The 140,272-nt window shown below is 46.7% G+C and overlaps 6 protein-coding genes, 1 non-coding gene and 1 pseudogene across 18 annotated transcripts in view; 5 read left to right on the top strand and 3 right to left on the bottom strand.

Moving 5' to 3' along the window:
* Positions 1–4,424: 4,424 nt before the first annotated feature.
* LOC101595978 lies at positions 4,425–5,193 on the bottom strand (annotated as a pseudogene).
* Positions 5,194–6,421: 1,228 nt separating this feature from the next.
* On the top strand, positions 6,422–6,525 carry LOC123461874. The gene has a single exon (XR_006637933.1). It is a non-coding gene; the product is annotated as a U6 spliceosomal RNA (small nuclear RNA).
* Positions 6,526–25,911: 19,386 nt separating this feature from the next.
* LOC123461676 (trafficking protein particle complex subunit 2-like) lies at positions 25,912–26,507 on the bottom strand. The gene has a single exon (XM_045153359.1). The coding sequence runs from the start codon at positions 26,483–26,485 to the stop codon at positions 26,063–26,065; it is 423 nt and encodes a 140-aa protein (XP_045009294.1). The 5' UTR covers positions 26,486–26,507; the 3' UTR covers positions 25,912–26,062.
* A 17,429-nt stretch (positions 26,508–43,936) lies between these two features.
* On the top strand, positions 43,937–63,515 carry Rtkn (rhotekin). Of its 4 annotated transcripts, XM_004668266.2 has the most exons (13): positions 45,541–45,655; positions 46,011–46,425; positions 56,577–56,776; positions 58,571–58,632; positions 58,722–58,775; positions 58,876–58,993; positions 59,197–59,406; positions 60,516–60,610; positions 60,698–60,804; positions 61,003–61,131; positions 61,864–62,032; positions 62,169–62,273; positions 62,831–63,515. In XM_004668266.2, the coding sequence occupies exons 2-13, from the start codon at positions 46,354–46,356 to the stop codon at positions 63,163–63,165; spliced, it is 1,656 nt and encodes a 551-aa protein (XP_004668323.1). In that variant the 5' UTR covers positions 45,541–45,655; positions 46,011–46,353; the 3' UTR covers positions 63,166–63,515. The 4 variants fall into 4 exon arrangements, with proteins under 4 accessions (XP_004668322.1, XP_004668324.1, XP_004668323.1 ...); XM_004668265.2 differs by lacking the exons at positions 45,541–45,655; positions 46,011–46,425 and adding an exon at positions 43,937–44,292; XM_004668267.2 differs by lacking the exon at positions 46,011–46,425 and having other exon boundaries at positions 45,525–45,655.
* A 132-nt stretch (positions 63,516–63,647) lies between these two features.
* Positions 63,648–67,851, bottom strand: Wdr54 (WD repeat domain 54). The gene is made up of 10 exons (XM_004668268.2): positions 67,775–67,851; positions 67,295–67,517; positions 67,103–67,165; positions 66,809–66,875; positions 66,668–66,721; positions 65,857–65,984; positions 64,517–64,617; positions 64,254–64,416; positions 63,909–63,983; positions 63,648–63,834 (listed from the first exon to the last, which is right to left on the bottom strand). The coding sequence occupies exons 1-10, from the start codon at positions 67,816–67,818 to the stop codon at positions 63,703–63,705; spliced, it is 1,050 nt and encodes a 349-aa protein (XP_004668325.2). The 5' UTR covers positions 67,819–67,851; the 3' UTR covers positions 63,648–63,702.
* Positions 67,852–67,925: 74 nt separating this feature from the next.
* Positions 67,926–76,294, top strand: C6H2orf81 (chromosome 6 C2orf81 homolog). Its single transcript, XM_004668221.2, has 4 exons — positions 67,926–68,040; positions 74,318–74,542; positions 74,629–74,850; positions 74,950–76,294. The coding sequence occupies exons 1-4, from the start codon at positions 68,023–68,025 to the stop codon at positions 76,237–76,239; spliced, it is 1,755 nt and encodes a 584-aa protein (XP_004668278.1). The 5' UTR covers positions 67,926–68,022; the 3' UTR covers positions 76,240–76,294.
* A 3,230-nt stretch (positions 76,295–79,524) lies between these two features.
* On the top strand, positions 79,525–114,599 carry Dctn1 (dynactin subunit 1). Of its 9 annotated transcripts, none has more exons than XM_045153216.1 (32): positions 79,525–79,582; positions 95,711–95,956; positions 96,177–96,255; positions 96,444–96,478; positions 97,114–97,137; positions 99,638–99,655; positions 100,960–100,980; positions 102,189–102,380; positions 102,891–103,088; positions 103,234–103,438; positions 103,513–103,591; positions 103,710–103,869; positions 103,980–104,084; positions 104,250–104,441; positions 104,528–104,644; positions 104,844–104,996; positions 106,479–106,639; positions 106,748–106,916; positions 107,928–107,996; positions 108,197–108,259; positions 108,348–108,497; positions 108,818–108,979; positions 109,061–109,192; positions 109,360–109,485; positions 109,677–109,819; positions 110,069–110,235; positions 111,838–111,852; positions 112,030–112,163; positions 112,278–112,470; positions 113,047–113,126; positions 113,662–113,751; positions 114,168–114,599. In XM_045153216.1, the coding sequence occupies exons 2-32, from the start codon at positions 95,729–95,731 to the stop codon at positions 114,303–114,305; spliced, it is 3,798 nt and encodes a 1,265-aa protein (XP_045009151.1). In that variant the 5' UTR covers positions 79,525–79,582; positions 95,711–95,728; the 3' UTR covers positions 114,306–114,599. The 9 variants fall into 9 exon arrangements, with proteins under 9 accessions (XP_045009151.1, XP_045009147.1, XP_004668326.2 ...); XM_045153212.1 differs by lacking the exon at positions 79,525–79,582 and adding an exon at positions 93,138–93,452; XM_004668269.2 differs by lacking the exon at positions 79,525–79,582 and adding an exon at positions 93,138–93,452 and having other exon boundaries at positions 97,114–97,134.
* Positions 114,600–130,522: 15,923 nt separating this feature from the next.
* Positions 130,523–140,272, top strand: part of Slc4a5 (solute carrier family 4 member 5) — a 179,857-nt gene continuing 170,107 nt past the window's right edge. The window contains exon 1 of the mRNA XM_045151539.1: positions 130,523–130,607. The gene's annotated coding sequence lies outside the window, so the exon portion shown is untranslated. The remainder of the gene's footprint in view (positions 130,608–140,272) is intronic.

Below are 140,272 nucleotides of genomic sequence, written 5' to 3' on the forward strand. Positions count from 1 at the left end.
TAGGAGCTTAAGATGTTAGGTGTGGCTCTTAAGACTCTCAGAGTATCTACAAAGATGTTCTTAGGCGTTGAGTTTCCCTGCTATAGGAGTATTCAAGCAGGCTGAGTGGAATAAAATACAGGTAGATTCTAAAGTTTAACTAAACACTGTACACATTCAATCAAAAACAGCCCCAAGTATGTATGTAAGAGTAGTTATTATAACGACCAGATCCTCTGTCAACAAAGAGGTTAAGATTTCTGGTCTGTTGAGGGATCCAAGTCTGCTTGCGACCAAATGAGACCCTTCCCTGGTGCAATCCCAGTTACCTTGGATGATTTTGGTCTCAGTCAAGTTGCTGCCTGGGTCGTCGGGCTGCTGTTCTGATTTCTGGAGCTGGGCACTGGCTTTTCCTGCGGGGTAAACTGAGCTTGGCAAGTGTGGCCCTGCAGATCAGCACCCCTGCTGCTGGAACTGCTGCTCAAGCTGCCGCTGCTGGGTCTGTAGCTGCTGCTGCTGGAGCCACCGCTGCTGCTGCCTCTGCTGCTGCTGTAGCTGCCATTGCTGGAGCCACCACTGCTGCTGAAGCTGCTGCTGTTGTGTCCACTGCCTCTGCTCCCACAGAAGGTGCTGCTGGGTCTGCCGCTGCTGCTGTGACTGGAGCTGCTACTGCTGGGGCCACTGTTACCGGTGCTGGAGCCACTGATGTTGCTGCCGAAGTCTGCTCCTGCTTGAGTCCCACTGTGGGCCCAACTTGGCGTGGCCAGGTCCTGGGACCGCTGCTCTGTTTGCTGGAGCTGGGCTCAGGCGGCGGGGGGGGGGGGGGGGGGGGGTGGAGCCGCAGCTGCTCTGGTTGTCTCGCTGCTCCACGTGTTCTTCTACCTCGCAGTCTGCTCCTCCGTTGCTCACTGCCGCTCTCCCCTCACATTTCCCGAGTTGCGGAGAGCACGGTGTGAGGGGAAGCGCCCGCACCTGGCTTTTCCTGAAGCTCGAGCCGAGCCTGGCGGCTTTCTGCTGCGCCGCGGCCGCGGTGGTTGGCCGAGCTGCCGGAGCCGCTTTTCCCGCCTGTGCAGGCTCTGGATGCTCTGGATCTGTTCTACTTCTCCGCTGCTACTTCAATTTCCTATACACCTCACTTTTTAGTAAAAGTGTATATTTTGCTGAGGTTTTTTTTGGTGTTTTTTCCCCCCTAGGCTGCTTTGGCGTGGTACCTACGCCGCCATCTTAACCGGAACAATGAATCTTAATTTTGTTAAACATTTAGATTTTTTAGTAGTCAGAATTTAACAATAGGAAATATAGGTATAGTTCAATTTTTGATTTGAGACATGGCAATATAAATAAATTCATCAACTTATTACTTAGAGTGAAGTCTGAATTATATGAAAAATTAAGATGAGAAAAAATATGGAGAAAGAACACCTTTAAGTTAACCTATTTTATTACAGGCAACTTGAGCCTTTTTTAGTTTAAGTCCCATAACCCTTTTATATCATTCTCATATCCTTTTAATAACATACTTAGAACAATCTTTTACCTTATAAAGTCTTTTCTGATCTAAAAACACATCTCTTTTCTGTAGAAGCAGGATTAGAATTTTACATACAAATATGTCTATTGTAGTAAGCATGAACAAGCATGTTGTCAAAAACTTAGAGATCATTTAAAAAATTTATTTATTTATTAGAGACAGAGAGAGAGAGAGAGGGAGAACGAGCACGCCAGGCCACTAGCCACTGCAAACGAACTCCAGACACATATGCCACCATGTGCATCTGGCTTACTTGGGACCTGGAGAATCAAAGTTGGGTCCTTAAGCTTAGAAGGCATCTCTCCAGCCTGAGGTTAATTATTTTAAATATATTGTAAATATGGTTTCAATAATTTAACATCATCTTAAAATGTATGAGCATCAGAACATTTAATGACCATAAGCATTGGAACAATTAATGACTATGAATTTAGTCATATATAAAGACAGATTACATGAAACATAAAACACATGACATGACATGGTTAACCAACATTAGACATGACAACATGAAACATGGAGAGACATCCCTTTTTAAGATTTTGGTTATGTCTTAAATTGGTAAGGATTTAATCTTAACAAGTCAACAGCCAGTGGTTTGAATTTAAAGTTGACAATTAAAAATAAATAAATATTTTAAAAGAGAGCTGGTGAGATGGATCAGAGGTTGAGGAACTTGTCTGCAAAGCCCAAGGACCAAAGTTTAATTACTCAGTGCCCACTTAAAGCCAGATTCAGAGTGTATGGGATACATCTGGAGATCATTTGCAATGGTTGGAAGACCTAGCTTGACCATTCTCAATCACTCTCTCTCTCTTTCACTCTCTCTCCTTTCATCCCTTTCTCTATCTCTTTCACCCACTTTGCTAAAATATATAAATAAATATATTTTTAAATATCCACTATCTACCCATAGTTTTTCAAGTTTGGGTCAATAGTTAATGCAGTTCCAGTATAGTTTTTATTTATTTATTTATTTATTTATTTATTTATTTATTTATTTGAGAGCGACAGACACAGAGAGAAAGACAGATAGAGGGAGAGAGAGAGAATGGGCACGCCAGGGCTTCCAGCCTCTGCAAACGAACTCCAGAAGTGTGTGCCCCCTTGTGCATCTGGCTAACGTGGGGCCTGGGGAACCGAGCCTCGAACTGGGGTCCTTAGGCTTCACAGGCAAGCACTTAGCCACTAAGCCATCTCTCCAGCCCAGCAGTATAGGTTTTTTAAGGCAAACAAACAAAATGGCCACATATTTCCTTTTCTGGATATATCTACAATGTTTTTATCAAAGCTTAATCTGCATATAAATTTTTAAATATTATTATATGAAGACTATGTTCTACCCAGACCCTTATTAAAGGACCAATGTAGTTAATCTATTCCAGTAGGGCATCCCAACTTTTTTTTTTTAGCTTAAGTATTTTATTTGCAACTAAGCTTGTTAACACTATATAATGAAAATGTACAAAGAATAATGTTGCAGTTTTTGGTTAGATTGAAGTCAAAGACATTCACTTATAAGGAATCTTCAAATTGAATATTCCAGAAATTTCTTTAGGCCATCAGATCAGAATGACTGTCACTGAATGTCACCTTACTTTGGAAGGTGTTGGCATACAGTTGAATTGAACTTGAGAATTTTCAAAATAAGCCTTAACTAAAAAAAACTATTCTATATTCAAACTAAAACAATTTTTTTTCTTTTTCTTTTTTTTTAATTTTTTTATTATTTATTTATTTGAGAGCGACAGACACAGAGAGAAAGACAGATAGAGGAAGAGAGAGAGAATGGGCACGCCAGGGCTTCCAGCCTCTGCAAACGAACTCCAGACGCGTGCGCCCCCTTGTGCATCTGGCTAACGTGGGACCTGGGGAACCGAGCCTCGAGCCGGGGTCCTTAGGCTTCACAGGCAAGCGCTTAACCGCTAAGCCATCTCTCCAGCCCTAAAACAATTTTTAATAGAACTTTCCTTTCCAAAACAATAGTAAAGGAAACAAGGCATTTTGTAAAATGTGGTCCTGAACAAGTCACAGTAAAAAATAAATGTATAAGTAACTTCCACCTCCTCAAAACAGAGGCTACTTTCTGTTCCACAGCCCTGGAACCAAGGCTAAGAACAGCCTGTAAGCAACTTTGGCAGGGGTTTGCCAAGACCATGGACCCTTTAGAGTTTGGGGGAACCTGACCAAAGGATTCGGATTTTTAAAACCGATGTAAAGTTGAAGCGGCTCCTCCCAGATAGCAGTGCTGCTGAGGCCTGGCCCCGTTCCGTGCTCTCTCGTTATGCTCCCGAGCAATCTTTTCTGCTCCAGGGGAGACCTATTCCCTGTAGAAGTTCGTATCCAGGGATCTCTTTGATTGTGTGAATGAGGTGAGCACAGACTCTACAGGGTATTTTAAGGCTTGGAGTCAAAGTATGTTTCTAGCACAGCTAGGCAGAGTCCATGTGTTGATGGCTTGTCTCCAGTTTCTTTTAATTTTTCACCACACATTTGTACATTTAGGACAGCAGAGCTTCGCTATATTATCATAATCACATCTAATGTCCCTCCTAACTTACGATTCATATTCTGTGCCTGGAAGCAGTCCCTGTATTTAGCAATAATACATACACATTAAACAATCCACTGTTACAACTTATATGGTCACAAAACATTAATGATCTTCTACAGACCAATCAAATGTTTCTAACCATAATTGTCGCACATCAAATTCACAGCCAGAATCCCCAAGATCAAAAACGAAAATTTTGCACAATACAAATAATAACTTAAAACCCACATACACACATATACACACTCTCTCACACACACTTCTTACAGAACTGTGCTTGGGGAAACTCCATTTCTTGAGTGCCACCTAAGGCATATTTTGCTAAACTGCTGCTCCAGGTATTTTTGTTTGGAAAATCTATCACAGTAGGGCACAGTTGTTTATTGGATGAGCAGAAAAGAAAGATATGCTTGTGGCAACCAGAAAGTTTTAAGGTCTTTCAAGTTGTATAAAATGGACCTGCAGAAACATTGAAGTATTCTCAGGATGCAAAGTTGGAGCTGAAATGTGATATCAAACCAGTTGCAAAAAGTGTACAGCAGCCATCTCTTGAGGTCAAACCTGGTACCCAGATAGGCAAGAAGGCTTCAGGATACATAGCTTGTTGGCCTTGTCCCATATCGCTGCACATAATCTGATCATGTGTGAATTTCACAAACGCTTCATACTGTTCAGCTAATTTCGTATTGAGGATCTGCTCATACTCCTCCTGGATTTTATCTTCAAAGTCTTTTAAGAGCCGCTCACAGAGTATTCCAACTTGTGGAAGGGTAAAGTTGGGCTGGTCCTTCTTCATCCAAGAGGAACCTGGAGAACTAGGTGCTGTGAGTGCCGTGGCGTGAGGCTGGCTTTCTGAAGAACAAGCTTCACTCTGATGAAGAACAACTTCTAAATGTCTCCACTTCTGATAACGACTATATTCTTGCTTTATGTTCTGAAAAATTTGCTCCGGAGTCGGAAGGCGCCGCTCGCTGCCTGGCGCGGGGGGCTGCGGTAGAGTGGGCGGCGGGGTCTGCTTCGGAAACGGGAGTGGGCCGGGGCAGAGGGCGCAGCGCCGTTTCGGGGAACCGGGGCTCAGCAGCGCCGCCTGGGACTCCACGGGCCGCTTCAGGGTCGCCCCTCGCACCATACCCGCTGCGGGGTGTGTGTGTGTGTGTGGGGGGGGGGTCTGAGACTTACTAAAGAGAGAGAAAGAGAATATGAGAACTCCAGTACCTCTGGTCACTCCAAAGAAACTCAATTGTTATCAAATTGTTATCTCAATTTTCTGGGTGCTAACTCACTCTCCGTTGGAGAATCTGCTTCTCTTTTCCAGATAGATGCAGATCCTAAGAAGAGAGCTGCCCCAACATACCTCAGAAGGGGCCCAACTGAAACTAAGGGCAACTGGCGAAATAAGCAAGGGTGATGTTTTCCTGTGAACCGGATACCAGCACAAAGGGGAAGGAGATCAATTCAGAGAAAAATCAACTCCTACCAAATCAGAGAGCCAGAGCCTCAGAGGCCCCCAACACCTCAGCACTGAAGCAGACCAAAAATGAACCCAACATGGCTCAGGGAAATCTTGCGGAAGAGGGGGCGGAAAGAATGTCAGAGTTACATGTTGGGTCATGATTTTCAGAGGCATTTATCATACTAATAACTGGGGGCTAACTCCACAATGCACGACCCATTTTCAATAATAAGGAGGGTCTAATGGGAGGGGGTAGATCACAGATGAGCCTAAATAATGGTACCAAACTGCCTGTATTTACTGAAAAGAAAACTAATAAATTAAATTAAAAAAAAAAAAAAGAAACTCCAGATGCATGCACCACTTTCTATACCTCTCTGATGAGGGTATTGGGGAATAGAACCTAAGTACTCAGGTCTCAAAGGCAAGTGCGTTTACTGCTAAGCCATCTCTTCTGCCCATTAGTTAGATTTTAAATGACCTTAATTTGAATGTGATGCAACCAAATAATTGCTCATGTGTCTAGAACTATCAACTTGGACTTAACATTACCTCAATACATCCATTAGTACAAGTATTAAGCTTTATATCTTTTATTTCTTTTTTTAATATTTTATTTTTATTTATTTATTTGAGAGTGACAGAGAGGGAAAGAGGCAAAGAGAGAGGGAGAGAATGGGCGCGCCAGGGCCTTCAGCCACTGAAAACCAACTCCAGACGCATGCGCCCCCTTGTGCATCTGGCTAACGTGGGTCCTGGGGAATGGAGCCTTGAACCGGGGTCCTTAGGCTTCACAGGCAAGAGCTTAATGGCTAAGCCATCTCTCCAGCCCAGCTTTATATCTTTTGTAAGTAGGATATTTGGGGTATGTTGAATTAGAGACACAGTTTTTATTTAAGATGAGGTGGTTGAAGTAGTACATTTACTGAAATTGGAATGATACAGATTAGATTAACATGGTCCCTGTTCAAGAATGGCAAACAAACTCTTGAAGTACTCCATATTTTACTTAATTTTTTTATTCATTTGAGAGAGAGAGAGAGAGAGAGAGAGAGAATTAGCATCCCAAGGACTCCAACTACTGCAAGCAAACTCCAGATATATGTGCCAGCTTGTTCATTTGGCCTATGTGTATCCTAGGAAATCAAACCACGGTTCTTTGGGTTTGCAGGCGAATGTCTTAACCACTAAGCAATCTTTTCTACTCATGTGTTCCACATTTTAAATAAAAAAAAAAAAATAGACACATCAAAAAAAAAAAATAAAGTTGACAATTGTTTTCTTTTGTGGCCTTTAGCCATATGTAAGGGGACTGGGAGTTACAGGATTTCCTTTGTTCTTTGCTTTTGTTGATTCTATCTAGCTGTGTGGTGAGCACTGGTTTTTCTAGTCATTTAAGTTTTAAGTTTTTGTGTACTGTGATTGCCCTGCCTCTGTTGTCAGTTTTGTTTGGTGGCTTGTAATGAAAAGAAAGGGAAAGGGTAAAAGAAAGGGGAAAAAAAAAACCCTAGAAACTATATTGTGATTTTTAACGTGTAGCAAAGAGAGAAACATTAGATATCCATATACAGAAGAAGTTAAAGAAGCCCAGTAAAGACAGGAGCCTCTTTAAGAAGGCAGGGTATGTATTTGATTTAGTGAGATGGCTTGAATTTTGTGAGAAGGAAGAGACCCTGGAAGTCATGGCCAGCTGCCACAACTGTGTGTGCGGGCGTGTTAGGAGGCCCGGGCAGAGCTTGCATACTTTTTGTCATGCCATTGCAGGAAGTTGTCGAGACCAATGAAAACGTTGAAATCCTAAGTACCAAATTCAGGCTGCTGGTGGCCATTGTTTAGAGACTATTGTAGCCAAATTTGAATAAAGAATTGGAGTAATTTGGTAGGTAGGAGCTCAGAGTCCAAGTTCCTTTAAATTATTTTTGAGACATGCCAATGGAGTATCTTTTGGAACAGATAATTAAGAGCCCATTTTGGAGGACAGATACTAATGGAGTGGCCAGTCCCATCACCAAGTACATCTCCCAGGCTGAGGGAGAGCAAACAAAACCCAAGAATTAGGAGGGAGCGTCCCTACACTCGTAATACTTGGAGTGTCTGGTGTAACGCCATGGGGGGAGGGGTTTCAGGGCCTGTGATCGATCACCCATGGACCAAAAATTGAGAAACGCCCAGAGTTTCTAAGGTCTGAGACTGGCCACCTCCACCACAGACTGAAAGTGAATACCTTGTCCTGGAGGCTGAATCTCATGAGGATGTGGATGCAGATGGTCACATGGCAATGGCCTCTTGTCTGGAGTTCAAAATTCTGGTGGGAGAGAGTGAAAAGAAAAGGGAGATGCCCCTAGGTATTAAATTGGAAAGACTGGAGGTTTCAGGTCACAGGTGGCTATTTAGTTCAGAGTAGTGAGCACAGCGAGTTTTTGTACTTCTGAGGGAGTGAACCATGGGCAGGGAGGTATAGAGGAGGAGAGGAAAAGAGAAAGGGAGGTGTGCAGCCAAAAAGCCCCGGAGGGCACTGGTCTGACTCAAAGCACCAAATGTAAGGAAAGTGTAAGAGAAAAGTGAAAGAGAACACCAGACCTGGCTTCTACAGATAGACTGTTTACTGAGAGAAACAACAAGGGGCAGCAGCCTTTCCATGGGATGAAGACTAAAGCACTGAGCTAGGCTGGGGTTCAACCTTATAAAGAGGATCCTAAGAAACAGACTGGACCAGGTGCAGTAGATAAGAAATTTATAGCTGCTTGTGTCCTTGTTCGGAATAGGCTTCTTCAGTCAGGAATGTCAAAGGGAGGATACCTAGGTGGCTTCTGGTCCTTCAAGGCATCTGAGCTAAGGAGACTACATCAATCAGAGGAGCTGTAGGGCTTGTCAGGGTGCTGAATGCCTCTGCTATTTCCCTTATGGCCTTCTAGCTTAGGGATAGTTATTAACTTTTTAGTTCCCTCTAGTTTCCATGGAAAGCTATTAACCCTTCAGAAACCCTACCTCAAAAAAAATAAAATAAAATAAAATAAAGCAGGGGTGTGGTGGGAGATAAGCCTAGTTATTAGAGAGACTTGCTGATGGATATAGCCATTGTTTTTAGTTAGAGAGCAGTCAAGGTTCTCTCTGGAGCCTATTGGTTTCTTGTCCTAGGAAATCCCACTTGGTTCCCAGAACCAGAAATGAGTTCTCCCCCACTAAGCTGTTTTCACGTCCAATCTGTCAGCAGTTGGTTACCTGCATAGGCTGTGTGCCACTATTGTAAAAGTATATATATGGTGTGTGTGTGTGTGTGTGTGTGTGTGTGTGTGTGTGTGGTTTTTCAAAGTAGGATCTGGCTGTAGCCCAGCTGACCTGGAATTCACTATGTAATCTCAGGGTGACCTCAGACTCACAGCAATCTTCTACGTCTGCTTCCCAAATGCTGGGATTAAAGGTTTGTGCCACCACACCAGGCTGCATTTTATTTTATTTTCTTTATTATTTTACTTGTTTCTTTGGTGGGGGGCTGTCCTTCAACTCTTTTTTCCCAATTTTAATATTTATTTATTTGAGAGAGAGGGAGGAGGGAGAAAAGGCAGATATAGAGAGAGAATGAGCATACCAGGGGCCTTTAGCCACTGCAGAGGAACTCCAGACACATGTGCCCCTTGTGCATATGGCTTGTGTGGATCCTAGGGAATTGAACCTGGGTCCTTTGGCTTTGCAGGCAAGCACCTTAATTGCTAAGCCATCTCTTCAGCCTTGTTCTTGAACTTTTGTTTTGCTTTTGATTTTGCTTTTCAAAGTAGGGTTTTGCTATAGCCCAGGCTGACCTGGAATTCACTATGTAGTCTCAGGGTGGCTTTGAACTCATGGCAATCCTCCTACTTCTGCCTCCCAAGTGCTGGTTTTAAAGGTGTGCACTACCATGCCTGGTCTGGCCTTGAACTTTTAATGATCCTCTTACCACAGCCTCCCAAGTGCTCAAATTAATGGTGTGTGCCACCATAATCCAGCTGTTTTATTTGAGATACAGAAACTGAGTACAGGTGTGTTAGAACCTCTTGATGCCGCAAGTAAACTCTAGACACATGCATCACATGTTGTGCATCTCAATTTATGTGGGTAGTGGGGAATTGAACCCAGGCCACCAGGCTTTTCAAGTATCTTTAGAGAAACCACAATGCACAAAATCAGGTTAATAATGAAGCACTTGTTTTCTGTGCAGCCATCTGGTTTGGTGTAGGACATACAGAGTGCCACAACAATGCCAGTTGACATGATATAAAAGCAGCTTATAACAGAGAGCAAAACCCCAGACCAGACCCTTGGATTTCCTTCTTCCTACGATTTACCCATGATTCATTCGAGGACTGAGCCATGTCTACCAACAGCGCCAGCTGGATAAGGATGAACAAAGTGGCTCTGGACATGCCAACTATAAACCAGACTGAAGTGAAATAGCCCCCAGGAATGTAGAGAGACCCAACCATGATACCAACAATAGTAGCAATTTTGAAGAACCAAAACCTTCAGCTCAGTTTCTATCCTCTCTGTCCTCATAAGACAACATGCAACAGTGCCCAGGAGAATGCAAGCATAGAATAACTGGGCCACAGTGGGATTCTTAGTGTTGGGACAGCAACTGCACAGCAAGCATGATGCACCACTCACTGCAGAGGCATGAAACCTTTAATCCCAGCAAGCAGGAGGCAGAGGTAGGAGGATCGCTACGAGCTCGAGGCCACCCTGAGACTCCATAGTGAATTCCAGGTCAGCCTGAGCTAGCCTGAGACCCTACCCAGCTGGCCACAGAGAAGGCGCCCAGCATGGCCCCCATGGTGATGCTGGCTGGTGATTATGGTCGGCCAGGGGGCTTCCTGCATGCTGGTTAGCTGAGACATCGCCTTGCAAGAAACGGGACAGTTTCTCAAGCCCCTCGTCTATACTTTTCAATATATTTCACAAGCCAGGCATGGTGGCACACGCCTTTAATCCCAGCACTCAGAAAGGACAGGAGGATCACTGTGAGTTCGAGGCCACCCTGAGACTCCATAGTGAATTCCAGGTTAGTCTGGGCGAGAGAGAGAGAGAGGGTGGGGGGGCCCTACCTTGAAAAAACAAAAACAATAAGCACGTATAAACATTTATTTTTCAGGCAGATAGGCATAAAGCCAGGCATAGTGGCGCATACCTTTAATCCCAGCATTCAGGAGGCAGAGGTATGAGGACATCGTGAGTTCAAGTCTATTAGAGCTGTAGGAATGTCTAGCTATTCCACCTCAATCAAGCCATCCTGGAGATACTTATTATTTTGGGGGGATTTTTTTTTCGTTTGTTTTTTTGTTTTGTTTTGATTTTTTTGTTTTTTGGGATTTTGGGGGGTTTTTTGTTTTGGTTTTTTTTTGGGTGTTTTTTCAAGGTATGGTCTTGCTCTACCCTAGGATGACCTGGAATTCACTTATGTAACTGTACTTTCAGGCTGGCTTCAAACTCATGGTGATCCTTCTACATCTGCCTCCCAAGTGCTAACGTTTAAAGCCTGCGCCCCCTTGTCTGGCTGAAGATACCTTTGGAAGCTGTCGGGATCATCCTCCCCAGGTAAGGCATACAGCTTCACAAGTGTGTCCGTGTCAAAGAGAATGGCAGGCCAAAGAAAATGGAGCTTAATTTGTTGGAGATCCTGTGGGAGATCAACCTCGGGGGCACCAGCCTCACGTGCTTCACGGTTACTGTCATCTGGGCTGGCACTGGACTCGGCGATCTCCCCCTCCTCCGGTTTGGCTTGTTCGGACAGGGTTTTGTTCTGTTGTTTCTTCAGCCTGGCTCGCTGGTTTTTAAACCATGTCTTTACCACCACCTCTCTAAGGTTCAGCTGTAAAGCCAGTTCTTTGATTTCGTTAGAACTTGGGGAGGGGTTCCTGCTGAATGCCTCCCTCAATACTATATTTTGTTCTGCAGTAAATGTGGTCCGGTTATGCTTTGCTGACATCCTGCCTGCGATGGGAAAGACGTTCAGCCAGCCATGCTCTCGAGCATGCAAGCGGGCTCAAGTATCTTTAATTGCTGAGCCATCTCTCTAGCCCCCTATTTTATTTTTTAAAATAGGCTTATTGAGAACACTGCAAGGGGCAGTGGGCTTGGCAGTAACAGAGAACTACCTGCAAAAGGACCCATTTTTTTTTTTTATTATTTGTTTTGCATGTCTATGTGTATGTGTGAGTGTGGACACACATATGTGCATATGCATGTGGAGGCCATAAGTTATTGTTGGATTTCTTTCTCAACCACTCTTATCTTTTTAATTTTATTTCTACTTTTTGTTTATTTATTCCTTTGGTTTTTTGGGGGTATGGCCTCTTTCTAGCCCCATGCTGACCTGGAATTCACTAAGTTGTCTCAGGGTGGCCTCAAACTGATAGCCATCCTCCTAAAGTGCTGAGGTTAAAGGTGTGCATCACCATGGTCAGCTTTGTCACATTTTTTTTTTTTTTTTTTTGAGACAAGGTCTCCACTGAACCCCAGCCTCATCGATTTGGCTAGACTAGCTAGCTAGCAAATCATGGAGCTCCTCCTGCCTTCTACCTCCCCAGTGCTGGGATTACACAACTGTCACACTTGGCATCTTATATGGGTGTGGGACTCTGAATTTATGTCCTCATGCTTGCATGATAAGCACTTTATCCACTGAGCCATTACCCCAATTCAAGGATGCACTTTAGAAGGATGCAAAAGTAATACCTAGGAATCTCCTGAAATTAAAATGAAAAATTACACCAGACATGGTGGCACACACCTTTAATTCCAGCACTGGGGAGACAGAGGTAGGGGAATTGCCATGAGTTCAAGGCCACCCTGAGATTACATAATGAATTCCAGGTCAGCCTGGGCTAGAGTGAGACCCTACCTCAAAACAACAACAATAACAAAAAGGTCACTTATAGGAGTCTTTTCTCAAACTAGGGTCTCACTTTGGCCTAAGCCAGCCTTGAACACACACACATGCAACAAGGTCCTTTGCAACTGCAACTGAATACCAGACTGGCTTTATGTGGGTTCTGGAGTGTTGAACCCAGGTCAGCAGGCTTTGCAAGCAAGTTCTTTTAACTACTGATGCATCTCTGCAGCCCCCAAGAGGCATTTCTAGAAAATTATGGTTTATCATTTGTTTTCATATCCTTTCTTTTTCTTGGCCTTCAAACAGTTCTGCAAAGGAGATACTGTTGCTTACTCTTATAAATAAGGAAACTGAGGTTCAGAGAGATAAAATGCTTTGGCAGAGCAAGCCTCAGAGGCATCCGGATATTAGTCTTATGGAGGTTCCTCTACATCCTGATGCTCAGCAGGGAGGAAGTGGCCACAGTAAATGACAACTGGCTTCATTGTTTTGTTTTTAGCTTTGCCGTGTTTAGTGTGGGAGAGATGTGAGTATGTACATAGGCTGAGAGGAACTTTCCCACTGAAAGAGTTCTTAACCTTGTTTAATTTCTTTTTTGCAGAGCCAGGTGTGATAGCACACACTTTTAATCCCAGTACTCAGGAGGCAGAGGTAGGAGGATTGCTGTGAGTTGAAGGCCAACCTGAGACTACATAGTGGATTTCAGGTTAGCCTGGACTATAGCAAGACCCTACCTTGAAACCCCCCCCCAAAAAAAAAGAAAGAAAGAAAGGAAAAGAAAGAAAAACTAATTTTCTTTTTCTTTAGCACTGGAGAGAGATGGTTGAGCAGTTAAGGTAATTGACTGCGAAGCCTAAGGACCCAGGTTCAATTCCCCAGTACCCACATAAGCCAGATGCACAAAGCGGCACATGTGTCTGGCATTTGTTTGCAGTGAGTAGAGGTCCTGGCACACACATTCTCTCTATCTGCTCTTTCTCTCTCAAATAAATGAACTAATTAAAAATTTTTTTTAAGCCGGGCGTGGTGGCGCACGCCTTTAATCCCAGCACTCGGGAGGCAGAGGTAGGAGGATCGCAGTGAGTTCAAGGCCACCCTGAGACTACAGAGTTAATTCCAGGTCAGCCTGGACCCGAGTGAGACCCTACCTCAAAAAAAAAAAAAAAATTTTTTTTTTAAATGTCTGACATGGTAGAGCACACTTTTTAAAAAAAATATTTTATTTCCAATTTATTTATTTGAGAGAGTGAGAGATATAGAAATAGGCAGGTAGGGAGAGAAGAGAGAGAGAATGGGCATACCAGGGCCTCCAGCCACTGCAAATAAACTCCAGGTGCCTGTGCCCCCTTGTGCATCTGGCTAACATGAGTCCTAGGGAATCAAACCAAGTTCCTTTGCAGGCAAGTGCCTTAACCATTAATCCATCTCTCCTGCCCAGGAGCACACTTTTAATCCCAGCACTCAGGAGGCAGAAATAGTAGGATTTCTGGGAGCTCAAGGCTAGCCTGAGACTAGCAAATTCCAGGTCAGCTTGGGCTAGAGTGAGACCCTACCTCGAAAAACCAGTATATATATTTAACATTTTATTTATTTATTTATTTGCAAACAGAATGAGCTAGAGAAGACAGACAGAGAGAATGGATATGCCAGGGCTTCCAGTGATGGCAAATGAATTTCAGATGCATGTGTCATTTTGTGCATCTAGCTTTACATGGATACTGGGAAATTGAACTTGGGATTTGCAGGTGGTGCCATGAGCCATCTCTCCAGCTCTTGTTTAAAATTTTTGTTTACTTATTTATTTATTGGTATTTCAAGGTAGGGTCTCACTCTAGACCAGACTGACCTGGAATTCACTATGTAGTCTCAGGGTGGCCTTGAACCCACTGTGATCCTCCTATCTCTGCCTCCTAAGTGCTGGGATTAAGGGAATGCACCACCACACCCTGCTAAAATTTTTAATTTGAAGCTGGGCATGGTGACACGTGCCTTTAATCCCAGCATTCGAGAGGTAGAGGTAGGAGGATCACAGTGAGTTCCAGGTCACCCTGAAACTACATAGTAAATTCTAGGTTAGCCTGGGCTACAACAAGACCCTAGCTAAAAAAGGGGGGGATTATTTTGATCTGGGCAAGGGGGTGTACACCTTTAATCCCAGCACTTGGGAGGCAGAAGTATGAGGATCACTGTGAGTTCAAGGCCAGCCTGGGACTGTAGAGTGCCAAGTCAGCCTGGCGTGCAGTGAGACCCTACTGTAAGGTTTAGGAGTGACCAAGACCATATAAACCACACTGAGGCAAAGATGAAAGTTTTTATTTGGGAAAAGTACAAGTGAAGCATGTTGTTATGACTTGGTCCTGAGCAAAACAGAGACTTCTCTTGTATCATCCCTGTATTGATCTGCAAGGGGGGTATGAGCACTTAGAGGTGAGGGATAGAGGGCTTGGCGCAAGAGAGAGAAGGCAGAGGGGCATTATTGTATTCAAGAGGAGTGTTTGGGGATGAAGGGAAGAATAGGAACATGAGAGAGGTTAAGTTTGAGAGGGTCTGTTGGGGTGGAAGAGTATTTATCCCTGGATGAGGTAGGGTAGGACGGAGGTTACTTGACTCTCTTGAGCTGTGATATGTGGATCCAGTTGGGGATGTCCTAAAGCTTTGTGGTCAGGGGAGTGGTTAGGATCACCAGATAAGTTCCATCCAACATGGCTTGAGTCCCTGTAGGCAAGACCGTTTAAGGTAGACTTGAGTGTCATCCTGAATGAGTTCTTTATAATTTGCCATAGGTACAGAGGGAGTTAGGTGGTATGAGGACCTGATTAGTAGAAATATTAGCAATCCTAGTTATTTGTTATCTGAGAAATTTGATGAAACAGGGTTCCTATATTAAGGAGGTGGCTAAGGAGAAGCCAAGTAACTAAAGGGTTAGAAAATGAGGTGGTGGGGTCCTCAGGCTTGTAGCAGTCAAGCAGCTTAACAACATTTGACTCATTAACCAAAAAAACAATATTCTTTTTCCAAGACCATACATGCTGCCCCCCCCACCATGTTCAGCAGTAATGAAGTCTAAGGCTTAGACAGTTTTAAGTACCATACCCGTGAGATTGTCTCTGGAGAGATTTGAGATTGTTGGTCACTGGAGGCACCCAGAGACAGCATCACACCGAGTCCCACCAGCAGAGGGATAAAAATCTCTTTCAGTTGGCACAGGCAGAGTTTGTAGATTTTTCCTTGTAGAGATACACCTATGAAACAATCAAGACTGGGGAGCAATAAGTTGGAGAGGAAATATTTATGCATGGGGTGGTTACTTCTTTTGCACCAAAGGAGAGTGGGTGTATTGACACAATTGGTCCTGATTATGGAAATGTTGAGCAGGCATTCGGCTCTGGTCAGCTTAGAGCTGGAACAGGCAGAGAGACATAACCTGACCAGCATCAAAGAGGGTGAGGCCTGTCCTTTGCAGAGCCAGGAATTCAGAGCACACATGAAAAAAACAGTTCTTTGGAACTGGGCAAGAGATAAGAAAAACCTTCCTGCCCTTTTTGCCTTCAGGGGTCCAGTCATCCTAATTCTATCCCCCTTTATTTCTCCATCTCATGAGAAGATACTCTAACTGCTGTTAGAGGACAAAGGTCAAAGACATCAGATTGCTTATTATTTCCTGATGAGTAGAGCATGAAGCTGTGGCTTGTGGCAGTTAAAGGGTCTCTCCCAGAGAGGGGAACTATTCTAATGGACCCCAGAGTGCAGGAAGATAGTCTTGGAAGAGAACATTGGCGAGAAAGAATAAAAGTAAGGAGTTGCCAGGCATGGTGGCACATGCCTTTAATCCTAGCACTCAGGAGGCAGAGTGTGTTAGTCAGCGTTCTCTAGAGGAACAGAACTGCTAGAATGAATTACTTTTCAAGGGGAATTTATTGGATTAGTTTATGGTAGTCCAATAGTAGTTGCAGGCCTGAGAATCAAGGAACCTGGTAGCTGCTCAGTCCACATCGCCAGATGCCTCAGAAGTCCTGATCCGGCACTGCAGATGGTGCTGGAAGGCCGGGAGGCTTTCTGAGGAGCCACTGGGTTTCAAACCATGTGGGTCTTCACTTGATGATGGTCTTCAGTCTGCGCTGGTCTTCAATCTATGCTGGAAGGCAGAGAGCAGCTCCAGCAGCTAAGTGGGAAGAAGGTTTCTCTTCACCCAGAGCTTCCTTCTATGAAGTCCCCCTCTGAGTGGGGCTGCTTGCTATGGAAGGGCTCACTCTGGGGGAAGGACTTCCCCCTTTAGTTGATCCTTCCTTGAAGCAATCTCTGAGACCCACCCGAAAGGGATTTCTGTGGATTGCTAAACAGATCAAGTTGACAACACATTAACTATCACACAGAGGTAGGAGGATCACCATGAGTTCAAGGCCACCCCGAGACCAACTACCTAGTAAATTCCTGGTCAGCCTAAGCTAGAGTGAGACCCTACATCAAAAACAACAACAACAAAGTAAGGAGTTAATGAGAAGTGAGCACACATCAAAATGGTCATTTTTGTGGTCAAAGGAATCAAGGTAGACAGGCTTGGATTTTCTCAGGACCATCTGAGCATGAGCTGCTGAGATTTTTCTTCCAGAACTGTTTAGCAAATGGCACAATAGTATTCAACATGGCTTGTAAAACACATGAGACATTAGCAGAGTTATCAGAAAAATATACACAACATTTAACCTTGATAACAGACAGCCATTGGGTGTCATTAAAGGCTGTACACATATACTTTTTTGGTCTAAGAACTTATTTATATATTGTAGATTTGAAAATAACCCTTTTGACATCTATAGTTGTTTTTTTTTTTTATTATAGAATTAGAACTATGGGGTAAAGATGTCTTAAGGTCTTGTTTGTTTTCCCTCTTGGAAAGCTGTTGTTGTCTTAATCGTCCATTTATATATTTAAGGTTTGATTATATTTTTATTTTTTGGTTTTTCAAGGTAGGGTCTCACTCTAGCCCAGGCTGACGTGGAATTCACTATGTAGTCTCAGGGTGGCCTCAAATTCGTGGTGATCCTCCTACCTCTGCCTCCTGAGTGCTGGGATTAAAGGCATGCACCATGATGCCTGGCCTAATTTAAGATATATATTTTTTAATCTTTGGTTACGCATTTCTCTCTGAGTGTTTAAGACCATGTAGACAGCCAAAATTGAATTAAGGATTAATTTTGGAGGTCTCCAATGAGACTTTAGGGAGCCAGGAGTAGCCCTATAGCTTATTGGTGTTTTCTGTCTGTTAGGATGAGTCGGGGGATGAGTCAGGGCCATGCTGGCCAAGCAGTTTTCCCTTATTTGGGAAGTCAGGAGGATTGAATGTTCCTCAATTGTGACTCTCCTGTTTCAGACTGTACAGCAATTTTGCTTGGGTCTCTGTATCCTTCCTGCTCAGGAAGACAGGTGACTTACCATGGGGCAGTGTAGAAGTGTCCCATCATCTCCAGTGGCCTCATGACCTGGTAACACAGACCAAAATATTGGCCCTTTTTGCTCCAATGATTCCAATTGGCTTTGGCTTCTACGTAGGTGATTAACACACTTAGAAAGGAAGTTACACCAGCCTGGATGTATGTACATATAGAGCACATTTGATTACTGAAATAGATTTGGTTAAAGAATGGCACAAGAGCCGGGCGTGGTGGCGCACGCCTTTGATCCCAGCACTTGGGAGGCAGAGGTAGGAGGATTGCCGTGAGTTCGAGGCCACCCTGAGACTCCATAGTGAATTCCAGGTCAGCCTGGGCTAGAGTGAGACCCTACCTTGAAAAAGAAAAAAAAAAAAAAAAAAAAAAAAGAATGGCACAAGAGCTTCTAAAATCATTTTGTCTGACCTTCTAAATTTTTGTTGCCCTGTGGCAGCACAAGTCATATATCTGAGGTGTAGAAAGTAGGCACCTCTTACACTTTAAGTATCTAACAGTTATAAGTACAGGCAGAACCTGTTACCAGTCTTGAAAACAATACCAATTAATTTACAAACTAATTAATTTAACCTAGAAATTGTCAGAAAAGGACAAGTAAAACAGTATAAAGTCTTAGAACCTGTGTTTGATAAAATCTTTGATTACTTCAGATACCTGTGTGGGTACCAATTACCCAGAGAACACTGGAAACAGAACCACAGAGCTTGAGATTATTTTTCTCAGATGAGAACCATTGTTTGAGCATGAGGCTGTATCCTAAAGTAGGGAATATGTCTTAAGAGTTAATTTTGTTATAACACTGGACTTGGATGCCAATAATAAGACAGTTACTTTTACACACAATAGAGCAGAAGCTAGTCTTTTTGAGCCAAAACAACCAGCTAAATTCTAATATGACCATTGACTTAAATTTGATAAAGCTTAAGCAAGCTATCCCAACATATTTAAGCCTGAAAATTAGTTATTTCTTCCTTAAGAGGTTGTAAACAGTGGGAAAATCTCTAACTTTAGGTATGGTGTTTAGGTTTAGCCTGAAAATTCTTTACTACACATGCACATCTTTATCCACGTACTTTAACATTTTGATCTAAGTACCACTCAAAAAGCAATTTTTTTTTTTTCGATTTTTCGAGGTAGGGTCTCACTCTAGCCCAGGCTGACCTGGAATTCACTATGGAGTCTCAGGGTGGCCTGGAATTCACAGCAATCCTCCTACCTCTGCCTCCTGAGTGCTGGGATTAAAGGAATGCACCACCACACCTGGCTCAAAAAGCTTTTTAAATGGGCATTCTATGTCCAATATTGAAAAATTCCTTCCCAGTTCCTTCAATCAACTCATCTCACCCCATAATTAACCATCTTTTTAATAAGACTATTAAGAGAAACTACACCAAATTGATTAATCCTATTATAGATAAGCAAGTAGTCTACATTAAAGACAATTTTATGTCACTACCTCTAACACACTTGGAAATGATTTTATTAGGAATAACTAAGTCAAATTTTGTTTTTATCTTGAGGCAGGCTGGCCTAGAAGTCAGGTCAGTTGCCCCCTCCTCTTAAGTAACATGACATTACAATCTTTATTTATTTTAAAATACTTGACAAATTATAAGTCACCACCTCAGAGAGAATTCTGTTGTTTTCAATAATCCCCTATGTAAGTTAAAGTTGACCTAGAGCATAAACTCGTAATTATATTTATGATATCGTGTAACAAAGCATGGTATTGTTTACATAAAACTTCAGTTCACCATAGGCCTTAGTGAAACGTGACCTTTTTTTTTTCTTGCCACTTAGTGCTGGCGCTGTGGTGGCTGGGCGGGGCTCACATTCCCCTTTAGATCAGCCCTGCCCATCTCTCTGGAACTCGCCCCTGGTCCATTCTGGTACACATGGAGGTAATGGCTGAGATGACTGCTGGCCCACTGGCCCATGTCCAAGCCCGGCTACCCGAAGAGGAAAGAAGGGAGGGGGCCCCTGGGAGTGCCCAGGACCACTGGGGGGCCACTGGGAAAAAAAGACATCCCTAGGACCACCAGGGGGAGTGCTGGAGAAGCAGGCAGAGACATGGCACCTGCATGGGCTCAGGCACCATTGTCTGGGCATGCATGAGCCCGCTGCCTGATTCGAGCCATTTGGAGTGCTTGCAAAGCCGGCTTGCAGGTTCGCTGTTGCCCTAGTGGAGAAACTTGAAAGATGAAAAGGGAGGGAATTTTTTTTTTCCTGAATTTTTCATTTCCTAGCCAGTTAGGCTATGCAGGTCCATGTGTCTGGGCCACATGGATGCCCAGAAATCATCCAGGGGGCAACCTGGAGGACTTCTTCTTAAAAGGAGCTGGCCTCCCTCTGGGAGAGCTTAGTTCCCTTGACTTTTAGGAGAGACTGTAATCTATGAATCTGTGATTCCTTTTGGTGAGAGACAATATTATTCATGATAGCAAAAGAGTGGACCAACAACCTGCCCTACAGGCTTTTAAGAGGCCGATGTGTTACCGGCTTTTTGTGTTGGGAAGAAATAGATGGGTTTTTGCCAACACCCAACAGGCTATGGGAGTCCAGGCAGAAGACAGCTGGCCTTCAGTAAATACTGAAGAGTAGCCTCGGCCAAGAGACACTTGTTGACAGTTCATCATGTCTGGTCCCACGCAAATGGCACAAACCAAAAATAAAGGAGGAAAAAGAAAAACCTGCCAGCCCTCAAATACATGGAGGCAAGGCCGCATGGGCTGATGTCTCCCAGTCCCTCTGGGAGAGCACTCACCTACCCTGTCTGTCTCACAGGGTCCCATTCAGGTGTCAGCTGTGGGTTCCTGGGTCCTTGCTCTGGGGCTGGCCATCCCCCACCCAAAGGTGCCCAGGCCACAAGGGTGGTGAGCCCACGAAAGTAAAGACTTTCAGGAAATAATTTTGGTGAACAGTTCGCAGTTTATTGTCAGGGAAATGGATTTATAAGAATCTGAGAGCTGGAAGAGGGTCCTAAGTGGATTGGAGGATTGGATGTACAAGGTTGCTTGCTGATGCCTAATTAGCATATGGGGACATTCATTCCAGCACGTAGGCAATGGGGGGGCAGGTGATCTAGTGGTGGGAAGAGGGTCTCAGGGGGTGGCCTATGTGAAGGCTGCTGGCTGATAAGTACTTTCCTGGGCCACTGGCCGAAGGTCACAGGGCTATGGGAAAGCCTAAGTTCAGGTGTTCTGGGCTTGGAGAGGGAGTGGCCTCCTATAGCCCAGGGGTCCTTAGCAATGCCTGGCAGCTCAGGCCCCTCTCTTGAAGGCTCCAGCCTGTGCCTGGCAGTGCCTGACACATTGGCAGAAGCTTTTCAAATTAGTGAGAATTTGGACATCAAAATATCATTTTCAGGCCATTTGGACCCATTGTCGAGCATTTATTGTGACCAGGCAGTGTTGTAGAGAAAGATCAGATGATAAGGTTTGATGTCATCCAAGAGAAATAATAGAAATTGGTTTAACCCATGGAAGTATGAGAGCATAGTAAAAGGGCTAGTGAGAGGAGACAGAGAGAGAGTAAAACAAGGGTGAGAGAAAGGAACCAGGCCTTAATCTGGGTTGACACAGGACACCAATATGAGCCCCTGGCCCATTAGGGTGAATAGGGCCTGTACCTCCCACATGCGCAGAAGCCTTACAGGTCACAACTGTTGGCTATTTAGCCTGTAAGTGGGCAATGCAGGCACCTGTGCTCCCAATGAAGTAAGCGGCTGGCAATGAAAGATGAGACTTCAGTACGGGGAGGGAGAGGAGAAAGGGGGAGAAGTGTTTCAAGATGGTACAACCAAACCAGAAGGTGCCCCTTAGGGTATGGTAGACCAGGAAGCAAGAGACCCAAGGTGTCAAGAGTGTATCTTTCTTGTGAACTGGGGTTGGGGCCCCACAGCGAGTGAGGGGTGTAGCCTGGCATGCCGGCCTGGCTTCTATGAGGAGGGGTTAAACCTGATATCAGGCCAACCCGAGAGGGTCATTTACCAAGGAGGAGGGAGGAGATGAAGGTAGGGAGCAGAGTGACCAAATTGTGAGTGGAGGAGGCTGTACCTGGCAGATGGTCCAAGGCCTTGGAGGGTCAATGGCAGCTCAGTGGTCTGGTCAGGGGAAAGGAGGTGTTGGCTGCCCAAGAGGGAAATAGGAGCCTCCTATCTGAGTCCCAGCACCAGATGTAAGGTTTGGGAGTGATCACGATCATGCAAACCACTCCGAGGCAAAGAAGAAAGCTTTTATTTGGGAAAAGTACAAGCTGCCAGGGCTGGCTCAAGAGAGGAGTACAGCCAACCTGATTTTTAAGCTAGTGAGCTTTCTAGGGCTTTTTTAGTTGGGGTAAGGTGAGGAAGGAAAAAACCTCATTTGTTAAGTTGAATAGAAAAGTTTCTTTAGGGGAGATCATTACCATTAGCCATTTAAAATAGTTAAGGTATGACACCAGAACAGTGACCATGTAACTTATGAGATAAGGAGGCAGAAAACCATAGCCTGGGACATTGTTAGGCAATGAGGAAATAATAACCAGGTGGTTTCTTTTAAAATGTGGATAATCCACTTTCTGATGCTTCTGTCACCATTCTGCTGATCATGGTTAGTTCATCTTGGGAGCCCATCCTGACCTAACATCTACCTCAAGAAAACTAAAATCAAACAAGCAAAAAGAGTCAGTGCCAATTCAACCTGTACCAGAGTGGGATCCCACCTCAAAAAAAATTATTTTGAAGCCAGGCATGGTGGTGAATACCTTTAATCCCAGCACTCAGGAAGCAGAGATAGGAGGATCGCCATGAGTTCAAGGCCTCCCTGAAACTCCATAGTGAATTCCAGGTCAGCCTGAGCTAAAGTGAGACCCTACCTTGAAAAACCAGAAAAAAAAATAATAATAATAATTTTGAAATATTCTTGAATTTATAAAATATTATTAGTAAAAAAAAAAAAGCCCTCTCTTGTCTACTTAAACCAGATTTTGCAATTGTTAAAAATTACCCATATTCTAACCAGCTGTGGTGGCACCCATTTGTAATCCCAGTATTTGTCTATAATCTCAGCACTCTTGAAGTTTGAGCAGTAGTGACGAGGAATTTGGGGATTCACAAAGGGTCTTTCAGAATTTATGAACCCCAAGTTTTGAGTTCTGTCCTACCTTTAATAAAGAATTAATAAAGTTGGAGTCAAGCAGGATAAATTATGAATTATTAAGTTTATTGAGGGTAAAATCACAAATTGTGGAGTTTATTTAAGAGAAATTGAGGTTTTGGGGAAAAACTGGAGTACAGCCCCAAGCATGTGGACTTAAGAGAAACTTAGGCTTTTAAAGAGAGATAAGGTTAAAGCTGCAAGCATGTGTACTTAAGAGAAACTGAGATTTTAAAAGAGAAATTATAGTATAGATGCTGGCACATGGAAAGTAGAATCTAGGAGCTTGTGTAGGGACACTGACCAGAAACCCACATGGCATCTGCCATGTGTTTTTAGAGACAAAGGTGAGGCTCAAGGAAAAAATTAGAGGACAGATATCAAAGCAGAGACCAAGAGATTCAAAGGAGAAATGAGTAATGAAGAGTTACACTCACGATTACTCTGTGTTTACAGAACTTACACAGGCGGCAGGCCGAGTTAGTGAGGGCACCCATGTGTAAATCAAGAGAGTGTACGGAGAAAACACATGTGGTAGCTTCAGAAACCAGAGGAAAATCATGCATGCAATCAAAGCGGGAGGTTACCCCAACTTATAAAGCAGAGGCAAGCCGAAAAGTTCCCTCAGACCAAGAAACAGTGTTATGTTCTCCTCCCCAACCCAGCCAGGCTGGGTGAGAGGGAAGCTGGACTCACATGTATGTGGCCCTAGAAAAGAGGCAGGGCCAAGCATCAGAGCCAGAAAAGCAGAGAGGAGCTGAGTTGAGTGGGCGAAGCTAGCCACAGGAAGAAGACAGCAACCTTTATTGGCAAGAGGAAGACCCCATTGGCTTGCAGATTTGGAGGGTGGATCCCAGAGCCAGCCCATCCAGTGTGATAAACTATGGGCAGCATGGGGTGCAGTCTCAATCAGATACAAGTTCTATTTATGCTAAGAGTTCTGTTCTTGTGCCAAGAGAAAAGTGGCATGTGGAGTGGCATCTCCTGGTTCTAACTGAAATTGCCTAAAAGAAACTAGCTTTCTCCTCTCCTTCTTTAGTAGGATGGAACTTTGAGGCCAGCTTGGTATACATAGTTCTAATCTGATACATATAGTGAAACACTGTCTCAAAAAATTAAAAATGGGGCTGGAGAGATGGTTTAGTGGTTAAGTGCTTGCCTGTGAAGCCTAAGGACCCTGGTTTGAGGCTCAATTCCCTAGGACCCATGTTAGCCAGATACAGAAGGGGGCGCATGCATCTGGAATTTGTTTGCAGTGGCTGGAGTTCCTGGTGCACCCATTCTCTCTCTCTCTCTGTCTGTCACTCTCAAATAAATAAAGTGAATAAAATATTTAAAAAATTTAAAATGGCCAGGCATGGTGGCCTACACTTTTAATCCCAGGACCACACCTTAGAAACCTATTCTGCATCCATCTACCCGCCCCAAGGACTTTGCTTTACTGTTTATGTTCATGTGATCTTGATAGGAAAATTGTCATTTTTATTAATATTTTTTAATTTTAAAAAGGACTTATGGTATTTGCAAACAACTTTTTTTGTTTCCCTTCCCATTTGGCTTCCACTCCCCCTATCCCTGAACTTGGCCTCCTTTCTGCTTTGATACCACAGTTTTTGCTGCTGTTGTTGATGTTTCTCTGCCTCTCATCACTCCTTGTTCCCCTCTTCTGATCTCCTACCTTCGTTCAGAGACCAAACTTAGTCTCACATCTCCACATTTACGTACAAACAGCCAAGTTAGGGCCCTTCAATACATTCTTACTAAACTTTTAGTAAATCACAGCCAGGTTGAGAGGCCTTCAGAAACAGCCTGTAAGTTACTCCAGTCACCTCACAAAAGAGAAGGCAGCTTCTGCCTGGCCATTGTGGCCTAGGGGGATTCAGTAACCACACAATTTGGCTACACATTTTCAGCTTGCTTTGTGCTTGCCTTTCTTTGAAACTGGCATGGCAATGGACATCTGACAATGGAAAGGAATTAAGTTGATAGTGGGCCAATGTTAATTTCAAATTTTGGATATAACACTGTAATCATCAATAAAAACTTCTTTACTGAAGTTGGGAAATTCTTTTTTTTTTTTTTACTGTACTACAAGTTTTATTTATATTAACCCCTCTGAAAGTGCATTGCAAGTACAGATATCAGCAAATTCATTACACATTTAGTTTACTAAGGAGAAATAAAACAGGAGGTGACAGAGGTAACTCTTTTCACCATGGCCTGTAACTTTGGTCCAGGACTTCAGAACACCAAGGTCCCATTGGGAGCCTCTGCACATGGCTGCCGGCTGCACGGTAGCACCACAGCTCTGCTTCAGCTCCTGGGGGAAGGGTGAGCACACGTGTTTACAATATCTGCAGGTGGGCTGGAGAGATAGATGGCTTAGCAGCTAAGCGCTTGCCTGTGAAGCCTAAGGACCCTGGTTCAAGGCTCGATTCCCCAGGACCCATGTTAGCCAGATGCACATGGGGGCGCACACGTCTGGAGTTTGTTTGCAGTGGCTGGAGGCCCTGGCACACCCATTCTCTCTCTCCCTCTCTCTATCTGTCTCTCTGTCTGTCGCTCTGAAATAAAGTAAATTAAAAATATATATATCTGCAGATATAAACAAGCCAGGCTTTGGCTACCCATTCCATTCAGTTTCGTAGTATCTTTTTGTTGCAAATCTGCCTACCAAATCTGGACTCCGATATCTGTTTTGAATTATGTTAAGATCAAGTTAAACCAGGTGTTGGTGCACTTTTAATCCCAGCACTTGGGAGGCAGAGGTAGAAGGACCACTGTGAATTCTAGGCCGGCCTGAGACTACAGACTGAATTCCAGGTCAGCCTGGGCTAGAGTGAGACCTTATCTCCAAAACAAAAACAAAAACATTTAGTAATTACAGATAAGAAGCTCTTCATAAATAATACTGTTCACAAGCAAAGATTGGTAACATGAAACAATGTGCTGTTAAACTCAAGGGAAATTTCATTCGATATGAACTTACACATGTACAAGCTTTCCACATTGCTTAATCAAGTGACTTACAAGTAGACACTTTCCTGGGCACTTCTCACTGTGTTGCCACTTTTTTTTTTTTTTTTAATTTTCTGCATTTAGCTTAAAAGGTGTTTCTTCCCAAGAAACTGGACTTTTCTGTCAAATGCACTTGACCGAATGGGTGAGTTGGGCTCATGAAATGGGTTCATTGCAAACTCGATATACAAATCATAAACGTCGGTACAGAAGTTCTTAATCCCGTCCTCTTGCCGCAGGTCATGCAGCATAATGAAACGCATCTGGCCCGCGGTGACAAACGCCGACACAAATCGCTCGTTGAATTTGTCCACAGTTTTCAAGTACATGTTGTTGGACAGCCACACGTTTTCGTCCACGAGGTCGAGGGCAGCATGAGCTATGAACTGGTTGAGGTGACGATGGTCATCTTTGGATTCTGCTTTTCCTGCTGGCAAAAATTCCATCTCAAAAACCGGATTGTCATGGTGGCCAACAATTACAAAGTAGAAGCTTCCAGACATTGTCTTCAGTCTTCAGTGTGTGGCTCCTGAGACAAGCCGCCTTCCCCGCGGTCGTGGCGGGGCGCCGAGGCAGCCGGAGCAGGACCACGCGTCAGCGGCCATGACCCGGGCATCCCCGGCGCAGCCCCGGGTATTTCTTTTTTTAAAATTTTTATTAGCATTTTCCATGATTATAAAAAAAATCCCATGGTAATTCCCTCCCCCCCTTTCTCCTTTGAAATTCCATTCTCCATATTACCTCCCCATCAACAATCATCGTACTTACATATATACAATATCAACCTATCCCCTCCGCCCTTCCTTTCTCTTCCCTTTATGTCTCCTTTTTAACTTACTGGCCTCTGCTACTAAGTATTTTCACTGTCACACAGAAGCCCAATCATCTGTAGCTAGGATCCACATATGAGAGAGAACATGTGGTGCTTGGCTTTCTGGGCCTGGGTTACCTCACTTAGTATAATCCTTTCCAGGTCCATCCATTTTTCTGCAAATTTCATAACTTCATTTTTCTTTACCGCTGAGTAGAACTCCATTGTATAAATGTGCCACATCTTCATTATCCACTCATCAGTTGAGGGACATGCAGGCTGGTTCCATTTCCCAGCTATTATAAGTTGAGCAGCAATAAACATGGTTGAGCACGTACTTCTAAGGAAATGAGATGAGTCCTTTGGATATATGCCTAGGAGTGCTATAGCTGGGTCATATGGTAGATCAATCTTTAGCTGTTTTAGGAACCTCCACACTGATTTCCACAGTGGCTGGACCATTTTGCATTCCCACCAGTAGTGTAGAAGGGTTCCTGTTTTTCCACATCCCCGCCAACATTTATGATCATTTGTTTTCATGATGGTGGCCAATCTGACAGGAGTCAGATTAGTCTTTTGGGCTGAAGAAATGGTTTAGTGGTTAAGGCACTTGCCTGCAAAGCCAAAGGACCCAGGTTTGATTCCCCAGGACTCACATAAGCCAGATACACAAGGTAGTGCATGCATCTGGAGTTCGTCTTTAGTGGCTGGAGGCTCTGGTGCACCCATTCTCTCTCTCTCTCTCTCTCTCTGCCTTTCTTTCTCTCTTTCAAATAAATAAAAATATTTTTTAATTAGTCTTTCAAAAATAGTAAATAGAACTAATTTTTTTGCCACTAAGAAGTGGGCAGAAGGAAACGTATAATACCTCAAGGCCTTCTCTTCTTGATATTTTGTAGTGTGTGCCTTCTTTTCTGAAGCAAAATGACTTGTCAAGTCCTTAAAAAAGAAGCTATGCTCCTAAACCAGGTGTGGTGGGGCCTGCCTTTAATCCCAGCACTCGGGAGGCAGAGGTGGGAGGCTTTCCATGAGTTCAAGGCCACCCTGAGACTATATAGTGAATTTCAGGTCAGCCTGGGCTAGAGTGAGACCCTACCTCAAAAAAACAAAACAGAACAAAAAGGCAAAAAGCTGAATTATTCATAAATCCTTTGTCCTACTGGCACATGTGACAACATGGCTGTGGGAAGCAAATCTGAGCCTAACTTTTCTTACTCCTTGAGGAATTTCTTGCTGGACCCAATAGAGTCCACAATGGAGATGGAACCAAATCACATGGTGTCAACTGCAAGTTTTTTTTTTTTTTTTTTGCTTTTGTGTGTGTGTGTGTGTGTGTGTGTGTGTGTGTGTGTGTGTGTGTATGTGTGTGTTTTCAAGGAAGGGTCTCTCTGTAGCCCAGGCTGACCTGGAATTCACTATGTAGTCTCAGCGTGGCCTTGAACTTATGGTGATCCTCCTACCTCTGCCTCCTGAGTGCTGGGACTAAAGGCATGCACCACCACTGTGGTTTTGTTTATTCCTTTTTTATTTTTTATTTGCTTACTTTTTTTTTTTTTTTTTTTTGGTTTTTCTAGGTAGGGTCTCTAGCACAGGCTGACCCTGGAATTCCCTCTGTAGTCTTAGGGTGGCCTTGAGCTTATGGCGATCCTCCTACCTCTGCCTCCCAAATGCTGGGATTAAAGGTGTGCACCACCATGCCCAGCAGGTTTTTTTTTTTTTTAACTGCAATTTTTCCGCGGAATTCATCTTCTCAGAAAATTCTTTTGTCCAATTATCTTGTAGTTCTTTGAAGTTCTTGTCAATCTTTTTCCTGCAACCTACTTAAAATGAAAGAAAACTTTTGAGGGTTACTGTGATTGGAGAGGAGGGTGGGACAAAACTCAATCCTGTACAGTCTGTTGTGACTGAGTTTCTGCTGGAAGTGCCTGATCTTGGAACTCAGTGCTATTTCCAGGCTTTCTAGAAAGGATACTTTGTAAATGTCTGTTGCATGAATTTGATCTGTTAATCCATGATTATTGTCATATTGATTACTTTAAAAGACTTCCACAGAGCATAGCAAGGCAGAAAAATAATAATGGCTATGGTCCCACCTTACCTGTTAGGTTGCCCAGGGGTAATTCATTATTTGAATTTCAAATAAAAGAGTGCTGATTCTCAACACTTGGTATTGAGCATGATCTAATTTTCCAATTCCCTGGCATTCCATCGCCTCAGTTGTGAGACCTAGGCAGATCATCAGTGCAAAATCATTTAAGTTCAAGACTCGCCCCATCACTCATAAAGGGGTAGAGCTGTAGTGTTTCCTTGGCCCTCGGCGAGGACTATGAGCATCTCACAGTTCCTCCCCACTTTCTGGTAGAAGCTTCCCTACTGCCTGAGGGCCCATGCCTGCCTGCACAGCAGAGTCCAAAAGCCTAAACTCGGATTGCCTCGGCAGCAGGAAAAGTGTGGCCAAGGAGAGGGACAAAGAGGCACAGCTCCTCGCCTAATGGCTGTGGGATTTCCACTTCTAACTCTTCTCGTGAAGTGCTGTTTTCACTATCAAATCTTGTCCTTGGTCTGGGATCCTTTCTTTGAAACAGTTAAAAGTCATGTTTCCCCACATTGTGCACTGTTCTATGGCACATTTTAACTTTTCTACTCCAGTCCCCTCTTGGGGATTCTGCCTGGTTCAACCTGGTAGAGAAAAGTGATGATGTTACTGCTGAAACCCACCTGCTTATCTCAAGTGCACATATTACACAGCATTGCACTTTGGGAATGGCTCCTTCTCAGAACCTGCTACAGGACTTCCGTGAGGCCTCGAGGCCAAGTAACTTGTGAGGTGTTCCCATCTACGCCACACTCAGTCCTTCCAGGCTGGCAGCGTGCAGGGAGAGTGCTCCCCAGCTGAGGTTCCACAGCCTCAAAATTCACATCTGAAGAGTTGCAGGTTGCAGTCAGTTATGATGTTCAAACTTCCAACTCATGTAACAAGGCACAAATGACCACCAATACATCATTCCAACACCTCCCTTGTCCAATTGTGACCTTTTTTTCTTTTAGTATTTTAAAATTTTTATTTGAGAGAGAAAGACAGAGATATGAGAGAGAGAGAACTGGCATACCAGGGGCTCAGCCACTGAAATTGAACTCCAGATGTTTGAACCACCTAGTGGGCATGTGCAACCTTACACTTGCCTCACTTTTGTGTGTCTGGCTAATGTGGGATCTGGAGAGTAGAACATGGATCCTTAGGCTTTGCAAGCAAGAACCTTGCTAAGCAATCTCTCTAGCCCTCAAGTTTTTTAAAGGTTATATTTTCAGAGTCATAACAATGATTATTTTTTCTCGTAAAATACATTATCATGGGATAAGGAATGATTGCTGGCTTCTGTTTTTCAAAATAAATAGAACTTGTTTTGGGGATTAGATTATTAAATATTAGTTCTCTATAAAAGAAGAAAGATTTTTCAGTCTTCCAAAGCGCTATGCTAGTACTCAGGCTGAGATAAGAACAAAAGCACCAGGTTGTTTTTTTTAAATACACTTATATTTATTTATTTGCAATCAGAGAGAGAGAGAGACAGACAGAGGTAATGGTCATTCCAGAGCCTCTAGCCACTGCAAGCAAACTCCAGATGCATGCACCACTTTGTGCATCTGGATCTATGTGGGTACTGGGGAATTGAACTTGGGTCACTAGGCTCTGAAAGCAAGTGCTTTAACTGCTGAGCCATCTCTCCAGCCCCCAAAGCACCAGGTTCAACACAAGAGAGACTCAGGTGTGTTCCATTAGGCTTGCAGTAGGCCTCCCATCCTTTGAGGAGGTACTGACTGTTTTAAAAAATTTTTTTTTATTTATTTGGCAGAGATGGGGTGAGAATGGGCAAAGACCTTAACCGCTAAGCCATCCTTCCAGCCTGGCACTGACTAATTTTGAATCCCAAGTTGGTTGGGTGTTTTATATAGAGGATTTTGAAAAGAAAAAAGAGTGCTGGAAAGAACTGCTGACCTTGGCGTGAATTACATATCACCCATGTGAGCCAAGGGGAAGTTTTCTTCAGTTGGAGTTCAGTATATTATTTTCTTGTCTGTTATTAATCTGTTTTGAGTTATTTTGGCTTTAATCACTTAGCCAAATAAAGGTAACTTGATTTTAAAACAAAAATTTAAGATGGCCAGTCGTGATAGCATACACCCTTAATCCCAGGGTTTGGGAAGCAGAGGTAGGAGGATCACTGTTGTTGTGAGGCCAGCCTGGAGTTCCAGGTCAGCCTGAGCTAGAGTGAGACCCTGCCTCAAAAAAAAAAAAAAAATTAAATAAATAAATAAATAAATAAAAATGGGCTGGGAATGTAGCTCAGGTGGTAGTCAGCTAGTTTAGCATGCACAAAGCTCTGGGTTCTATTCCCAGCACCAAATAAACTGGGCATGGTGAAGAAAGCCCAGGAGTTAAATTCTAGTATTTGAGAGGATGGTCACAAGTTTAAGGCCAGCCTGGTCTACATCTTAAGTTATAAACTGGGCCAGCAAGGACAATTTAGCAAAACCCTGTTTCAAAAGACAACATTTGGTTGTATTTATATCCATCATCATTACCTTTTCTGATCAATCTCAGAGCAAATTACAGACAAGATACTATTTACCTCTAGATATTTCAGTGCATAGGTCCTTAAAATAAGCACAATGGTCAGGTACGGTGGTGCCCACCTTTCATTTCAGCACTCAAGAAGCAGAGGACAGAGGATTGTCATGAGTTGGAGGCCAGCCTGAGAGTACAAAGTGAGTTCTAGAAATCCTACCTAAAAACAATAGCAAAGAAAATCCATAAACTTTATGTATGTGTGTGTGCACGCCCAAGTGCATGTGTGCACACACAAGTGCATATGTATGTGTGTGGAGGTCAGAGGACAACTTCTGGTTTCATCTTCAGGTGCTACCCACCTCTTTTTTTTTTTTTTTTTTTTTTTTTTGGTTTTTCGAGGTAGGGTCTCACTCTAGCTCAGGCTGACCTGGAATTTACTCTGCATTCTCAGGATGGCCTTGAACTCACGATGATCCTCCTACCTCTGCCTCTCGAGTGCTGGGATTAAAGGCGTGCGCCACCACACCCGGCGCTACCCACCTCTTTTGAGACAGGATCTCTCTTTAGCCAGAATTTGCCAAGTGAGCCACAAGGATCTGTTTGTCGTTGCTTCCCTGGTATTGGAACTATAAGTGTGCCATGAGGCCTAGCTTTTTTTCTTTCCTTTTCTTTTATTCCCCCAAGGTGGGGTCTCCCACTAGCCCAGGCTGACCTGGAATTTACTATGTAATCTCAGGATGGCCTGGAACTCACAGCGAGCCTAAGCTACCTCTGTCTCCTGAGTGCTGGATTAAAGGTGTGTGGCAGCATTGCCTTTTTTTTTTTTTCAAGATTATTTGTTTATTTGTGAGGAGAGAGAAAACAAGAGAGAAGAGAGAGAGAATGCATGCACCAGGGCTTCTCGCCACTGCAAATGACCTCCAGACACATGCTCCACTTTGTGACTTTATGCATCTGGCTTTACATGGGTGCTGACCAGACCATTAGGCTTTCCAAAGAAGCACCTTTAAGTACTGAGCCCTCCCTTCAGTCCCCCTTTTCCTTTTTAACACTGTCAAATGTTATAGGCTTGTCTGGTATTCTCCCAAGACAAGCAATAAGAGCCAAAGCAGGCCAGACAGCAGGAGTATGTGGCTGAGGTGGTGCCAGAGCCACATTCAAATTATGCCACAGGAGCCCGGCATGGTGGCACATGCCTTTAATTCCAGCACTTGGGAGGCAGAGGTAGGAGGATCACTGTAAATTTGAGGCCACCCTGTAACTACGTTGTGAATTCCAGGTTAGCCTGAGCTAGAGTAAGACCCTACCTCAAAAAAAACAAACAAAAAACTTCTAGCACAGGAGCTGGACTTGCAGGGTCTGCAGGGGCAATGAGGGCATCCTGAACTCTGCCTGGGGCTTGTCTGCACTCGAGATTCAAAGTCCGGTTGGGAGCATTTCAGTTGTTTGGCTTAGGCCAAGCGCCTACCCCTGGACTACGAAGAAGTGGAAGAGAATATATATGTTCTCTAGTTGCTCTAAGAAGCAATTTCTGTGAGTGGTTGCAGAAATAAGAAGGTGGTTTGATTCCTATGTAATCCAAAAGGCTTTCATCAAATCTAGACTTCCATAGTCAGGGAGATGTAGATAGACATAAACAAAGGGAAACAGTTGGCAAGCCTAGTATACTAAACCACTGGCATGCTGGTAAATGTTTAACAAAGCCGGGGGGAGGCAGCCTTGATTTGGAATGTCCACTTAGTTCTGTTATGTAAATACTCCACTGTGGCCAATTTCAAACAATGATGTCTCTATACATAGAATTGGGAAGAGATAAGCAAATACACAGGTATGAACACCCCACACATGTCCACACACAAACAAGTGTGCAGACACACATACACATGCAATATATATATATATATATTTAATTTAAGCCAGATGTGGTAGCACATGCCTATTATCCCAGAACTTGGGAGGCTGGGAAAAGATCACTCTGAGTTTAAGGACACCCAGTAAGTTCCAGGCCAGACTAGGCTACAGAGGGAGATTCTACCTCAAACCTCACACCATTTGTTCTTTAAATTTATTTGAGAGAGAAAGAGGCAGAGAGAGGGGTCGGGGAGGGGGGAGAAACAGAGAGAGAGAGAGAGAGAGAGAGAGAATGGGTGCACCAGGGCCTTACAGATACTGCAAACGAACTCCGGATGCGTGTGCCCCCTTGTGTGCATGTGTGACATTACATGCTTGCATCACTGCTAAGCCATCTCTCCAGCCCTGATTTTTTCTTTCTTTCTTTCTTTTGTTTTGGTTTTTTCCTGGTAGGTTTTTTCCCTCTAGCACACACTGACCTAGAATTCACTCTGTTGTCTCAGGGTGGCCTTGAACTCATGGCAATCCTCCTACCTCTGCTTGGGATTAAAGGCATGCACCACCGTGCCCAGCTCCAAATTGTTCTGTTTTTTTTTTTTTTTTTTTTTTTTTTTTTTTTTTATGAGAGACAGCAAGATCAAGAGCATGGGAATGACAAAGTGAGAAAGAGAGAATTGGTACACCAGGGCCTCCAGCCATTTGATGGAACTCGATGCATGTGCTGCCTTGTGCATGTATGTGACAATGCATGCTTGTGTCACCTTGTGCATCTGGCTTACATGGGAACTGGGGAGTTGAACATGGGTCCTTAGGCTTCAGAGGCAAGCGCCTTAATGACTAAACCATCTCTCCAGCCCCAAATTATTGTTTTTAAAAATTTTTATTTATTTTCCAGTAGAGAGAGAGACACACACAGAAAGAGAGAGAGAGAGAGAGAGAGCATGTCAGAGCATCTAGCCACTACAAATAAACTCCAGACTCAGGTACCACTTTGTGCGTCTGGATTTATGTAGGTTCATGAAATGGTATGTTAGGGGTTCAGGAAAATCCTTGAATCCCAAACCCTGTGTTCACATTTGTATTTAACCAAAGAATTGGGCAAACCAAACAAAGAAGGATAATTATTAAATTATTTATTTTAAAAAATATTTATTTATTTGAAAGAGAGAGAGAGGGAGGGAGAGAAAAAAGCAGATAGAGAAAGGGAGAGAGAATGGGTGTGCCAGGGCTTCTAGCCACTGCAAACGAACACCAGATGCATGCACCACTTTGTGCATCTGGCTTATATAGGTGCCGGGTAATTGAAGTCAGGTCCTTAGGTTTCACAGGCAAGCACTATAACCTCTAAGTCATCTTTCCAGACCAAATTATTATATTTACTTAAAAATATTTATTTACTTTTATTTACTTAAGGGACAGAGAGAGAGAATGGGCACACTAGGACCTCTAGCCACTGCAAACAAACTCCAGATACATGTGCCGCCTTGTGTATCTGGCTTATGTGGGTACTTGGAGAATTGAACCTGGGTCCTTAGCACCTTACCTGCTAAGCCATCTTTTCAGCCCCTGTTATATTTATTTAGAGAAGTACAGAACCAAGGGAAAGAAAATGAATGCACCCGCGTGGCCTGAGAGCCCACATGGTGGGCTTAGTAAAATGTAGAGAGAACAGAAAAGAAAGTACAAAGATCTCCTGCCATGTGGAGGCCAGGAGGGGTTTAGAGCCGTGTGGGAAGTAGGGGTTGGGGGTTCTCCCCTCATCTCAGCCCATTTGGTCAAGATGAGGGGAAATTCACCAGAAGCTGGAGGTTCATGAGTGGTCAGGCAACCTAGAGACTTTGCCCTCTCCTTGCACACATATTTATAACCTTATGGTGATGGGTTGTACCTTCTGGCTCAGGTGAGCCATAGAGACAGCTGACTGGTCTGGGCTAGAGGCTGTCTCAGGAAGAGGATAGCCATGATGCCAAGTTCTGGGGACTGAACTTGACTAACCACAGTGTTAGGATTAAATCCTAGGAATGAAAACCTCCCTCCCAGAAGGGGCCCAGGTTGTTTTGGAAAAACAGATCTAGGGAAGACATAAGAAGTCTGGCCATACTTTGAACTCCAGCCAAGTAGAGACTGCAAGGATACTTTCAGGGGCCTGGTCACCCTGATTCCCTCTTATACTGAGGAATCAAACCTGGGTCCTTAGACTTTGCAAGCAAGCACCTTAGCTGCTGAGCCATGGCTCCAGCTCCGAAATTGTTTTAATTTCAGAATAAATCCACAGACATCTTGGCTCTTCATTTTTCCTCCCTGGATTAAGCCTTGTTGGCTGACTTCCCTGCTCCCAGGCACAGGCACAGCTCCTCTTCCAGTTTTGCACAAGACTGCCTGCCAGTTTTTGATTAAAAAAAAAAAACTTTTTTTAAAAGTATGGTCTTGCTAAAGCAAGCAATGACCTGGAACTTACTCTGTAGTTCCAGTCTGGCCTTGAACTCACAGCAAGCCTCCTACCTATGCCTCCCAAGTGCTGGGATTAAAGACATGTGCCACCATGCCCAATCAGTTTACTGGCCTTGAACTCACTACAATCCTCATACTTCTGACTCTGAAGTGCTGGGATTAAAGGCATGTGCCACCACACCCAGCCCAGTTTTTGATTTCTAAAATACTGCTCTGATTGTGTCACTGCTTTCCAAAATCTTCAGCCACAAAATCTCAGGCAAGATTTGAACTCAACTTCCTTTTCAAGCATCTGTTCTTTTACATCTTGCCTTCACCTCAGACCAGGGATTTTTCAAAGCCTTTTACAGAGTCCCATGTTCTCTGAGGGGTATAGGGTATTGAGGACTAGCATGTGAAGATCCAACTCCTACTTCCATCACTGTCCTGATTTCATTTAGAAAATGAGCTCTGTGCTTAAAACAAATATTGGAGGGTGCTGGAGAGCTGGAACAGCAATTAAAGGCACTTATTTGCAAAGCCCGACAACTTGGGTTGTATTCCCCAGTTCTTACACAAAGCCAGTTGCACAAAGTGTCACATGCACCTGGAGTTAGTTTGCAGTGGCAAGAGGCCCTGGCATGCCCATCCTCTTTCTCTCCCCTCCTTATTGCTTGCAAATAAATAAAACTATTTTTTGTGGGGAAGGGAAGCAGTGAGCATGGTGGCATATGCCTTTAATCCTAGAATGTGAGAGGTAGAGATAGGAGGATCACTGTGAATTTGAGGACAGCCTGGGACTACAGATGAGTTCCACTTTGCCTGGGCTAGAGTGAGACCCTACCTCAAAAAAAAAAAAAAAAAAAAAAAAAAAAGATGCTTTGGAAGTGAGATGTTTTGTTTGTGCGAACTAAAGTTCCCAGAAAAGCACTGCATCCGCTGCTCCTATTTCCAACAAAGCTGAAAAGACTGATAGAACTCTTGTGACCACAGACATGGAATATTGCAGGTTCAGAACCAAATTACCTTGAGCTACTATTAGTCCTTTAATAGCCATGTATTGCCCCCCTCTGTGTCTGACCTAACATCCTGGTGACTATCAGTTGATCGTATGGAACCATTTTGGAATGTATTGACAGTCCTCCAGCTTCTACCAACCCAAGGGCTAAGAATGCCATCAGATAGCATCTGAAGCCTAGGGTGGAGATTTCCTCACTTTGCTATAACTCGCCTGCCTGATGGTTAGACAAAATATTTGGAAAAGTGCCCTGATTTATGACTTTCTTTTGTTTGTTTATTTTATTTAGTTATAATTATTGTTTTTAAATTTTTTCAAGGTAGGGTCTCACTGTAGCTCAGGCTGACCTGGAATTCACTATGTAGTCTCAGAGTGGCCTTGAACTCATGGTGATCCTCCTACATCTGCCTTCCAAGTGCTGGGATTAAAGGCATGTGCCACCATGCCCAGCTTGTTTATTTTATTTTTTTTAAATTTTTATTATTTGGGCTGGAGAGATGGCTTAGAGGTTAAGCGCTTGCCTGTGAAGCCTAAGGACCCTGGTTTGAGGCTCGGTTCCCCAGGTCCCACATTAGCCAGATGCACAAGGGGGCGCATGCATCTGGAGTTCATTTGCAGAGGCTGGAAGCCCTGGTGCGCCCATTCTCTCTCTCTCCCTCTATCTGTCTTTCTCTCTGTGTCTGTCGCTCTCAAATAATAATAATAATAATAATAATAATAATAATAATAATAATAATTTTTATTATTTATTTGAGAGAGAGGAGGCAGATAGAAAAAGAGAGAAATTGAGAATGGGTGTGCCAGGGCCTCTATCCACTGCAAATTAACTCCAGACACATGTGCCACCATGTGCATCTGGCTTACATGGATATTGGGGAATCTAACCTGGGTCCTTAGGCTTTGAAAGCAAACACCTTAACCACTAAGCCATTTCTCCAGCCCGACTTTCTTGTCTTTTCTTTTCTTTTTTGTTTGTTTTTCAAGTTAGGGTCTTGCTCTAGCCCAGGCTGACCTGGAATTCACTATGTAGTTTCAGGGTGGTCTCAAACTCACTTTGATTCCTACTTCTGCCTCCAAAGTGCTGGGATGAAAGGCACACTCCACTATGCTGGCCTCCTTTATTATTTTTTTAAAATTTACACTATGTGTATGTGTGTGTGCATGCATAAGCCAGGGTCTCCTGCCACTGCAAATGAACTCCAGACACATGCACCACTTTTGCATCTGACTTTATGTGGGTGGTGGGGAATTGAACCCAAAGATGGCAGACTTTACAAATGAGCACCTTTAACTGCTGAGCCATCTCTCCAGACTCCTTCTGTAGAATAGGATACAATAATTGGCTAGGCAGCTTATGAGTGACATGACCCCAAAGTCCCAAAGTGAATAGCTCTCTCTTTGACTAGATGCAGGAATTATCCTTGAGCCTGTAGGGGAAAATCTAGGTCATTACACTTCACTTGCTTTCCTGAGTGTGGTGGTTTGATTCAGGTGTCCCCCATAGGTTTAGGTGTTCTGAATGCAATGTCCCCAGCTGATGGCAATTTGGGAATTAACACCTTGTGGAGGCATTGTATTGTTGGGTGTGGGCTTATGGGTATTATAGCCAGTTTCCCCTTGCCAGTGTTTGCACACTCTCCTGTTGCTGTTGTCCACCTGATGTTGGCCAGGGGGTGATGTTCACCCTCTGGTCATGTCATCGTTTTCCTGCCATCATAGAGCTACCCCTCGAGTCTGTAAACCCAAAAAAAATCCCTCCCCACACACACAAACTGCTCTTGGTCAGGTGTTTTCTTCCAGTAATGTGAACTTGAGTGCAACACAGGACAAGAGCTCTTCCTTGCTTCCTTCTCTTAAGTTCTGAGCTTCTCAGTATCTTCCTTCCTTCCCTTAAGCTACCCTTCTCTTGAAGATCTCTCTCTCAAAGCTCTGAGCTATATAGTAAACTCTTACTGAACCTCATCCTCTGGTTTGTGGATTTCATTATTCTACTTAATAAGAAAAGAATCTAGAGACACCCCCAAATTATCAGTGCATTGGTGATGAGCCCCAAAATTTTTGTATCACTTTTTTGCTTTTCTTTCTTTTGTTCTTTTAAAAAAAAATTTTTGGTTTTGGTTTTTCGAGGTAGTGTCTCACTCTAGTCCCAGACTGACCTGGAATTCACTCTGTAATCTCAGGCTGGCCTTAAACTCATTGTGGTCCTCCTACCTCTGTCTCCTGAGTGCTGGGATTAAAGGTGTGTGCTACCATTCCTGACCCTTTTCTCCTCCTCCTCCTTGATTTTTTTTTGGGGGGGGCGACAGGGGTTCACTTCTGTTCAATCAGGGTTTTGCTCTGTAGCCCAGGCACTGGCCTCAAACTTGTGGAACTCCTCCTGTCTCTGCCTTCCAAGTGCTAGAATTATAGGTGTGAGCCACTACAAATGGCTATTATTATTTTTTTCAGTACTAAGGATTGAACCCAGGACCTGTGCATACTAGGCAAGCATTTTATTATGAATCTATATCTCCAGTTTACCACAGAATTTATAGATCTGTGCATGTGTGTGGGGGTACTAGAAATGGAGTCTAGGCTTTGCTATTATGAGTAAGTGCCATTAAGCCATTAAATCACATTCTCAGCTGTTTTCTTCTTCTTCTTCTCCTCCTCCTCCTTCTTCCTTGAGACAGGGTTTGCCCATGTTGGCCTTGAAGTTGTGGTCCTTCTGCCTTAGCCTACAAAGTAGCTGAGATTATAAGCATCTACCTTTCCCACAGGCTAGAGCTCCCTTCCTAGTTTCCTAGTGTTTTTTTTTTTTGTTGTTGTTGTTGTTGTTGTTGTTTTAAGCTAGAATGTCATTCTAGCCCAGGCTGACCTGAATTCACTATGTAGTCTCAGGGTGGCCTCAAACTCACAACAATCCTCCTACCTCTGCCTCTCTAGTGCTGGGATTAAAGATGTGTGCTACCATCCTGGGCAAGTTTTTGTATATAGAAGATGCTTGTTGTTCTCTCTACCCTCATCATTTCTTTCATCTTCTAGCGGTTGTACCTGGAACATTCTTTACAGCTCCTCTTTCTGATTCTCTCTCCTTCCCCAGCTGTTTTCTGATTGATCTCTAGAAGTAAACACATAAATTAAGCCTGACTGGCTGGCACGCACATTTCCCTTAGCCACAGTGAATGGTTAAAGTCCAGCCAACCCTTTGGCCACAATGATTTGTTTGAGATGTATGAATGATACCAAAATGGCTCAATGTAAATCCCAGACATTTGCAGAAGCCTCAGGCAACTGTTCTTTTTTTTTCCAAGTAGGGTCTCACTCTGGTCCAGGCTGACTTGGAATTAACTCCGTCATCTCAGGGTGGCCTTGAACTCATGGCGATCCTCCTATCTCTGCCTCCTGAGTGCTGGGATTAAAGGCGTGCGCCACCACTCCCGGCTTCAGCTGTTCTTTTTTTAGCTGAATTTAAGCCTGAAAAGATGTAGACCCAGAACTTTAAAAAATATTTTTATTTTCATTTATTTATTTGAGAGAGAGATAGAGGGAGGGAGGGAGGGAGGGAGGGAGAGAGAGAATGGGTGCACCAGGGCTTCTAGCCACTACAAACAAACTCCAGATGATGTGCCACCTTTGAACCAATGTCTTTTGGTTTTGCAGACAAGTGCCTTAACCACTAAGCTATCTCTCCAGCTCCTAGACCCAGAGTTTTTGGCAGCAATTTTGTTGTGTACACTGTGGATGGTAAGGCTAATGTGAAGGCAAAAGATTATATTAATGCATGGGTCAAGCCACAACTAAAGCCAGACCCCTGGGCATTTCAGCTGCATAATCCCTTTTGCTGAAGTAATTTTCAGTCCACTTTTTTTTTTTTGTGATGTAGGGTCTCACTGTAGTCCAGGTTGACCTGGAGTTACTATGTAGTCTCAGAATGGCCTCAAACTCATGGTGATCCTCCTACTTTTGCCTCCTCAGGGCTGGGACTAAAGGTGTGCACAATCACACCCAGCTTCAGTCCACTTTTCTAAAGGAAGGTTGAGCAATTAGCTGTTGTTCAGCACTTCTAACTTGGACTCTTTTGTTGGCTGACATGTCTGGCGCCAATTCCTCTGCTAAAGTGGTAGGAACCCCACTTTATTTTAGGTTTCACCCTGGAAGTTCTGAAGCCTCCAGGAGACCCTGCATCTGTGGTGCACTAGCTCATCAAACTTCGTCGTTTTACCTTCTGTTTCTTTCTCTCCTATTGAACTCTCAGCGACAGGAGAGGCCTTATTTCTTCCAATCTCAGCTACCCAGAAAGACAGCTAAGAGCTGACCAACACTGAGGTGGTCAAAACCCTCGTCCCTTTTTTGCATATGTGTGCACGCGTGTGGTGTGTGTGTATGAAAGTTCAAATGTGTATGGATGGTGCACATGTGGCTTCACGTGTCTTCTTTTTCTTCTTTTTCCACCTTATTGAGTTTCTCACTGAACCTGGAACTAGCTATGCTGTCAGCTTGTTTAATTATCCAACATGCCGGAGGGATCCTCCTATCTCTGGGATTACAGACCCATGACATCTTGCTTGCCAGGTATTTACCTGGGTGCTGGGGATCCACTCAGGTCCTTACACGTGGCCACACCAGGGCCTCTTGCCGCTGCAAACGAACTCCAGATGCATGCACCACTCTGTGCATCTGCAGTCAAATGCTCTACCACGGAACATAATGCAGTGTATCTCCCCTTTTGCTGAAACAGTTTTCAGTCCACTTTCCTAAAAGAAGGTTGAGCAATTTGCTGTTGTACAGCAGTTCTAACTTGGACTCCTTCCTTGCTGACAGGTCTGGCTCCTACTCCTCTGCGTAGTAGGAACCCTACTTGTGCATCTGGCTTTACCTGGTGTTGCAGTCCGGTTCGCATTGCTGGTAGAAATCACCCAACCAAGAGTAGCTTCTGGGAAAAAGAGGTTTATTTTGGCTTACAGGCTTGAGGGGAAGCTTCACGATGGCAGGGGAAAACGATGGCATGAACAGAGGGTGGACATCACCCCCTGGCCAACATAAGATGGACCACAGCAACAGGAGGGTGTGCCAAACACTGGCAAGGGGAAACTGGCTATAAAGCCCATAAGCCCACCCCCAACAATACACTCCCTCCAGGAGGCATTAATTCCCAAATATCCATCAGCTGGGGAGCTAGCATTCGCAACACCTAGGTTTATGGGGGACACCTGAATCAAACCACCACATTCCGCCCCTGGCCCCCATAAACTGATATCCATACATGATGTAAAATACAATGCATTCAGTCTGACTTTAAAAGTCCCCATAGTTTTTAATCAATTCCAATGATGTTCATACATCCCCATAGTCCAAGATATTTTAACTGAGCCATAATACCAAAAAATAACCTCAAAAAACCCATAATGGCACAGAATAAATATTCACACTGCAAAAGATGACATTGGGCATAGCAAAGAAACATTCAACCAATACAAGATTTAAAACAACAAGGGCAAACATCAAACTCTGTAGCTTCAAGTCCAGCAACTCTAGCCAGTGACAAATCTTCAAGTCTGATAATTCTAACCAGCAACAAGCCTCTGGCATTCCAATTCCACCCCTCCAGCTAGGCTACTCACAGTCCTGGGAAACTTCACCGGGGCGGCAGCTCCTCGGCAGCCATCTCATGGTCCTGGCATCTCCACTGGGTCTCCACTGCAAGCCACGGTTCATCTTCATGGCCCCATGGGGTCTCTATGCAGGCAACCAGCAAACCTGCTTCACACTGCCCATGGCCATTTCCAAAACACAAGACCGTGTTGCAAACTCAATGACCCTCTTTACAGCATTTCTTATACTCCACAATACCAGGTAGGGTGCCAATTTGTTAATCCAGGGGGGAATAAAGCAGACTTTGAAGAACAGGACACTCCTTGAGCACTCAGGCCCCTTCAAAAGAGTCGACATTCTTTTTGTTGCCCCAGCGCAGGTCAGCTAGCCCAGTCTCAAAGGTTGTAATCTCTCAGTTGCAGCTGAACGGGCAACAGTTCACCCAAAGATTTTCCTTTCTGTGCCATATCCCTCTGCACATACCAGTTCATTTCTACACTAAGCAACCCTGCACAACTTCTCAGGACATGGGCACAAGAGCAAGCTTCTCACACAAACTGCTAGCCCAGCCCAGGCACAGCTCTTTCTCACCCTCATAAGCCAAACCTCACAGTCCATAGCTCTTACTGCATTCAGGTCTTAGAGCTCAGACCAGAATAGTCCATTAAGCTGTACTTACAGCACTGCAAGGCATCTCTTAGGCCAAGGTTTCAACTCCTTCCACTTTCCTCTTGAAAATCAGCTACAAAAGGCTGAAGCCACATAGTCAGGTGTCTAGCAGCAATCCCACTCCTTGGTACCACTTTACTGTTGCAGTCCGGTTCGCATTGCTGGTAGAAATCACCCAACCAAGAGTAGCTTCTGGGAAAAAGAGGTTTATTTTGGCTTACAGGCTTGAGGGGAAGCTTCATGATGGCAGGGGAAAACGATGGCATGAACAGAGGGTGGACATCACCCCCTGGCCAACATAAGATGGACCACAGCAACAGGAGGGTGTGCCAAACACTGGCAAGGGGAAACTGGCTATAAAGCCCATAAGCCCGCCCCCAACAATACACTCCCTCCAGGAGGCATTAATTCCCAAATATCCATCAGCTGGGGAGCTAGCATTCGCAACACCTAGGTTTGTGGGGGACACCTGAATCAAACCACCACAACTAGGTATTGAGGAATTGAACCCCAGGCTTGTAGGCTTTGTAAGTGACTTTTAACCACTGAGTCATCTTCGCTGAGCCATCTTCCCAGTGCCCGCCCCCACTCACCCTCTTCAAGCCCTTAAGGTCGGGGTCCAGGGAGCTGAAGCTGCTGGTGTCCCATCGTGGGGCGCATAGGCGGTGGGACGCAGCTCGGTGCAGGAAGTTACACGCATTGTCACAGTTAATGCCCACGGCAGTGTGCAGAGTACAGATTGGCTGAGCCAAAGTTCCGATGTCTATCAGCGAAGGAAGCGGGCTGTCAAGACACGCATAAACTCTCTTTATGACTCGAGGTCCCTGTGGATGGGCAGCGAGCTGGGAGAAAAATTGAAATGATCGCTTCGCAGCCATGCCAAGCTAGAACGCACGCACGTGACCCGGGGTTTTCCGCGCTCAGGGACTCCTACTTGACAGGTGGGGGCAGCTGGCGGGGCGGGGCTCGTGAGGCACGCCCCCGTCCAGGTGTGGCGCGGGCCGCCGCTCCGGAAGGGAGGATGCTCCCCCGCTGGTCTGGGGAGCTTTACGGTGCCACTGGGACTCTCGACGAGCGCTGGCCGGGTCTTGGTCGGGGTGGAAGAGGAGGGTGCCGCGCCCTGCCCGGCCCAGGTGTCGTCCTGGGGGCGGGGTTTGGGATCCAGGCAGCTGGAGATTCCCGGCTGGGCCGGAGAGAGGACGGGCGTCGAGGGACGCGAGCCCGCAGAGCCGCCGAGCCCGAGCGCAGGGCGCGCACGGGGCCCGGAGTCCCCGCAATGTTCTCCCGAAACCACCGCAGTCGGGTCACCGTGGCCAGGGGCTCCGCCCTGGAGATGGAGTTCAAGCGCGGCCGCTTCCGACTCAGCGTGTTCAGCGACCCGCCCGAGGTGAGAGGCCGCGTCCCCGCCCTGCGTTCCCGGCCCGCGGGCCGCCCCGGCCACCCGGTCCCGCCTCGGGCCGGGTCGCCGCCGACGGGCCGCACACTTGAGTCGGCTGGAGCGCCCAGGTGCGGACCCCGGGCGCGGGGATCGGGTCTGTGCGCATGTCGGGGCAGGGCGGGGCAAAAAACAGTCCCGTTGGCCTCCGTGTGAGGGGCCCCCGGAATCGATTTCCAAACTATGTTTGAACCCCAATCCCTCTTGGGCATCTGCGGACCAAGGGCATTGGATTGCCCGGCGGTTCACAACACTTGGACTGTAGGCTAGGGTGTCGGCAGGTTGTCCACAGCCAGTGGCTTCCATACGCTAGTCTTAACTTTTTAGGCCAGCGTCTGTCGCCCCCATAGCTCTGCGGCTTGGCACAAGACCTCCTCCACACTCCTCTGTGGCCCCTGAAGGGGGAGAGAGAGAGGGAGGGAGGGAGGGAGGGGAGAGGGAGGGGGAGAGAGAGAGAGAGAGAGAGAGTGTGTGTGTGTGTGTGTGTTGTGGTCTCCTAACTCGGGAGTGATTTCCCACACCCAGATTTTTCGCGGGCCTAAAACTGGTCCAGCCTGTAGATTCAGAGTCCCTCCCCCCCCCACCCCCGTGACGGCCCAGGCTACACGTTACCAGCTTCGGAGCCCTACCTGCAAGTCCCTAGGCTGGAGGGGGCGGTTGAGTCAGCACTGAGTGGGGTAGCCCCCCACAAGAGGCTCCTAACCCTCAGTTCAGCCTCGCACTTGCTATGGGAGAACTCAGCCCGCTGTCTGCAACCCTCCCGGGCCTGGGGAGGGTTAAGCGAGGTGTACTTTTCTCGAAGGCCCCTCTACCTCTTTCTCGCCTGGGATTCTGGGCCTGCTCTTGCCCTTTCCCCGCAGGCGGCCCAGAACAAAGGCCCTTTCACACCCGTGTCCCGACGTCCCAGGCTTCCCCTGACTCATTATCTAGTGCACTGCGGGAGACTTTCTCGTACCCTCCCGCCCCAGCAGCTTGGCCCAAGGAACTCGCGTGGGGTCGGCGTGGGGGAGTAAGGGGTGAGGCCAGGGGCCAGGAGGAGGGGCCTATTAGCCGGCGCCGCCCCTGGGCTCTGCCAGGCCTGGGGGGTGGGGTGCCGTGGAGGAGCGGGGGCGGAGTTGCAGGGCCGGGCCGCAGCAGGGTGAAGTGTGACTCCGTGGGCCTGGGGGGGGAGGGGGCAGTGCTGCAGCTGGCTGGGACTCCGGCCGGTTTCCTGTCTGGAAGGGAAGGGGCCCTCAGAGGGGAGTGGGGGCAAGCTGCAGACAGGCACACCCCTGCCTTTCTCTTTCCCTCTGCTCCCTTCTGCTGGAAAAGCGAGGTAATTGTGAGCGCAGGGTGGGGCGGGCTGGATGGGGCCCCCGAGTTGGAAGGGGTGGCCCTGAGGGCTGGGTTGCGTTACCACTCACCCCTTTGGCCTATTCCTTGGACTCCTCTCTCTTCAAGCCCCCACTTCTGTCCTCTTCCTAACTTTCAAGTCTTGGAGAGTTTCGACCTCCCAGCAAGCCCCATGACTCCGTAGACTATGCAGGAGGCGTCCTCTCCCTGCCCCCTTCCAGCTGTGCCTGCCCCTCACTGCCCTCTCTGCACACAGATTCTCTGTCCACCAGGCCAGGGATGTGGGCGGGCGCTGGGGAGGGCCAGAGTGGGAATGAAAGGGCCTTTTTCTTCCACAGCTGGGAGAACAGCTGCCACCAAGGCAAGACTGGACACTCTGTGCCCAGAGTCCCCCCTGCAACTGGCCTCCCCTCCCAGGAACCCTGCTGCTCATTCTCACCTCACTTTCTTTCCTCCTGTGCCTGGCTCATACCAAGGCCTTGGAACAACAGTAGGAGAGGAAAGTTTGTCCCAGCAGCCAGAGGGGTCTAGCAGGAAGGAGTGCAGAGGGACAGCCTTCCCAAAAGCTGATCATCTCTCTCAAGACGGGGGAGCAGTGGGAGGAGGAACTGTGGGACAGCGTGGTGCCTACCCGGCCCATCTCTGGAGGGCTGCAAGGGAAGGGACAGTGGGGACGCAGAGATGCAAGACAGATTGCGCATCCTGGAGGACCTCAATATGCTGTACATCCGGCAGATGGCGCTGAGCCTGGAGGTAATGCCCTGCCCTTCCTACTGTACACACACTGCTTGACCTTAGCCCCGCTGGGTGGAGGGGGGACAGGTGCTTCACATGTTTTCTGTTGGGGACAGCATGTGGACCCAGGTCCACTTCTATCATAAAGAACGTTCTACTGGCAGCCAGTTTTTCACACCTATTTCTGGAAGTTGTGCAGGTAGCTGAGGATATTCTGGGGACAAGATTCCATTTAGATGTGGGATGAAGAAAAAAGTTCAGTATGAGAAAGGTTTGTAGGAAGGATGTAGCCTCAAGAGCAGAGGAAAGACATGATGGTCAGGAGTAAAAAGTCTGCTGGCAGGGTCCAGGAAGATGGCTCAGTGGGTAAAGGGTTTGGCATGAGAAGCTGAGTTCACATCTCCAGCACACACATAAAAGGCAGGGTAGTGTGTGCCTGTACTCTAGACTGAGAAGGTGAGACTTTCTGGCTCGCTTGTCCAGCCAAATCAGTGAGTTCTAGGTGCAGTAAGAGATTCTGTCTCAAAAAGTAAGGTGGAATGTGACCAAGGAAGATACCCAGTGTCATCCTCTGACCTCCACACACGTGTGCATTCACCTGCACACACACACACACACACACACACACACACACACACGCTCCCATACACATATGAACACATGCAAAAAAAAATCTGCTGGTCCTGGACATAGTAGGGAGGGAGCTGTTTATTTATTCGTTTAAATTTTATTTTTTTAAAAATATTTTTATTGGGCTGGAGAGATGGCCTAGCGGTTAAGCGCTTGCCTGTGAAGCCTAAGGACCCTGGTTCAAGGCTCGGTTCCCCAGGTCCCACGTTAGCCAGATGCACAAGGGGGCGCACGCGTCTGGAGTTCGTTTGCAGAGGCTGGAAGCCCTGGCGCGCCCATTCTCTCTCTTTCCCTCTATCTGCCTTTCTCTCTGTGTCTGTCGCTCTCAAATAAATAAATAAATAATTTTTAAAAAATATTTTTATTTACTTGCAAGCCGGGGGTGGGGGAGAAGGGGAGGGGAAATATGGGCATACCAGGGCTTCCTGCCACTACAAATTCCAGATGCATGCATCACTGTGCATCTGGCTTTATGTGGGTACTGGAAAATTGATCCCAAGTGTTAGGATTTGCAGGCAAGTGTCTTAATTGCTAAGCCATCTTTCCAGCCCTTTATTTTACTTATTTTTGGGGGTTGTTTTTAGGGCAGGGTCTCGTTCTAGCCCAGGCTGACCTGAAATTCACTATGTAGTCTCAGAGTAGCCTCAAATTCACAGTGATCCTCCTATGTCTGCCTCCCAAGTGCTGGGATTAAAGGTGTGTACCACCCCACCCGGGAACTTATTTATTTTTTTATTTGAGACAGAGAGGGAGAGAGAATGAATGGGCACAACAGGGCCTGTAGCCACTGCAGACGAATTCCAGATGCATGTGCCACCCTGTGCATCTGGCTTATGTGGGACCTGGAGAATCAAACCTGGGTCCTTAGGCTTCACAGGCAAGTGCATTAACTGCTAAGCCATCTCTCCAGCCCTATTTTATTATTAATTTTTTAAAATTTATTTGAGAGAGAAAGAGAGAGAATGGGCATGCCAGGGCCTCCAGCCACTACAAATGAAGAGACCACTACAAATGAATGAACTCCAGATGTGTGTACCACTTTGTGCATCTGGTTTTACCTGTTTACTGGGGAATCAAACCTGGGTCCTTAGGCTTTGCAGACAAGTGTCTTAACTACTGAGCAATCTTTCCAGCCTTTTATTTTATTCTATTTTATTTATTTATTTATCTTGGTTTCTCAAGGTAGGTTCTTGCTGTAGCCCAGGCTGACCTGGAATTCATTATGTAGTCTCAGGGTGGCCTCAAACTCACAGTGATCCTCCTATGTCTGCCTCTCAAGTGCTGGGGTTAAAAGTGTGTGCCACCATGCTTGGCTTTTTTTTATTTTTTGAAGCAAGGTCTCATGCAGCCCAGGCTGGCCACAAACTCACTACATAGCCAAAGATGACCTTGAAACTACTATTCCTCCTACCTCTGCCTCCCTGAGTGCTGGGAGTAAAGACATGCACCACCATGCCCAGCTGTGGCCCATTTATTCTTGAGCACAGTGATTGAACTCATACTCATTCTTAGCACAAAGCTTCTTTCTAGACTCAGGCTTGAATCTTGAGTCTCCAGTGGGTGGAGCCCTACTGGGGAAGAGACATGTCACTGGGGTCTGATACTAAGTCCAGCTCTAGGATGTGAAGAGCAATTGGAGTTCTAACAGTTCCTGTTTGCTGGTGGTGGTGTTTCCTGGCTGTTGGTGTTGTCTCTCTGCTTGGATCTATGGAAACCAGCCAGCTTCTTCCACAATTGATGGTGTTTGCCTGAAATTTGTAAGCCTGAAATAAACTCCTTCCTGTGTCTGGTTGGATGTTTGTCCCAGCAAGGAGGAGTTGACTGCAACAACCACTTTGGTGAAAAAGACAGGAAAGGTCCATTCTTGTGGGAGAACAAATAATAAACATGTATATATATCAGAGTGAAAAATAGGATGAAATTTACAATCAGGTGGAGAAACAGCATTAGATGTGGAAATCTGGGAGGATTTGAAGATGTGATGTTTGGAGAAAGGATTGGGAAAAGAGATACAAGTCTCAGGGGAGTAAATTTGGGATATAGATTATGGAGTTCATGGATGAGGATGGAAGGATGGAAAAATTCCACATGCTGATTGGTGGTAAAGCTGACTGGACTAGCTCCTGAATGGGACATGAAGTGTGAAGCAGAGAGAGCACACCTGTGTGGGTTCTAGGTGTGTGGCTATACAATTGTGTAGTATAGCTGTGGCTGAGAAGGCGGAAGTTGTGGAATTGACTGCCTGGATGGGCAGAAGGTTGTTACTGAGGGAGGTTAGAGGTAGGAGTGTACATCTAGATCAGGAATGGCGATTCATTGCATGGTTGTTGCCTGTGCAGCCCCTGTGCCCATTTCTGGAGCACAGGGGACATTTCTAGCCAATCATGGTCCAGAAATGGTCTCAGACCCCTTCTCAGCATAGCCAAGGCATAAACTGCAGGTGTACCCTTCATATGGTGCCAGCCAGAGGCAGGAGATCCGCTCTGGCTTCAGTTGCATCAGTATGGGCACATCTCAATTTGTTTGCCTGGAGAGGGAAACCTTTTTCTACTTTGCAAAAAGGTGCCAAATGAAATCTGTTTCTGACATTATCTAATTTTCCTGAGTTGCAGCATATAGATAAAACCTATTGGGGCTGGAGGGATGGCTTAGTGGTTAAGGCATTTGCCTACAAAGCCAAAGGACCCAGGTTCAATTGCCCAGGACCCATATTACCCAGATGCACAAGGGGGCACATGCATCTGGAGTTCATTTGCAGTGGCTGGAGGCCCTTGAGCGCCCATCCTCTCTCTCTTTCTCTGTCAAATAAATAAATAACTAAAAATAGTATATTAATTAAAAAAAAAAAAGGGCTGGAGAGATGGCTTAGCGGTTAAGGGCTCACCTGTGAAGCCTAAGGACCTGGTTCGAGGCTGGATTCCCCAGGACCCACGTTAGCCAGATGCATAAGGGGGCACATGTGTCTGGAGTTAGTTTGCAGTGGCTGGAAGCCCTGGTGTGCCTATTCTCTCCCTCTTCCTCTCCCTCTCTTTCACTCACTCTTTCTCTCTCTGTTGCTCTCAAATAAATAAAAATAAAAAAATTTAAAAAAAACCTATTTACTTGGCTAGGCATGTGGAACATGCCTATAATCCTAACACAGGACACTGAAGCAAGAGGATCATGAGTTGGAGGCAGCCTGGACTACATAGGGAGACTCTGTCTACCAAAACCAAAGCAAAGCAAAGAAAACCAAACAAGCAAAAATCTACCATCTAGTAGGGCATGGCGGTGCATGCCTGCAATTCTAGCACTGGGAAGGCTGAGTCAGAGAGGATTGCTGAGAGTTCAAAGAGCCATAGCAAGACTTGTCTCAAAAAAAAAAAAAGAAGTCAGGACAGCCTTGCAAACTAATTACCATCCATATGATCTGCATTGAGTCTATTACTAGCTGTATATGGCCATTTCAATCTTAATTGTAATTTAAGTATAATAAAACATTTAGTTTAGCCAAGCGCAGTGGCACATGCCTTTAATCCCAGAGTTCAGAAGGCAGAGGTAGGAGGATTACCATGAGTTCAAGGCCAGCCTGAGACTACATAGTGAATTACAGGTCAGCCTGGACCAGAGCAAGATCCTACCTCAAAAAAAACGAAAACAAAACATTTAGTTTCTCAGTTGCTCTATACAGATGCCAAGTGCCAGAAAGGTACTGAACATGTTTCTATCATTAACACATTGGTCAGAGTATGTGTTTAAATTTTGCATCCTCCCCCTCCCCAATGGGGATGCCTATCCACATGGTCTTCACTTTGATCAAAGTTCCTTCAGCACTAGACTGTGGATGCTGTTCTTGTTGCCCTAAGTTCAGCATGTCCTTAAACAAGAAGACCTGTTGATACTTTCGGGGGATGACAGGTAAGATAGTCCTGGAAGTGTAAGCCTAGGAAGACCTTCTGGTGGAGGCAGTCTAAACAGCAAGGATAGAGGAGGGAGGTGAAAGTGAGAGATTTTGTTTGTTTTTGTTTTTCGAGGTAGGGCCCAGGTTGACCTGGAATTCCCAGTGTAGTCTCAGGGCAGCCTCGAACTCATGGCGATCTGCCTCTGAGGACTGGGATTAAAGGTGTGCACTGCCATGCCAGTCTAAGATAGCTGATTTAAAAAATATACTTTTTTACTTATTTGAGAGAGGGAGGGAGGGAGGGAATGAATGGGTGCTCCAGGTTAACTCCTGATGCATGTGCCACCTTGTGCATCTGGCTTTATGTGGGTATTGGGGAATCCACCCCGGGTACTTAGGCTTTGCAGACAAAAGCCTTAATCACTGAGCCATCTCTCCAGCCTGAGAAAGCTGATTTTGTTGTTGTTGTTGTTTTGTTTTTCGAGGTAGGATCTTGCTCTAGCACAGGCTGACCTGGAATTCATTATGTAGTTTCAGGGTGGCCTCAAACTCATGGCAATCCTCCTAGCTCTGCCTCTTGAGTGCTAGGATTAAAGGCATCATCACACTTCATGAAAAAGCTGTTTTGTTTTTTTTAAACCTATGTAGAGCCCTGGTAGAGATTACATTTGCTGATTAAATTTTCATATAATGCTGTAAAGGAGACAGACTATTCCGGGTCTATCAATTTATATACTCCAGAGGTTAAATGTTCCTAGCTAGTCTAGTCCCTGATGGGGATTATGAAGGGAATAAAAGGTGATGAGAAGCACAACAGGAAGTCAGTGACGGGGGGGGGGGGCCGAGGGGAGGGCTGCGGGGTGGGGCACGCCCATTGTGGACCTAATGTGACCCAGGACTTCTGCTCATGACTCCTCTTCCCGCAGCCCCATGGGATCTGACCTGGCAAGGAGGTCACTCATCTCTGGGCTCTTTCCCATCCTAAAGCTCACTTGGGAAGGATGCCCTGGGGCTGGAGAGGAAGTCAGGCAGTGGTGGAGATGGGACGAAGCGCAGGCAGGGCCCAGAGCCAGAGCCTGCCTCTTGAGATCCTCCACCCAGAGTGGGAGCCAGGCCTCCGTGGCACTCTTGGCAGTGGACCTTGGATGGGGAGAGGTGTAGGAGTGGGAGGTGTCTAGGATCCCCGTCCCTGTCCCTTTCTGTTTGTGCTGGGTCCAGCGTCCTCCCTGGAGCCCTGGATGCCACCTGCAAGGGTGACTTTGGAAGGCAGACACCATCACCTCTTGCTGGAGGATGGGGAAGCGCTCCTTGAGGCCCCGGCCCAGCAGGCAGAGTCTTGGTGGGGGAACAGCTAGGCAGGTTCCTGGAGAGCCGCCAGCGCCCTCGGCAGCTCTCGCGGCTGTTGGGAGCTGATGTCACTGGCCACGCTGCGCTCGGGCTTGTGGATCCCTTGCAGCCTTGGGCCCCCGGCCCGGAGGGCGGTACCGCAGCTCTGGACTTGGAAGCTCCTGGTGGCCACACCATGGACAGGGCTGGGAAAGGATGGGTGAGTGCGGAGGACGGGCAATACTAGCAGGGATTTTCACCCATTTGGAGTGCTTATTCTTGCCTGCTGGGAGCGGAGTGGGGTAGGGGGTGGCAGGCAGAGAGCTTTGCAGAAGTGGTGCAGCCAAGACGAGGCTTGGGCAGCTAGGTAGTTTGGGAGGGCTTCCTGGTGGAGGAGGTTTGGGATTGGGTTGACCTATTGTGGAAGGAAACAGGTGGATGTTGCTGGGATGTAGTGTGATGTAGTGCAGCAGCCCAAAAGATAGATAAGGAAGGAAGGATTTGCAGGCGGGAATCTAAGGTGCTCTGGTCTTGGATACTTAAAGGTTGGCGTCCCCAAGGATATAAGCAGGGCATAGGATATGGAAGAGGGATGGTATGAGGGAGAAAACAGGTTTGGGAAGTCACATTCATTCCTCCTTCCAACTGCATGCCTCCGAGACTTGCCCTGCTTTCTGAGTGATCTGTCTTTCACCTCCTCACTGAAGCCTGCTCTGATCGCCTCAGCAGAAGCAAAAAGAGTCTGTTTCCTTTATGTTTGTGCCATGACAAGGCACTTAAGCCAGCAGCCATCAATGTATATGCATTGTTCACCTCCCCGCTGGGGGTTTAAATGTGGAGCCTTGGACAGCACAAGGATATTACATTTGGTAAATAGGACTGCCGCCAAAGCAGCCTAGTCATTAAATTCAGGACCCTGCCACTCACTAACAGTCCCAGACACCAGGCACTGTGCAAGTCTCCCAATGCTTAAGATGTGGGAAAACATTATGAGAAAGAGGTTGAATAAACTACCCAGCGCTTTTGGGACAAGGTCTTCACATGAAGCCCAGGCTGAAGCAATGGTAATCTTCTTGTATCTGCTGCCTCCTGGGTTCTGGGATTATAGCATGAATCACCATGCCAAGCTGCCTAGGTTTAAGAAAATATATTATTGGGGGCTGGAGGGATGGCTTATCAGTTAAGGTGCTTGCCTGTGAAGCCTGAGGACCATGTTTGAGTCTTCAAATTCCATGTAAGTCAGACACACAAGGTGATGTAAGAGTGCAAGGTTGCACATGCACACAAGATGGTACATGTCTCCAGAGTTCGATTATAGTGGCTGGAGGTCCTGGCATGCCAACTCCCCCCCCCCAGCATAAAAAAAGTCCAGTCTGTTGTGCTTGCCTCAAAAAAAAAATATTAGGCTGGAGAGATGGCTCAGCGGTTAAGGCACTTGCCTGCAAAGCCTAACGACCCAGGTTTGATTCCCCAGTCCCTATGTAAAGCCAGATACACAAAGTGGTACATGTGGTTGGTGTTCTTTGCAGTGGCTAGAGGCCCTGGTACACCCATTCTGTCTCTCTATTTCTCTGTGCTTACAAATAAAAATAGTATTTGTTTGGTCTTTTAAAAAATATTTGAGAGAAAGTGAGAAAGTGGCAGATAGAGAATGGGTACACCAGGGCCTCTAGTCACTGCAAATGAAATCCAGATGCATGTATGTGCCACTTTGTGCATCTGGCTTTACAGGGGGTACTGGGGAATTGAACCTGTGTCTTTAGGCTTTGCAGGCAAGTGCCTTAATTGCTGAGTCATCTCTCCAGTCCCTATTTGTTTGCTTTTTGAAGTAGGGTCTCACTCCAGGCTGGCCTCAAACTCACAGCAATCCTCCTATCTCTGCCTCCCAAGTGCTGGGATTGAAGATGTGTGCCACCACACCCTGCTATTATTGCTATTTTTAAATATTTTATTTCATTTTTTCAACAACTTCTGTGATTATAAAAAATATCCCATGGTAATGCCTTCCCTCCCCCTATTTCATTTTTTAAATTGATTATTTATTTGAGAGATAGGGAGAATGGGTGCACCAGGGCCTCTTGCCGCTGCCAGTGAACTCCAAACGTATGTGCCACTTTCTGCATCAGGTTTATGTGGGTCCTGGGGAATCAAAGCTGGGTTCTTAGGCTTTGCAGGCAAGTGCCTTAAGCACTAAGCAATCCTGCCAGCCCTATTATTATTATTTTTTGTTTTGTTTTTCAAGGTAGAGTCTTGATCTATCCTAGGCTGACCTGGAATTCACTATGTAGTCTCAGAGTGGCCTCGAATTCAAGACAATCCTCTTACCTCTGCCTCATCCCCTAACCCCCCTCCCTCGGAGATTAAAGGCATGCACCACTACACCTGGCCTCCTATTATTTTTAACAAGGTGTCATGTAGCCCAGGCCTCAAACTCACTGGGTTAGGTTGACCTTGAATTTCTGTCTCCTTAGTGCTGAGGCTAACAGGTTATGTACCACCATGTTTGTGCTGGGGATTAAATGCAGAGCTTCATGTATCCTAGGCAAGCACTCTACTAACTGAGCCCCATCCCTAGTCCAATTTGTAGTGTTTGTTCATTTTTATTTTATTTTATTTTGGGTTTTCGAGCAAGAGTCTCTAGTACAGGCTGACCTGAAATTCACTATGTAGCGTCAAGGTGGCCTCAAATTCATGGCAATCCTACCTTTGCCTCCCTGCTGAAATTAAAGGTGTGCACCACCACGTCTGGCTTCTAGTGTTTTATAAACTCTACTTTCTAAGCAAATATTCCTGGGAATCCTAGTGCCTCTTCCAGGGCCTTCCCTCTGGCCCTTCTGCACAGCCTATCTGGCCCCTCACTCCTGTACCAACTACTTTCTTTTATGTATTCCTTCCATCTGACCTCCTCCCAAGCTCAGAGTGCTGGAAGGTGGCGGATGCCCAACTTTTGGGTGTGTATAGGATTCTGGCAGCATGTGGTATGTTACTTCACTGATCCCACAACTGTTTTCCAATCCTGGCTTCCAGGCCCACAGTCACTTATATTTTATGCATAAATATACATATACAAAATATGTACATATGTAATACACAAACGGTAGCATGTGTATTATTCTGTTTTCTTTTGTTATCTTTTCTTTCTTTTTTAAATTTTAATTTATTTTGTGAGGAAAAGAGGCACAGAGAGAGAATGGGCACACCAGGGCCTCCAGCCACTGCAAACCAGTGCCAGATGCATGTGCCACCTTGTGCATCTGGCTTATGTGGGTCCTGGGGAATTGAACCTGGCTCCTTAGGATTCACAGGAAAATGCCTTAACTGCTAAGCCTTCTCTCCAGTACTTTCTTTCTTTCTTTTTTTTTGAGGTAAGGTCTTACTGTAGCCCAGGCTGACTTGGAACTCATTCTGTAGTCTCAGGCTATCCTTGAACTCAGTGATCCTCTTGCCTCTGCCTTATGAGCGCTGGGATTAAAGGTGTGTACCACCATGCCTGGTTTCTCTTGTTATGTTTTCTGTAGAGTTGTATGTGTACACATATGCCTACCTTATTCTTTAGTGTCTGTACTATTAGTATACATATCACTCATTTACCCTGTTCCTTATCAAAAAGCTTTTATTTTGGGTGTTTAAAACAATATTCAGTGAATATTTGTACATATGGCTTTGTCTAGGTGTATTTGTAACTGTATCACTGTATCTGTAAACTAAACTCTCAGGTATTTGATAATTCATCTAATATCTTAAGAATTTGTAGTTTTGGGTTTTTTTTTTTTTGGTTCTTTGAGGTAGGGTCTCACTGTAGCTCAGGCTGACCTGGAACTTACTATGTAGTCTCAGGGTGGCTTTGAACTTTTGGCGATCCTCCTACCTCTGCCTCCTGAGTGCTGGGATTAAAGGTGTTACCACCACGCCTGGCTGAATTTGTAGTTTTAAAAAAATACATGTATTTATTTACTAATGAGAGAGAGAGGGAGAATGGGCCTGCCAGGGCCTCTAGCCACTGCAAATGAACTCCAGACACAAGTGGCACCACGTGCATCTGGCTTATATGGGTTCTGGGAATCAAACCTGGGCCCTTAGGCTTTGCAGGAAAGTGTCTTATCCACTAAGCCATTTCTCCAACCCTGTAGTTTTCACAAACATCTACAAACTGTGGTCAAAACAGGCAAAAGGGCTGAGCATGGTGGTGCATGCCTTTAAAGCATTAGTACCTTGGTTTTCTTTTTCTTTCTGCCTAGGCCATGGCCCACTTGGGACTGGGGAAGGGAAATGCTTCATTCAGCCTGGTCCCTGACTGCCATTTCCTTTTTCCTTTTTCCCTGATCCTGGCTAGGACACAGAGTTGCAGAGGAAGCTAGACCATGAGATCCGGATGAGGGAAGGGGCCTGCAAGCTGTTGGCTGCCTGCTCTCAGCGAGAGCAGGCCCTAGAGGCCACCAAGAGTCTGTTGGTGTGCAATAGCCGCATCCTCAGCTACATGGGGGAGCTGCAACGGCGCAAGGAGGCCCAGGTGCTGGGGAAGACGGGCCGGCGGTGAGCAAGGGGAGGTGTGGCGTCGGGAGCTGGAGGCTTCAGGGGTGGTAGGACAGCAAGTATGTGTATGGAGTATGTAGAGCACGGAGCAGCTTGTGAATGACCTCTTGCAGGCTGGTTCTGGGCCCACAAGATGCCTTGGGGTTTTACCACTAAGGTGGGTTACCCATAGTAGCTGAGGCTAGATTTAGTAAAGCCAGCATGTCTTGTAGAAGCAGACAATACCAAGTAATACAAAAACACTAATTTGCTAAACTCTGCTGTGATCTGATAAGTCTGGCTGGCTGACTTCTGGAAAGCTAATTTTCCCAAAGACAGTTTACCAAATGGCCAATTTGTTGAATGGTCAATTTACTGTAAATTACAATAGCTTGTTATACCTCGAGTTCACTATTAGAGGCAGGAATTGAGAAACATGGAAAACAAATTAAACAAGACCACATAGAGACAAGCTTCCCATTCATAGAAATTAGATGGTACATTCTAAAAGGGCTTAGTCTCTGGATGTGAAGCACACACTGCACTGTGGCTAGACTCTGCCAGTCTGACAACTGTACTGTGAAATGGCTCAGGTGATGCTGGGGTTCAAGTAAAACATCAGAAAAAATATTTGGCAAACTGATCGTTCTGAGAAGTGGTCATTCTTGGAGTAAGTCATTTGGAGAACTGGCTTCTGGCAAAGTACTTATCAAGGCTGCCAGCAGGGAGAATCCTAGCCCCTCATTTGCACCATCATCATAACCATGAAGGGGCCACAAGAGAGGTTGCAAGGAACATCCCCAGAAGGGGAGAACTCACTCTTCTGCTGCCTTCATCACTGAAAGGACAGGCAGGCCAAGGAAACGGCTTCTTCAGGCGGTTGGCCATGGACAGACAGCCCTGCCTATGTCACCACGCTGCCAGTGTGATGCAAGGCCCATCCAAGTCCCTGCAGCTGAACTCATTGCCATTCATGCCATATCATTTAGCTAAATTGTATTAGTACCATTCCAAATAAGGATGGGCAAACTGGCTGTCCCTTAGAGAAGGACATGAGCTCATTGAATCCCAATAACAGGTAGAGAGCTGAGCCCACTGTGTATGCACCTGTGGTGGGAGACTGGGGAACATGGGCACTAGGGAGGTGTCATGGATCTGGCCAGAAGGGATAGGAAAAATCTAACCTTGGTGGAGGGCTGGGGAGGAAACTGTGGCAATTGGAATACAAATGTTCCCTACTGGCCAAATTATTTTCTGACTTAACCAGTGTGCTCTTACATCAAAGAAGAGATGAAAGCTGGGCATGGTGACTCATGCCTGTAATCTCAGCACTTGGAGGCTGGGACAGGAGGAATGCTGATAGTTTGAGGCCAGACTGGGTTATAGAATGAGACTACCCTGAATGAGAAAATGAGAGAGAGCAAAAGTGAAAGTGAGAACTATCGAGCTAGCCAGCCTGAGTTTTATGATTGCAAAGAAAAGCCTGCCGAAGTCCAGTTCAGTTTAAGGAAAAAAAAAAAAAAAAAACCTTGACAAAGAGGCTCTGATGGCATGACTTGACCCTGTCTGGTCAGAGAGACTGCTCAGAGTATGATGAGCTTAGTAATGATGTGTGACTTAACATGGTTCAAGTGACCCTAAACCCAGCAAACCTCTGGATCAGTCACCATCTCTTTCGGTCCCCCAGTCCTTTCATATCAGTTTGGGGCCAGTCTATGGGTCCAGAGGGCTCCAAGAGCCCTTGAGAGTCAAGAGTGCAGGGTGGGGGTGAAGGGAGTACAGAGGTCAGGCCAGGACACTGTCATCTACCCACAGGCCTTCTGACAGCGGGCCACCCGCTGAGCGTTCTCCCTGTCGTGGTCGGGTCTGCATCTCTGGTAAGAAACACAGCTGTCCCAGCTTCTGGCACCCCTCAGTGGGCCAGGCCATCTTAGCTTGGTCTCAATCCTACCCCTCTGCTCTGTAGATATCCGGATCCCACTCATGTGGAAGGACACAGAATATTTCAAGAACAAAGGTGGTGAGTTACACACATTGGGGCAAACAAAAGGGAATATCCCTGAGTCTAGAGGTTCCTGTGGGTGTGATTCTTTATTTTACATTTTGTCCTTTGTCCCTAGACCTGCACCGCTGGGCTGTGTTCCTGCTGCTGCAGCTTGGGGAACAGATTCAGGACACAGAAATGGTCCTGGTGGACAGGACCCTCACGGACATCTCCTTTCAGAACAATGTGCTCTTGTGAGTGTTTCATCTTTGTGGGTCCCCCATCCTCCATCCATCCTGCTCCAACCCAAGGTGCAGTGCTAGAGGAGAAATGGGGCGAAGGAAAGGCAGATGGATGCTTAGCCTAGGGAATTACCCTGTACTTATCCTCCTCTTTATCCTGTCCCTCTCTGGACTACCCTGCACGACCACTTTTATTTTCTTCTGTACCTTTGTAGCTCTGAGGCAGGGCCAGACTTTGAGCTGCGGCTGGAGCTGTATGGGGCCTGTGTGGAAGAAGAGGGGGCCTTGGCTGGTGCTCCCAAGAGGCTTGCCACAAAACTCAGCAGTTCTTTGGGCCGCTCCTCAGGGAAGCGAGTACGGGCATCACTGGATAGTGCTGGGAGCTCGGGGAGCAGTCCCATCTTGCTGCCCACCCCAGCTGTGGGGTAAGACCCTGCACCTTCCCCCCACCTCAACTGTTGTATCCTTCCCATGGGTGATTGCTCTGAACTGACTAAGCAGTGACCAGATGGCTGGGAGGCATTATTGCCCACCCTAGAGCTGGCTGAGCCAGTCCACAAGTCCTATAGTCGGGAGAGCCAGGCTCTGGGTCCTAGCTATTTAAGCAGCCACAGACACATCTTGCAGGAAAAAAATAAAATTAAAAAAATATACATATACACATACATATGCACATACATACACATATATCACTGTAGCTGGAGCAGGGAAGCCTGGGGCCTTATGGTGGAGCCTTCAGGCACCTTGGGGGATCATAGGGACCTCAAAAGCCATATATTTGGGCAGATTTCTTCAAATCTCTAAGCCTCAAACTACCTCATGTATTGCCTAAAGAATGCCACCAACCTCCCAGGGTTGTCAAGGGAATACCTGTGGGAAAACATAAAAGTACAGGTATGGCACTCAGGACATGTTCATTCTCAACCCTGGTGGGAAGGCAGACTCATTTTCCTTCCCCCCTTTTTTTTTTCAAGGCAAGGTCTCAGTCTAGTTCAGGCTGACCTGAACTCACTCTGTAATCCTAGGATTACCTCAAACTCACATGGATCCTCATACCTTTACCCTCCCAAGTGTTGGAATTAAAGGTGTGCACCACCACACCCAGCTTTTTAAAAAAAAATACTTCATTTGCAAGTGGTGGTAGCGGGGTAAAATGGACACACTAGGGCCTCTTGTCACTGACACGCTACTTTGTGCATCTGGCTTTATGTGGGTCCTGGGGAACTGAACTCTGGCCATAAGGCTTTGCAAGAAAGCACCTTTAGCTACTGAGCCACCTTCTTAGCCCCCAAGCTAGTTTTCTTTTATAAATACACATTTTTGTATGGGTATGTGTGTAGGCAGTCCAGGATCTCTTACTGCTGCAAACTGCTTTACTTGGGTAGTTGGGGAATCAGCAGGCCTTGCAAGCAAGCATCTTTAACTGCTGAGCCATGTCCCCTGTCCTTGCAAGCTGGGGCTGATTTGCTCAACTTTTACAGCTCCTGCCTGACACACACCCCACTCTGCTGACTCTCCCACCTCTTCCCTCCAGGGGTCCTCGGTACCACCTCTTGGCCCACACCACACTTACGCTGGCAGCAGTGCAAAATGGATTCCGCACACACGACCTCACCCTTGCGGGCCATGGTATGTGTACGTGGACGACACTGAGAGGGGCCATGGGGTAGTCCTCTTCTCAATCCCCACCCTTACTCTGCACTTCCTCCTCCCCAGAGGAGAGCCCTGCTTGGCTGCCCCTTTATGGTAGCGTGTGTTGCCGCCTAGCAGCTCAGCCTTTCTGCATGACTCAGCCCACTGCAGGTGGTACCCTCAGGGTGCAGGTGAGGCCTCCCCTCCTGGAGTGGAAGGGGACAGGGATGAGGCAGAGGAGCTGGACCTAGGATCTGGGTACATGAAGTGGGTATGGCAAGATGACAGGAGGAGGGTGAGTGTAGGGGGCAAGTTGCCAATGGGGGACTGGGAAGGTGGTGCTAAGGGTGAGACACCCTCAGGAAACAGTCATTTATCATTCAATGCAGCAAGCTGGGGAGCTACAGAATGGGGCACGAGTACATGGAGTCCTGAAAGGCACAAACCTCTTCTGCTATCGGAAACCTGAGGATGCAGACACTGGGGAAGAGCCACTGTTTACTATCGCAATCAACAAGGTGATGGGTCCCTTGGTGGTGAGGTTACCAGATGCCTGGGCTCAATGGCCTCTGCTTCAGGCCCCAGGAGGGTGAGCACAAATCTCAGAGGGAGAGTTGCCTCCAGCTCCTAACAGTATGACAGGCTCCACTTCAGTGCCAAGGGTGCAACAGGGACCCTATCACCTTCTCGCCCCCACCCCGCATCTCTAGGAATGTCATCCTGTTCACTTAGCAACCTCAGTACTGCCCAGTCTCAGTGTTCCATTGCAGCGTAGGCAGTTTTTCATCCTCTTCCCCCAGTCCTCTCAGCTTCCTATTTGTATCTATTTTTTTCTACTTGATGTTTTTCTTCCTCTACCTAGGTCCAATTGAACTTCTTTGCTCCCTAGACATTTTGCTGGCTTTCCTATGTGTTTGTTTAGCATTTTTGTGGTGCTAAGGATCAAATATAGTGCCAAGGCAAGAGCTTTGCCATTGCAATATACCCTAGCCCCTGCCTACATTTTGGAGAACACTGGGCCTTGATGCTGTTTTCCACTTGTGTCCTCCCTGCCTTGCTGGGTCCCTCTTTCCCTGTCACAGTGCCTATGTCTCATTATCAGCCCTTTCTTACTGTCTCTTCCCACTCACATATGCAGGAGGCAAATAAGGGTTTAGCAAAAACCCCAGAGGTACTTACTTCTATGAAGGGGGGATGGGATGCTTCCCCAGTAAGGGGGAGGTGGATCTAGCCCTGGCTTTCTCCTGCAGGAGACTCGGGTCCGGGCAGGGGAGCTGGAGCAGGCTGCAGGGCGGCCCTTCACCCTCAGCATCAGCAATCGGTACGGAGATGATGAGGTGACGCATACCCTTCAGGCCGAGAGCCGCGAAGCACTGCACAACTGGATGGAAGCACTATGGCAGCTTTTCTTTGACATGAGTAAGAAAGAAGGGGGCTAGGTTGGACCTCTGGGAGGGATTGAGGTCTTTTTACCTAATGGTGTGCGTGGAAGGAATGGGATGTGGCAGGAGACAGGCACCAGGGTCAGCTGCTCCAGGTAGTGTTCTTCCCGTAGGCCAGTGGAAGCACTGTTGTGATGAAGTCATGAAAATTGAATCCCCCACTCCTCGGAAACCCCCCCAAGCTCTGGCCAAGCAGGGGTCCTTGTACCATGAGATGGGTGAGTAAGGGGAAGATACACTAGGGGAGACCAGTGGGCAGTGTGGTTGGGGCTTCAATGGAACCCAGGTAATGGAAAGAAAGCACACTTTGGGACTCAAGTCCCACTCAGCCCTGCTATATTCCTTGTTCCTCTCCAATTCTTCTTAGAACTACCTCCACCCAAGTTCAAAACAAACCCCAAAGAGCCAGATTCATTTCATGAATGTCTATCCTAATTTCTCCTTTTCTGTTTCCCCTCTGCATGCGGATTCCTGTCTCCTCCTCTGACTCCTCACTTGCCTGGCACTGCTTTCATTTTTCTCCTCTTTCTTGGTTTGTTTACCTACTTCTGCTTCCCTAATTCCCTTTCCCCATCCCCCATGTCCCACAGTCTTAACAGAGCCTGTGGCCTCAGGGGGCCCAAGTGAGGGGCTGCTCCTACAGAATGATGCCATCTCAGCTGAGATCCAGGCTCTGCTTTCCTCCTATTACAGTGACAAGTGACAGTCAGGGCTGTGTAGCTCTGGGCCTGACCTCTGACTAGCCCCCTCCCCTCACCCCTTCCTGGTGCCACAGCTATTGAACCACTGGATGACATCGCAGCGGTGACAGACATCCTGGCCCAGCGGGAGGGCCCAAGGCTGGAGACACCCCCACCCTGGCTAGCCATGTTTACAGACCAGCCTGCCCTGCCTAACCCCTGCTCGCCTGCTTCAGTGGCCCCAGCCTCAGCCTGGACCCATCCCCTGCCCTGGGGGAGACCCCGAACCTTTTCCCTGGATGCTGTGCCACCAGACCACCCCCTTGGGGCTTCTCGCTCGGTTGCCCCCCTCCCCTCACAGAGATCCTCACGGTCCAGAGGCCTCTACAACAAAGGCCCACTCCGCACATGGCTGCAGTCACCAGTGTGAGAGAAAAGTGCTGGCAGTAGGATCTGACCGGAAAAGAAAATGACCCATAGGCAACTGGGTTCTGGATCTGGTGCTTACTGGAGCCCGTTTGGCCAGCTTGGCCTCCTTTTCCTCCACTGGACTAGGGGAAGCTGGGGAGGGCAAAGGAGCCCCTCTTAAATTGTGGTTGCCATGGTACTGAGGGGACCACTCCTGGAGTCAGCTGAGATCTCCTAAACCTTTCCTGGGAGAAAACTGGAACACTCTACTCTATTTTTCTGCACTAACCAGTCTTGAGGGTGGCACTGAAGAGCAGGGAAAATGTACTTCCCTGTGACTCCTACAATGACCATTAAAGTTATTTAAACAATTGTCTTCACTTGGTTCCTGAGGATGGGGTAGCCTTTCTGCATGCTCTGTACTCACCCTTTCCCCCCTCCCTGGAATTTGGTTCACCATTTAGAAGTGTGATTGTGATAGTGAGTAATCAATCAGACAAGAGCTGGAGGGAGGGTAGGTTTATAAATACCACAGGGAGAAGGAAAGGATGCTCTTCTCTCATACACTGCTGAATATCTGGATCTCAGCAAGGTCGTAACCTGTCACAGCAAAGGAGCTTCCTGATACATCACAGAACCGAGCACCACACACCTGGGTATCAGGAATACACTCGCCATGACAATGTTCCACCTGGGGAGAAGAGGCTGGTCAGAACCTGCTGCCCTACATTTGGAACCCCATTTCAACCCTTCCATGACACACACCTCAATGGAGCCACTCTCTGGACTTCTGCTCAGCTTCCAGATGTGCACAAACGTGTCCTCAGCAGCAGAAAGTAGCTGTTAGAAAACAAACATGAAAAGGGCTGCTGGGAGACTAGCTCAGGGGTAGAGCCTAGTATGTGCAAGGACCCTGGGCTTAATCCCCAGTACCACAAATAAAAACCCAGCCATGAAAGATGACTGGGAATGCCGATAGTATGGAGGCTAGAGTGCTCAGTCCAGGTACCCAGGGGAGGGGTTATACTGAATACAGAAAAAAGCCAATGTGGCTCCTCTCAGGATATCAGTGCTTGAAGAAAAGGGTACATAGAGATACAGGAGACTGACCTTGCCCACCTCTGGAGCTAGGTCCAGGGCACAGACGGCTCGGGCATGGGCGTTGATCTGGATGTGGAGAGCTCCTGTAGTAGCATCATAGAGACGCACTTGCCCATTCCCATAGCCTGCTGCCACGATCCCCTCCCACAGCTGCACAGAGAGGCAGGGGACCCTGCAAAGGTGATGTTCAACTTAGGTTTCTTCAGACCTAAGCTCATTCCCCACTCTGAAGTTACCTCAGGAAGGCCACATCCCACTTGTGCTTCTCCTACCCAAAACCTGGAATGCAGGTGAGCAATGTGAATTCAGATCCTAACTGCCAGACACACAGCAAGCCCGAGTCATCTGCTGTCACCAAGTCAGCCACAATATCCTGAGGAGAAAGAAGGGCTCAGCTCTTCCTTTACGGCCCGCTGTGGTTTAGAGTGCAGGGCAGGAGGAGAAAGCCATAATATGCCTCTCGAAAGGGCAAGATGTGGCTCCCTCACTGGCTGGGCCCACTCCACATCCTCCCCAGGGTTCCCTTGAGAAGCATGAACTCCTCACATGTCTTTAGAGAGTCTGACAAGCAACCCCACCCCACTCTCACCAATTAGTAGAATGCATAATTGTCCTCACTAGATGGTGAAGTGGCCCACTGCGTCATGCCTTTTTTGAGGTTTTGTCGTGAGCCAGTCACTGTCATGAACTAGGCTCTGAGCCTCCACACCAACCAGGCAGCCAAATTAGCCTGCAGGCTAAGCTCTGTGCCAGGTACCATAAAGGATACAAACAAGAAAATACATACCCTGTTGTCAAGTTTGCAATCTGATTATGGGAACAAGAGTTGTCTGTGAGACCAGGGGCAGTTCAGGGTTCAGCTAAGAGAGGTGGGGGGGGGGGGGAATGGAATAGGGAAGAAGAGTCCAGGAAAGGCTAACCTGGAGTTGGACAAGAATGGGTAACACTTGCTCAAGTCCAAAGAAGGAAGCTACATGTATGAGATCTGGAAAATATCTTAGAAACTGTTCATTCTAATTCCTCAATATACCAACACCAGAAAGTCTTACTTATAAAATGTCACTTAAAGTGTCCATTTAATTAGGCATGGTGGTTGCATGCTTTTAATCCCAGCACTCAGGAGTCAGAGGTAGGAGGTTTGCCAGGAGTTCAAGGCCACCCTGAGACTACTTAGTGAATTTGAGGTCAGCCTGGGCTACAGTGAGACCCTATCTCAAAAATCAAAACCAAAAAAAGTGTCTATTTATCTCTGGACCTCAGGTTACTAGATCTAGAAAAGTACAGATGTGCCCAGAGTCACACTGCTGCTTAGTGGCAGAGCCAAGTCTCCTAGAAAGCTTCCAGGTTGGGCTGGAGAGACAGCTTAGTGGTTAAGGCACTTACGGGCAAAGCCAAAAGATCCAGGTTCCAGTTCCCAGTACCCACATAAAACCAGATGCACAAGGTGACACAAGTATTTTGGGTTTGTTTGCAGTGGCTAGAGACCTTGGCACACCCTCTCTCTATTTGCCTCATGCTCTGTTTCTCAATAAGTAAATAAAATATTTAAAAAATATTCGAACAAAAGAAAGCTCCCAGGCTCACTAGAATGGGCAGAGAAAAGGGTACTCACCTGTCTCTTGGAAGGCTCAGTGGAAATACTTGTAACTGGCGTCTGGTGCCCAACCAGCTCCTCTCTCAGTACAATGTTGGGACCCTTGGTTGGGATGTCAAACACCAGTACCCGACCCGACCATGTTCCTGCAGCCAGAACCAGTTTCTCAATGATGGCTTCCTGCCCCTTCTGAGTCTCCAGCCCCATAGCCACACTGTCTATCCCAGAAACCCCAACAACCCTGCTTCTCCATCAATTACTGTTACTTCACCCCTTCCTGACTCTGTACATTTCCATATCTTTTTTGGTTTGTTTGTTTTTGCCAGGTAGTGTCTCACACTAGCTCAGGCTGACATGGAAGTCACTAAAGCTGGCCTTGAAGTCACTAAAGCTGGCCTTGAACTCACAGCAATCCTTCCACCTTTGTCTCCCAAGTGCTGGGTTTAAAGGCGTACACCACCATGCCTGGCTCACTTCCATCTTTTTATTTAAAAATTATTTATTTACTCATTTATTTGCAAGCAGGGGAGGGGGAGAGAATGGGTACACCAGGGCCTCCAGCCACTGCCAATGAACTCCACACACATGCACCACCTTGTGCATCTGGCTTTATGTGGGTATTGGGGAATAGAACCTGGGTTGTTAGGCTTTGTAGGCAAGCGCCTTAAATGGTGGGGCCATCTCTCCAGCCTCCCTTTTGTTCTCCCAGATACCCTTCTTTCCCAACCTTCCCTGTAACTATCTATGATTTCCTCAGGCCCTCACCACCTCCTGAAAGCCCATATCCCAGTATGCCATCTGCTTAATATCCTGCCCTTGGTTCTCTCACCCACAAAGATGAAGTGGTCATAAGCAGCAATTCCTTGGGCAAAGGCAGCCTGTACTGAGTAGGAAAAAACAACCATCAGGAACAGCACTTCTCCCAGGCCAGCTAACACTCCCTACCTGGCCCACTAGATATTGCAGGTACCTGAAGAGGGATCTCCAGAGTCCAGGGCATGCCAATAGACCATGATGGAGCCATCAGACTCGTACATCTGGAAGATGGGGGCAAGGATGAGAGCATAACTGAACTGACCCACCATCATGCAGCAAGTACAGGTGGCACATGTTGGAGGTGATACATAGGGACTAGGGAAAACAGAAGGCCATGGAGATAAGAGAGGAAAAGTGAACTATGCATGTGAAATTTTGGAAGTGTTTGTAGGCAAGTGGTAAAGGTTTGGGGAGTTGGAAGGGGAAGGCAGGACGGTTCTCTTCTCACCTGGATGGAGCGATGTGAGGTGAGGACAAGTAGTACTCGGAAGGGCAGGACACACCAGTCGACCTGGAGGATGTGGATCAGAATAGGGGGCATAAGGTGTCAGGGTGGTGGAAATTCAGGGTTAGGGAAGGCCTTTAAGGTTTGCAAATAAAGAGCTGTTTCGGCAGCACTACACCTAATGGCCCACCTCACCTGTGTAATAAGTGAGGGGCTCATTCCAGCACCCTCTTTTACGTGGAGCTGGCGCTGGGCCAAGGGCACACCTTCAGGAGCGGCGCTGAGAAGCTGGGCGCTTGGTCCATGAACCACCCCAAAATGCGTGAGGTTGCTGGCTGGCAGATGCAGCACACTGAGGTTGTTGCACAGAGCAGCGGCAGAGCCTCGGAGGGGGATGGAGCGCTGCCGGCGGAACATTCTGGGGGAGAGATATTCGGATCATAGGGGGAAAGGGAAAAGGCCAGAGCGGAGATTCGGGGGTTAAGGCACTGTCCCAGGGTTGAGTCAAGGGAGGACCAGGGACTCCCATAGGAGGCAGAGACGGCACAGAACCCGGTAGCCCCCAGCGTCCGAGCTAAAAGACAGAATAAGGCTCCGGGCCTTTCTTCGCAGAACGGCTCCCCGACGGCCCCCGTCAGGGTCAGAGGTCACTCCCACAGCCCTAAATCCCCTTGCCTGTGCTCAGGAGCGCACGATCCCTCCGAATCCGCCGCCACCATAGAGACGACGCACGGACGCACGGCCGGTGGGCGGGGCTACCGCAGGAACTGGAGGCGCGGTTGCCAAGGCAACTGTGGACTCCGCCGGCCAGCCTACGCGTCGCACGGTTGCCGAGGCGACCGTTGGACTGCAGAGGCTGGTGCGGCGAATGCGGCTCCCCGAGGAAGCCGAGAGGCTCGATCGTAGTAGCTGCTGCAGCGACAATGGCCCACGAAGGCTCGGTGAGCTTCAGCGAGAACTGGGGTTGGACAGTGTGGTCGGTGTAGGGAACCAGGGACCGCTCCCGCGCCTCCTGGGCGTTCGAGATGAGCCCGGAAGTCCGGCGTCCGGACACACGTCTGAAGTCCCAGCCCTGGGCAGGCTGAGGAAGGGAGGTAGGAGGATCACTGTGAGTTAAGGCCAGCGAGGGGCTGCAGAGTGGGTCCCACGTCAGCTTGGGCTAGAGTTAGATCCTGCCTTGAAGCACTCCCCCCCCCCAAAAAAAAAGATGAGCGTGGGAGCCTCACCGTATTATTGGGGCAGAAAGCCTACATCTGCACCACCCACCAATGCATTGCCCACTCACATGCATTGTCACGTTCGCGTCCTAAGGGAAAGGGCCATTAATTGGTGTAGAGGCAAAGATCAAGTGCAGTTTAGGGCTGAAGAGATGGCTCCGTGGTTAAAGCGCTTTCCTGCAATGCCTAAGGACCGGAGTTCGTTTCCCCAGTACCCACGTAAAGCCAGATGCACAAAGTGGCACATGCATCTCGAGTCCGTCTGCAGCGGCTGGAGGCCCTGGAGATGCCCATTCTCTCTCTCTCTCTTTGCTTGCAAATAATAAATAAATAGCCGGGCATGGTGGTACACGCCTTTAATCCCAGCACTGGGGAGACAGAGGTAGGAGGAGATAGGAGGAGAAAGCGCCGTAAATTTGAGGCCACTCTGAGAATACAGAGTGAATTCCAGGTCAGCCTGGGCTAGAGTGAGACCCTACCTCGAAAAATCAAAAATAAGTAAACAAATGTCGATGGATGGCTCACTGGTGCTTGCTTGCAAAGCCTATCAGACCCCCGGGGTCAATTCCTCAGTACCCATGTAAAGCCAGATATTAAAAGTGGCACATGTAAAGCCGGGCATGGTGGCATATGCCTTTAATCCCAACACTCAGGAGGCAGAGGTAAGTGGATCACTGTGAGTTCAAGGCCACCCTGAGACTACATACTGAATTCCAGGTCAGCCTAGACTAGAGTGAAACCCTATCTCGAAAAACAAACAAAACAAACGAAGTGGCACATGTGTCTGTTCACTTACAGTGGCAGGAGGCCCTGAAACACCCATAACTTTCTCTCTCTCTCTCTCTCTCTCTCTCTCTCTCTCTCTCTCTCAAATAAATAAGATATTTTTTAAGAAGAAATGAATTTGGAAACAATTAAGGAATACAATAATTTCTTTTCATTGAGGAACCCATTTCACTGGATAAACCAGAATTGGTCAGTCATTTGGGGAGGGGAGAGGATTGAAAGTAAATCTTTGTTTTGATAAATTTAGCAGAGACATGAATTAAACAACTCTGATGCTGCACTTGAAAGTCAAACTGAAAAGGAAAAGGACAGAAAGAAAGTTAAATTGTCAAGAAACTTAAAAAGTAGACTAAGGATTGGGAGATAGTTCTATGAATAAAGTGCTTGCCTTGTAAGCATGAGGACTTATTTGATTCCCAGATCCCAAATACATTGCAGGGTGTAGCTGTGTGTTCCTGTAATCCAGGGCTGGGCAGGTAGAACCATCCACAGGCAGAGATTTCCTAGAGCAGCAGGCTAGCCAGTCTAGCCTAATTGATAAGCTCTAGGCCAGCATCGACACTGTTTCAAAAAGAGGTAAATGGCATTCCTAAAGGTAACACTGGAGGCTGTTCTCTGGCTTCCACATGCACACATATGTGTACATGAACCCCCATACATGCAAATACACATACATGCATGCAGGCCACATGTCAAAAAGAATATTGGAAATCTTTTTGTTTGTTTTGAAACAAGGGTCTCATGTGGTCCAGGTTGGCTTTGACATAACTGGCAGACTTAGGATTCATCTGCCTCCACCTCCAGAGTGCTGGGATTACAGGCCTGTGCCACCAGGAATAAAGATTACATTTAACCATTGCATAATACTATATTATGTAGATACAGTATAATCAATCCTCTTTTCAACCTACTGCTATTAAAAAGCAGGGGATATGTTGGGAATTTTTCTGTTGTTGTTTTGTTTTTTTGAGGTAGGGTCTCACTCTAGCCCAGGCTGACCTGGAATTCACTCTGTAGTTCAGGATGGCCTTGAACCCATAGTAATACTCCTTCCTCTGCCTCCAAAGTGCTGGGATTAAAGGCATGTGCCACCATGCCTGTCTCATTCTTACTTTTATTTATTTATGAAAGAGAGAGAGAGAGACAGAGAGAGAGGGAGAGAATGGGTGTACCAGGGCCTCTAATCACTGCAAATGAACTCCAGATGCATGTACCACCTTGTGCATCTGGTTTATATGGGTATGGGGAATAAAACCTGGGTCTTTAAGCTTCGCAGGCAAGTGTCTTAACTGCTAAGATAGCTCTCCAACCCCAATTATTTTTATTTATTTATTTATTTTTGTTTTTTCACTCTAGCTCAGGCTGACCTGGAATTTACCATGTAATACCAGGGTGGCCTCGAACTCAAAGCGATCCTCCTTCCTCTGCCTCCCAAGTGCTGGGATTAAAGGTGTGCGCTACCATGCCCGGCTAACTTTTAGAGTGGTGGTGCACGCCTTTAATCCCGCCACTCAGAAGGCTGAGGGAAGATTGCTGTGAGTTTGAGGCCAGCCTGGGCTCGAGTGGAACCCTACCTGGGAAACAACAAAATAAAACAAGTCAGCATCTCAGAATGTTGCCCAAGCTAGCCCAGTATCCTGGGCTCAGGCCATTTTCCTGCCTCAACCCATCTTTCATCTTTCACAAGCAGTTGAGACTGCAAGCATGAAATATCATGCCCAGCTTAAAAAGGGTTTTTTCTTTGTTTTTGTGGGGAGGAACACTGAGATAGGGTCTCACACTACAGCCCACGTTGGCCTAGAACTTGCAGTAATCCTTTTACCTCAGCCTCCTGAGTGCTAGGATTATAGGTTGAGCCACCATGCCCAGCTCAGCTATGAAAAAAAAAAAAAAAAGTCTTCGGAGCTGGAGAGATTGCTTAGTGGTTAAGGTGCTTACCTGCAAAGTCTAAGGATCTGGGTTTGATTCCCCAGAACCCATGTAAGCCAGATGCATAAAGTGGTGCATGACTCTGGAGTTTGTTTTCAGTGGGTAGAGACCCAGGTGTACCCATTCTCTCTCTCTCTCTCTCCCCCTATCTCTCTCTTTGTCTCTCAAATAAATAAATAAAAATATTTCTTTAAGTTTTGTTTTCTTGCATATCTCAGGTGGCTTGAAACTCATGTAGCTGAAGATGGTTTTGAATTTCTTATCCTCCTGCTTCAGCCTCCTGAGTCAGCACTGGAATTAGAGGCTAAACCATCAGAACCTGACATAATTAATTAATTTTTTTTTGTGTGTGTGTGTGTGTGTGTGTGTGTGTGTGTGTATGGGTGCAATTGGACCTCTTGCTGCTGCAAGTGAATGCCCGTCTGGCTTTGCAAGGGTGGCTGAGGAGCTGAACCCAGGCTGTCAGACTTTTTAAGATTTTTAAAAATTTATTTATTTGAGAGGAAGGGAGAGAGATGGAGAAGAGACCGAGAGAGAGAGAAAGAGACAGAGAGAAAGAGAGAGGCAGAAAGAATGGGCACACCAGGGCATCTAGCCGCTGCAAAGGAACTCCAGATGCATACGCCACCTTGTGCATCTGGCTTACATGAGTCCTAAGGAATTGAACCTGGATCCTTTGGCTTTTACAGGCACATGCCTTAACCACTAAAAACATCTCTTCTGCCTCTTCTTATTTATTTTATTTTATTTTTATTTTTACTAATTAATTAATTTTTTTTGAGGTAGGGTTTCACTCTAGCCCAGGCTGACCTGGAATTCACTATGTAGTCTCTAGGTGGCCTAGACCTCTGGTGATCCTCCTACCTCTACCTCTGCTGGGATTAAAGGCATGTGCCATCACACCCAGCTTCGTCAGGCCTTATAAGCAGCACTTTAATGACTCAGCCATCTCCCAAGCTCTCCTAACCCCCACGAAAACAAAACTAAAGAAAATACATTTTTACTTTTTTTGTTTTTAAGATAGGATCTCAGCCGGGTGTGGTGGCCCACGCCTTTAATCCCAGCACTCGGGAGGCAGAGGTAGGAAGATCACCATGAGTTCGAGGCCACCCTGAGACTACATAGTGAATTCCAGGTCAGCCTGAGCCAGAGTGAGACCCTGCCTCGAAAAACAAAAAACAAAAAACAAACAAAAAAAAAGACAGGATCTCACTCTAATTCATGCTGACCTGAAACTCACTCTGTAGTCCAGGCATATCTCAAACTCATGGTAATCCTGGTACCTTAGCCGGATGTGTGCCACTATACTTGGCTCATAAAACTTTTTTTTTTTTTTTGAGGTAGGGTATCTCTCTAGCCCAGGGTGACCTGGAATTCACTGTGCAGTCTCAGTGTGGCCTTGGACTCACAGCGATTCTCTCACTTGCATGGCAAACACTTCATATACCAAGCCATTTTGGCATATTTAAATGTTGGATATCCTTTCCTTTTTTTCTCTCCTTTAGTTTTTATTTTTATTTATTTAAGAGAGATAGAATGGATGTGCCAGGGCCTCCTGCTGTTATAAATAAAACTCCAGGTGCATGTGCCACTTTGTGCATCAGGCTTTATGTGGGTACTAGGGAATTGAACCAAGGAGCCAGCAGCCAGCAGACTTTGCAAGCAAGTGCCTTTAACTGCTGAGCCATCTCTCCAGCTCCCTCTTTCTCTTCCCCTCCCTTTTTTCCTTCCTTCCTTCAAGTCATGGTCTCATTCTGTAGTACAAGCTGGCTTTGAACTTACAGCAATTCTCCTGCTTTAGCCCTCTGAGTGCTGGGATTTCAAGCATAGCCACCAGTCGGCTTTGGACATCTTTACAAATACTTTTCACTCATATATAGGTCCTTTTTGTGGAATATTAGGTCTTTTGCTTATCTTTGGTACCTTGAATGACTTCCCTCTTCTATATGAATTTTTACTGTATTTGCGGATCCTTATCCATTTTCATATTTGTTGGAAATACTTTTCTTTGGGAAGCAGAATAAAGTCAGGCTCTGGAATTAGACAAACTTGCATATGAATTTTGACTATACTACTTCCCAGATGTGTGATCCTGGGCAAAGTACACAAATGGGAATTTAAAATAGTGGGTAGGGCTGGAGAGATTGCTTAGTGGTTAAGGCACTTGCCTGCAAAGCCTAAGGACCCTGGTTCAATTCCCCAGTACCCATGTAAGCCAGATGAACATAGTGGTGCATGTATCTGGAGTTTGTTTGCAGTGGCTGGAGGCCATGGCTCGCGCTCTCTCTCTCTCTCTCTCTCTCTCTCTCTCTCTGTCTGTCTCCCACACACACTTTCATAAAATAGGCAGTCTGGGCTGGGGAAATGGCTTAGTGGTTAAGGTGTTTGCCTGAGAAGCCTAAGGAACACAGTTCCATTTCCCAGGACCCACGTCAGCCAGATGTACAAAGGGGTGCATGCGTCTGGAGTTAGTTTGCAGTGGCTAGAGGCCCTGGTGTGCCCATTCTCTCTTTTCTGTTTTCCTCTTTCTCTCTCTCTCTCAAATAAACAAATAAATAAATAATAGGCAGTCTGTTGGGCTTGCCTCAAAAAAAGAAAAAAAAAAATAGTGGTAAAAGCCAGGTGTGGTGGCACACTCCTTTAATCCCAGCACTCAGGAGGCAGAAATAGGTGGATTGCTATAAAAGTTTGAGGCCCACCTTGAGACGACATAGTGAATTCCAGGTCAACCTGGCCTAGAGAGCAAGACCCTATCAAAAAAACAAAACAAACAAACAAAACAACAACAACAAAAAATGTAGTGGGTAAAAATGGACAGGCCAGTGTGGTGATAGTACATGTCTGTAACTCTGGGACTTGAGAGTCAGAGGATGGAAGAGTGCTCCAGGTTCAACGCCAACCTGGTGCATAAAAGTGAGTTCTAGGCCAGCCAAGCATACTTAGCAAGACTCAAAACCAAACTAACTAACAAAAACAGTAGAACATCAGTTATTTCAGTGGATTTATTAACTCACATTCCCAATTTTTTTGTCTGCTCGAGAACTTGAACACTACAGTAGTGCAAATATCAAGACTCATGAGTTAGATCACAATGTCACCTTGGCTTACAAACTGTGTGCAGGCAAGCAGGCCAAACTTCTGTCCAGCTTCAGTTTCTTTGTTAGTAAAGTGACTTAGTGGGTGAGCCTGTTAGGCACATTAAATCCCTGTCCCTTTGGAGAAAGCTTCCTTTTAGCCCTTTGTCGTCTTGGGTCCCTGCCCTGAGTGCCCTATTTCGTACCCTCAGAGACAGGCCCGAGACCGTGGTGTGACCCGATCCAAGGTAGAAAAGGCACGGCCAACAACCCAGCCACAGGTGCCGCAGGTGGACATCGTGCCTGGGCGGCTCAATGAGGCGGAGTGGATTGCACTTATGGCGCTTGAGGAGGGCGAGGACGTGGTGGGAGACATCTTGGCCGAGTTTCTGGCTCGAGTCATGGACTGCGTCTTCGAAGTCTATCTGACCCGGCAGGTGGGCCTAGATCATAGTCTTCCAGACCTTCCTCCTCCCTCTCCCGCCTCTCCCCGCCAGGCTTAGATGCTCCCTCGCTTCTGCAGTGCGTCCCATTCACCATTAGCCAGGCCCAGGAGGCAATGCTGCAGATCACTGAGTGGCGCTTCCTGGCGCGGGACGAGGGAGAAACTGCAGTGGCCGAAGACCCCACGTGGGGCGAAGACGAGGAACCCTTGGCGTGCACCACGGACGCCTGGGCTCAGGGCTCGGTGCCCGTGCTGCACGCGCCCGCCTCGGTCGGTCTGGAGGAGCGCTTCCAACACGAAGTAAGCCCAGCCCTCATTCTCCTCCGGAGCCTCTCAGAACTTCGGCCCTACGTCCCTTTCCCATCTTCCGACCTCTCACTATCCCATGCATTTCCTTAGGACCATGGAAACGCGGACCAGCTCCCTGTAGAGACATCGTGTTTGGATAGAGGCTCCCAGGAACAGACAGAACCTTCGGACTTCTCCGCAGAGCCGATAGTCACCCCGGGGCCCCCGCCCACCTTGGGGGTGTCTGAGGAGGCGGTGCCGCAGGATGCTCTGGAGCCTGACGGCCGGCAGGAAAGCCCTGTCTTGACGGAGAGTTCACAGCCAGTGTTGGAGGTGGTGCAGGCGGAGAGTTCCCGGGTAGCCAGCGCCCAGGCCTCAGCCGAGAAGGACTTGCCCGCCTGCAAGGATTCGTCTCTGGAGAACCTCCCCTATTCTGTACGCCAACCCGACGCTGCCCGGGACCGGGCGAAGCGCCAGACCCCCGGGATGCCCCGCGCTGCCTCGACGGGGTCCGCGTCCCAGCGCAGAGGCGGCAGCTCGAGGTTCCGCTCCGACGCGTCCTTCCAGCGGCCCGCGAGCTTGGCTGTCCCGCCCGGCCGCAGCACGACCATCGCGCGTTTGGACCCCGCGCGGCTGCCCCGCCATTGGGTGCGCCCGCTGGTGGAGGTCCTCGTCCCGGACCCCGGAGCTCGGCTCTTGCAAACCTACCGGCTGGGTGAGAGGACCCAGGAGTGCCAGGAAACCCAAACTCCCGAGCTCCAAGCCCTCCAACCTCGCGCAGACCCTAAACTCGGTGACTCCCCCGCAGAGTTCCAGCCGCCCGGGCCTTGCGTTCCTTTTCCTGCTTTGGGCTCTGGTCCTGCTTTAGGCTTGCGCCTCTCCTCATCCTTGGGGTACAAGCCGCCATTCCTCACCAAGCGCCCCGTGCCTCCTGAAGTCGAGTACAGCCCCAGCCCCAAACTATGGCCCGGAGCTAAGTGGCCCAGTGGCTGCGAGGGGGAGGCAGAGCTGCTGGGAGAGGTTTGGGCCCACCGTACTCGACTGCTTCCACAGGGCATGGAGCCTGCCGAGAAGGAAGACACCGAGGACTCTGAATGGCCACAAATGGTGCCTCAATTCCTCGAGGCCACGTCCCAGGTGCTGTGGAAGCCCTTGATTCCATTAGAAGTCATGCAGTTGGCTCCTGGTGTGAGCATGTGGAAGCCAGGTACCCAGGAGCTGCTTACCTCTACGGTGACCCAGGAGGCCAAAGCAGGAGGTACCTCCTGCCATGCAGAAGAGCAGCTCCCCATCCAGACAGATGTGACCAAGCCCCAGGCAACCATGACACATCTATTAAAGAAGGAAACACCCAAAGCATGGTTGCTCCCTGCCAAACCCGTGCCCCATTCTGGGTCCTGAGCTTCTGCAGTGAGAACTGGACCTTATCGGAAATAAACATGAGTTGATGTAGGAATTGGTGACGATTCTGTCAGTTTCTTTCAAGGCTGTCCATTCTCTCACTGAGCCACAGACGGAGCAGCTGTCCTGAGAGCCTGAATGGAATAATGACAATAGCCAATATAGCTCCACCATCCAGATGCATGCACTACTTTGTGCATCTGGCTTTATTTGGGTACTGGAGAGTCAAACCCCAGTCCATAGGCTTTGCAGGCAAGCACCTTAACCACTGAGCAATCTCTCCAGCCCTTTTTTGTTTGGTTTTGTTTTGAAGGAGGGACTCACTGTAGCCCCAGCTGACCTGGAACTCACTCTGTACTCCCAGGCTGGCCTTGAACCCACAGCGGTGATCCTCCTACCTCTGCCTCCTGAGTGCTGGCATTAAAGGCATTTGCCACCACACACGGCTCAAGGTATTTTTAACATACATTGGTGGGAACATCAGGTAGACAGGTTATAGAAAAGTACAGAAATCTCTGCTATAGGTCTCATGCTATCTGATGACATATTTTTAAAATATTTTATTTATTTAGTGGAGAGAGAGAGTCAGACAGAGAGAATGGGTGCACCAGGCCCTCCAGCAACTACAAACTCCAGACACATGCACCACCTTGTGCATCTGGCTAACATAGGTTCTGGGGAATTGAACGTGGGTCTTTAGGCTTTGTAGGGAAGCACTTTAACTGCTAAGCCATCTCTCCAGCTCTCTGATAATATTTTTTAGAAGTTACCATTGGGGGTCTGTTTGTACATTCCAAAGGATCTGTCTAATAGTCACAAGGTTGGATGTTAGGTCAGACAAATTAGTAGGCAATGAATGGCTATTAAGGTTTTTTTGTTTATTTTTATTTATTTATTTGAGAGTGACAGAGAGAGAAAGAGGCAGAGAGAGAGAGAAAGAGAGGGAGGGAGGGAGAGAGAATGGGCACGCCAGGGCTTCCAGCCACTGCAAATGAACTCCAGACGCATGCACTCCCCTGTGCATCTGGCTAACGTGGGTCCTGGGGAATCCAGCCTTGAACCAGGGTCCTTAGGCTTCACAGGCAAGCACTTAACCCCTAAGCCATCTCCCCAGCCCATGAATGGCTATTAAAAAGGTTAAAGACAGCCCCAGATTATTTTGCTGTAGATTTGGACCAATCCAGCTCTCTTCAATCACAGAAGTTTTAACCAATCATCCTTGTAGATTTAAAAAAAAAAAATTTAAAATAAGTTTATTTTGCCGGGCGAGGTGGTGCACGCCTTTAATCCCAGCACTTGGGAGGCAGAGGTAGGAGGATTGCCATGCATTTGAGGCCAGCCTGAGACTCCATAGTGAATTCCAGGTGAGCCTGAGCTAGAGTGAGTCCCTACCTCGAAAAACCAAAAACAAAAAAAAAGTTTATTTTTACTTCTTTGAGAGAGGGAGAGAGGAAGCACGCGAGCACGAACACACCAGGGTCTTCCGCCTCTGTGAGCAAACTTCAGACACATGCGCCACTTTGTGCATCTGGGTTATGTGGGTCCTGAGGCATCGAACGAGGCTCCTTTGGCTTTTCAGGCAAGTGCCTTAACCACTAAGCCATCTCTCCAGCCCTCTGTAGATTTTTTTTTTAAGGTTTGCAGCTGTTTATTTACAAGTTTTTTTTAAAGGCCTTGTAGAAACTTTTTTTAAAAAATTATTTATTTATTTATTTGAGAGCGATACACAGACAGAAAGACAGATAGAGGGAGAGAGAGAGAATGGGCGTGCCAGGGCTTCCAGCCTCTGCAAACGAACTCCAGACGCATGCGCCCCCTTGTGCATCTGGCTAACGTGGGACCTGGGGAACCGAGCCTCGAACCGGGGTCCTTAGGCTTCACAGGCAAGCGCTTAACCACTAAGCCATCTCTCTAGTCCACCTTGTAGAATCTTTAACACGTGTGCCTCCTCCTTCCCGCCAGACCTTTACTTTACAGTAGTCCCTCCATCACCCCATGACTTATGCTCTCACCCAGGAAGGTAAAATGAAATTCTGGCTCCCTCAATATCCTGGCAGGTATATTTCACACTTCTTCAATCCTTCTTTCCTCTTCCACAGGAATAAGGACATTCTAGAGAACAATTGCGGGGCTGTGGTCAGTGGGTAGGAACACTAGCTGCACAAACCTGAGAACCTGAGTTTGATCTTCAGCACCCATATAAAGAGGTGGATGGGCCGTACATGCTGGTAACCCCAGCACTGAGTAGGAGCAGAGAAAAGGTCGCTGAGGCTTGCTGGTCAGCCTGTCTAGGTTTAGTGAGTTTCTCTTTCAAGGAGTTAAGGTAGAATAACAAGAGTACACTGGAAACCGGACATCATCCTCTGGCTTCTTTATGCAGTATCTACACCCCCCCCCCCACTACACCATCATCAACAACAAAAGGACACTTGTGCTTCTTTCTTTGGCTACCAGACTACGGAAACAAGGTTCACTGAATTTCCCTTAGAATCTCAACTTGGAAAAAGGACAAGGCTTTGAAGCCCGGTGCTAGCTAGGGGAGGAACTTAGCACCCAAGGAAGATGGTTTGTTAGAACCTTGCAGGAGACTGGAGCTGTGACAATGATGGGTCAGTGATGTATGGGACTAGTCCTTGACCAGGACCACATAGCAAGACACACCCTTTCCCGCCTATTTAAATCTAAACCTCATGTCAGGACTCTGAAGATGGACTTTGGGTATCACTGACCCTCTTTGCAATGTGGCCACATTGACTAAATCTCCTTCCTGTTTTTCATTATTGTCTCTTTAATCGGGCGGAGAGAGCCTAGCTTGTTAGGGCTGCGTGGGACCAGGCTCTGACCCTAATGGGATAACCCACCCTCCCTTCCTTCGTCATGGTAGGCAGTCCAGGCTTCCCTAGAACTGAGCGATCCTCCTAAATACTGCGGGTTTCACTACCAACTAGCCTATTAGCCCTAAGCAGCCCGCCAGTCCTCCAGGGCCCCTGCACAGCCTCGGCTCCGCCAGCAGAGGGAGGTGGACACGACGGGCTTCCCAAGCGCACTGCACGTGCGCAGGCCGTACCAGCTGTCCAGCCTAGTGCCTGACCGATGAGCTCTGTGCCGCGGTGGGCGCGCGCTTCTCGGCCGGGGCGGGGCTAGGGGACGGGCGTGTGTTCCGCGGACTCCCTCGGCCTCAGGGCGTGAGGGGCGAGGGGTCTGCGGGCCGCGGAGGGCGGGCGGAGGGCGGCGGCGCAGCGGGCAGCCCGCGAGGGCGGGGCGGGGCGGGGCGGGGCGCGCAGGGCCTGGGGCGGCGGTCCGCAGCGGGCCGGAGCTGGGCGCGGAGCCCCTGACAGGACAGGTATGGAGGTGGCTGCCGGGGCCCCACGGGCTCGTGCGGGGCTCCGCCGCGGTGGAGCTCGGCTCTGGCCCCGTGCGCGGGGCGCGCCGGCGGGGTGGGCGGCGGCGGGCGGGCGCCGGGGCGGGGGCTCCGCCGGGATGGTACCCAGCTCCTCTCCCGGGGTCCCAGGCTTGGCGCAGGAGTGTCTGCAGAACCGTCAGGGGCCCCTGCTGTCCCTCAACCCATACCGAGCCACAGGTTTCCCATGGACACACACGTGATTGAGAATTTTGTCTTAATGATAAAACATCACAGAACCCCCAAGCAGGAGTTCTGGATATGGGTTTGGTGTCTACGTGTACTCCTTGTCTCGGAATCCGGCTTGGTTGGCATCTTGTATATACATCCTCTTAACTGCGGTCAGCACCATAGCTGAAGCACACAGACAAGGAACTCTGCTGTTTGCAGAGACATATCTGTGGAACATAACCCTCATTTATGACATATTGGCTACTTGCTACCCTGTCGTACTTAAGGTACTGAGAGTCAAAGATCTATGACAGATTGACATTCTGAGCCTGGTGTGTGCCAGAGCCTGAGCTACACTATATTAAAAGAGATAATAACCTTATGTTTTTGAGCCATTTTGTATTCAAATATGTTCAGAAAATTCATAGTTCAAGTTTTCTCTACTACAGACCATTCAGAACCTTCAATATGTAAGTGATGTTTACAGTGAATCTCCATTTAGGGGTGTGTATGGAGAATTTCCAAAAGTTTACTGAAAAATACTGTTTTTCTTGAGTGGTTCCTCTGTTTAACATCTGGTGCAGTTTGGGAAATGCAGGCCTAGAAGGAGGCCATGTGGGTCAGTGCTTTTTGAATTTTAATAGTGCATACCTTTAATGAGGTCATAACATAATACAGATCTGATTGGTTCTTTACATGTAGCAAGTTCCCAGGTGATACTAATGCTACCTGGCCCATGGACCACTCTTTTTTTTTTTTTTTGAGGCAGGATCTCACTTTTAGCGCAGGGCGACCTGGAATTCACTGTGTATTCTCAGAATGGCTTTGAACTCATGGTGATCCTCTTACCACAGCTTCCTGAGTGCTGGGATTAAATACATGCGCCTCCACACCCCACCTTGGACCACACTCTTGAGTAGCAGAGTGTAGGTGAGATTGAAAGTCAGACACCAGCTTCTGCTACCTGCTTTCCAGACTAGGAGATCTCACAGGCTCCTTTCACATCTGAAATGCTGGATTCTAATCCACTTGTCACTATGATAGTTGGATTCTATATAAAATATTCTTGCCAGTTTGGTGGATTTTGCAATTTGGCTTGAACACTTAAAAAAATATTTTATTTGAGGGCTGGAGGGATGGCTTAGCAGTTAAGGCATTTGCTTGCAAAGCCAAAGGACCCATGTTCAATTTCCCAGGACCCACGTTAGCCAGATGCACAAGGGGGCACACACATCTGGAATTCGTTTGCAGTGGTTGGAGGCCCTGGTGCACCCATTCTCTCCCCCTCTCTCTCTTTCTCTGTCAAATAAATAAACCAATAAATAAATAAAAATAGTTTAAAATATTTTATTTGAGAGAGAGAGGAAAAGGCATATACATATATGGTGGGGGGACAGAAGGAGGGAGAGAGAATGGACACACCAAAGACTCTAATCATTGCAAACGAACTCCAGATTCATGCATCATCTTGTACATCTGGCTTTATGTGGGTACAGGGGAATTGAATCTGGGGCCTTAGGCTTCATGGCAAGTGCCTTAACCACTAAACCATCTCTCCAGCCCTAGCTTGAACATTTCTAACAATGAGGAAGTAATTAGATATAAGGGTTCTTTCTTCCCCTCTCTGTTTGGCTTAATTGAGGTAAGATTTCATGTAGTCCAGAGTGGACTGTAACTCACTATGTGGCCAAGACTGGCCTTGAACACCTTGTTTTCATATTTCAACATCCCAAGTGCTGGGATTACAAGTGCAAACCTTTTTATTCTAGCATTAGCACAATGAGGGTGATCTTCAGGTTTCTAGAATGCTTCTCTTCGGCCTTATCCTGTTTACCTTAGATCATCTCCTAGAATTAAACTTTAAACTAAAATAAGTTCCAGGCATGGTGGCACATGCCTTTAATTCTAGTACCTGAGGCTGTGGGTAGGATTGCTGTGAGTCCCAGGTCAGCCTGGGCTAGAGCAAGACCCTACCTCAAAAAAAAAAAAAAAAAAAAAAGAGAGAGAGAAAAAATTAAACTAAGAACCCCGCTTTAAAAAGTTGGGTTTTTTTTTTTTTTTTTTTTTTTTTTTTTTGCTTTCAAGGTAGGGTCTCAGTCTAACCCAGGCTGACTTGGAATTAACGCTGTATTCCCAGGCTGGTCTTGAACTCTTGGTAATCCTCCTACTTCAGCCTTCTGAGGGCTGGGACTAAAGGTGTATGCTACCACACCTGGTAAAAAGTTGACTTTTAAGCCAGGCATGCAGATGCACAAAGTGGCACATTCACATGGAGTTTGTTTGCAGTGTCTAAAGGTCCTAGCACCCCTATTCATTCTCTCTCCCTCCCCCCCCCAAAGTAAATAAATAATCTTTAAACTGGCATGGTTTAATGCCTGTAGTTCCAGCACTCAGAAGGCTGAGGCAGGAAAGCTACTTCAAGTATGAGTCTAGCCTGAGATTCATAGTGAGTTCCAGGCCAGCTACAGAGTGAGAGCCTTTCTCAAAAAACCAAGGGGAGAAAAAAAAAATTAAAATATTAGATGACAGCTATTTCTAGCATTTTTCTTCAGACTGAATTGTTCTTAACTCATCACTTTTAAGAAATATCAAATATATGGACAAAGCAGTGTTTTAGTCGATCAGTTTGTCTTACTGTGATATGAAAGGTGGTTGAAAGTGAGGAAGGACAGATGCAGAGAGGTTTTATAGATAAGCAGTACATTACTTAGATTGATGATAACAATAATGCCTTGCTTTTTGTACACTAAAAGATTATAGAACTTTTCATGAACATGGTCTCATTTGATTTAATTTCCTGTGATGCACGCAGAGCAGCAGATGAAGCAGCAAAAAGCAAAAAATAAATGACTTACCCTAGTTTTCAAAGCTGTCAAGAGGCAGGCCCAAGTCCTAGTGGAGGAGAATGGAAGGATACAGGAGATAATACTAAGGAAGAATTGATTCGTTAGACCTGATTGGATATGAGGTCACAAAAAGAAGTTGAAAGGAGTCAGAGTAGTTGGGAGAATCGTAAGACCACTAATAACCGGGTTTTGCTGTGCCAGCGCTGTCCTCACTAGTGGCTACCTGCAGTTACAAGTGAGGAGGGATTATAGCAGGTGGTTGCCATAATGCTTGGCCTACTTATAGTTACTAGTTGGTTCTAGGGGGAGGGTGTGGGATTTCTGTTGCATATTAAGAGAAATGGAAATCAGGTGTTCAGTGTCCCCCTGTCACCCAGATCAGTAGTTTGTTTCGGAGACCACGTAGCAGCAGCTGGTGTTCGACTTTCTATCCAGAGAGCTACTCAGAGTGGCCCTGGACCGGCTCTAAGACAAGAAGTACAAGATGCATCTTAGGACCCTTGCTATTTTGGAGGTTTGCTTTGCTTGCTATCACTTTCCTTTTGATGTTCAGGCTGATGCCAGCTGAGCTTGGCTGATGGATTTGTTTGTGTGCTGTCTCTCCAAGAAGCTTCACTGCAGCAGGGCGGGTTCTGGCTCTCCCCAATGCCTTGTGAATGTTGTTTCTCAGAATATCTGCATTTTACTTAGAACCCTATTTGTGCTTCCTTTCCCCTGGAAGTGCATACATGAGATTTACTGTACCAGCTTCCATAGGACCTGGGGCTGTTCCTGCACTTATACTTTGTTAGGCGCCTATCTGGAGAGGAAAGAGCTGCACCTACTGCTGTGTGTGTGTGTGTGTGTGTGTGTGTGTGTGTGTGTGTGAGAGAGAGAGAGAGAGAGAGAGAGAGAGAGAGAGAGAGAGAGAGAGGCAGGCAGAGGCAGAGAGAGACAGACAGACAGACAGACTGACTGGCTGACTGTCCTGGTCTTTAAGGGTGGAGGTACTCTTTGAAAGCTGGTGGAGTTTATATGACTAGAGCCAGGTGTTAGTCCAGCAACTTAAAAAAATATTTTATTTTTATTTATTTATTTGAGAGAGAGAAATAGGCAGAGAGAGAGAATGGGCATGCCAGGGCATCCATCCACTGCAAATGAACTCAAGATGTGTGTGTCCCCTTGTGCATCTGGCTTATGTGGGTCCTGGGGGAATGAACCAGTGCCCTTTGGCTTTGCAGGCAAGTACCTTAACTGCTAAGCCATCTCTCCAGCCCTCCAGCAACTTAAAAAAAAAAATTATTTGAGAGAAAGAGAGAGAGAGAGAGAGCGTGCGCGCACGCGCATGTGAGCGCACATGCATGTACACGCACACCAGGGCCTCTAGCTGTTGCAAACAAATTCCAGACACATGTGCCACCTTGTGCATCTGGCTTATGTGGGTACTGGAGAATCAAACCTGGGTCACTTGACTTTGCAGGCAGCCCAAATCCAGCAACTTTTAAATATTGAGTGCTTCTCTGTACTAAGTACTGTGTTTAGTGCTTAGATTCTGAGATGGGCAAAGCTCTCTGTCCAGGAGGAATTCATAATAGAATGTGGTAGACAGTATTTTAAATAAAATGAGGCATTTTAGTGGAGCTATGCTCAGGGTGCTGTGTGAGGGAAAGAGGTAGTTATTGAACTGAATTTTGAAGGATGACGAGAGGAAGATCCTACCTGGCAATGCTTTTAATGTTTGCAGAGGCATAAGGGGGAAATATAAATAGATCCAACTGACTGGAACAGAAAGAATTTTGGGATCAAAGGGGAGGTGATGGTTATGTGACAGATGTGACTGGATTCAGGTGGTTTTTGTTTTGTTTTGTTTTTTGAGGTAGTGTCATTGTAGCCCAGGCTGACCTGGAATTCACTATGTAATCTCAGGGTGGCCTTGAACTCACAGAGATACTCCTACCTTTGCCTCCCAAGTGCTGGGATTAAAGTCATCTGCCACCACACTGGGCTGGATTCAGGTTTATTTTTATTTTTATTTTTTTGAGAGAGAGGTATAGAGAGAGAAAGAGTGAATGAGAGAGAGAGAGAGAGAGAGAGAGAGAGAGAGAGAGAGAGAGAGAGAATGGGCACACCAGGGCCTCCAGCCACTGCAAATAACTCCAGACACATGCGCCATCTTGTGCATCTGGCTTTTGTGGGTCCTGGGAAATTGAACTGAAGTGCTTTGGCTTTGCAGGCAAGTGCCTTAACTGTTAAGCCATCTCTCTAGCCATAATTTTATTATTTTAGGCAGGGCCTAATGAAGCTTAGCCTAGCCTAGAGCTCTTGCTTCTCCCTCCTGAGCCTCCCAAATGCCAAGATTATAGGCATTTTGGTAGCAACCACACTATGTCTGAAGCTAGCTTCTACATAGCCTTTATTGTTGTGGTAGGAAGATTCAATTTTGTGGCAAAGAAGCCACTTGAGGTTTTTAGACAAGGAGTGACATAACTGTTTTGTGAAGCTAACTAGAAATAGACTAAAGTGGAAGAATATGGATTAGTGCTGTTGGGAGGCTTATAATATAGATGTCATCGGGGAATTGTTTAGGTGTTAGATCAGTGGAGATGGAGAGGAGGGTGCAAATTGGAGAGGCTGCAGAGAACAGAATTAACCTGAGTAGTGAGAAATTGGTTGTTGAAAGTAGAGGAGTTGAGGGTGACTCACTTTTCTAATTTGTGTGGGTGGTGGTACCAGTAGCAGAGAGGAACTCAAAGAAGCATCTTTGTGAGCAAAGGTATTTTGGGCATGTTGAACTTGAGTGTCCTGTGGCCCTTAGCTGATAGATGGCAATGTGGGTCTGAGGTTCAGAAGAGAATCTGTGTCTAGGGTGGTGGGTGAAGTTGTGGGGATGGATGAGCTCTCTCAGCCACAGGAATAGAAGACTAAAGATGACAAAGGAGAAAAGAGGAATTGATGTCAAGTAAGAATGTTGCCCAGAGAGCAGTTTTTCCTAGTACATCCAAAGGCACGAGAGACAAGTGTCAATTCAGGTTCTCAGGGGATGGTGGAAGAGTTGCCCTGAAAAGGAGGGGCCTTGTTTCCTTTGAATTGGTGGAGTGATGGGTAAAGGGAAGGAATTTAGGAAGAGGCAGTGATGGATGCAATTGCAGATTTGTTTGTTTGTTTGTTTTCAAGGTAGAGTCTCATTCTAGCCTAGGCTGACCTGGAATTCACTATGTAGTCTAAGGGTGACCTTGAACTCATGGTGATCCTCCTACCTCTGCTTCAGAGTGCTGGGATTAAAGGCAGGCGCCACCACACCAGGCAAATGTAGCTATTTTTCACAAAGCAATTCTTACCTAAGGGACTGTTTTCTTTCTCAGCAAGGTTGTTTGCTGAAGGGTGGATGCACTGGGCTCCATCAGGATCAGAGGGTTGAATATGGTGAAGTCTGAAGCAGCTGTTCAAAGGAAAGAAAGAGAAGAGAATTGAGATCAGTCCCAAGAATGTCCTCTGAACTGAAATCCTATGCTTAGCAAACCTCATCCTCATAATAATGGCTGATATTTACTGAGCTCTTATATGTGACACCATTTTCACTGCTTTTCAAGCATTCTTGTGTATAATCTTTTCCTTTTCTTTTGAGTCAGGGTCTTGCTGTGTAGAGCAAGCTGGACTTGTACTACAGGCTTCCTCTTGCCTCAGTCTTTGTGGATTTTGCAACAATCCAGTGTGGGTATCGCTGTGTGACAGAAGGGACAATTGGAGCATGGAAGATTACTTAGTTTAGTAGTATTGGTGTTTGATAACTGTATCTTTGTAGAAGTGGGATTCCTTCTTCTGAGGCCTCAGAGAAGGGAAAATTTAATCCCAACTCTGTTTCTGCACTTTGAGGCTGCTAACGGGACTCTCACCATGTCAAGCTTTGAGCAAGACAGTGGCACAGAAGCGCAGGGCACAGGGGTCAGTTGCCACAGGGGAGCTCTGAAATTCTTGAGAGATTCCCCAGCATCTTGACTGTAAAGACAAGTAACTGGTGGTCATTTGCCAGCTATTGCAAGCTGAGACTGTGTCACTTGAGACTGTGAATAAGAAGAGAGACTTTGTTCCCATCTTTACTACCCAGTAAAAGAGAATTTTTTCATACCACTCAGCTTGGAGATGAGACAGACCTGAAGCCTTATGCTAGAACAAGATTTTTAACTCCCCTTCTTTGCTTTCCCATTCTCTGTGATAGATATCTGCAGACAAGGTCCCCCCTGAGGCGGGAAAGGAGGATGGTGGCATGGCATGAGTAGAAAAGAAATGGGCTTACCTTTTTTTTTCTGCAGCCGCTGGAGCATCATCTCTGTGTCCTTCCTCTTAGGGGTTGCCATGACTACGCCTTTGCATGGTGGTTTGAAGAGATTGATTTCCATTATGATCAGATGATGGCGTAGGCTTCAACAGAGAAAGGGCATAATGATCTGCTTTTGGGAGTGCCCAGTGAGCTGCCCAAATGGCAGAGGCCAGCTCACGAGCTGGCAGTGGCTTTGTTGGCTGCCTTGGCTTTTGCTGAAGTTGTGAAATGGTGCATCTCTTTCTGTAGAGCGCAGGCTCAATGTTCCCTCCCTGCTGGGTCCTAGTGCCAGGAACTCACTGGTTGTTCCAGGAGGAGGAACTAGCAGGAACTTTGAGACTGAATCAGTGGGACTTCTACCAGAGGCAGGGCAGGGGTTTGCTATTCTTGAGGATAGGCTGAGTGTTTGCTGCCTTTCTGCAGGAGTTCCTTTATTAAAGACAAGTGAGATATATATTATGTAGCTTTCCTTCCTGACTCTTAGAGCTGGGTGTGGAAGTTCCTGCATGTTTGCTGGGGAAAGGGAGACTATGGGAGCAGGTAGAGATGCATTGAGATTGGGAGTGGGATGCAGACATTTCTAGGGATAATGAGCTAGAGAGAAGGAAGTCCACTTAAGTTATACTCCTTATCTGTACAGGATCTGTGGGGCAGATACTGGATTAGATTGGTATCATCTTCCTGGTATCCCCTGAATTAGCAGACTTTCTCCTTGTGAAGATGTTCAGTTGTGTCCTGCTGTCAGACTGCTTGAGTTTCCAGTCAGCTTCTGGAATGGGCTCAGGTTAAGCAGACACTTGGGCTAGCCTAAGATCAAGATTTGATGAGGTGAGACAGGAGAAGTGTCAGGGGATTCTGGAGTGCCAGTAAAAGCAAAATAGAAACAGTTCAGAACTGGTATTTTGAGATAATTAGTACAGTTACATGTAGTTATAAGAAATAATTTAGAGAAGGTCTGGGGGCGTAGTTCAGTTGGAGGAATGCTTGCCTAGCATACATGAGGCCCTGGGTTTGATCCTCAGTATTACATAAACCAGGTATGGTGCATACCTGTAATACTAGGACTCAGGAGGTAGAGGCAGGAGGATCAGAAGAAGTTCAAGGTTACCTTTGGATATATGAGTTCTGGGCCAGCCTGGGTTGTATAAGACCCTATCTACAATAAAAAGCTTTGGGAGCTTGGAAGATGGCTCACCAGTTAAGGTCCTTGCTTGCAAAGCCTGCCAGCATGGATCCAATTTCTAAGTCTTCCTTGTTACCCTGATAAGCATCTGACATTCATTTATAGCAACAGGAGGTCCTGGCATACCCACACCCACACATGCACATGCACATGCAAATAAATAAAAAAAAAACTAATAATAATTGGGAGAGCCAACTCAGACCAAAGAGGTGATTACAAGTGGCCTCAGACCTGTAATCCTAGCTACTTGGGAGACTAAAACAGGAAGATTACAAATTCAAGGCCTGCTTGGGCAAAATAGTGAGATCTTATTTATAGCTCAATGGTATAGTTTTTTGTTTGTTTGTTTGTTTTGTTTTTGGCTTCCATCTGTATGATACCCTAGATTCATTCCTCAGTACCACCAAAAAAGAAAAAAAAGCAAGAAAAGAAGTGACACAGAGATTTTTTTTACACATAATTTTATGTAGTCCCCACCATGTTTAACATGTTGCAAAACTATGGTGCAGTATCACAACCAGGACATTGATATAGTGCAAATTCCAAACAGTTCCATTACTACAAAGATATCCTGTTCTTTTTTAAATTTTTAAACAATATTTATGGGCTGGAAAGATGGCTTAGTGGTTAAGACATTCGCCTGCAAAGCCAAAGGACCTCAGTTTGATTCCCTAGGACCCACGTAAGCCAGATGCACAAGGGGGTGCATGCATCTGGAGTTTGCAGTGGCTGGAGGCCCTGGTGCACCTGTTCTCTCTCCTTCCCTCCCTCTTTCTCTCTCACAGTCTCAAATAAATAAATAAATTAAAAATTAAAAAAATATTTATTTCAGGGAGGAAGAAAGAGGCAGATAGAATGGGCATGCCAGGGCCTCCTGCCACTGTAAACGAACTCCAGATGCATGCGCCACTTTGTGTATCTGGCCTTATGTGGGAACTGGGGAATTGAACCCTGGCCATTAGGCTTTGAAAGCAAGTGCCTTTAACTGCTGAGTCATCTCTCCCAACCCTCCCCTTCCCCCCCCCCCTCAGGTAGGGTGCCACTCTAGCACAGGCTGACCTGGAAGTCACTCTGTATTCTCAGGGTGTCCTTGAACTCACAGCAATCCTCCTACCTGGGATTAAACCTGGGATTAAAGGTGAATGCTGAGATTAAAGGCATGTGCCACAACACCTGGCTTACTTTTTTGTTTTTTGGAGGTAGGATCTTGCTCTGGCCCAGGCTGACCTGGAATTCATTACGAAGTCTCAGGGTGGCCTTGAACTCACAGTGATCCTCTTACCTCTGCCTCCCAAATGCTGGGATTAAAGGTGTGTGCCACCATGCCCAGCTCCAGCTTCATTTTTTAAAATACTATTTTTTATTTATTTGCACACAGAGAAAGTTAGACAAAGAGAGAAAGAGAGAAAGGATGGATATATCAGGGCCTCTGCAGATGAATCCCAGACACCTGCACCATCTTGTGCATCTGGCTTTATGTGGGTACTGGGGAATAAAACCCAGGTCATTAGGCTTTGTAGGCAAGTACCTTAACTACTGAGGAATCTCTCCAGTTTCACGTGTTGTTTTTTTATAGCTCCCCATTTTGTCCTCATTGCTTTCTTCTTAGTCCTTAACTACTGTCAAGTAGTAACTTCACAGGTTCACATCTGAAACAGATAGTGAAATATATCTACTAGTATACACAGTTAAATTTGCCTCCAAGGTTTTAAGGATTGGTTATTTTCTCTCTCCTAACATGTTCAATTTCCCTTCCCTACTTCCTCTCTTGAGTTTATATACATACATATATATATTTATTTATTTTTATTTGCTTTTGTTTTTTCACCATGCTACTGTACTGCACAGGAAAGAGACTGGCTTCCTGTTGTCATTAGATCAAGTCCATCTGTTCCAACCTGATGTTAAACTCCCTGTCTGTCCATACATTCCTCCTAGTGTATCTCTGTGTTTGTTTATTCAGTAAGTACTTCACTGTGAGCTAAGGGCATTCGAGCCACAAAGAGCGTAAGCTGTGGGCTCTGCTTTGGAAAGCTGCTGCTTTGATAGATGAACCCAGGCAGAACTAGTTGTTTCTAGTCACACTATTCACAGCTCACTGCTTTGTTGGCTTTCTCTCCATAGAGCCAAAACTGACACGAAGCAAAACAACTCCATAATTCAAGGTATAGTTAGATGATGTTCTTGTTCTTCCCAGCTCACTCCTGTCAGTATTTTTTTTTTTTTTTGAAGTAGACTTTCACTCTAGCCCTGGCTGAACCATGTAGTCCCAGGCTGGCCTTGAACAAGTCCTGGGATTAAAGTATATGCTTAATTTGTTTACAATTCTTTATAATATTTATTGTCTATACATTTAAGGTTTATATTCCAGTTTGTATTCTCTCAGGTAATAATTGTTGGTACTTCCGCTTTGGTAGTTTTTATAACATTCTCATATGCTTTATCTTATTTGAATCTCACAACACGACTGCAGACATGGGAGATAGCTCCATTTTATTGGAGAGTAAATGGCTCCCAAATAGTGAGTATATATACCTGTGTTGCTGGCAAGTTATGGGGCTATTCTTTTTAAAATGATTTTTTGTTTATTTTTATTTATTTATTTGAGAGCAACAGACAGAGAGGAGGAGGCAGAGAGAGAAAGAGAGAGAATGGGCGCACCAGGGCTTCCAGCCACTGCACATGAATTCCAGACACATGTGCCCCCTTGTGCATCTGGCTAACGTGGGTCCTGGGGAATCGAGCCTCCAACTGGGGTCCTTAGGCTTCACAGGCAAGCGCTAAACCACTAAGCCACCTCTCCAGCCCATTATGAGGCCATTCTTATATCTGTGCTCTTTCTTTTCTTTTCTCTTTTCTTTTCTTTTCTTTTCTTTATTTAAAGTAGGGTCTTACTGTAGCCTAGGCTGGCTTCAAACTCTCAGCAATTTTCTTATCTTTGCTGGGATTAGAGGTGTGCACCACCATGCCTGGCTCTTTTTTTTTTTTTAAGATTTATTTATTTATTTTATTTATTAGAGAGAGAGAGAGAGAGAGTCCGATAGAGAGAGAAAGGGTGCACCAAGGCTTCAGGAGCTGTAAATGAACTCCAGATGCATTTGTCACCTTGTACATCTGGCTTATGTGGGTCCTGGGGAATTGAACGTGGGTCCTTGGGCTTCACAGGCAAATGCCTTAACTGCTAAGCCATCTCTTTAGCCCCCCCCCCCCCCCCACACCTCTCTCTTTTTTCTTGTTTGATTTTTGTTTTTCAAGGTAGGGTCTCACTGTAGTCCAGGCTGAGCTGGAATTCACTATGTAGTCTCAGGATGGCCTCAAACTCACAGTGATCCTCCTACCTTTGCCTTCCAAGTGCATATGCCGCCACATCCTGCCTGAAGATGTTATCGAGCTTTTAAGCATTTATTATATGCAAGATACTTTGCTAAGTGTTTTACATATTTTTCTCAATGATTCCTTGTAGCACTTCTCCAGGATGTGTTTTGTGTGCGTTGTGTGTGTAGAGGTGTGTACGTATATGTACATGAGCATGTGGAGGACAGAGGGAAACCCTGGGAATCATTCCTCAGGAATGTCCACCTTTCTTGAGATAGGGTTTCTTGGGTGCGGGGCAGGAGCTTACTCTAGTCCAGGCTGACCTGGAACTCACTCTATAGCCCATGCTGGTCTTGAACTCACAGCAGTTCTCCTACCTCTGCCTCCCTAGCGCTGGGAATAAAGGCACCTGGCTATTCTTTTTTCTTATTCATCCCGTTCTCTAGAGAATTGTTCTGTGACTGTTATTCTGCTGTTGGGCTAGAGGGTGGAGTGAGAAAAGCCATTGTTTTGTTAGTGAAGGAAGACAAAGTATGCCTAGGCCTAGGCGTCCAGGTCCATCTTCAGCTTTGAGAGCCAGAGGATATACCACAGGCCAACACTGGTGGTTGCTTGGGGATAAGGGTTGTGGTCTGTTGGTTCCTAGCCCTTGACAAATGGAGAAATGCTTACACAGTCTTGTGGAGATCTTGGCTAGAATGCATAGTCTCATTAAATTGAAAGCACTCTTTAAGGCTGGGGAGATGCTTATGGTTAAAGGTCCTTGCTTACAGAGGATTCCAGCCCAGGTTCAATTTCCTAGTATCCACATAAAGCCAGTTGCAAAATGTGGCATGTGTATCTGGAGTTTGTTTCCAGCAAGAAGAGGCCCTGACATGGCCCCCACTCTCTCTCCTTGCAAATAAATAAATAAATAAAAATATTTTAAAAATAAATACCAAACTTAAAAGGCATTCTTATTATAAGGCAGTATGTGATTATTAAGGAATTCTTGTGAAATAAAAGTATAAAAAACAGATCAGCTTATTGGCAAGGCCAGGAATATAGGGGCAGTGAGCTGAGGTAGACTGGGTCTTAGGCCCCAAGGGGAGAGTGGGTCTCTCTGCTTTTGAACACTGCCTTTAATAATCCAGTTGAATCTGGTGTCTTGGGACCAGGGCCTGGCTGGTTACAAGCAGCATAGGAGGGAAGAGGGAGTGTGTTCTTTTGCACGAGCAGATGGTATGGAGCAGAGGCACTTGGCTGGCGTGCTGGTGTGTGAAGGTGCTTCCATCACTGCTGCTCCAGGCTCTGTATGTGGCCCATATGAGATTGCGATCCAGACCCTGCTTGCTCACGTGGATTTAGACCTGAGTCCAGAGTTTGAGGGAAATAGTTTGAGAGGAGAGTCTGTGTGTAGGAGGCTCTGGGCAGCTGAGTATCTTGAAGTGACACTTGATGCTTGAGGACCTGCTGAGGACTTACATCCTAGGGACAGGGGGCAGGGGGTAGGGGGCAGTGATGGTGAGGGGTATAGATAAGAAAGAACTGTCAGGACTGCTCTCAGCTGCAGGACAGCACTCTGGAGATGAGCGCTGATGTGCCTGTGATCCCATCCTTGGTCCCTGCCCCTCTTGTCTGATTCAGGCGAAGCAGGGGAGCACTAGGACCCAGAGGCTAGAACCGTTCCTGACAAGTCTAGAGCAGCACTAGCGCAGAGTGAGACTCATCAGCTGGCAAGCAGGGTTCAGTGTCTCTGGGTTCAGGAATCCTTGGGCAGCAGAGGGGACTTGCATCTCAGACCCCATCACTGCCCCCACCCCTACCTGGTGGGCCACTGAGTGAAGTCCATGGACTCGGGAGAGCCAAGCCTGACAGCTCCCTTGTCGGTCCATGAGGGCCCAGTGCCCTGACCCTCCTGCCTAGGCTTCTGCCTTTTCTCTGTGTCTTTGGCCAGCTGGGGGAAGGGGTAGAGGCCAGGTGAGCAACATGGCCCAGAGCAAGAGGCACACATACAACCGGGTAAGTGGCCCTTATGTGGAATGGCTCTGGGAGGGCTGCTGGAGAAGGCCTGGATGCCCGTGGACATCCTTGGTGTGGGGGCTGGGGAGACAGGTGGGCCCTCAGCTGGGGCATTCACAGATTGGTTTTCTAAGGAGCCCCTGGGGCCCCAATGCTGGCAGGCTATACAGGTTTCCCTTCCTGGAGTTGGGCCCTAAGTGGGACTGGTAAGGCCTGGTCTCTGACTCCAGTTTGGTCCTCAGGCTAGGGGTTCCTGAAAGGGGTCCAGACTATCTGGGGGACTCAGAAGGGCTCATAAGCTACCCAGGTCTAATTAGGTCCTTTCAAGCTGCTTTGTGCCTGTCACTTGTTCTTTCTTCCATTGGGGATTGGATTTGTACTCACTGTTATATCCACCTGGTTCTGAGGTTTGTTGAGAAGTGTGGGAGGGTTTGGATCCAGCCTACATGTCACTGGCAATTTCCTTTATATGGGATGTACCCTGTCCCAGGTATGATTTGGGGTCCTGGGGCCCTTCAGAGCTGTGTCCTTACTGGATATGCTCTTTGGAGAAGGGAGTTAGGGAGTAACAGGCTGTAAAGTGTCTTGTCTCTTCCCTGGCTCTTGCAAGAGCTCCCTTCTGAAGCCAAGTAGGGGGTATCAGAAGGAGCCCCATGGAGCCTTTCAGGATCATGGGGTCACAATTTTCTTGCCTCATTTATTTGCTGCATGTCCCCTGCTTCATGGAGTTGCTATTGCTAAAAATGGCTTAGGTGTGATTTTCTTCTAAATCATCATCTGATTTGGGACCTAATTTCATGTGTCCTGTCATCCTGGATATATCAGACACTGAGAGCTTCCCAAGGACAGCATTTTAGTTTATTCCTTTGTCCTGCCCTTCTGTGGAATATGAAGACATCTGAACCTCTTGACAGTCTCAGGATGTGCAGGGGCCACATCTGAGTTACTTGGCTTCATCTATATTTTTCTCTTTCTGGCAGCATGCTATGGGGGAAGAGAGTCTACAGGACAAAGGTCTATAAGGAAAGAGTTCGATGTTGAAGGGGTTGTGGTCAGGCATCCAGGGGTGTCATGATGGGAGAGACAGGAGCCAGTCACACCAGGAAGGACTGGTGGCTGGAGGGCCGGGAAGGAGGCACAGTTATGTGCTTCTGAAAGGGAGAGCCCAGCTCCGTTGGCCCCTGCTATAATTCCTGCATGGAAGTGGGTGCAGGGGTGATAGGGCAGGAAGATTCCAAGTTCCAAGCCAGCCTGGGATATATGGTGAGATTCTGACCCCCAAAACAACAGGGACTGGGGATTTATCTCAGTGGAAGAACACTTGCTAAAGCCCTAGGTTGAGCCCCCAGAGCTGAGGGGAAAAAATAACAAAAAGAAAATGGTGGAGCCAGGCATGGTGGCACACGTCTTTAATCCCAGCACTTGGGAGGCAGAGGTAGGAGGATAGCCGTGAGTTCGAGGCCATCCTGAGATTACATAGTAAATTCCAGATCAGCCTGAGCTAGAGTGAAACCCTACCTCAAAAAACAAAAACAAAAACAAACAAACAAAAAAAAAAGCAAAAAAAAAAAAAATGGTGAGGGGAGGAAATGGAGAAGTCTGACAGAGCCATTTGAACTCCATGGCAGACAAATGACAGTAAAGAGGGAAACAAGATTCCAATGGGTCATCCACTGACTCACATGTCTTCTTAGCACAGGTGCCTGAATCTGGGTATTGGGTTTTGGGGAGCCTCATTTAAACTGAGTTATTTGCTTGTGTTTAACTCCTCTCCTTGGGGACAGTGCTCCTGAGAAAGCAGCCATTTGGTGACATTCACAGTCTATCAGTGAATCCTGATGTTATAAAATTTAAATAGATTTAAAAATCTTAACGGGAAACAGAAGAATTTAGAATTTTTTTAAGTGTTGCTTTTTTGCGGGGGGGGGGGGTACAAGCACTCACTGTGTAGCCCAAGCTGGCCTGGAACTCACTGTGTAGCCCAGCTTGTTCCTGAATTCATGATCCCCCTGCCTAAGCTTCCTGAGTGCTGGCATTCTAGATGTGAGCCACCACACCTGGCTTTGGAGATGACTTAGAAAGATACCATGGATATTTTTCAAAAAGGACTTTGGCCAGAGAATAGAGCCTGTGCACATGACTTGTGGCTTGTTGCCTTTTGTAGTCTAGGATCCCGGCTGGGGCACATTTCTTGTCCATTGGGATGCCTCCCTTGACTTCAGGCCCTCAACTGTACATGTTGCATATGTTTCTTTCAGACGCCCAGCGGCAGCAGGATGAGTGCAGAGGCAAGTGCCCGGCCTCTGAGGGTAGGCTCCCGCGTAGAGGTGATTGGAAAAGGTCACCGAGGTACTGTGGCCTATGTTGGAGCCACACTGTTTGCCACCGGCAAATGGGTAGGCGTGATCTTGGATGAAGCAAAGGGCAAGAATGATGGAACTGTCCAAGGCAGGAAGTATTTCACATGTGATGAAGGGCATGGCATCTTTGTGCGCCAATCCCAGGTAACTCATTTTGTGTGTACATGTATACTGGTTGCATGTGCAATGTGTTTCCGCTCTTTTTCTGGGTGGGGTATAAGGCTCTGGTTGGGAGGGAAGGGAAGGGAAGGGAAGATATAGCCTTAGGGAAGTCAGCTTTTACTCCAGCTTACCTGGGATCAGGGCCCATATTTTAGCCATTCTTGGTCTAGCTGGCTATGTATAGTGTATTTTGTGGTTTCAGATCCAGGTATTTGAAGATGGAGCAGATACCACTTCCCCAGAGACACCTGATTCTTCTGCCTCAAAGGTCCTCAAAAGAGGTAATAGCCCCCCATTTATGTTGGTCCTCAGCACTTCTCCCTGTGGCAAGTTGCCACAGTGGATACTGAAGTTTTTTGTCACCCAGCACCATATTCCCTTCTTAATATCTCCCCTCACTCCACCATTATGTTCTCTACCCCTACCCCTCTATACAAATGTTCACATTGTTTCTGTTTGCTTTCTCTAGAGGGAGCTGATGCCAGTGCAAAGACCAGCAAGCTGGTGAGTAGTTTGGGGACTGGAGTAGCAAGTAACACAGGTAGTGAGGAAGAAGACCCAGTGCTAGATAGCTAGAAGCACTAGTTGAGTCCAAACTGGGTTGGACTTCTAGTCTCTGCAACCTTCCTGAGAAGGAAGTTTTTTGGGTATTAGTTGCTGTGTTAGCGCAAGAGTGAAGGTGGTAGGGGAAGACTTAGCTTCTAGAAATTCAGGGCCAAATGGGAGCATTGAGCTGGGGAGGACAAGAAGGACAGGTCTGATCCTAGTGTTTTAAGTCAGCTTCCTACCACCTGATACCCAAAGATGTTGAGACCTAAAGGGTTTGAGGGCAGGGCAAAGTAAAAGACAGGGGGAGAAGCCTGTTTTATGCTCTGTAAGAGGACCCTTCCTAGCATCCTCTGCTATTCCTCTTCTGAGTGTTGGGTGGCTCCAGCTTCTCTGGGCCAGGGTGTGGACATCCTAAAAGCTGATCCTTGAGGGCCCCTCTCATCTTGCCCAGGGCTTGACGCTGATGTGATTCCCCTAACCACTTGCCTATATGTGCTTGAGTTGGTATTAACTCCTGTGGGCAGGATCCCTGGCCAGCTAACACTGGTATGACATCCATTCTATAACTCTGCTCTTTCCTACTTATGCAGCGGGGACTGAAGCCTAAGAAGGTGGTGTGTTTACTGTTTGTGTCTGGGTGGTGGGCTGTGACTTCCACTGCTGTTCTGCATGCCCTTGGGCTGCTGCATGCATGTGTGTGTGACCATGGGACTGGGGTGCCAGAGGCTATGGCAGCCATGCTTCCAGAGGTTCTCTGAAGGAAGGAAGGACATCAGGGCTCAGGCCCAGGCAGCACTCATTAGAGACTGATTAGAGACTCCAAGTTCCTGATGGCAAATCACAGCAACTGGCTTACAGTAAGTTCTTGCTTAGCCAGGCTTGGAGGGATTGGGAGTAGAGATTGGAGGAATGGGGCTGGGAAAGCACAGGTAAATGATGAGCATAGAGGCAACAGGTCAAGAAACAGAGCACTGAAGAGTTGTCAGAAAGCCAGTCTGAGCCAGGCATGGTGTTGCATGCCTGTAATCCCAGTACTCGAGAGTAAGAGGTGGAAGAACTGCCATGAGTTTGAGGTCACCTGAGACTACACAGAGGATTCCAGACCAGCATAAGCTAGAGAGACCCTACCTTAAAAAAACAAAAAACAAACAAAAAAAGCCAGTCTGAGTGCCAGCCTGTGGTTCAGTGCTCCATGAATATCCACCCCACTTCCCTCCTGGTTTTCCCTTGCCTTCTTCTTTTCAGTGTGTGCCTGAAGTCAACCTCTTAACCTTGTAGGAGATTAATTATGCCATCTTCTTCCCCTCCACTGACTTTTTTTTTTTTTTTTTTTGAGGCAGGGTCTCCCTTTGTAGAACAGGCTGGCCTCAAACTTGCAACAGTTTTCCTGCCTCAGCCTCTTGGGTGGCTTGTGTTACATGCCTAGCTTCTCTGCATAGACCACTTTTGGGGGTAGCCAGGACCTAGCACATCCTAGGCAAGTGCACTCACCCACCTAGCCGAAAGACTTTTAAACACTTAACTTGCTGCCCTGGCCACTTGCTCACAGCAGCCCTTGCCTTGGTCTTCTGCCCAGGCCATCTCTGTTGTGCATGTGCCTGTCTGATCTGTATGCATAGTTCTGTTAGTTCCTTGTTGTAGCCTGTCTCAGGCCTTCTTAATGTTGCATGGGGAGCTGCTAGATTGGGGCAGTGGGTGGGGTGGGGGGAAGAAAACCTCTCCTTTTGGACTTCTTTTGGGCTATGAGTCCTCAATTTGGAGCATTGCCACTGTAGAGACGACATGCTGGTACTTGTTTTGGTTCTGAGCTCTGGCTGCAGGTGGGAATGAGAATGTAAGGAAAATGCTTTCAAGGACATTGTCTTCTGGTTGGGACTCCAATTTCATCTCAGGCCTCCAAATACAGAAAAGCATGAAACTACAGTCTGAGATCAGTGGATTGCTGGCTGCAGCCTGACATAGTTCTGCAGGAGCCTGGGCAATAGCCATTCCCTAAGCAAGTTTGACAGTCCAAGCTGGGCTGCACATGCTGGGCTATAGCACCTTCTTCGCTTATGGCACAAAGTGTCAGTAGTTGTATCTCCTGTTGTCCCCAGTCTAACATCCGGTGGTTCTTTCACAAGTAGATCACTTAGCCAGGGCTCCTCTTCTTGTCTCATATAGAAAAGGGAGCTTGGTCCAAGCAAAAGAGTGCTTTGAGAGGGAGGCAGCAGAGAACACTGTTATCTCTGCAAAATAACCTGCCCTTTCTAGAAAACCCTGTAAACAGCTTTAGTCTCAGGACAGCTGGGGAACCGTTGAGAGAGGAGCCTAATACTATCAGTAGAACCACTGCTCTCTGGTGGAGTGTTCCTCTGGATTTCTTACACTCTCCAGGTGCTCCTCTGAGCTGAAGTCCATTGCTGGAGGGCTACTCTGGCTGTGTGTTCCTGATGAGAGACATAAGGAGATTGCCAGTATGTGTAAGAGAAGTGGACTTGATGAGGTTGTCAAGGGAGCAGAATGCAATTATGAGAGAGGCTGATAGAGCAGGCAAGCTCTGTGTTCCTCCCCACTGATTTCTGGACCGGCCCCTGGCCCAGGTTTTTAGAGCAAGCTTTTTGAGTGGATGGAGGGCGGCCCCTGAACATGTTGTATGGAGGAAGAAGAAGGGCGGGCCCTGCGCAGGACTTTGTCCAGTCATGAGGAGGAGGAGGAGCCAGCAGGGCCCTGGTGGTTGCTAGGTGACTGACGAACAGTGGCTCCACCCCCATGGAGCAGAGGAGGGTGGGGGCATGACGTCAGGTGGAGCTGGTGCTGCGGCCACAGAGACTGCCATCAATCTGAGCTGGCGACCTGGGCCAGGCACAGCTCTGGAGGCTGCTGGAGCCTTTCTGTCCCGCCTGCACTGCTGGGCCCTCTGTCAGAGCAGCAGCCTTTTGCAGGTTGCGGAGCTGTTGGGCCTGGAAGCTAAGGCTGCATTGTTGGGATCTGATGCACTAATCCCCTGTCTCCGTGCCTTTCCCTCTGTTCCATCTCTCCCTCCCTCCCTTCGTCCTTCCTTCCCATTTGTTTTCCTCTCTCCCTCCTCTTTCTTTTCCTTGCTTTCTTTGGTTTTCTGCAATGATGAGACAGGCACCGACAGCCCGAAAGGTACTCTTGCTTGCTCTGGTCCTGCTGCCGGGTTGCCAGGGTGATGGTGGCAGCAGGCTGCTGGGTGGGGGTGGGGGCTGATTGACTTCATCAGTCTACCTGGCTGGGGGAGGAAAGTGAAGATGAAGTGGGAGAAAGGGGGAAGTGAATGTCACTACTGTGCCCCATCCCTGGGTCTGTGCACCCAGCCCTGCCTGCTTGGGACTCTGGAGCGAGGCTTTCCAGGCCTTGTACCTAGTGGCCGCAGGTTTGGGCTTCAGACAGCCTCTTCCTCAGGTTTCAGAGGATCCTGGGGTAGAACCTGAGGCAGAAGGCCTAGGGTTATCAGTGCCTGACTACACCTACCTGCCTCATCTAGTCTGCCGGTGGTTCTCCCAGCATGTCGTCGACCTCAGGTTGCGCTGGGCTTTACCAGGGTAGGATGGGAACCATAGAATAGTTTTGGCCCACAGTTTGGTGGCTTAGTCCTAGGTAAGAGGGTCTCCTTGACTCCAGCATCTCTTGAAAACAGGGCCCAAACTGAATCCCAGAGCAGTGTTACACGGGCAGCAAACACATTCTTTGGGAGGTGGTGCTAACCGCCGCCGTCTTGGCACTTTGCAGTAACTCAGAAGCTTTCTGGATTTGGTTTAAGCTGCTTGCTCTTTGCTTCTGCCCAGCCCCAGCCTCTTTGATCTGGGAGGGTAACTGCTGAGCTGCGGCCTTCTGCTAATGCAGCATTCATAGTCCTGACACCTGAGCCCTTTGCCTTAGGGATGGGGATTGCTGCAGGAGGGAGGGGGAGGGAGAGAGGGGGACAGGGCCTTGTACTGTCTTAGGGCTCTGACCTCCCACTTCTGGGTGTATATCACTCTTGTCATGGGGAGGGATTCCTAAGATCAGTTCTCCGAGTCTAGCACTTGAGGAAGAGGCTGACCAGGGAAGTCCTCGGGAGTGGCTTCTGGGTGGGGCCTCTGGTTGGAGTGGGAGAGGCTATTCACTGAAGGATTGGCCTCTGGAGACCTTCTAGCCAGCTGCTACCTTAGTCTTCTGTGGTTTATCCTAGGAGATGGGACTTCCAGAATTCATTGGGGCGGTGGAGGCTTGCAAAGGCTGGGCAAAGTGGGAGTAGGAGCCACAGCAACAGAAATATCTTGGAGTAGGATCACTGGGGTTCACTGGGGGGGAGGTGGGATGGGGTTTGGTGGGTAACCGTCCCGCTTCTGGTACTACTTCTGCTCTCACTGCTGTCCCTTTGCTCTGTCTTCCCACCGTTACCCTTTCTTTCCTGATTACTTCTCTTCTGGCTCCTGTCTCCTGTCCAGACCACAACTCGGCGGCCCAAGGTGAGAATGAACAGGTCTCTGTGCAAGCCACTACCAATTTGTACACATATTTTAGGAATGTGCATGTATGTGAGCAGGTGTGTTAGCAAGCAAAAGGTGGTCACAGGACACCATGGGTTTTCTTTGAAGGGGTAGAAGGGCTTGGAGTTGTTGAAAAGCTTCTCCTGGGAAAATGACTTCCAGCTCTTAGGAGGCCATCTGAGCCAGTAGATTGAGTACAAGAGAATGAGTGTGAATTCCCAAGCTTTCCAAAGGAAGGTGATTTTGACTAGGTTTGAAAGATGGGATTTAAAAGAAGTGGGAGACTTGACAGTGTATGTCAGGGTGAGGAAGTGAGTGTGTCTGAAAGTTTGGGGTGGGAATATCTATGGATAGCATGTGGTTTCCAACAGTCTGTCAGCTTACCAGGAGAGCTTTAAGGCTCAGCACTCCTAGAAGGAGCAGTACCTGCCTCAGGATTTGGGGCTCCATGGCATCTGGTCAGCCCCTCACCCCCACACTCTTGGGGGCCTGCATAGTGTTACTTGATTAGAGTTTCTTTGTTTGGGGGAAACAAGTACCAAGGCCAATGTATATGGGGAGATTGGCTATACTTTTGCTTTAAGGGGTACATTTTCAACTTGGCTTTTACCTGTAGGACCTCCCTCACATAGACCAAAGGTGAGCCGTTTCAACTTGACTCCAAAAACTAGGAGGGACTACGAGAGGTATAGAGCCTCACACTCCCACTTGTAGCTCAGCCCTCTCTGAGAACATGAAAATCAGGAAAAAACTTTAATCTGTTCTTTCTTTGTGGGAGAGTTGGGCACAGACTCAGAGCAAAGACAGGACTTTACAGAATTTCTAGAATGATCCCAAGTGGGTTACAGAGGGAAGTTCTGAGGAGTGAGGGCTTTTGCTCTGAAGGGCAGTACCAGAACTGGGAGGAATGTGGGGTCAATGCCAAGGGAAAGAAACTTATAATCTGTGTCTCCCCATCCTTCCCTCCCTTCTTCCTCCCCCATCCTTCATCACGGCTGCTTTCAATCTCTGTATCACTTTCCCCCTTCTTCGGCTCCGCCCCTTCTCTGTTCTCATTGTGCTTTCATACTCTCTTTCTGCCTTTTCCCTTCTTGGGCCCTTCCCTTGTCATATTCTCGTACCTGGTCTCTTCGTGTCTCTTCCTCCATCCTCTGTTCTCTTTTTGGTCTGCCCTATTCTTTGACTAGCCCACTCGGCCATCCAGTACTGGGGTGGCTGGGGCCAGCAGCTCTTTGGGCCCTTCTGGCTCAGCATCAGCAGGGGAGCTGAGCAGCAGCGAGCCAAGCACCCCAGCTCAGACTCCACTGGCAGCACCCATCATCCCCACACCAGCCCTCACCTCTCCTGGAGCAGCACCCCCACTTCCTTCCCCCTCAAAGGTAAGAACTGGGGTTGGGTAAGCAGAATCAAGACACTGAGGGGCTTGTCACCCCTGTCTGGGTGCGGAAAATTTCTTGGGGTTGGGACAAATTGAGAACTGGAATCAGAAAGCTTGGAGACATAGTATGTGGGTATTTTACTACTGGCCTTTTCCGTCCTTTCATTCGCTTTCCCCAACATACTACGGTTTCCTCTGAAATCTTTCTATCTCATTTGCTTTTGATGCTTGGCCTAGGGAGATGTTTGTCTGCATTCTTTTTTTTTTTTTTTTTTTTTTGGTGTTTTCAAGGTAGGGTCTCACTGTAGCCCAGGCTGTCCTGGAATTCACTATGTAGTCTCAGAGTGACTTCGAACTCACCACAATCCTCCTACCTCTGGCTCCCAAGTGCTGGGATTAAAAGCGTGAGCCACCATGCCTGACTGTCTACATTCTTGTCATCTTTGCTTCTGCTCAGTCATAGTAGGGAGGAGGTAGGCTGTTCAGAGACCATGAGGCCTCTCCTTGGCAGGAGGAGGAGGGACTGAGGGCTCAGGTGCGTGACCTGGAGGAGAAACTGGAGACCTTACGGTTGAAGCGGGCAGAAGACAAGGCCAAGCTGAAAGAGCTGGAGAAGCACAAGATTCAGCTGGAGCAGGTTCAGGAATGGAAGAGCAAAATGCAGGAACAGCAGGCGGACCTGCAGCGCCGCCTCAAGGAGGCCCGGAAGGTGGGACTCAGGATGAAACTGGTGTCTTGGGAGGTGGAGGATACTGAGGAGGTGATTTGGAAACTAGGCTGGATCCTAGAGTGTCCCGTGAGAAAGGGCAGCATGGGGCTCTATCTGCTCTGGCTTCACCCACCTCCCCCTTCAGGAAGCCAAAGAGGCACTGGAGGCAAAGGAGCGCTACATGGAGGAGATGGCAGACACTGCTGATGCCATTGAGATGGCCACTCTAGACAAGGAGATGGCCGAGGAGCGGGCCGAGTCTCTGCAGCAGGAGGTAGAGGCCCTGAAGGAACGTGTGGATGAACTCACCACAGACTTGGAGATCCTCAAGGCTGAGATTGAAGAGAAGGGTAAGGGTCCAGAGTGGTGGGGCCAAGCGGGGGAATTGACCTGCCTGAATAACTGTGTAACTGTTGTCCCCCAGGCTCAGATGGGGCTGCATCAAGTTACCAGCTCAAGCAGCTTGAGGAGCAGAATGCCCGTCTGAAGGATGCCCTGGTGAGGTAGGTGCCTCCTCACTGCCTGGCTAAGGTGCTCCATCTCCAGCCTCCAATTACCATAGAATACCCATCACCTGATAGCTGTAACACTGACTCCCTGCCTTTTCTTTCTGGTGCACAGGATGCGAGATCTTTCTTCCTCAGAGAAGCAGGAGCATGTGAAGCTTCAGAAGCTCATGGAAAAGAAGAACCAGGAGCTAGAAGCTGTGAGGCAGCAGCGAGAGCGCTTGCAGGAGGAGCTCAGCCAGGCAGAGGGCACCATTGATGAGCTCAAGGAGCAGGTGTGGGGAACCCAGTCCTCTCAGAGTCCCACACTGACTCCTGCCACCACCTCTTCTTTCTGGGGCTCTGGCACAGGCAGTACTTCCCTATCTCCCTTCCTTTCATACAGGTGGACGCTGCTCTTGGTGCGGAGGAGATGGTGGAGATGCTGACTGACCGGAACCTGAATCTGGAAGAGAAAGTGCGGGAACTGAGGGAGACTGTAGGAGACCTGGTGAGAGAAAAGCACACCCATGACTTCTGATCCTGATGGAGGGACCTGCAGAGAGATTGACACAAGACCTGTGGCCTCTAAGTTGTGTGTGTGTGGTAAGGAGACCCATCCTGGAACTGTTGTCCTGACTCTGCCTTTGCTTTCCCCCAACTTTGTGGTGTCCAGGAAGCCATAAACGAGATGAATGATGAGCTGCAGGAGAACGCACGGGAGACAGAACTGGAGCTGCGGGAGCAGCTGGACATGGCGGGTGCCCGTGTGCGGGAGGCACAGAAGCGTGTGGAGGCAGCTCAGGAGACAGTTGCAGACTATCAGCAAACTATCAAGAAGTACCGCCAGCTGACTGCCCACCTACAGGTGCCTGGTCACTCCCTGTTCTCTGCTCACGATCACCCCCAGTGCTCCTTGGTGACCCAGCTGTGCCTCATTGTCTCTCCTCCCAGGATGTGAATCGGGAACTGACGAGCCAGCAGGAAGCATCTGTGGAGAGGCAACAGCAGCCACCTCCTGAGACTTTTGACTTCAAAATCAAGTTTGCTGAGACCAAAGCTCATGCCAAGGTCAGGAAAATGGATAGCCTGAAGTTGGGGTGTTAGAGAGCCAGGCCTGAGTGTGGCTGTGGAGTGGAGTGGTCTGTGTGTTTTGGCCTCAAGTTTCTGAGGGAAGAGTGTGAAATAAGCCAGGATCCTTGAAGCAAGGCACATTGTTTCTGCAGCTTTCCACCCTGGCTGAGAGCCCTTCTTGCTGTCTCCCTCACAGGCAATCGAGATGGAGTTGAGACAGATGGAGGTGGCTCAGGCCAACCGGCACATGTCCTTGCTGACAGCCTTCATGCCCGATAGTTTCCTTCGGCCAGGAGGGGACCATGACTGTGTCCTGGTGCTGCTGCTCATGCCTCGTCTCATCTGCAAGGTATGGCCTGTCAGTCATATAGACAGTGGAACTTGGTATGAGCCAGGCTTTGGGGTGTGGAGAGGACAACAGCCACTGACCACCCACAAAGGGTTTACAAGCCAGGGAAGGTGCACACAGTCAGCAAAGTCACAGAGTACACACAATCAACCTTCTTATCTCTAGGTTTTCTTTGTTTCTTTTTAAGCAGAGACAGAGAAAGAATGGGTGCACCAGGGCCTCTAGCCACTGCAAACGAACTTCAAATGCATGTACCACCTTGTACATCTGGTTGTACATGGGTACTAGGGAATTGAATCCAGGCGGATGACAAGTGCCATAACCAAGCCATCTCTTCAGCCCTATCTGTAGGTTCTTTTTTTTTTTTTTTTTAATATTTATTTATTTGACAGCGACAGACACAGAGAGAAAGACAGATAGAGGGAGAGAGAAAGAATGGGTGCGCCAGGGCTTCCAGCCTCTGCAAACGAGCTCCAGACGTGTGTGCCCCCTTGTGCATCTGGCTAACGTGGGACCTGGGGAACCGAGCCTCGAACCGGGGTCCTTAGGCTTCACAGGCAAGCGCTTAACCGCTAAGCCATCTCTCCAGCCCCCTATCTGTAGGTTCTTTATTGTGGATTCAACCAACTGCAGACCAAAAAGGTTTGGGGAAGAAATCATTCATGTACCAAACATGCACATTTTTTTTTTTTTTTGGTATTCCTTGAACAAGGTATTTTGACTGCTGTACCATTTATATTGAGTTGAGTATTATAAATAATCTGGGAATGGTTTTATGTATATGGAAGAATACATACAAACTATATGCAAACACCATCCCATTGTATGTAAGACGATTGAACTTTCATGCATTAGTGTACCCCTAAGCGTTCTAAACGAGTCCTCTATGGTATGAGGAACAACAGCACTATGGATTATTAGAAAGGAGAGTAGCATTCTTTTTCTGGTTTTGCTTGTCAAGGTAGGGTCTCGCTCTAGCCCAAATTGACCTGGAATTCACTATGTAGTCTCAAGCTGGCCTGGAACTCATGGTGATCCTTTTACCTCTGCCTCTTGCACGCAACAGACACCACACCCTACTTGGTAGGTTTCTTTTGAGTGCACAGTTGACAATCTGATTTAGGTGAGATCTCATTTTCACTGAGAGCCAAGAAGATGGCCAGAAGTTGGTAAGTGGAGCAAATGGTAGGGTAGGCAGTGTAGGTGGAGAGATGGTGAAAACAGCAGCTTTAAGTCAGTCAGAACTTGGTGCCTGTGCTCTCACTGCCCTTCCATTCTTGTATTTATTCTCAGTCCTCACAAGCTCCTTGCATCACTCCCCTGCTCCCAGGGGAGACGCTACCTCCCTAAGAGCTGTTTTCTGCTTTCTTTCCCATGAGAATCCGTGCTCCCCACGTAATTACGAAGCTATATCATATATTCCTGGTTCTGTGTTCTCTATCCTCTGCTGGGAGTTCCAGGACTCTGATCATCTTTCTACAGGCAGAGCTGATCCGGAAGCAGGCCCAGGAGAAGTTTGAACTAAGTGAGAACTGTTCAGAGCGGCCTGGGCTGCGAGGAGCTGCAGGGGAACAGCTGAGCTTTGCTGCCGGGCTGGTGTACTCTCTGAGTCTGCTGCAGGCCACACTACACCGCTATGAGCAGTAAGCCATGCAGCATGCCCCTCCCTTCCGAGTCATGGGTCCAGGATTGGTTGGACATGAGATTTCCTGGAGGACCTTGGCCTCACAGAGCCTTTCTTTGGTCTCTAGTGCCCTCTCTCAGTGCAATGTGGATGTGTATAAGAAGGTGGGTGGCCTCTACCCTGAGATGAGTGCCCATGAGCGCTCCTTAGATTTCCTCATTGAGCTTCTGCACAAGGATCAGCTGGATGAGACTGTCAACGTTGAGCCCCTCACCAAGGCCATCAAATACTACCAGGTCTGTGACAGGAATTCAGACTTTGGGAAGGAGGGAGGGAAGCTTTGTCTTGATGGGATCACTACCAATATATTCAAGGTTATAAAGTCCCAGGTTGATTGATCAAAGCCCAGTTTGCTTTCTTTTGGTTGTTGCTATTTGTGTGTGTGGGGGGGGGAGCAGTGTCAGATACAGTATCACTATGTAGTACAGGCTGGCATTCAACTCCTGAGCCTCCTGCTTTAGCTCCCCAAGTGTTGTGATCACAGACCTGTGACCACCCCCAGTACCAGTTTGCTCTTTTTCTTTTGTGTGGTTTTTCGAGGTAGGGTCTCACTCTAGCCCAGGCTGACCTGAAATTCACTATGTAGTGAATTCAGTATGTAGCCTCTAACTCATGGCATTCCTCCTACCTCTGCCTCCCAAGTGCTGGGATTAAAGGCGTGTGCCACCACACCTGGCCCAGTTTGCTCTTAAATAAACTGGCCTTATGATACAGCTCTGTGGAAGTTTTCTTTTTTAATATTTTATTTATTTATTTGAGAAAGAGTCACATAGAGAATGGGCATGCCAGGGCCTCTAGCCACTGCAAAGGAACTCTAGATGCATGTGCCACCTTGTGCACTGGCTTTTGTAGGTACCGGGGAATTGAACCTGGGTCCTTAGGCTTCACAGGCAAACGCTATCTCTCCTGCCCTCTGTTGGAGGTTTTTATTAATAATAATTTTTTAAAATTTATTTATTTAAGAGAAGGGGAGAGAGAGAGAGAAAGAGGCAGATAGCAAATGGGCCCTCAGGGCCTCCAGCCACTGCAAAGAAACTCCAGACACATGCGCCATATTATGCATCTTGGTTTATGTGGGTCCTGGGAGTTGAACCTGGGTTCTTTGGCTTTGCAGGCAAATGTCTTAAAGGCTAAGCCATCTCTCCAGCCCTGTTGGAGGTTTTTGATCAGATCAGGGCTCAAACTATAGACTGGGGAGGACTTCCCCACCCTTCAGCGGGCTAAAGACTGTCTTCCTCTTTCTTCAGCATCTGTACAGCATCCACCTTGCCGAGCAGCCCGAGGACTGTACTATGCAGCTGGCCGACCACATTAAGGTGACACATCTGGATCGGAGGGAAGGATGGCTAATCCAGAGATTGTGGTCTCAGGGGCTGTCATGTAAGACAGGACAGGGTCATGAAAACCAGATCAGGGAAGGCAGATCTGGCATCGACAGGAGGTGCAGACTGTAAAGATGATGATGGGCATAGGGGCTCCATCTGGGGACTAAGACCACGTGTTTCTGCCCTCACAGTTCACCCAGAGTGCTCTGGACTGCATGAGTGTGGAGGTGGGGCGGCTGCGCGCCTTCTTGCAGGTGAGTCACGTCTAGCTCTGAGACTCTACGCCTCACTCCCAACCCTAAGACTGATTTGGTACCACATCCATTTCCTCTTTTTGTGTAGGGTGGGCAGGAGGCTACAGATATTGCCCTTCTGCTCCGGGACCTAGAAACCTCTTGCAGTGACATCTGCCAGTTCTGCAAGAAGATCCGAAGGCGAATGCCAGGGACAGATGCACCCGGGATCCCAGCTGCGCTGGCCTTTGGATCACAGGTTTAGGGCTGAAACTGTGAACTGTGGCGGGGAAGGAAGCTGAGTAAAGCCAGGAGGGGCCTAGCATATTGACATGGATCCAGCCGGGCGTGGTGGCGTACGCCTTTAATCCCAGCACTGGGGAGGCAGAGGTAGGAGGATCAAGTAAGTTCAAGGCCATCCTGAGACTACATGGTGAATTCCAGGTCTAGAATGAGACTCTACCTCAAAAAACCAAAAAGAAAAAAAAATATGGATCTGGTCAGGACAAAACGGTTTTAAGTAGCTAGGAGCCGTCGTGCCAGGCTGCAGTGAGCCCTTGACTCTAGCCTGTCCCATAGGTATCCGACACACTCCTAGACTGCAGGAAGCACTTGACATGGGTGGTGGCTGTGTTGCAAGAGGTGGCAGCTGCCGCTGCCCAGCTCATTGCCCCGTTGGCAGAGAATGAGGGGCTGCCTGTGGCTGCACTGGAGGAGCTGGCTTTCAAAGCAAGCGAGCAGGTGGGTCTGGATGGCTGGGAGGAGGGTTTGGGGAGATGGTAGCCAGTGTGGTGTTTTCACTCCTGCCCTTGGCACCTGCAGATCTATGGCAGCCCCTCCAGCAGCCCCTATGAGTGTCTGCGCCAGTCGTGCAGTATCCTTATCAGCACCATGAACAAGCTGGCCACAGCCATGCAGGAGGGCGAGTATGATGCAGAGCGACCCCCCAGCAAGGTGAGTGCTGGCTTCTGGATTGCGGCCCAGCAGCCTGGAGGAGCTGCTGCTGGTTGTGGGAGGGTGTGGAGGCTGGAGGAAGCTTCTGGAGAGTGCCATGCCTAGAAGGTGAGAAGCTCTCCTCATGGCTAATCTGCCTCCATCCTGGGACCCACCCCACCCTTCAGCCTCCCCCAGTGGAATTGCGGGCTGCAGCCCTGCGTGCAGAGATCACAGATGCTGAAGGTCTGGGTTTGAAGCTTGAAGATCGAGAGACAGTCATCAAGGAGTTGAAGAAGTCACTCAAGATTAAGGTGAGGGGGGCGAGGTTCAGGTTGTGGGGGCTTGGAAGTCAGCGGGACCCTCAGCAGCAGCAAATGCTGAGAACAGGACCGAGATGGCTTGGGTGGGGCATGTGACCAGGGAGCCTTCAGTCTCTTAATCTATACCAGACTTTGGGGCCATGGGGAGGGTACTGCAGAACTAGAAGCTCTGCCTTGTCCAGGGAGAGGAGCTGAGTGAGGCCAATGTCCGGCTGAGCCTCCTGGAGAAGAAGCTGGACAGTGCTGCAAAGGATGCAGATGAGCGTATCGACAAAGTCCAGACACGGCTGGAGGAGACCCAGGCCCTGCTGCGGAAGAAGGAGAAGTCAGGCACCATCCCAGGGGTCCTGTGGTTGGCTCTGTCCCTAGACTTCTTTCTCTCTTCTTGTGATGTGACTCTATTTTTCCTTCTCTACTTTAACCCTAATGTATCCCTCCCCCCCAACAGTCTTAACCTGGGTTGCCCTGCCCCTGTCTCCTCATTGGCAGGGCTACTCCAAGGGTCTGTCAGGACTGAAAAGTTAGGAGGTGCTGTGAGAAGGGACACTACCTAAGCCCAAATTCTCTTTCACAGAGAGTTTGAGGAGACAATGGATGCACTGCAGGCTGACATTGACCAGCTGGAGGCAGAGAAGGCAGAGCTAAAGCAGAGGCTGAACAGCCAGTCCAAGCGTACAATTGAGGGACTCCGGGGACCCCCGCCTTCAGGCATTGCTACTCTGGTCTCTGGTATTGCAGGTGGTAAGTATGGTGGGATAGGGGACATTGGCATCCTCTCTCCTCTCCTTGGCCTCTGTCCGATTTTTATCCCCCTTCCCTGGAGCTGTTCAGCGAGGAACATGCTTGCCCAGTTTTCTGTTTTCACCAGGTTTTTACTCTCTCCAAAGATATGTTCAGAGTCCATCTGAATAAAATCGGGTGTTATCAAGATTGTCAGTGAAGTTTGGAATAACCATAGTTGGACTCTAGTAGTTGTCCTTTCTGGACCTGCTGTCTGGCCTTTGTGTCCCAGCCCTGCATCCAGAGGGCTGTCAATCTGCAGCAGGCTGGGCGAACTCTTGGGGCATCCAGTCTTGCTTGATGCCAGTTTTTGATGGTCTTGGCTTGGGCACTGCATTTCCCCCACTGAGTTCATGTGGCTTCATCCTATGGTGTGGTTATATCTGATGTTGCATAATTCTCCTAGGTTTTTTGTTTGGTTTTGTTTTTGTTTTTCGAGGTAGGGTTTCACTCTAGCCCCGACTGACCTGGAATTCACTATGTAGTCTCAGGGTGGCCTTGGACTTATGGCAATCCTCCTGCCTCTGCCTCTCAAGTGCTAGGATTAAAGACATGTGCCACCACCATGCCTGGATAATTCTCCTAGTTTTGCTTATGGTTTATGTTCTGGCCGTTACCTAGCCAGGCCCAGTTCCACTGGTTTTCTGGGTAAGGAAGAGGCTGTTGCCATATTGGTTCTCACTGCCTTGGTTTCTTTTGTGTCCTTTTAGTTTCTTTCTTACCTTCTCACCTCCAGAAGTCTCTTTTCCTGAAGTTAAAAGGTCTCAGGACTTTCCCACCATTCCTGTGTCTTGTTAGCTTGCCTTACCTAGCCCTTGTTCTTATCAATGTCCTTGTCACTGTTGCATCCTGATTTGGGGAGGTGACCAAGTACCTTTGTGACATTAGACTCCTGTGGTACAGATAGTTCCGTGTTCTTTGGAAGAGAGCCTTTAGGCACTCGATACTGTTTTTTGGTTTTTTTTCGAGGTAAGGTTGACCTGGAACTCATTCTATAGTCTCAGGCTGGCCTCGAATTCACAGTGATCCTCCTACCTCTGCCTCCTCAGTGCTGTATTAAAAGCCTGAGCCACTGTGCTTGGCTCTGGTACTGTTTTAATACAAGATCTCTGAACAAATTCTGTTTTTGAATTAATAAAACTTCTCACAAAAAAAGAGGTTATTTTGCCTTAGAGCAAGGGAAAGCCGGAGGAGTGAGGGAATATGCGTGCACTTTCAACCTCAGCTCTGCTGCCAGAGAGCACCAAGGGTACAGAGGTGTTGGGGCTCCATGAGCACTCCCATGTCCTTCTTGGAGACGGAATGGGAGGCAGGGAGGCAGGAACAGCCTCAGCCTCACAACCCAGGTGCTTCCTGCATCACACTCACTTTGCCATTCTCCTCACAGCAAGCCCTCACCTTACCAGCCTTTACTCTTTCACAAATGTCTGCTTTTCTCCCAAAGGCAGAGGCAGGTTCTTCCTGTAGGGTGTACCCAGGGTTCCTCTGCTCTGCCTCCCTTGCCCACATCATTAACTTCCTTCTCCTCTTTTCCTGCTCCCCCATGGGCTATCCCGTGCGCAGAAGAACAGCAGCGAGGTAGAGACCCACTCCAGCTGGGATTTACCAGGGCTGCTGGGAACTGGGGCTGGGGGTGCAGGGAGGCCTTGCCTTTGTGATCAGCCACAACTGGAGGTGGGGTATACTGAAGAAAGGGGCAAAGCAGGGTGGAGCCTCACCTCCAGAAACCAAGGGTGTTTGGTATGCTTTCCACAGCGGGTGCCCCAGGGCAGGCTGCAGGCTCCTTGCCAGGCCCAGGGCTGGTGAAGGATTCACCCCTGCTGCTTCAGCAGATCTCTGCTATGAGGCTGCACATCTCTCAGCTCCAGCATGAGAACAACATCCTCAAGGTAAGCAGCTCACAGGGAAGACAGGGTTGGAGCTTGGAGCCTACCAGTCCCGTTGATGATTGCAGAGTTCTTCTAGCACTTGTTACCACTATCTCTCATTTTTCACCCCCGCAGGGAGCCCAGATGAAAGCATCCTTGGCAGCCTTGCCCCCTCTGCATGTTGCAAAGCTTGCCGTCCCACCCCATGAGAGTCCTGGCAGTGAGCTAACAACTGGGGCACTGTATCGCAAGACCAGCCAACTGCTGGAGACATTAAATCAGCTGAGCACGCACACCCGTGTAGTAGATATAACTCGTACCAGCCCTGGTATGTACTCGACTCCTGAGATATGAACACAGACCTTCCTCTTGCTCTAGGGATTTAGTTCCTCATAGGCAGTCTGTTCTGTAGACTCTTCCCAGCAGTGTTTTTTTGTTTGCTTCATTTTTATTGTGTTTCACACACGTTCCCTCTTCTCTCACACATTCTCCCTCCCTTTCTCCTTCCCTCCCTCTGCCTCTGCCTCCCTCTCTCACTGTCTTTCTGCACTTCTGGGGATTGAACGTAAGGTGTGAGCATACTAGCCAGGCACTCTATTACTGAGCTGTTTCCTCAGTCTTGTTCTTTCTTTCTTTTTTTTTTTTTTTAACTTTCTATTTCTGAGACAGGGTCTCAGTAAATTGTTCAGGCTGGTCTTGAACTTGCTCTATAGCTCAGGTGGGCCTTGAACTTGTGATAATCCTGTCTCAGCCCTGAGTAGCTTGGATTATAGGCCTGAGTCACTAGGTCTGGCTTCACCCCCTGAAGTGTCTTTTTCCCTGAGAGGGTCCAGGGCTATACTCCTAACTCTTAATGCAGTTCAGTTGTCTGTCAGTGTACCTTACCAGCTTTTCCTCTCCACAGCTGCCAAGAGCCCGACTGCCCAGCTCCTGGAACAAGTAGCTCAGCTCAAGTCCCTGAGTGACACCATTGAGAAGCTCAAGGTCAGTTCAAATCCTCCTCTTCTTCATCCTGCCAAGTTTCCTCAGATCATCTCTTGGTGGAGCTAGGCACTTCCAGAGTTTCTCTGGACCCAGCTTCATGCTAGTTGGCACCTTAGGGAGGGGGTAGAAGGGAATGCAGAATTGTTGCCTTTGGAATGGACTGGTTTTGGTGCCGACAAGATGATTTCTCGTCAGCAAAATACGTGAGCTAGGATCATCTTTAGGCAGGGGGGAGTTCGACCTCTGAACCACCAGTGCTTACCTGGCTGAATCTTTAGGGGGTGTGGCTCAGATGGAAGCTTCTGTCAGAGCTGAGGTCACTGGGGTTAGGTGTGGCTTTCTAGAGGCAGTAGAGGCTATAATGGTCTTTAAGATGTGGGTCTATAAAGAAAGGAGGTTAGAGTGAGGAGGGGCTAGAGGTGAGGGTGAAAGTATAATGTAGGAAGGACTGGCATTAGTGTTTCTGTGAAACCAGGGAGGTCTTGTACTACCAGCGGAGGTCCCCTAATTGACCCCTGTCTTCCTTCCCTCCCAGGATGAAGTTCTCAAGGAGACAGTGTCTCAGCGTCCTGGAGCTACAGTCCCCACTGATTTTGCCACCTTTCCTTCATCAGCCTTCCTCAGGGTAAAGGGGGACATGGGGTGGAGGATGGCAACACCATGTGGAAGGCAGGCCTAACCTCCCCTGGGATTTGAAGGCACTTTCAGAGTCTCAGGCCCAACAACCTTATACTTGGTTTGATCTGGTAGCTCTGTCTTAATCACATGTAACTTCAAAGTGCTTATAGTGCTTCCAGAAACTCCACACTTCAGCATGGGCTAACACCTTCTATGACTTTTACACAAGGAGGGCTTCACACCCCTCCTCCCCATCAGGTGTCATAGTCCCATTCTAATTTGAAAAATGCCCCCATGACCCAGGATCTCAAAAACCACATCTTCTCTGGGGCTGCCATGATGTCATTACTTAGGGACCTCTTCAGCGGCCCACAGTGAAGGGAGCCCCTGACCTGAGGTTCTCTTTCCCTCTCTAATCCCAAGGCCAAGGAAGAGCAGCAAGATGACACAGTCTATATGGGCAAAGTGACCTTCTCATGTGCAGCTGGCCTTGGACAGCGACACCGGCTAGTGCTGACCCAGGAGCAGCTGCATCAGCTTCACAGCCGCCTCATATCCTAAGCAACCCCTGCCTACTGTCCCCTTGGTGCTGCTCTGCTAACCCCTAGGTAGAACTGCGTGGGCTAAGCTCCTGCTGCCCGTTCAGCATCACCCCAGTCCTGCTCCTGCCCTTAACCTGGGTTTGTCCATTCCCACCCCTGGCCTCCTCCATGATTGGCTGGTCAGCTGCTCCCTCTTTCCTGAGGGGCCTCAGGACATGTGGGGGGGGGTTGGCTTGAGACCCCCACCACTAAAGGTGAGTGAGGTCCCCCGGATTGAGGACTTTACTCTTTGATTAAAGCAATTTCTGCTTCATTGCTTTCTGTGTGATATTGAGGGTGGGATTTGGGGCCTTTGGCTCACAGCAGAGGTGGAGGAGAAGGGATATCAGGGAAACTTGGTGTGTCAAGGTTGAAAGCTCCTCTTTAGTGGCCAATAGGATTCTGTACCCCTCAAATGTGCAAATCTGAGCAATTGCTAACCTTAGAGCTAAGCACCTGAGTTCTTAGGGAATTCAGAGGACTAGAGCTGTGTAGCTCTGCCAGTCCTGCTGTGCTTCCTAGAACTTTGACATACCTTCAGTCCAGTTTCTAGAGCTGGATGTGACCATTCCAGTCAGCGTTCGGGTACACTGACCATCATCTGTGAGTACAGATTGGTCAGAAAGGAGGATCTTGCAGCAGCTGCTCCCAAACCCCATGGCTGCTTTGAGGAATTTCCAGATTTGGGGCTGGAGACATGGCTCAGTGCTAGAAAGCATTTCCTGTGCTAGCATTGAGGGCCTGAGGTGGCCTGAGAGAGCCCAGGATCCATACAAGGCTGGGCACAGCCATATATACCTGCAACCCTGAGCCTGTACGGAGCATTACCTGAAGAATTGCTGGAGTCCATTAAAAAAAAAGTGACAATCAGTAAGAGATTTCTGCTCAAGTAAGAGCAGGGCCTAAGGGTGGAGGTAGACACCCAGTATTCCTTTCCAGCTACTGTAGGTAAGCTAATGGGGCCCCACATGGGCACATGCATGTGCATATACCACACATATACACACCACACACATGAAAAAAAAGTCCAGGTTTCTGGATTGAGGTCAGAGGATCTCTGGGAGTTCAAGGCTAGCTTGTGCTACAGCTCAGCCTTGGCTAGAATGAATTCCTCCCCTCCCAAACAATGAAAGAATATCCAGACTTCTAGCCTTAAAGTAGACCTGTTGAAATGCCTCAAGGGTCGAAACCCATGGGCTCTATGAGCAGCACTCTAGCATTTTACAGCTTAGTCCCAGATTAGTTGGCAAGCTCTCTGAGGCTCTTACTGCTCACGTGGAGAAAAAAGTGTTCCCAAAGGCTCCAATCCAGGTGCAGAAAGAGGCCCTCAATGCTTTGGAGAGGTCTAGCTGGGCCAGGCCCTGAACTTGGTGTGCTGCTGCTTTTGGAGGGGGGCAGCTTGGAGTTGGGAGCCCAGAGGACACATTCTCAGTTAGAGTGCCCTCTGGGAAGTTGGCGGGGTATGGCGTTTGAATGCCTGCTCTGTAGGCTATCTCAACTGGGGTTCTGGGAGAAAGTAACTTGGGTGATTTTCCTCAGGAGTCTCAAGGGTGGTTCCATGGTTCATACAGTTCTAGATGCTAAGACTTGTTAAACACTGAAGATGCCTTAGGATATTGGGTCTTGATTCCCACGATACAAATGACAAGGTTTGCTGTCTTGCTATCAGATAGTTTTCTCCTTACCTCTCTACCTCTTCCGGTTCGATTCTGATGCTAAGGAAATTGTAGGCCACATTGCCCTTTCCTTGGCATTGTATTGGGTTCCTGTCCTTTCTTCCCAAATGACTGACTAAGCTGCTTTTTTTTTTCTTTTCTTTTTTTTTTTTTTTTTTTTCCGAGGTAAGGTTTCAATCTAGCCCAGGCTGACCTGGAATTCACTATGGAGTCTCAGGGTGGCCTCGAACTCACGGCGATCCTCCTACCTCTGCCTCCCAAGTGCTGGGATTAAAGATGTGTGCCACCACGCCCGGCTCTGAGCTGCTTTTTTATGGGTGGCTCGTACTCCAAGAGCCAAGACTGGACAACTAGTGATCAGGACTTTTTTTTGCCTCATCTGTTCCCCTTGGTGACAGTTATCACACTTGAGCTACTACTCTCTTGAATTCCAGACGTTTCCATTCACTGACTTGCTGACGACCTTGTGGACTTCAAAGTCAGCATATCTGAACTTGAAAGCACCTCTTGTGTGTCGAGTGCAACAAACTACAAATCTAGATGGTGTTGACTCTAGCTCTATTCAGTTTTCCTTAATGACTGTACCTGAAATTGACCACTTTTGTTTAAATATTTTTTGCATTTATTTGCAAGCAGAGAGAAAGCGTACATGTGCACCAGAGCCTCTAACCACTGCAAATGAACTCCAGATGCATGTGCCACTTTGTGCGTCTGGCTTTACTTAGGTACTGGGGAATCAAACCCAGGCCATCAAGCTTTGCCAGCAGATGCAAAGGCCATTTCTCCAGCCCTGGACCACTTGCCTGCTCCTAAATTTGTATGCAACTTCTTTCTTGAGAATGTAAGCAGTATTTAAACTGTTACCTGGCCTCCATACTCTCCTCTCAGCCAGTTCTCCATGCCAATGCCAGGGGAACCTTTCTAAAATGCAATCTGATTGAGCTTGAAATCCAGCTCAAATTAAATCCTGAAATGATCCAAGTGTCTAGAATTAAAAAGGCAAATTCACTAGAATGGCACACAAGGCCATCCTTGATTCGGGTCCTGCCACCTTTCCAGCTAATGGGCCTGCTTTATCACATGAATTTGGTGGTCCTGCTTTAATGAACCCCTGGATTCCCCATACTCCCCTGTGTTCTCAAGCCTCTTCCCATGAAATGTGGGAAGTCATTGGTATCCCTTCTCCATCTTCTACCTCCTTACCTGTCTTCAGTTGAAGTCCTGTTCATTTGGGTTTTTGGATTGATTTGTTGTGTGGTGTGTGTATGTGTGCATGTTTGTACATGTGCATGTGAGGGCCAGAGGGTGTTTTCCAACTTGTTTTTTGAGACAGAGTCTTCCTCACTAAACCTAGAACTCACCTACTCAGCTAGACATTTGCCAATGAGCCCAAGAGGTCCTGTTTCTGCCTCCACATCACATGCAGCTCTTCTGTGGGTGCTGCGGATCACACCTGTGCAACAAGCACTTTCCCACTGAGTGAGCCCCTCCCCAGCCTCTCCCTTTTGAGCCACTCTAGTGTTACCACTTCAGGAAACACTCCTGAAGTTGTTAGGCATTTCTCTTAGGAAGGCACTGAACAGTGTAGCCCTTTATTCTAAGTGTGTTTGGGTTTCACTGGTTGATAGCCTTGGTAAGATTTCTAATCTGTGGTCTGTTTTCTCATTTGCAGAATGAGAGTAATGATACCCTAAAGGGTGGTAAAGGCTAAATGAACTAAAGTGTGCAAGCAACCAGTGTGGTGCCTGGCACGTAATAGGCTTGCTTCTTTTCAGTCAGCACATACTTTGCTTTATGCCATTTCCAATGTAATTGTTGGTTAACTCTTTTGTTCCCTCCCTCCTTTCAGACAGACTGAGAGTATCTTACATCTCTGCACCCCCCAAACCCAGGAGAAGGGTCTATATTTGAGGAAGAGGATGTGAATTTATTCTGGAATGAGTTTGAGGTGCTTATGAGAATGTTCAGGCTAATGTCCATCCAGCAGTTGGATTCACTGGGTCTGGAGCTCAGCAAGGTCCAAATTAAGGATCATGTTTGAGGAATGAGTTGCTAACATATAGTGGTGGCTGAAGGAATGGTCTGGATGAGTTCAGTGTCTTGATTTTGGTTACTTAGAATACCAAGCTGGCTGGGTGTGGTAGCATACACCTTTAATTCCAGCACTTGGGAGGCCAAGGTAGGAGGATCACTGTGAGTTTGAGGCTAGCCCGAGACTAGATAGTGAGTTCCTTGTCAGTGTGGGCTAGAGCGAGGCCCTACCTCAAAAATAAATAAAAGGAAAATAAAACCAAGCTGAAGTCAAAGCCAGTGCTCTGTAGGAAGAAGCCATTCTTCCTGCAGAGCAAGAGTGAAGGCAATGAGTTAGCTGGCCACCCCTCCCCCACCACCACCCCCAGCTCTCCGTAGGGTTGGAGGAGGGACAGAGATGAAGTTCACATGATCTTCTTGGAGGATGTTTCCTCTGTCCCACTTGTTGGGGTTGTATGTAGCATGGCATGCCACCCAGATCCCAAAGTGCCAAGGGGAATAGAAGTGGGTGCTGGCCTGCAGGAGTTGATCATGGCAGAGCAAACTGCTGGGACCTATGGGACAGGTGAGGGTGTGAACAACTGAAGCAGCAAGTCACCCAAGGAGAGAGCGTGCACAGAGATGGGGAGAATGGGGACCTGGGCAGCCTTGAGAGTTAAAGGGCCCCAGCAGCCCATGGATGAACACTACAAGCTAGGACACCAGGAAAAGCCCAGAGACAAGGGAGGAGAAAGCCTGGAGCTCAGAGAGCAAGTGGTTCTGGAAAGTGGCCTCGTAATTTGAAGATAACTGGTGCACTGACAGGCAGGCTGTGGTGGCATGAAATGGATGTGAGGTGCTCACCTACACTGCTGAATCCCAGGGTGTCAGGTCACTGTAGAGTGTCATGGGAATTGTGGATTGTGAGCGCCCAGGAGGTGGCCAGGCAGATAATGGTGCTTTCTAGAAATTGAGATGCAATGGTGGAGAAGCCTGACAACGAACTCTTTGTATCAGCTACTTCTGATCTATCCAAACCCAGATGTGCCAGGGTGACGGAACTAAGCAGACTGGCTAGCCGTTGGCAGGGGCGGGGTATGAACATTCTCAGCTCTGCCCTTGGAGCCTTCTTCCTTCCTTCCATCCATTCGCCCTTCCTTCCTTCCTTCCTGCCTTCCTTCCTTCCTGCCTTCCTTCCTTCCTGCCTGCCTTCCTTCCTTCCTTCCTTCCTGCCTGCCTGCCTTCTTTCCTTCCTTCCTTCCTTCCTTCCTTCCTTCCTTCCTTCCTTCCTTCCTCCCTCCCTCCCTCCCTCCCTCCCTCCCTCCCTCCCTCCCTCTCTTTCCTTCCTCCCTTCCTTCCTTCCTTCCTTCCTTCCTTCCTTCCTTCCTTCCTTCCTTCCTTCCTTCCTTCCTTCATTTCTTGAGCAGATTCCCAGGACCAACATCTCCTGCCCCAACCTGGAGGCAGCTTCATGAAATAAGAACAAGGCTACTATCCCAGCTCACCACTTATGGGAGCTGCTTGATCACTCAGCCTGTTTATCTGTAATAGGAGATCAGTGGCACTATCCTTGGCTGCTGTTACTTAGGTAATTTTTAAAAATAAAATAATGTATTTGACACAGGTACTCAAAAAAAAAAATAAAAGAACATCTGGGAGAGATTAACAAGTGAAAAGGATGAATAGCCATATTCCTAAGATATACACTTGACATAGAAGCTATTATTTTTCCTAGTAACATCCTATATTTTTACTTATTAACTTAAAACTTTTCCTGTTAACATGTGTTTCTCAAAGAGGATGTCAGATCTGTGTGACCAAATCTACTTGTAGCTTGTCAGTTTAGGCATTTGTGTGACAGTAATAGTAGCCAACAGATAGAATTACTACATGTTGATTTCAATGACATACTTAAATGTCTCAAACACTGTCATGCTGTGCATGACACAGAATCCTGTGCACTAGACATAGTCCATTGATTGCCTCCATGATTCCTCATTTGTAGAGCCTAGAACGGCCATCTAGAAGATATTCATCAATTCAGGCATACTGTGAAGATCGCTGACAAGAACAGGTATCAGAAAACTATTTAGTCTGGTATAATTTTGCCTAGTCATAAAATCAGTTTCAGTCATTGTTTCAAAGACATGCAAAGTCATTTCCACTTAAACCTCAAAGTAGTCTGTATTTAGCACCTTTGCTCCAATTCTGGCCCTTCATACCCAGTTCATATGTGCCTTTACTGTAGACACTACACCACCAAAGCTCAGCATTGTGTAAGATGCACTATTCTAGCAGGTAACAAATATTAAATTTGATAGGTTCATTTCCCTTTTGGTTTTATACTCATTCTTCATAGTTCATGTTAAACATATCTGAGGAGAAATATTATTTCAAGCCATGTAGATCGAGGAAACCTTTTGTTTTCTAGTTAAAATGCTTTTTTTGTTTTGTTTTTGACATAGAGTCTTACTCTAGCCCAAGCTGATCTGGAATTCACTATGTAGTCTCAGGCTGGCCTTGAACTCACAATGATCCCTCTACCTTGGATTCCCAAATGCTGGGATTCATGTGTAACCACACCTGGTCCTAAAATGCTTTTTAAAACATTTGTATTGAGAACTTCAGTACATGAACATACTGTAATTTGATTGTCTTCCAGTCCCATTACCTTTGTGGCCCTTTCCTCTCTCCAAGTACCTCTTCCTCTGTTTGGATATCTCATTCCTTTTATTCTACTCCATCCTCCATGTCAAAAAAGTGATGGTCGTAGAACTGTGCAAATGTTGTGGGGTTAACAACAATGACCGTGAGGTTCATTCTAGAGGACAGTATCCCAAAGTGTAGATCTACCATCAGCCTCTTTCCACTTTGTTGAGTTCTGAGTATCCTCAGCATCTACCGCCGTCTGTCTAGCGGTGAGAGTGGCACACTTCCTGCTACTTCCTCTGCAATGTTCTCTAGGCCATTGTGAGTGTTATGGAGGTGACTTTTCCACTGCCAATCACTGGGCTTCTCTTATTCTCATCACCTTGATGTGTCATGGATCCACCAGTCTTCACTACCATCACTACCTTTTACAAAAAAAGGAGCCTCTCTAACCAAAACTGAAAAGCAGCATTAATTAATGGGCATAAACATATCCATTTAGAAGGCAATTTGGTGGGATTGACATATCCATTTAGCCAAAGAATAGTGGTAGCTTTCCTTAAGGCCTATGTCCTTCCAAGCCATAGGCTTTTATTTATATTTTTTAAAATATTTGAGAGGGAGCCGGGTGTGGTAGTGCACGCCTTTATTTCCAGCATTTGGGAGGCTGAGGTCAGAGGATCACTGAGTTTGAGGCTAGTTTGAAAGTTATTCCAGCTCAGCCTATTTTAGAGAGAGACCCTACCTTGAAAACCACCCCCCCCAAAAATATTTGAGGGGCTGGAGAGATGGCTTAGTGGTTAAGACACATGCCTATGAAGCCTAAGGACTCAGTTTTTATACTCCAGGTTCCACGTAAGGCAGATGCACATGGTGGCACATGCATATGGAGTTTGTTTGCAGTGGCTAGAGGCCCTGGCATACTCATTCTCACACACACTTTTTCTCTCCCCCCACCCTTTCTGTGTGTGTGTGTGTCTAATAAATAAATACATAATAAAATCTTTTAAAAATTTGAGAGGACAAGGAATCCAGATACATGCACCACTTTGTATGTCAGGCTTTATGTGGATACTAGGGAATCAAACCCAGGCAAGGGCCTAAAACACCGAACAATCTCCCCAACTCTCAGCCCCAGACTTTTGACTGGGTTTTCAGTACCAGGCATTGATTCCTTCTCACTGATTGGGCCTCAAATCCAATAAGAGAGCAATTAGTTACCCTTATAACTTGTGTGCCACTCTCGCACCTGCGGGCACCTCTCGCCTGGCTGTTGATTGTGCGGCTCACAGGATCCCTGCTGGTTTAGACTCCTGGTGATGTTTGCCCACTCTGTGGTAGCAAGCTGCAGGGAGGTGGCTTCCAGCTCAGTCCCAGCTTGGCTTCTCAGTGTCCTGTGACTGCATCAGGTGGTATCCTCAGTAATAGGGTCTTACTATCTAGTTCTGAAATGAACCGTTTATTTTTGTGCCCCGAAGGACAGGTACTTGCTGCTTAGCTTTCTTGATTACTATCTTATTTTCTACAGTGGCAAACACTGTTTCCTCCTACTCTTAGCAGGCCAAAGCTGAGAGAGAAAGTTAACTTGAAGACTCCACCACCTCACTTTTATCTGCTGGGCTCACATATTTGTGTTGCCCACAGGATGGGGATAGCATAAAGACCCAGATCTGCTGCTGGCTAAATCTGGAAAATGTGCAAGGTCCCCAAGCTAAGGTCCCTGCCCAGCCTTCGGGCTGAATGTGAATAAGCAACAGACGTGTGTGTCACGGCCTGCACACCAAATGAGAACACATCACAGCACTGATGACCTGGACTCCTGGCAGATGGGCCCAAGGCACCCAGAGAATAGAGTCTGAGGGTGAGTGTTTTATTCCATGTAGTTGGCTCCCCTGAGCATACTAAGAAGCTATCTGTTTTCCTTGCCACCCTCCATCTGCTGCCCCTAGGGATGGCTCCCCTGCTACTGAGGCTCTTAGGGCAGCTGCCGGGCCCTATGGCTTTATTCCTATCCAGGAGGCTGGGGATCTTGGGTGTGAGAATTGCACTCTTCTTGATCAAATAACTGCTGCCAGGCTAAATATAGCGCTCACTCTGTGGCTTGATTTTTATTACAGATATTTTGAGTGTAAAAGTGAGAGTGTAATATAGTTCCATGTGCCACATTTATTATTTCATGGCTGATATTATTTTATCTGTAGCCCATATTCTTACAGAATGTTTGAAAGGAAATGCCAGACTTGTTGATGTCTAATTATTTCATCCTGAAGTATTTTTATTACTGCAGTTACCTTTTCGTTGCTGGGACAAACATCTAACAAGAAATTCAGGCTTACTGAATCCAAGAGAGGGGGCTGGAGAGATGGCTTAACAGTTACAGGTGCTTGCTTACAAAGCCTGTCAGCCCAGGTTCAATTCCCAAGCCACCCATGTAAGCCAGATGCAAAAAAAGTGGGCCAAGTTTCTGGCCTTCATTTGCACTAACAAGAGTCTCTGGGGCACCCAACCCCATACATACACACATGTAAATAAATAACTAATAGAGCTTTTAATTTTATTTAGTTCTTGTGCATGTGTGTGCATGTGGCACTTTTTTAGAGGTCAGAGGACAACTTTCAGATCAGTCCGCACCTTCCACCTCATTTCCATACGTACACTGGGAATACAGCCCACCACAGTATCCAGCTTTTATGTCGGGTCTGGGGATTTGAACTTAGGCACTCTGAGCTACACGATAAACCCTTTATACACTGAGCCATTTCCCCGGCCCTAGAGCCTTTTTTTTTTGAGGGTCTCACTGTAGCCCAGGTTGACCTAGAATTCATTTTGTAGCCCAGGCTGGCCTTGAACTCATGGCTATCATATGCCCTCCTTCTCTCCATTAGTCTCTCTTTAAATTTGATGTCATCATCTTTTTCTCCAATTATGAGAGTCTTGCAGCGCTGAGATATAGGCTTGTGAGACCATGCTAGGCCTCTCCCCCCACACACGTCAAAGTAGGGTCTCGCTCTAGTCCAGGCTGACCTGGAATTCACTATGTGGTCTCAGGATGGCCTTGAACTCACAGCAATCCTCAAGAGCTTCCCAAGAGTTGGGATTACTAGCTTCTTTTCTTTTTAAAAATATTTTATTTGTTTATTTGAGAGAAAGAGAGGTTGATAGAGAGAGATTGGGCACAGCAGGGACTCCATCCATTGCAAATGAACTCCAGATGAATGTGCCACCCTGTGCATCTGGTTTATGTGGATACTGGTGAATTAAACCTGGGTCCTTAGGTTTCACAGGCAAGCACCTTAACCCTTGAGAAATCTCTCCAGCCATTCTTGTTTTATTTATTTGTTAGAGAGAGGAGAGAAAGAATGGGCATGTTAGAGTCTCCAGCCCCTTCTCTCTCCCCCTCCTTCTCTCTCTCTCATAAATAAATAAAAAATGTTTTGTTTTGAAAAAGAAAGAGGGCTGGAGAAATTGCTTAGTGGTTAAAGCCCTTGCCTGCAAAACCTAAGGACCCATGTTCTATTCTCCAGACATTAACCAGATGTACAAAGGTGAGGTAAGCGCAAGGTCGTACCTGTGCCCTAGGTGGTGCAAGTTTCTGGTGTTTGATTGCAGTGTTTGAGGCACTGGTGTGACAGTTTTCTCTCTCTAAAATAACTTTTTTAAAAAATGCTGTGGCGAGCTTGTGGTCAAACACTTGACTTAATACACCTGGAAATGTTATTTATTTGCCTATTTATTGTATGTATGCAGATGGATCCACCCCATGAGCACAAGTGAGAGCCATACTGTTACTCAGGGCCCATTGTTCTGTGCCCTTCACAAAGCACAAAGTGAGGGGGCAAGTGTTCATTTTTCCTTAATGCTTAGGCTACTGAACCTTTATATTTTATTTCATTTGTATTATTTTTTTTATGAGAGTATGAGAGAGAATTGGCACACCAAGGCCTTCCAGCCACCACAACTGAACTCCAAACGATGCGCCATCTTGTATGCATGTGTGACCTTGTGCTTGCATCACCTTCTGTGTCTGGCCTACATGGGTACTGGGGAATCAAACCTGAGTCTTTAGGCTTGGCAGGCAAGCACCATAACCACTAAGCCATCTCTCCAGCCCAACATGTTTAATTTTTTAATTTGTGTGTGTGTATTTTTTATTTGAGAAAAAGAGAAAGGGAGGCAGGCAGGCAGGCAGACAGACAGACACGTGCGCACACACACACACACACACACACACACACACAGAGAGAGAGAGAGAGAGAGAGAATGGGCATACCAGGGTCTCTAGCAGCTGCAAACAAACTCCAGATGTGTGCACCACCTTGTGCATCTGTCTTACATGGGTCCTGAAGAACTGAACTGAGGTCCTTTAGCTTTGCAGGCAAACACCTTAACCACTAAACCATCCTCCAGCCCAGAGTGTTACCTTTTTTAAAAATATTTATTTACTTATTTGTTTATTTAAGAGACAAAGAGGCAGATATTTAGAAAGAATTAGCCACTGCAAACAAACTCTAAAAGCACACATCACCTTGTGCATATGTGGCTTTATGGGGGTACTAGGGAATCAAACTCAGGACATCAAACATTGTAAGAAAGCACCTTTAACCACTGAGCCATCTTTCCAGCCCCCATTCTACTGTTGATAGACATTTGTGGTTTTTTTTTTTAATGTTCCTACTAAACCTATTATGTATAGCATGCTTCCTTGTTCATGTGCCCAGGTACACATATAAGAGGTTTTTCTGAGGAGCAGAACTAGTTGGTCATTTGGTAATATTTGACAATATTAAATATTGCCACATTGCCTTTCAGAGTGGCTATACTGGTCACACCCTCTCCAACAGGATGGGCCCCCATAGCTGCCTATGAATCTGCTTCTCAGGGGAGAGGTGGTGGGGAGAGGAGACTGAGGAATGAGGAAATCAGTCAGAAGAAAGCCTTCTGTGCCAATCTAAGGAGTCCCAACTTTGGCTGCACACTGGGAAGCCACTGGTGACTTGGGGACAGGGAACAAAATACAAAAACTGGTCTAAGGACAGTGAGTCTTTGAAACTTTCTCTCGATTTGCGTTGGAGCAGGGTGGCGATAGTGGTGGGATTGGCTTAGGCCAACAGCAAGATTCAAGTTCACAGAATAGAGGAGGAGTTTTGTGGAGAGAAGACACAAAGGGAAAGTAAACCAGTGCCTTGGAACACAGAATAGAACATCCCAGAGCTCCTGCCTCTGTCCACACATAATCCAGTTAGGCTCACACGCTGATGGCCAGGTCTAAAGTGCTACAATGTCCTGGCAAAACATCATGGCCTTAGTTAGCAAAGATGAAGATGCATATGCTCAGTGGCCCAGAAACCCCAAAATATACTAAGGAAAATAAATGAGAATAAAACAAAAGAGGGCAAAATGTCCACAATGTCAGACATAATAGAGTCTGTCTGTCAAGCAAAGATTGACTTAGGCAGTCTGGAGTCTGATCATATGCTGTTCATCTGATACGGAGGGTGGGAGTGCCAGGTCTACCATCAAGTTGACGGGCTGAGAACAGACTCAAGCACCCAAGAACATCAACTATGTTATCAAGGTAGCATTTCACATGAGTGCATTCAGGGTGCGTATTTGAAGTGTGGCCATATAACACATGGGGAAAACAATACTGTTAAATCATTATCCAACACCATCCACCAAACTGCAGTCCAGATGGATTAAATCTTTCACTATTAAACAACTCAATAAAGAAAGAAAACAGATGTATATAAACTTGAGGATGCCTAAAGTTTGTTTTTTTTTTTAAACTGACAGCAAAACTAAAAACCATAAAAGAAAACATGGATAAAATTCACTTCATTAAAATTCATCATAGCTGGGTATAGCATCACATGTCTGTAATCCAGCTCTTGGGCAGCTGAAGTTGATCATTTGAGCTAGGAGTTTAAGACCAGTCTGGGCAACATAGTGAGACCCCATCTCAAACAACATAACATCACACACATGCATGTGCGCGCTCACACACACACCTTCTATAAAGAAAAGAAGTTAGGCCGGGCGTGATGGCGCACGCCTTTAATCCCAGCACTTGGGAGGCAGAGGTAGGAGGATCGCTGTGAGTTCGAGGCCACCCTGAGACTCCATAGTGAAGTCCAGGTCAGCCTGGGCTAGAGTGAGACCCTACCTCGAAAAATAAAAAAAAAGAAAAAAAAAAAAGAAAAGAAAAGAAGTTAAATAATACACCGGGTGTGGTGGCACACACCTTTAATCCCAGTACTTGGAAGGCAGAGGTAGGAGGATCACCATGAGTTTGAGGCCACCCTGAGACTACATAGTGAATTCCAGGTCAGCCTGAACTTGAGTGAGGCCCTACCTCAAACAAATAATTTATATATATATATATATATTTACAAGACTACCACCTCAGGAAATATTTAGAAAAAATAATCGGTATTGAACATATACCAACTCTTTTCCAAGTCATTATTTCCCAAGTACCATATAACAATTATTTATGTAACACTTACATTGCACTAGATGTAAGTAATATAGAGGTGACTTAAAGTATATAGATGGATTGTGAGAGGAGCAATTGGAGCCAGTCTCTCATAGATACCAAGGTGTAACAGGATGTTAAGGGTCCAGGAAAGTCCTCGAACCCCAAACCCTATGTTCGTTTCTAATTTTAATCAAAGAATTGAATTAAAAAGCCTGAGAAGGATAATTATTAAATGATTATATTTATTGAGGGAAGTACAGAGCCAAGAAAAGGCACCCATGTGGCTGTAGATCCTACATGGAGGGCCTGAAAAAACTGTGGAAAGGAAAGAGAGAAGAAAGTTCAAGGAGCTCCTGCCATATGGGGACTTGTGTGTGTGTGTGGGGGGGGGGACGAATCATGTGAAGAGTAAGGGCTCAACCAGACCCAGCTGAGGGAAAAACTCACCCACAGCTGGAAGTTCCCAAGTGGTCAGAGAGCCTGCCCATTTCTTGCAAAGGTAGTGGTAGGCTGTCCTCTGGCTCAGGTGAACCAGAGGGATAGCCGGTTGGTTAGAGCTAGGGGCTGTTTCAGGAAAAGGGTAGCCCTGACACCAAGTTCCAGGGGCTGAACTTGATCAACCACAATGTTTAAATCCTATGAAAGACCTCCCTCCCAGGACGGGTCCCAGTTGTTTGTAGAAAAAACTGGTCTAGAGAACTAGGCAAGAGACAAGAAGTCAGATCATTTTTTATTTCTAGCAAGTGCAATGTTTCCTGTCTTTTTCTTACTTCCAGAGGTCCAGTTACCCTAACTGTACCCCCCTCTCAAGGGGTCTTCTGATAAAGAACTCTTATCTAGTTGAGTGTTGTGGTGCACACCTGTGATCCCAGCACTGGGGAGGCTGAAGCAGGAAGTCAGAGAGTGAGGGTGGGCATGCCATGGTTCCTTGCTGCTGCAAAGGAACACCAGATGCTTGAGCCACTTTCTGCCTCTGGCCTTATATGGGTACTAGAGAATGGAACCCACTTTGTACATCTGCCTTTACATGGGTACTGGGGAATCAAACCCAGTCAGGCAGGCTTGGGAAGTTTGTAACTTTTAGCCACTGAGCCATCTCCCCAACCCCAAATTCTTTTAAATACGTGTTTTCAGATGCCATTTCAGAAAGATTTTCTAACCAGTAATTGATAATAGAGCCTCTTTTCAACTTTATCAATTCTATGTATTATTGTTTAAAAGTCTCCATTGTTTTGAGTTAGATGGTAGAAAACAATGCAATTTTCAAGTCGCATTTTTGATTTCTGATGAACATGAATATTATCAGACAGTTATATTTTGTTTCTTATTTGTGTCCATCATGATTTTAATTTATAATGTTTGTAAGATTTTTGGAGTGCAAGACTATGTACATGCTGTTCTTGCTGGAGTCTACTTCCAACCGTGCACCCATGGTCTAGCTGATGATGGGACTTAAATTTGCAGAGTAAATAAGTGATAATCCAATATTATTTTTTACTAGTAATTGATAGAATCACATGAATTTTCCACCTTTGTGTTCATTGAGCAAAGAAATGCACTTTTCTTCATAAAAATTTACTTTTTATTTGAGAGAAAGAGAGTCAATGGGTGCTGACGCCCTCTGTGTCCATGTGTGACATTGTATGCTTGAATCACTATGTCTGGCTTATGTGGGACCTGGAGAGTCAAACAGGAGTTCTTAGGCTTCACAGACAAGTGCCTCAACTGCTAAGCCATCTCTCTAGCCCACACAAAAGTTTTCTTCTCTGAAGGAAATTCTTAATTTCTTTGCAAAAATAATACTCTTATAACTTGAACAGATAAATTCAAGATTGGACAGATTCAGCTATTTTGTATTTTCATGCTTTGACCCCCCTTTTTTCCCCTCAACAACTGTCAGATTTTTCTATTCATATGAGCATCTTTGGAATACTCAGATACAAGGAGGGACTTATGATTTCATTGTAGAAAATTAAAACACTAAGAGAAACCATCTCAAAAATAAACAAAAAATAATAAAGGAAAGAAATGGCTGGCTATGGTGGCACACACCTTTAATCCTAGCACTTAGAAGGCAGAGGTAGGAGGATTGCTATGATTTTGAGGCCAGCTTGGGACTACATAGTGAATTTCAGCTCAGCCTGGACTACAGCAAGACCTTGCCTCAAAAAAAACAAAAAATAAATAAACAAAGAAAAAGAAAGATCATGGGAAAAAATAGGCCAAAGCAGTGCTAGAAAACGGGGAAAGGTTTACAGTAGACTAAATTTTTCTCATTTCTGCAGAAAAGTCTTGTGTCCTCATTTCAGTCATGGGCTCCATGTTGGATTTCTCTAAGTGCTTCCACAGAACTGACAGCCAAGCATGGCTAAATGACCCAGGCCCAGTTAAGACCAGAAATATCTTTCACAATCTCCTTGGGGATAAACCCAACAGCCAACTAGAAAGCCAAACAGAACTTTGGTGATTTGGTAGGAGAAACCCTGTGTTATTAGACTGGCTCACTTAACTATTTTTGTGGGGGTCTTTTTAAGGCAGGGTCTCACTCTATCTCAGGCTGACCTGGAACTCACTCAGTAGTCCCAGGTTGGCCTCTGTGTGCTGGCCCAAGTGCTGGGACTAAAGGCAGGTGCCACCATACCCAGTCTCTCTTAACATTTTTTGGGGAAGAGGTATTTGAGGTAGCGTCACTCTAGCCCAGACCGGTCTGGTATTCACTTTGTCGTCTCAGACTGGCCTCAAACTCACTGCAATTCTCTTACCTCCCCCCCCCCCCCAAGTGCTGAGATGAAAAACATGGCCACTACACGGGCTTCTCTTAACTTTTTACCCTTCTAGTTGGAGAAATTAGGAAGCTCAATATTTTATTTCCCAGAGCCCCTTGCTAATAAATGTGGATTGGGTCTACTAGTAGATTCACGCTCTCATCACATTCATTGAGAAACCTGCCTCTTGAAAGAAAAGAGGGAGTCACTGAGAAGTGGGTAGAGTGCAGGGCTGAAGGCCCAGAGGCCACAGAGCCTTAGGTAGCAGGGCAGAGTGACAGCTGGTAAGTTGGTACTGTGGGCGCTTCTTGCTGCGTTCCCCACCCTCCACCTGCCTTTTCCTTGGCTCAGGCAAAAGTCAAGTGGCCGATCTAGTATATAGTGAGGCAGAAAGACTTTCAAAAGCAAATCCAGAATATGCTTTGGTTATTAGCTAACACGACATTAGGGTTGGGCAGGGGAGACTGGCATTGTTCCAGACAACTCCCAGCAAACACTGGTCATGAGGAAGAAAATGCAATGCCTCCGGAGCAGGTTCCTCCCCATTTCCTTCATCAGGAAGGGTCCTTAGCCTGCAGACCTGCTCCTTTTCTGCATTCTGGAAGGAAACCTCTCATCCCAACCTCTTACAACTCAGCAGCTCATCCTTAAATCCCATCTGCCATGGAAAAGAAAATGAGAACAAAAATATGAAGATATCTGATGTAAGTGTACACATGCTTTAAATAAAACCCGAATGGGCAGAATGCAGAGGGCTTCATTTTAAGCTTAGTGGTGACATACCATGTGCTCTTTTCATCTAGTCCTAGTCCACTTTCTTTAGACTTTGGACTCACTTGCAGACTTTCACAGCCCTCCATGGATTACAGGCTTCCTCTGGTGGTCTGCTTCTGGCTGTGGCTACTTCAACGGGTCTAGGATTATGGGCTTCCTGGGTCACATACCTTCAGTGCTTAAGCCATGAAAGTCTCAAACTCATTATATATTATCACCATCTTTTTAAAAAAAAATTTGTTTATTTTTATTTATTTATTTGAGAGTGACAGACAGAGAGAGAAAGAGGCAGAGAGAGAGAGGGAGGGTGAGAGAATGGGTGCACCAGGGCTTCCAGCCACTGCAAATGAACTCCAGACGTGTGTGCCACCTTCTGCATCTGGCTAATGTGGGTCCTGGGGAATCGAGCCTCGAACCGGGGTCCTTAGGCTTCACAGGCAAGTGCTTAACCACTAAGCCATCTCTCCAGCCCTGTCACCATCTTTTTAAAAAATGCATGTGCACATATCTGTGTGCACATGCTCATGTGTGTGTGGAGGGGTGCATGTGTGTGTACATGCATGTGGAGGCCAGAGAACAGCTTCAGATGTCATCCTCAAGTACACTGTACATAGGAAACAGACTTTCTCATTGAACTGGAGCTTGCCAATTAGGCTAGACTGACTGGCTGGCCAGTGAGCCCCAGGGATCTACCCATTTCTGCCTGTCTACCCTGCACTGGGATTGTCAGGACATACTATCGGGTCAGCATATTGCATGGGTTCTGGGGATCAAACTCAGGTCCTCATGGTTGCAATGTAAGTAAGCACTTTACCGACTGAGCCATCTCCCCAAACCTCTGGCTTTCCATCTCTGATTCTATGAGCTATTAAGAGGAACTAGGACATTTAGTGGGCTCAGCCATGGCCTTCAAACTGCATTCTTCCACCTGGATGTGGGTCCCAGGTCCAGGGGTGTGGCCTTTCCATTGAGGAAAAAAAGCCCTACCATACCATCTAGGAATAAAGTGAAGACTTTAACCCAGAAGATAAATTTACTATCTGAAGAAGGAAAACCTTGAGTGTGGAGGCTGATGATACCCTGGCCACTGGCTGTGGATAGAGAGGGACAGAGCTCAGTGTGTGTGTGTGTGTGGTGGGGGGGGTTGTGGGTGTGTGCACGCACCTGGGGGAAAGTTCTACAACTGAGCTACAGCCTATACCCAGAGTTCAGCTTTTTTTTAAACAATATGTTTTATTTATTTATTTGACAGAGAGAGAGTGGGAATGGGCATGCTTGGGCCTCCAGCCACTGCAAACTAACTCCATACACGCGCGCCCCCTTGTGCATCTGGCTAATGTGGGTCCTGAGGAATCGAACCTGGGTCCTTTGGCTTTGATGCAAATGCCTTAACTGCTAAGCCATCCCTCCAGCCCCAGAGTTCAGCTTTTAAATATATATATATATTTAAGCTGGTGTGGTGGCGCACGCCTTTAATCCCAGCACTCAGGAGGCAGAGGTAGGAGGATTCATGAGTTTGAGGCCACCCTGAGACTGCACAGTGAATTCCAGGTCAGAAAGGGCTAGAGTGAGACCCTACCTCGAAACAACAAAACAAAATTTTAAAAAATGTATGTACATATACATATATATTTTATTTATTTATGAGAGACAGAGAGAATGGGCATGCCAGGGCCTCTAGCCATTGCAAAAGAACTCCAAAAGCATGTGTCACCTTGGGCATCTGACTTACACAGGTACTGGGGAATCGAACCTAGTTCCTTAGGCTTTGCAGGCAAATGCCTTAACTGCTAAGCCATCTCTCCAGCAACCCTCCCCTCTTTTAGAGGTAGAGTCTTCCTCCAGCCCAGGTTGACTTGGAGTTTACTATGTAATCTCAGGGTGGCCTCCAGCTCTCAGAAATCCTCCTACCTCAGCCTCCCAATTGCTGGGATTAAAGGTGTGGGCCACCATGCCTGGCCAGAGTTCAGCTTTTAATGGGGCTTCCAACTTCTGCTTTTCCTCCATTTTTGAGTTCGTGGCTAAATACTATTCTACAAGAGCCTCAGTTTCCATATCTGAAAGGTTAGGGATAAGAATGCTGTCTTTGTAGGACTGTTGGCAGAGGTCCCAAAAGGTCCAAGTCCAAAGTCAGGCCTAGAGAGGCCATGACTTTCTGGCATGCTCCTTCCCTCAAACTTTTTTCTCTTTCCCTCTTCCCTTTTTCTCACTTCCCTCAATATTTATTATATACTTATTTCTCCATTCTGTCTTTCTTACAAAAAAGGAATTAAGTTTAAAAGGCCCCAACTCTTGGTATAAAACCTAAAAAAAAAATCATAAAATACACAGTTTTTCAGGCAGGAGTTGGCATGTTGGGGATCAAAGCTGGGATTTCATCCATTTAGGCTGTTCTCCTCTAAATCACATCCCTAGATTCTTCAAGTTTCCTGACATATCCTTCTCTGAAGAGTGGACATTTGGGTGTGCTGAGCTGAGTTGGCAGTGGGGAATGGGGTGTTCTCCTTAACCTCAGATCCATGGAGCAAAGAGGCAAAAAGTGTGATTTCTGAGGGTTTTGTATCTTAAAGGCACTGATTCTCCATGTTCCACTGCCGTTGGACAAGCTAAGCAAACTGTAATAACTGTCCCTGGGCACACTGATTAGATATGCCAGTGAGGACTGGTAAAGACCCAGATAGCAGATGCAAAAACATAAGAAAAATGTTACTCTAGCTATGAATAGACAAAGATTTTTTTGGTTCAAAAATAGTTGGTTGATGAGGCAATTGAGGAGGGGCTGTGTTAACAGTAGAGGCAAAAAACGAGAGGAGGCAGGTGGGCTCCTCGGCAAGATCCAACCTAAAGGGAGTGAACTCAAGGGCTTAGGAGCCACAGGTCGCTGCACCAGAGGTGAGTAGAGGGGATTTAGACATATGGAATTACAGCTGCACCGCAGGTTCTGGCTCGGAGCTGTGAGCAAAAGCAAAGTATGGCATGTAAATGCCAGAGCTTGAAGGTCAGGTGAGATTTTCTTGCTTGCTGCAAAACTGTGGGCAGTCTGACAGTTTAAGTGAATCTATGGCCATTCCAACATAGTTAAGGAGAATGTCAGAATGGTAAAACTGTCCTATCACATGCGTTCCTGCCATTTTGCTGTCCCCTGTCCCCTCTCTGGTTTTCTCTCCTTTGAAGTGAGAAGCCAGTATGTGCATATTCATCTGTGTAAGGTCAGGCTTTATAGCAAGGGGCTGAACCCAGCATTCAGTTCTATATTTCCCCATGCTCTTAAGCCACGAAGTCACAGTGCCTACTTCACAATTATTCCATTTCAGCATCTTTCCAAAGTCAAGTAAGGGTACAGAAAAGATGAGATTTGTACAAAAATCCTCACTTCAATTAAGTTTTCTGGTGCAAGGAAATCATCCCATTTTCTAATATCCTCTTCTTGGGGTTTTCAGGGAATGAATTGAAAGCAATGACTGTGGGGTCAGGGAGCCGGAGCACAGCTTCCTCCCTAGAACAGGCAATTAGTTTTTTTACATCAGCACTTCTAGAAATGACTTGGCTTTTAAAAAGCCACCCTGCATTTGTTGAAATTCTGACTTAGAGATGGCTTAGTGGTTAAGATGCTTGCCAGCAAAGCCTAAGGACTTACGTTCAATTCTCCAGTACCAATTGTAAACCAGATGCACACGGGTGGCACATGCTTCTGGAGTTTGTTTGCAGTGGCTGGAGGCCCTAGTGTACCTATATACTCTCTCTCTCTGTCTCATGAATAAATAAAAATGAAATATTAAAAAAAGAAAAGCTTGCCGGGCATGGTGGTGCACGCCTTTAATCCCAGCACTCGGGAGGCAGAGGTAGGAGGATCGCCATGAGTTCAAGGCCACCCTGAGACTCCATAGTGAATTCCAGGTCAGTCTGGACCAGAGTGAGACCCTACCTCGAAAAACCAAAAAAAAAGCTTGTCGGGCGTGGTGGCACACGCCTTTAATCCCAGCACTCGGGAGGCAGAGGTAGGAAGGAGGATTGCCATGAGTTCAAGGCCACCCTGAGATGACAGAGTTAATTCCAGGTCAGCCTGGACCAGAGTGAGACCCTACCTCGGAAAAAAAAAAAAGAAAAGAAAAGCTGGGCATGGTGGTGCACACCTTTAATCCCAGCACTTGGGAAGCAGCAGTAGGAGAATTGTTGTGAGTTCAAGGCCACCCTGAGACTACATAGGGAATTCCAGGTCAGCCTGGGCTAGAGCAAAACTCTACCTCAGGAAAAAAAGAAAGGAAAGAAAAGAAAAAAAAAAAAAAAAAAGAAATTCTGACTTAGAAACTCAATGGCCTTGGCTCTGTGCCTCTGTCTCAGAAAGTGTCTCATCCTTTCTACATGCAGACTTCCCGGGATGTGAAATTTAGCCGTGAGCTCATTAGCAAGTATATATGTTCCTGCCAGTACCCTGAAGACCATCAGCTAGCTTCTACTGCCACCCCTGGTTTTTGCAGGTGGTGCAGTCTAAGAAAGGAACCCTTCCCTAGCTTGAGCATTTAGTGGCTGCTAACTTCACTGAATGAGCGTCCACCCTTCCTACAGTCAAGTTTGTCTTCACAGAAAGGCAATGAAGAATAGACTAGAGCCAGGTGTGGTGGCGCACTCCTTGAATTCCAGCACTTGGAGGCAGAGGTGGGAGGATCACAGCGCAGCTTCTGCCCCCGGCCGGGAAGGGTGATGTGGCTGGGGCCCCAACGGCCTCCCTATGTGTGCCATTCTCTCTCTCTCTCTCTCTCTCTCTCTCTCTCTCTCTCTCTCTCTCTCTCTCTTTGAGGTAGGGTCTCACTGTAGCCTAGGCTGGCCTGAAATTCACTATGTAGTCTCAGAGTGGCCTCCAACCCAGGGTGATTTTCCTACCTCTGCCTCCCGAGTGCTGGGATTAAAGGCGTGCACCACCACGCCCAGCTGTCTGCCATTTTTCAGTTTTCAGGCTGTTGACAGTCATCTTGCAGCTTATATGTACATGTGCTTATATGTCTGACTCTTGGCACCCAGCATCCTGGACAGAAATAAAACTGGATTGTTGGGGATGTTTTGGAAGTGTGACAGAATTGCTGAACAAAAGAGTCTTTATGTCGCAGTGTGCTGAGTAGTGATGGCCTTCAGCGTCCTCTGCACGCAGTAGCTTAGATAAGTGACTCTTGAATTTCTATCAGATTTCAATATGAACAAGCACCTGCCTGCAGAAACAATGGGAAGAATGGCTAACCTGTTTATCTCTGATCATTGGATAGGATAAATTTCCAGATGTTATTCTCTATGTTTATGTTCTTGGACTGATAATCTGTATAAATAATTAAGATGCAACCATTTAAAATACAGAGTTGAATAGCCTGTTACAATCAACTTCAGTATTGTTACTCAGTATTATATTCTGCAAATGTTCTTCTGTTTTGGAGTAAGGTAGCTTAAAGGCACATAGTAGAAAACAAAATTGGTACATTGGGACTTGGAAATGATACATCTCTACAGAATGTCTGGACTCTTTATTGAGAAAAATTATATTTCTTATTGTGGATTGTATTTGTATTATTAATTTTGCTTTTCACCTGACCACACTGTTTTGATAATTAACGAGAATACTTCTACTCTTAAGAAGTTCTGTAATTTATTTCAGGTATTTAAAATGTTTAAAATAAGCCAGGCATGATGGCACATGCCTTAATCCCAGCACTTGGGAGGTTGAGGTGGTAGGATAGCATGAATCTGAGGCCAGCCTAGAGCTACAGAGTAAGTTCTAGGTCGTTCTGGGCCTGGAGTGATACCCTATCTCGATAAACCAAACACACACACACACAAAAAAAAAAAAAAAAAGAAGAAAAGTTTAAAACAAGCCTATGCAATTCTTAGGCACTAAGATAAATGAGATGACTTACAAGTAGAACTGGAAAAATGTTCAAACTTAACATGAGTGAGGCCTCTGGTCAAGTGTGGACACATGAGTTAAGTTGGATTAGCTAGCTGCCATTCTCTGGAAAAGACAATATTCTTAGAATAAAAAAGCAAAATTGAACACTAGTAGAATGGTAGTCCTAAATTTTTTTATTCTTATGAATGTCATGTCTTCTAGATAAAATATTTATTGTAACTGTCCCAGTAAAGCGTATATTTTCCCTTTAATACAGCACTTTAAATCTAGTTTATGTTCTGTCAACTTGAACTGGAATCTCTTGTATAACTTTGTAGGTGACAGATAGCTCTCTAACTTACTTAATCTGTGTACTATGGTCCAAGTATCTGAGCTTTGATATTGAAGGAAGAGTATTAGAAATTTTTTAATATAGGCAAAAATATTAGTAATGTAACTTGCAAGGCAATTATAAGTTTGTGGTTAACGTTTCTTAAGATGCAAAGAAATTTTACTTGATATTAAAACTTAAATCTCAGTTAAAAATTACTTATGATAGATAGTGTTTTTAAATACTCTTTTTGAATATCAAATTCCCTATGTAGTACAAAGGAAAATCTTTTTCTTAAGAAAATAGAAATCATGGCTGAGAAGATAGATGGCTCTGTGGTTAAGAGTGCATCCACCTGTGCATGAGGATCTAGGAGGGGCTAGGTCAACTTGAATTCATCTCCCTAGAACCCACATAAGATGAACAGGGCCATGCCCAACTGTAACCCTAATCTGCAGTGGGGTGGAAACTGAGCTCACTGACCAAAAACCGTATCTTCAGGTTGAGAGAGAGACCCCGTCTCAAGAAAGTCATGGATGAAGCCGGGCATGGTGGCACATGCCTTTAACCCTGCACTTGTGGGGAAGAGGTAGGAGGATCTCCATGAGTTCAAGGCCACCCTAAAACTACATAGTGAATTCCAGGCCAGCCTGGGCTAGAGTGAGATCCTATCTCAAAAAACAAAAGCAAAAACAAAAGTCATGGATGAGCACTACAGAATGACACCCAAAGTTCTCCTCTGGCCTCCACAGCACACACAAGGGCTGTGCCTCTGCACGTTCATTCACCACACATAGCATACCACACATATTACACACACACCAATATATACATATATAGACTCAAAGAATATAATTCGAGGCCGAGTCTCACTGTGTAGCCCAAACTGCTACCACAAACACCCAAGTTGCCAGTTTTTGAAGCTGTTTTAAGATATTTGTAATGACTTTTAGTGAAGTCTCTAGGAAAACTTACTGGTGTTTTGTTTTGTTTTATTTCCAAAGAACTGTAGGATATGGATTACTTTTAATATTCAGCATATTCTTAGCTGGTCAAACGTGTATTTTCCTTTGCATGGGATGCTGTGGTAATCATTTTTACTATAAACTGCAGCTTGGACTTTACATTGGGCCAAGGATTTTTCAGTGTCCCCAAAATATGATTGTCAGCATAGCTGTGTAGGGTAAGTCACCTTTCTGGGTCTGATTTCTTGTGGCCTTCTGTTCTCTATCTCTGCCACCAACCATATTTTATGAAAGCTCTGCTAACTTTTGAAAATGCTAACACAAATATAATATGAAGAGAATAAAGAATTTAGTTGAAAGAAAGAAAGCATAGCATAGCATAGCATAGCGATGGTGTTCCTGTATAACAAGGAAGCACTATAATGAAAACAATGTCTCAATGAAGGATAGAGTGTGTCCTTCATGGCGAACTTTTTTCCAAGCCAGAACCAATTGGTCTCAAATATCCTTTACTTAGTCTTAATATGTAGAGATCTGTTTCTTGAGCTACTTGAGATCTTCCCTTTCTATGGTTCTGTTTCTGCTAATTTGATACCTCAAAGGTACCCAATTTGGATGATTTTATATAATGTAGAAGACAGGGGTCTTATAAGACTTTTTCTTTATGCAAGAATGGATTCAAGCTGAGTGTGGTGGCACATGCCTTAGGAAGCAGAGATAGGAGGATCGCTGTGAGTTCGAGGCCAGCCTGAGACTATATAGTAAATTCCAGGTCAGCCTGAGCTACAGGAAGACCCTACCTTGAAAAACCACACACACACACACACGTGTGCACACACATGCAGAATGTATTCAGCCTGGTTTGAAGCCTAGCAGGCCATTAAAGTGCTCACTTCTGGTATGGTAGGATACCAGCTGGGTGTGCAGCCCTCCTTCTGGTTGTAGCCTTTTCCTTACTGTAGACAGGAGAGCTCTGGCAAGAAAGGGAAAATGGCCATCTGCACCTTCACTTCTGCCCCAGCAACACTGAACTGTGCAGTCAAGGCTGTTCTTGAACTTGAGCTCCTCCTTGCTCTGTCTCCTGAGTACTGGGAATACAGGTGTCCATTACCACACCTAGCTACAGTGTCATTCCAGAGAGAGAGATTTGTTTGTCCATTCATCTGATCATGAATGTTTGGGTTTTTCCATCCTTTTTTTTAAAACTTTTTTTATTTACAACTTCCACGATTATAAAAAATACCCCATGGTGATACCCTCCCTCCCCCCACTTACCCCTTTGAAACTCCACTCTCCATCAAACCCCCTCCCCATCTCAACCAGTCTCTCTTTTACTTTTGATGTCATGATCTTTTCCTCCTCTTATATGTTTCCATCTTTCAACTACTGTGAAGAATGCTGCTACACACATAATTGCCATAGGAATATCTATTTGAGTCCTGATATTCAGGTTTTTGTGGAGTTTTTGCATCTGTACTCAGAAATGGAACTTAGTTGTTTTGAATTGAATAAGGTATACACACTTAAGGACGATAAATATGGAAGGTATAAAAGGTCAGACACTGGTCCCTAGGCCCTGCCTCCCTATCCCTGGAAGCATCAGTAGTCTAACTTCTGTGACTTCTTCTAGAGATCTTGTCTCTCTGGAGCATGTGTACATAAGCAGCTCCCACAGAAATGATAGCTGCCATGAGCACTGTTGGTTTTATTATTTTTGTCTTCTTTTTAAATATTTTATTTTTATTTATTTATTTGAGAAAGAGAGAGGGGCAGATAGAGGAAGAGAGAATGGGTGTGCCAGGGCCCCTAGCCACTGCAAATGAACTCCAGACACATGCATCACCATGCATCTGGCTTATGTGGGTACTGGAGAATTGAACCTGGGTTCCTAGGCATTGCAGGCAAGTGCCTTAACCACTAATCCATTTCTCCAGCCCCGTGTGTGTGTGTGTGTGTGTGTGTGTGTGTGTGTGTATACTAAATTTGAAAGAGAGAGGGAAAGAATGGGTGCCCCAGGACCTCCAGCCACTGCAAATGAACTCCAGACACATGTACCACTTTGTGCATCTGGCTTTACGTGGGTACTGGGGAATTGAACCTGGGTCCTTAAGCTTTGCAGGCAAACACCTTAACCGCTAAGCCATCTCTCCAGCCCTTGTATGTATTTTTGAATCTCATATAGCCTAGCCTAGTCTCAAACTTATGTAACTAACTAAGCCTGACTTTGAACCCTTTCAGTCTTCCTGGCTCCACTACCTAAGTGCCAATGATGCAGGATTTGGGGGTTCTGGAGGGATCTTCTAGACTTGTGAACCCCAATTTTGGGTCTTTATCCTATTCTAACAAAAATTAATTTAAAAAAGGACTCACGAAGTATAAATTAAGGATTATTGAGTTTACATAGGAAGAAAGCGTAAGTTGTAAGCG

This window comes from Jaculus jaculus, chromosome 6 (assembly GCF_020740685.1).
Source record: "Jaculus jaculus isolate mJacJac1 chromosome 6, mJacJac1.mat.Y.cur, whole genome shotgun sequence".
NCBI lineage: Eukaryota > Metazoa > Chordata > Mammalia > Rodentia > Dipodidae > Jaculus > Jaculus jaculus.

Excerpts from the sequence above, each read along its gene's own strand:
- Rtkn (XM_004668265.2), top strand. The coding sequence starts at position 44,182 with ATGTTCTCCCGAAACCACCGCAGTCGGGTCACCGTGGCCAGGGGCTCC. Across the intron at positions 44,293-56,576 it reads TGTTCAGCGACCCGCCCGAG|GACACAGAGTTGCAGAGGAA; the intron begins GTGAGAGGCCGC and ends GATCCTGGCTAG. Across the intron at positions 56,777-58,570 it reads CTGGGGAAGACGGGCCGGCG|GCCTTCTGACAGCGGGCCAC; the intron begins GTGAGCAAGGGG and ends ATCTACCCACAG.
- Wdr54 (XM_004668268.2), bottom strand. The coding sequence starts at position 67,818 with ATGGTGGCGGCGGATTCGGAGGGATCGTGCGCTCCTGAGCACAG. Across the intron at positions 64,417-64,516 it reads ACCTGCATTCCAGGTTTTGG|GGTCCCCTGCCTCTCTGTGC; the intron begins GTAGGAGAAGCA and ends TCACCTTTGCAG. Across the intron at positions 63,984-64,253 it reads TAGCTCCAGAGGTGGGCAAG|CTACTTTCTGCTGCTGAGGA; the intron begins GTCAGTCTCCTG and ends GTTTTCTAACAG.
- C6H2orf81 (XM_004668221.2), top strand. Across the intron at positions 74,543-74,628 it reads AAGTCTATCTGACCCGGCAG|TGCGTCCCATTCACCATTAG; the intron begins GTGGGCCTAGAT and ends TCGCTTCTGCAG. Across the intron at positions 74,851-74,949 it reads AGGAGCGCTTCCAACACGAA|GACCATGGAAACGCGGACCA; the intron begins GTAAGCCCAGCC and ends GCATTTCCTTAG.
- Dctn1 (XM_045153212.1), top strand. The coding sequence starts at position 93,420 with ATGGCCCAGAGCAAGAGGCACACATACAACCGG. Across the intron at positions 103,089-103,233 it reads GCCTCAAGGAGGCCCGGAAG|GAAGCCAAAGAGGCACTGGA; the intron begins GTGGGACTCAGG and ends CTCCCCCTTCAG. Across the intron at positions 108,260-108,347 it reads GGCTGCGCGCCTTCTTGCAG|GGTGGGCAGGAGGCTACAGA; the intron begins GTGAGTCACGTC and ends CTTTTTGTGTAG.
- LOC123461676 (XM_045153359.1), bottom strand. The coding sequence starts at position 26,485 with ATGTCTGGAAGCTTCTACTTTGTAATTGTTGGCCACCATGACAATCCG.